Source organism: Camelus bactrianus, chromosome 13, assembly GCF_048773025.1.
Source record: "Camelus bactrianus isolate YW-2024 breed Bactrian camel chromosome 13, ASM4877302v1, whole genome shotgun sequence".
Lineage (NCBI taxonomy): Eukaryota > Metazoa > Chordata > Mammalia > Artiodactyla > Camelidae > Camelus > Camelus bactrianus.
Genome location: NC_133551.1, coordinates 38444527 through 38559342, shown reverse-complemented (window position 1 = coordinate 38559342; position 114816 = coordinate 38444527). Strand labels below are relative to the sequence as shown.

Genomic DNA, 114816 nt, shown 5'->3' with positions numbered 1-114816 from the left:
AAGTATGTTATCTCCAGCATCCAACTGAAAATACAGAAGCTCAATTAGTGTGGGGCTTATGTGGTTCAGTAGCAGAGTGGAGATTTAAACTCAAGTCTATCTGACTCTGAGCCCACATTCCTTATCAGTGTGTGTATGATTTGCTTCCTCTCTGATCTTTCTGTCATTTATGTTCCTTTTTGGGGGGGTTTCCATAGTATCCTGGGATTACCTGTGTCTTTCTGTTTGTTGATACATCAGTCTCCCTCATTAGACAGTAAATTTGTTGAGGGAAAGAACCATGTCTAATTCACAGTGTAGGCACTCAGTGAATATTCACTGAATGAATGAAGAATGAATAAACAAACACTGGTTGTACTCATAACTCTGACCTCAGTTTTCCTTAATTTCCTTTGCTGTCACTGATGATGACTTTATGAGCTTGTCTCCTTGGGGGATCACCACTCATTTCCTCTGATGTCTTGATTCACGCTGGGGTCCTCCAACTGAGCAGAGGTGACATCATGGACACGGAACTCCTCTGCCAGTAACGATGGACCCCCAGACAGCATCCAGTGAATCAAACAGAAAAGAAAGATGTTGAGCGGGAGCGCCAGTAGAAAGTTTCTGTTTGCCCACACATGCCAGAGTAATGAGAGGAAAGGAAACACAGAAATAGAAGGCAGAGGCTTAATGGGATGGAAAGAGGCCCCTGTGTGAGGCAGGAACTGGTCTCAAAGGATTAAAAAGAAAATGAAAAGTGAAAACTTGGCACATAGCTTCAGTTGGAATTAAGAGATCAGGTCCACAGGAACCATTGTCCACTGCTGTCTTACTGATGTCAAAACTCATTCCTCCCCCTCCTCCCAACACCCTAAAACCAAGAGCAGTGCAGTGTTTGCTTACGTACAATAGATTTCACCCACCAAAACAGGCACCTTCCATAGGGAGAGTTTCTGAGAGCTGCTTGGACCACATATTCCACAGTTTGGTCACCAAAGTTGCAATTATCCTTTATTTCCCCTCTCCACTGTTACCGCAAACATCACAGCATCCCCACAAATGCCACCTAACAGTTCGTGTCACCCACTCAGAAGAAGCAGAGCAAACATGCACATACACGCATATATTTGGGCACACACACAATTGCATGCATGTCCAGAGCAAAACAATCATGTCCTTGCAAATACATATACATACTTGTATATATAATTCACACACACTTTCATGTATATATACTAAAGAAAAGACTCTCTAGTCATCTATTCAACCAAAAAATATTTATCATGTACTTATTCTGTGCTGGCCACTGTGCTCGCCACTGTGCTCCATCCTAAGGGGAAAATGACGGATAAGGCAGTATCATTGCCTGCAAGGAGTTCACAGTCAATAGGTGAGACAGACCGCTAGTCAACTGCAGAACAATAAGACAGTGGAAGGCCAGCAAAGCCATCCAACCCAACCTTTGGGCACAGAGATTTCCCAGATAAGGTGGGGACAGATCTGATCTTTGACAATGATAGGAAGAAGTAGCTATGTATGCAAAAGCAAAGTGTATGCGTTTGGGAGAACTGCAAACAGTTCAGCATAGCTGGATTTTAGGAGACAAGGGGAAACGTGGGTGTATCCAAAGAAATAGGGGTATAGGGATAGGGGAATCCCAGATCACGAAAGAAATCCCATGCTGAAATTCCAAATCCAGCAACGTGGCAGACTTCATTAATGTAGAACGACCTTCCATCAAGAAAAAGCACATAGAAATACTGACTAAAATATAACAGCTCTTTCCACGGAATAAAGTATAACAGTTCCCTTCCCCCATTAATACATGGACCAGATCAAAAAACATTTCACACAACAGAAATAAAAGAAGAGTGTAAAACCAAGGTAATAACTTCAGTCTGAAGTTGGTTGGAGAGGTATGTTGAGGCCAAATTGTACAGTTCTGTATATACATCTAATAAGGCTGAACTATTTTTTAAATCCTCCTTTAGAAAGTTTAAAAAGAGAATAACAATAAGATTTGCACAGCCCAGAACCTATGAGCCCTCTGGGATTCCTTCCTGTCAGCATCAAACCCCAAATTTGCTTTTTAGAGACAATGTTGTGTGGGACTCCCACAGAAAACACAAGCCCTGCTATAGATAAGCTCACAATAAAAAATTATAAACCCCACAAGTCCAACCTATTTAGTAGGCAAAGTGAAAATTAAAATTCAGAGGGATTTTACCTATTCATACTTAGCAGATTATTAAAATTTAAAAGTCTACCAATACCAATTATTGAGGATGGAAATTGATTGGAAATCTCACATACTGCTAAAAATAGTATAAATTTGATACAACTACCTTTGAGAGCATTTTAGCAATAGTATCTGTTAAAGTAGAGATGTATATACTCTACTATCTAGCAATTCTATTTCTTTGTATATTGGGACTAAAATGAGAAATACATAAAGGAGTCCATTTCTGCATTGTTTGTAATAGCAAAAAACTGGAAATAACCTAAATGTCCATCAACTTTATAATGGATTAACAAGTATAGTCCACTCATAGAGTGAGGCTACAGAGCGTCCAATGAACATCATACATCTGTGTGCCATCGTGTATAAATTACAAAAACACAATGTTGAGTGATTAGAGCAGATTATAAAAAACACACTACTATGATACTATTTACATATATATACATTTAAAACTCATAATACAGTTCTATATATAGCTCATGGATGCATATGTATGTTGAGTCAAGTAAGATAACCTGATAGGAAAGGACATACACAAAACTTAGGATGAAATTGCCTATTTAGTTTTTTTCCTACAAACGTCCCTGTTTTTCCTTTTTCGGTTGAGGTATGACACAATAGACAAATACATGAATCAAAATATACTGCTTAATAAATTTTTCCCATGACCACCATCCACATTAAGTCCTCTCCCTATCAATATGTCCCACAAAGGTAATCACAAATCTGACTTCCATCACTATACATGAGTCTTGTCTGATTTTTTAATGTAGAATTGAATTTATTGAAATAACAGAGGCATTTAGTTATCACACATAATGAGAAGTCTAGATGCAGGTGCACCCAGGACACTGGGTCAACCGCCCTGTGTGGTTCTGGGCTCTTCTTTATAGCTGGCAAGGGGCTGGCACAGCCCCGAACAGCATCCCCTCACAGCACACTTTCGAAGGAAGGAAGCAGCAATAACCAGGCTACTGAGACAGCTCAAGGGCTTTCCTGTTTTCTTAGATACATAAAACATGATCAGCTGCACAGAGGCTGGGAAGCCAGTGACCCACTCTTCTAGAATCTGTGACGGGAGATGAGTAAAGAAAAAGAAGGTTGGGTATCATGATGACAGTCAAATAATTTCCTGGGTTTCCTACCAGGCTACTTCAATGCTAGGAATCAAGTCGTACAAATATTTATTTTGGTTCAAGTGTGTTTTTCTGACGAAGGTAAGAATCATTGCTCTGGAATTTTCTGTTCTTACTGAACTCCTTGACGTGTATTGTTTTTACTTGCTTGTTTGGGTTTTTTCCCCTTTCTTTTCTCTTTGTTTTATTGAGATATAGCTGACACACAGCAGTGTCTAAGTTTAAGGTGTACAGCATAATGATTTGACTTACGTATATTGTGAAATGACTACCACAGTAAATGTAGTTAATATTCATCATCTCTTATAATACAAAAGAAGATAAGGAAAAATATTTTTTCCTTGTGATGAGAACTCCTAAGATTAATTTTCTTAACAAATTTCATATATGCCATACAGCAGTGTTCACTGCAGTCATTATGTTGTACGTTACACCTCCTAGTACTTATTTATCTTAAAACAAAAGTCTGTACCTTTCAACTGCCTTCATCCAGTTCCACTCAATCCCTCCACCCCTGGTAAGCACAAATCTGATCTTTTTTTCTAAGAGTTTGGTTTTTCTTCTTTCTTTTTTTACATTACACATATAAGTGAGATCATACAGTATTTGTATTTTTCTGTCTGACTTATTTCACTTAGCATCATGCCCTGAAGTTCCATCCAAGTTATTGAAAATGACAGAATTCCTTTTTTATGGCAGAATAATATTCTGTTGTATATATATTCCACATCATCTTTATCCATTCATCTGTTGAGGGACACAGGTTGCTTCTATGTCTTGGCTACTGTAAATAGTGCTGTTGTGAACACTGAGGTGCAGAGATCTCTTCAACACACTGCTTTCATTTCCTTTGTACATCTTCCCCAAAGTGGAATTCCTGGATTATATGACAGTTCTTTTTTTGGTTTTTGGGGGAAATACTCCAAACTGTTTTCCACAGTGGCTGTCCCAGTTTACCATCCACCATCAGTGCACAACGGTTCTCTTTTCTCCACATCCTTACCAGCAATTGTTATAACTTGTCTTTTTAATGGTAGCCCTTCTATCACTATGAAGTGATATCTCTTTGTGGTTTTGATTTTCATTTCCCAAATGATTAGTAATACTGGGTATCTTTTCACATACCCATTGGCCATTTGTTTATTTTCTTTGGAAAAATGTCTATTCAAGTCCACTGTCCATTTTTTAATTGGATTGTTTGTTTTTGCTATTGAGTTGTATGGATTCTTCTTCTTCTTTTTTTTTGGATATTAACTTCTTGTCATATGTAAGGTTTGCAAATACCCTTTCGCATTCAGTTGATTGTCTTTTCATTTTGTTGTTTGATTCTTTTGTAATGAGTTTTGCCTGTTTTGAACTTCCTAATAATGAACTCACACAGTATGCATATTCCGTTGCCTGGTTCCATTCACTCAGTAGTCTTTCTGTGAAATGCACTCATATTGCTGTGCATTGCAGGGGTTTGTCCGTTTTCATTGCTAAACGGTATTCCTCATGTAAATATTTCATTCCATTATTTAATTATCCATTCAATTGTTGGTGGGGATTTGCGTTGTTTCCAGTTTGGGGTAGCGTTGCCATGGGCATTCTTATACATGTTTTGATGAAAATCCATCCAACCCTCAGCCCAAAGCCCTGGCTTTGAAGAGGGAGGAAGAGGGCCACACACCAAAGAAAGCTGCTGGCCTCTGGAAGCTGGAAAAGGCCCGGAAACAAGAGCCCTAGAGCCTCCCGGAAACATGAGAGGATACCTTTGTGCTGTGTTACGCTACAAGTGGGTGGTAAGTGGTTACAGTGGCAACAGGAACTGAATCCAAGTTCTGGCCTGCAGTTTGCTCCTCCAGGCTCTTAGATGGGTCGTTTCATCTTTGCATTCCTTCGTATTCCTTATTTCTCAAAATATGAACTGTTGTAAGGATCGAAAGTGACAAATAGGGCAAAGTGCCTGATAACGCAGGTGCTCACAAAATGTGAGTGTCCAGGTTGGGGAGACGCAGGGAGGAAAGGCAGGAGCCAGATGCCATTCTTAGCGGTGCACCCTCCTTCCTTGGATGTGGACGGGACTCCCTCAGTGAACTCCCCAAGCACACCTTATCTAGAGCCTGCCCCTTATCTGCCCCTGGGGGACCCACACCCCCCTCCTCCCTGAGGAAAACCCCTTTTACAACACAAAAGCTCTTTAGAGGAGCCGGAGATGAGAGCAGGGCCAGAGCCTTGCTCTGCAAACAGGCTTTCAGAGATGAATGAGCTTCGACAATGTCCGTATCTACACCTCAGCCACCACATTTCCCCTGCAGAGACATTCCCACGGCGGTGCCCTGAGGGGCGACGCCCCCTCCTCCCACCCACCCGAGACAACCCCCCTCAAACACTCCAAGCTTCCAACTCTTGCCTTAGTTGTTATGAGCTTTTATTTAAAAAGCACATTTAATACAAGTATAGTTTCGCAGATACAAGTTTTCACTTTGTATTCTACAAAAGTCTTTGAATATTATTCTCTTTACAAAAATGGAACCTTACAAAAATACTGACACTTTAATGTTTTTATACAGTTTTCTCTAGTTGCAGTTATTTCTTCCATTGTAAAAACAGTGTCTACCACAGAACTACGGTATTTTAGTTGATATTAAAACAAAATGAACTCGATGCTTCTTTAAGCAGCTAATGTAAATAACACAGGTCGAAACACAGTTTATAATCATAGTGGATAGAGCTAAAATTGTTTCAGAAATAATATCTTACATAGTTAACTTTGAATGTTTTATACATTATTTATATAATATTTATATATAAAAATCATAGCTTGCTATAAGTTGAAATGAAAGGACGGCTTCTGTAGTAAGGATGTGCATGTGGTTGACCCATGTGGTTACATTTAGCCCTTTGAAAGGTTTGCCTCCAAGATCTGAAAGCATTTCTTCCTTCCTCTGTCCCTCAAAGGTTCAGGAGAGGCAGTCCCTGTCTGCTACCGGGAGTGGGACCCTGCTTGGAGGGACACTTACGCACAGAGAATGAGGAACCTGCACAGAGATTGAACCCACGTGTTCTGCCCAGCAGAACCTGCCAAGAACTGGCCCTGGAGATCAACCCCAAGACCACAGCGCTCTACACGGCTTAGCAAGAGCGGCTCCCACAGAGGCCCCCGACAGCATCGTTATCCGGAAGGGCAGCCCCTCAGGCGTGAGACTGGCTGCTACCCTGGCTCATTCGGGCTTGGAGCAGCCAAAAGGTTGCTTCCTTTTTCATTCTGCCCCCTCCACCCTCCTTCATCTCTTGCATAGAAGGCTGCTTTCCATCAGCCGATGGCGGACCGCATCTTTGCTCATCTCCGGACCCTCCCAGGCAATCCCAGTGGGCACACAGCAAGGGTTTCGAGGGAGAAAGCAGTAAGAGTGTGCGGCGCCCGGGTGGTTGGTGCACACAGCATCAGCACCCTGTAATCTACGTTTCAGCGTCACAGGACGGCGAGTCAAAAGAAGACACAGGAGGGCCTGTGCCCCCCTCAAGCTCTTCTGAAATTGTGCTATTTGTGAAATTCATTCATCCACAGAGTCTCCCGATCACGAAAGTGAGGGACTGTGGTTGCGGCCTACAGGCTGAGGAAGGGAGGGAGGGAGGGACAAGGCGAATTTGGATTCAGGATGTGATCACTCAACTGAGCAAACCTGCTCTTAAAGTTAAAAAAAAAAAAAAGTTCCTGAACCAAAGTCACAGCAGAGAATCAAGTGGTGTGGACAGAGGGACATAAGCGGGGAACCCCTAATGGCTGTTTTCTTGATTCAGTGCTGTTTCTGGCATCCTGTGCTACAAAGTGAATTTGAGCTCCTCGGGTCACAGGGGTGACCGGCAGACTAGGCGCATCATTTTAGTGTTTGTTGCAGAGCTAGCCCGTGCTCACTAGAACATGAACACTCGAACCGACGGCACATCCAGGCTTCCGGCACTCAGTGTTAGCTGGCTGGCTGTTGTTTTCCATACAGGTGAACGCTACCTATTTTGGAAGGCCACAAAGGAAGACTTTTTTTTTTTTTCTCCTTTAAAAAAAAATCAGTCGGGCAAAAAGTTTTTCCCTACATTCTACTGTCTGATGAGATTGGAGAGCAGCAGCAAAAACTTGCTGTCAGCAGTCGTGTTACAGATCGGCCAGGGCGGCGGGCGCGCCTACACCATGTTGTGGTGATTGTTCCTGTCGATGATGTCCACAGGCGACAGGAGCTCCTTCCTGATGGCGGAGGGAGGCAGGGACAGGGTGGTCTTGGTCTTGAAGAGGTCAGACACAAAAAACACCTGGAAGCACAAGATCAGAGATCCAGATCACTAACTGACATCTGGGCCTTGAGGACAGGCAGAGGCAAAGGGCAGAGCATAGGAGCACAGGTTTTAGGAAAAGGGGCCCCCAAACTGTAGCTCTTTGAATAGGAAAGGACCGTGGAGACCACAGAGTCCAATTCTCTCTTTATTTTTTTGGTGGGGGAAGATAATTAGGTATATATATAAAAAATATATATATTTTTTAATGGAAGTACTGGGGATTGAAACCAGGACCTCGTGCATGCTAAGCATGTGCTCCACCACTGAGCTGTACCCTCCCCCAACAGAGTCCAATTCTCATTGTACAGAGAGGGAAATGGAGGCCCAGAGAAGGGCAGTGACATGCTCTGGCTTGCACAGCCATGGTAAGAGCAGACCTCACTTCCAGGGGCTCTCAGTCCAGTGCTCCATTATCTGCAGGCCCCACTTCCTTATTTCTCAAGGCAAATGAATAGCAGTGAAAGATAAGTTCTCAAACAAAGGAAGCCAGTCATGATTAGTCACCATCATTCGTCCACGATACTTTCCCTTTCCTCACAAAGGAATCTAGGGTGTAACCAGACGAGATCAGCCAATGTGAATTCCTATCAGCAGGAGCGGGAGTGAGGAAGCAGTTGTGACCACTTTTTCCTGAAAGCCCAGTGATGTCAACCATTTGACGGGGGTCAAGGAGCCAGGGTCTCTTGGCTGAGGGAGTCAGCAACTAACCCAGAAGAAAGGTCAACAGAAACCCTCCTATCGCTGCTTCCCAACCTCCTTCTTCCTCCCGAGCACGTGACCTTGCCGGGCCGTTCTTAGACCTGTTAAGAAACATTACGGAACGCGCAAAGGTGTAAGGATGGCTCAGGCGTGGTTCCTGTCTCAATTAGCCTCTGATAAAAGACTCGAGAACTTGATGTGTTACCAGAGGAAAAAAAAAACTCATGCTTTGTATTTGGTGGCAAAGTAAACACACAGACATCCACTTGAGCCATTGAGCAACAGGAGTTGTATTAAGTAAGAGGCAACTGTCAGTCACATCATTTAATAGGAAACATATGGCTGGGTTCTGAAATGGGGACTAACGCACTTCAAAGTTCCTATGGCTAACAGCTTTTTGGATGGAAGCGTCTTTGTCCTGCAGATGCTAATGTGATCGCTAATAATGACAGCCCTGTGACTTCATTCTGGACACATTATAGGCAAGAAGATGAAATTCTTAATAAGACTGCACCAGCACCAAGGCTCCGGCAGCCTGGGCCTGGCCACAGAAAGTTTTTGGATCCATTGCTGAACCAATTTCCAAAACGGTCCCTCTGCAGTGATACAGCAATCAGCCAAGTGCAACCAAAACCACAGCGAGAAACTGGTGTTGCCGTTACCCCAGGAGAGCGGGGTGACGAGAAGACAAAAGTGAAACAGAGGCTTGCTGCTCATAAAACCCTCTGTACCTTTTGAATTTTGCATCCATGGCATATATTACCTACTCAAGAATTTCCTTATTATTTTTTTTGGTTAAAAAGATTTTTTAAAAAGTATAGGTTTCTTTGCAATGAACAAGAAAGTGATATATTAGCCAAGAAATGTAACATTTTAGTACCTGTACAGTCTGCGTGCTACTGAACATACCATTTTGCAAAGGAAATAAATTAAGCGTTTTGGTCCCTTTCTTTTCTAAGGAGATGTGAAGAGCGAGAACTGGGGCCCAGAAAGGCTTGTCTAGTAGCCAGAGCAAGCTTGCAAACCAGGAGAGAAAAGACCTGTACCCAACCGCGCCAGGAGGGCCCCAGGGGAAAGGGTTTTCAGGTGCCCCCAGTTTAAGGAAATCCTAAAGAACACGATTAAAGTTAAATGCGGAGGTCGTTAAACTTTTCAACTCTTCTCTGACAGGTGCAGAGTCAGCGTCCTCACCTCTACCTGGAAATTAACCTTCCTCATCTTCCTTCCCTTTGTCTCTGAGGAAGGAGTTTCTGTCAGCCCTTCCAGTGCTGGTTCTCAACCCCACTTCCTGCCTTCAGCCTAGCCACTAGCTCCACCAAAGAAGGGCTCTTACTGATTTCATTTCTCAGAGATCCTTCTCCCAGCCCACATCCCATCTGCTGGAGGCAAACACAGCAGTGGACACTCCCAAACAGACACCCCTCCCTCCAAGACCCTGACACCACCTCCCTCGACTGGCTTCTTTCCCAATTTCATTTCCTGAGCTCACATCCACTACACAGTAGGGTTTCCGTTTCCTAAGTGTGAGATAGGCATGATGTGAAGGTTCAAGGCAAGAACGTACTTGAAAAGAACTAAACCTGTGTCTGGCACCTAGTTCAGTAAAAGGCGTTCCTTTCTGTTACGCTCTGGGCCCCAAGGTGGTGACTGGACTCAGTGAGCCAGGCCCTCCTGTGTCTCCAAAACTTTGCTTATCCACCTTTCTTCCCAAACAGGAGGCTTCTTAAAGGAGCCCAGCCCCAAACATTCTACATTGCCCACAGCACTTCGTGCTGAGCCTTGCACAACCAGGGGCTTATAAAATGTTTGCTGGTGAATTTCCACACCTCTCTCTACTGGAAGCATGCATCCCGGCCCTGGGTCTTCTCAGCACAGAGAACTCCCACGGACTTCAGGGGAACCACATCCTCACACGCCCCAGGCACACAGCCCAGCAGCAAGATGAGACGTGGCATCTGGTCCAGCAGGAACCAACCTCCCCTTAAGCTATATTCCTCTTTCCGCATAGCTTGAGGTTATACAAACACTTTTTTGGGGATCCTGAAACGCAATCCCGGCAAGACTCAAACAGGGCTCTGTCTTCCCCACGCTTGAACAGCAGAGCACCACGAGGACTAGGAAACGGGAAAAATTCTTGGCTTGGAGCAGTTCTATTTCCTGTAGAAGGTGATCTCTGCCCGGAAAGAAAACCCAGAAGCCCAGGCTGGGAAGGGTCCCTACAAATTAGGTAGCTATCCCAGGTCTGCGGGACAAACCTGCTGCCAGCCCACAGCCCCACCGCACAGACCTTCTCAGCCGTCTGAGAAGACATCAGGTGTCAGTCTCTCGGCACACACACGAGATCTATGCTCCAGGCGCCACAATGAGCTCCAAGTTATGCAACCCTGAGCACGTGCTTTCAATTCTCTCTCTCCTATTCTCTGCATTCCATCAATTGCTTCTCTTTAAATTTATTTTTAATTTTTTGATTTTTTTTAATTTTTGAATTGAAGTATAGTTGGTTTACAATGTTGTGTTAGTTTCTCGGGTGCAGCATAGTGATTCAGTTATATATATATATATTCCTTTTCATATGCTTTTTCATCCTAGGCTATTATAAGATATTGAATATAGTTCCCTGTGCTCTACAGTAGGACCTTGTTGTTTATCCATTGCTTTTTTGAAAAAGGCAATCAGTAAACACTTACTGAACACCTGCTCTGTGCCAAGCCCTGGGATTATCATGATGAATATACATAAGACAGAGTTCTTTGCCCTCCGAGAGCTCACGGGGCAATGAGGGAGAGATCTAGGTAGACACACAAGTGTAATCCAATGTTCCGAGGATTATGATGGAGGGAAGTCGGGGTGCTGAAGCCCAGAGAGTGTGGCACCAACTCAGGCTGGAGGGGAGGGGCGAGGGGCTTAGAAGGCTTTCCTCCAGGGAGGTGTACTGGAGCTTAGCTTTGGAGGATAAGCAGGGGTGAGTCAGGTGGTGAAAGCCAGGACTGCTGCTCCAGGTGAAGGGCGCGAGGGCGTCCGGCGTGCTGAGGAGCTGTAGGAAGCTCCGTGTAACCAGGGCGGAGCAGTCAGGGAGGCGGGAGAGGACAGGCTGGATGGTGAGAAGCCTCCTGTGACACGTTAAGGAATCCGCAGCCCGTTGTCAAGGCTAAAGCAGGGATGCAGCGTGGTGGGAAGACCTGCGTTAAGATCAAGATGTACCTAAGCAGCAGGAGTCAGAAAGGGAGCAGAGAGCCCGAAGGCGGGGGTACCGGTCAGGATGCTCCTGCAGAACCTAGGAGAGGACGAGTCCTGTACGACCACTGTGCGATGAAGACAAAGAAGAGGAGATGCGTTTTGGAAACACTGAGGCCAGAGCCATGGTTTCTGTACGTGTGCAAGAGGGTAAGTGGGCTGGAGGGGGTAAGGCTTTTCTTCCCAGTTGTGTCTTCAACTCTAGAGATCTTGCACTTGTTCCCATCAAAACTCTTAAAGTTTGGGAAACTTAAAGTTTACTAGGGAAAAAGATGCCAGCTCTGCTCTCCTCTGCCTGCTAACATTCTGGCTCTTTCTGATAGTGGCTTGGGGAGGTGGTTCTGACTGTCTCCTGAGTCAGAAGAGAAGGCTAGTCTGTGATCTGATTTATCCAAGCACTCAGGACCATGTAGCCCTTCCATCAAGAGCAGAATGACACACAAATGAGGCTGAGGGAATCCCATTTGCGGGGACGAGGAGGTAAGACGTGCACAGGAGTCTCCCTGAAAACGGCGACTTGCTGTTATTGGGCCACTGGGTCACCGAGTCCCCCTCCCCATCCTACACCTGCAACCCTGGTGACAAGCTTTGCTCTGGGAAGTAGGACAGCCTTGTCTTCCAATCCAGGTCTTGCCATTTTCAGCAGAATACCTAAACGAGGGATGCAACACCTACCTCAGAGGTTTACTCTAAGGACGATATGATGTAACAAAAGTTACATTTATTAACTATGTGTATTATGAAGTGTGGCTTGTTAAAAAACAGAGCCATGATCACTGGCTTGAGTGTTCAGAGCCTTTCCTACATCAAGTCATTTCTCTTCCCCTACCCCTTGGGTGGGAAGAAAAGAAACAAGAGAAGGAACTAGAAAAAAGGAAGAGAAGAGAGGGGAAAACAAATGACTGAGACTGAACCAATAGGTGAAAGCCTGTAAGATTCAGGCCAGCTGTGAAGACCACGTGAGACAGGAGTTTTCCACAGGCAGACAGGATCTGCTCTCAAAGTCCCACCAATTCTGGGGCTATTTTGGGGAATGAATCTGCACAATCAAAAAGGAGGATGCTTCTGACGTCTTGTCCCCGGCTCCAGAGACGCCAGTGCCCGGAGCACCCACAGCCCAGCCCTGCAGGGTACTGCCTAGCTCACCCATAACCAAGCTGGCCAGAGAGAAGTCTGGCTGGCAGCCAGGTTTCCACCCCCATCGCTGCGAATCGCTGAGTCAGCCAATCCTGAGGGTCATTTTGTTAAGGGCAGACTATGGCAACAAAGTTGTCCTTTAAATGTTTCTGGAGTCCCTGAATGTTTCAACCCCTGGGAGTGTGTAAGAGGACTCCTTAGAGACAGGAATCACATCAAGATTTTGATAAGCCCCCGTTGACCTTAGATGCCAGATAAATATAACAATGGAAAGATTTGAGAATCTCAGAATCAGAAGAAAACTGAGTTGTCTATTCCAGTACTTCTCCAAGTGTAATCCTCAGACCATCTATTTTAGAATCAGCAGGGTGCTTCTTGAAAAAGCAGACTCCTGGGCCCACCCGAACCTCCTGGAAGGGTGGCCTGGAATCTGCATTGAACAAACACTCGTGGTGTCTCTTATGCAGACTAAAGCAAGGAGAGCATTCAGGGGAGAGTCCGTGGAGATGAACTGATGGGCTCAAACCTGAGACCTGCCATGCAATGGCTGTGTGTCTTAGACACCCTGTATTGTCTGAGGGCAGCTCCTGCATCTGCACCCTGGGCTCCAGGAGCCCTTCCTCGAGATGCTCTTAACTGCTCCCTTCGGGACCCATGCTGAACTTTTAAGGGCCTTCGTCTTAGCACTAGGGCTAGGCTTTAGCGCAGTCGTAATGCTTTGCATACTGTGTCATGGTTCCTCCGTAGACAACAAGCTACTCAGAGCTCAGCAAGCGTGGCCCGCAGCAAACCTAGCCCAGCCTCCCTGTGAGGACAGAGCCACAAGCTGCCCCTGTGGCATACACCCCGTGCCTGGGCCTGGGGATGTCCCTTGGGCATCCTGCTCTACCATCATTAACAATCTCATCCATTAAGGAATAATTTTTGTTGCCTTGGAACTTGACTCACCCTCATGCCTTAGAAGGAAAAGCCATCTTTGGCAGCTCCATCTTTTGTCTAAAAGGGAGTCAGACCTGATTGCAGTCATTGCTTTTTGACCTCAACAAAGGCCTTTCGGTGACTTTCTGGCACTGGGAACTGGCCAGCATCTGTACTGAGTAATTTCCTGGTGTATCTGAGAGGGAACCTGATGAGATAGAAAGTGTCACACTAGGAGTCAGGCAGCAGGATCTAGTCACCAAATTGCTACTACTGTGTGACCCAGGCTAAGTCACACCCTTGTCTAGGCTTGCATTTATGCAAAATGAAGAGATTTATGATTTCAGATGATGGGTCTGCCCTGCATTTGTGTGCTAACGTTCTTAACAAACCTACCTTCCCATAGTTTCTGTAAGGCTTCCATGGAGGAATGCAGGTGAAAACGCTTCCTACCTATGAAGGGCTCTTCACATCCTCCCTCAGTTACCATCATCACACGTGCCAAGCATGATGCATCTTTCATTCACTGAGTCCTCAATCCAAAGATCAGACCCTATGAGCCCCACATCGTAGAAGGGGAGAAGGGGGCTGAGAAGCAGCGACACGCCCAGTATGCCTAAGCGGCAAGAGCGCACCTCCCCTTTCTGAGTCTCTGCCCCGCCATCCACCCCATTCATCTCAGCAGGGGAAGGAGAAAGGCAGTTTTTGAAGAACTCTGCAAATTGTCATCATCTACTGTGGGGCTAAAGTGGAGCTCTGCCTCTGCTTCCTTCTCCCTCCCACGTCCACGTTCCTGATACCCCTGCCCACCTGAGAGTCAGGGGCCAGGATGGCAAGGTCAGCCCCGGGGCTTCTGGGCAGAGAGAGAGGCTTTGGCGGGGCCAGAAGAGATTCGAGAGGTCGTTTCACCCCTTCCCCTGTGTCCGGGTGGTGGTGGAATAAATCCAATGGGACTAGATGGGCATCTCTAGTTACAAAAGGAGACTTCACAAATTCATGGCACAGACCACACGTTTGGAGCTGACTCTTCTAGTCCTTTGAGATTGAATCAAGAGAGCCAGCTGGTTCCTACTCTGCCGCTGTGTGTCCCTTGGATGTGTTCCACCCTCTCTCTGCACCCCAGTTTCCTCTCTGGGGGGCTGTCATCACTGAACCCTTCTTCCATTCACATTCTCGCTTGTCTCCTTTTCCCAAGGTCACCTCACTGGGGCAGAGATAAAGGACACCCTCGCCCTTCCCTACATCCTGGAGGAAGACAGCAACACACAAAAGGGCGGCTGCTGGCGGAGCCACACCCCCGGCCAGAGGAAAACCAGGAAAGACTCTGCCGCATGTTTATGAATTTCACCAGCAGCTGCTTCCTCTGCTGCACCCACCGTGATGGCGGCTTGGCCCTGACCTGACCCCGCCCTGACCCCTCCCAGGGCCCCGTAATTTGCCATCTGTTGGAGGGTCAGGGAGGAGGTGGCCAGATAGGCAAGTTCTCACCAGACAGGAAATGAACCAATGTCTGTCGCTTCATCCGAGCCCCTGGGATACTCCAGGTGGGTAGGGTGAGCCCAGCTGTAGAGTTCACATCTAGGGAGGGGTGACTGTACGTGTGTGTGTGTTGGTGTAGGGGGTACATGGGACAGGGACTGAGAGGGTCAGCAAGTGCCTGTGTTTGCATTGGCCTGTCTGTCTGTGTATGTTGGCAGTTCTGAGCGCTGGTGGCAGAGGATGGATGTCTGTGACTGGGTACGACTGGGTCTGTCCATGTGCCTCTGGGTCTCTCTGCCTCTGTCCTGTGCACCTCCACCCACAAGCATGAAGGTGTATATCAGGGTGCAGGTCTATTTGACCTTGCATGTCCTTATCGCTATGCTGAGTCCATGATGTCACGTGGGGTTTTTTTTTCTGTGTTCTCTGGAAAGGGCTCAGCCAGCAAGGGGGAGGGAGCTGAACCTGCTCCCGTCTGGCATGTGATTTCTGTCTAGACACGTCTGCTTGTTGTGACAGGACTTACCCTCAACAGGCCCGGGTGAAAGTGCTTGGCTATCACAGCCCGTTGCCCAAGGCTCCGCAGTGGCTGCAGTGACATTCTAGAGTGATGCACTGTACCCCATGGAGACGTAGAGACATGTCATGATCCCCAAATAGAGGCCACCTTCATGGGCCCTGCGGGGAGACAGCTCCATCTGAGAAGGCAGGTCCAGCTCAGTTACTATGAAGGTGGCCGTGCACAGAATCTGGGGAGAAGGTCACAGAGCTCCACGGCCTTCAAGGTCAATTCACAGATGGGGAAACTAGGCTCAGGGGCAGGGGTCACGCCTCAGGTCACAAGTTCATTCGTCACTCACCCTTTACCCAGTGCTTAGCAAGCACCAGCTATGTGTCAGTCACTGCGCCAGACACTGAGAACCAACAGCCAGAAGGTTAGGCCGCGGATTCTGCCACTAAGGCACCCGCAGTCTAGCTGGGGAGACAGACATTTGAACAGGGAATTAAGAGAGAATCAGGCTGAATCGTATGGCAGGAAAAAACATGCAAAGGGCCCTGGGAGCACTAGGAGAAAGCTAGACACTCTGTCTTCAGAAAAGACAGAAAGGAAGGTGTGGGAGACTAAACAATGCCCCCCCCCCAAGGTGCCCAAGTCCTGATTCCCAGGACCTGCTAACACAGTGACCCCACACAGCAAAATGGACTTTGCAGGTGTGATTAAGTTAAAGCTCTAGAGATGGGGGCGATTACCCTGGATTATCCAGGGGGGCCCAGTGTCATCACAAGGGTCCCCGTAAGAGGAGGGCAGGAGAGTCAGGATCACAGAAGGAGACATGACGATGGACGTGGAGGCCAGAGAGAACAAAAGAGAGAGAGATGAAGATGCTACGCCGCTGATTTCGAAGATGGAGGAAGGGGCCACGAACCACAGGATGCAGGCAGCCTCTAGGAGCTGGAAAAGTCAAGGGAACAGAGCCTCCCTCGAGCCAGCAGAAGGCATGCAGACCTGCCAACACCTCAGTGTTAGCCCCGTGAGACCCATTTTGGAATTCAAAACTCAAGAACTGTAGGAAAATAACTCCGTGTTGTTTTAAGCACTACATTTGTGATAACTCATTGCAGCAGCAACATGAGAAACTAAGCTGCATCAGAGATGGGGTGACACTGGGACTGTGCTCCATCAAAAGGGGACAGCTATCCAAGATAGGAGCTCAGGATGCTGGGAAATCTTGAGAAGTCTGGTGCACCTGGAGGGGAGGGGGTGAGAGGAACAGGAGACGAGGCCTTACAGAGCCTTGGGTGTTGCAGAGCTGGCTCTGAGCTGGACCACCGTGGCTCAACCCTGTGCCCTCTACCCTCTCCTGTTACTGCATCCCTCTCAGTCCTGAGGACAAGAATGGGGAAAGAGTCTGTGCTGGATTTTTGGGGGTAAATGATCTATCTAAAGTGCTTAACATAGTAGCTGGCACACTGAGTTCTCAGTCCTCGTGAGCAAATATTATTTCCCTGTTGTTGGGGAGTCCATCAGAGCTTGGCTGAGGACGGTATCAGGCAGATTGGGAAATGGATTCTGGGGTCCTTGGCCCCCTGTGCCATGGCCTTGTACCTTACTGCCTCGTCCTGATCCTCCTAACCAACTTTAGGTGATGCCCCGGGTTAAGATCCATTCAAAACAGCCACATTCACGGTGGGGAGAAGAGAACTTGACTTTGCCCGGGATTCACCGGGACAGCCTTGATGCTTGGGAGAATGTTCTGCTACGAGACACGGCAGAGACCGCAGGCTCCTGCCTGGGCTGCAAGAGCTACATGCGCAACTCTAGGAAAGCACCGAGGACGCTAGAAAACCTGGGGGGCAGACACCCTCCATCCGCCCCACCGTCCCCTTCCCCAGGCATACAGCATCCTCAGATGGCCTCGTGGGTCGCCAGAACCACTTCTGGCTCAACCCCCGGTCCTGAGCTTTGCTTCTGCCTTTCTCACGCTCACAACCAGGGTGACAGGTCTCATGATGGGGAGTGACTCAGCGCCTGCTTTCCCTGGGCCGAGCATCCTCAAGCCCTTAGACTGACTCCAGTTTCCTGCCCTGGCTTCTCAGAAATGCCTCACTCAGTGCCGGGATTCCGAGCCAGTCAGGACCAGGAGTAACTGAGGACCAGGCTGGGAGTCAGGCATTTGGAGAAAAATGAGAAATAAGATGGAGTTTAGAGCCAAGTGGGCAAAAGACAGGGAAAGACCTTTATTGCCCCTTTCCAAAACATCTTTACACAGTAAAACAGGCTTTCAAACTTAAAGCCATGACTGGATCAGCCCAGAGGGTTGGGAAGGTCCCTGACACCCTGGAATTATACCCTTTAAGTAGATGTCTACGCTGCTTACGCCCCGGGTAACTCTGGCTGCTGTAGCTCCCGTGACCACACCACCTTGCCAAGGGCAGAGGGCAATGCTTCGGAATCAGCGAGCATCCTGGCAGCAGCTGTTGACTCACTCTGACCTTCGATGACTTAAGTCATCTCTCTCAGCCTCAGCTGCCTGATCTGTAAAATGGCTATAGTACGAGGGCTTCGTGGGCCTAAAAGGAGCCAATGAGTAGAGGATCTCAAACAGAGCCAGCCAGGAGTAGGCACTTTACAAACAGTAGGAGCAAGAGCTAAACAGGATAAAAGTCAGACCCTCATTTCCCCTCTCGAAAATAAACCCTGGTCCTCCCGGACGCTCTGTCTCACTGTGCGGAGCGAGAGCTCTATAAAAGACAGGCAGGCTACGAGGGACACCCCCTTCCCCACCACCTTTCAATTTTTTTAATTGGAGGTACAGGAGACTCTAATTAGGGCGGTGGCGCCGAGAAGGAAACACCACCGCAGGCCCCCGGGGGCCGACCTCCTGCCTAGAGCGAGCTCAGAGGCCACAGTCAGCAAAGGGTTACCCTGCCCTGCAAACACCCACCCCCGCTGTCACTTCACATTTAAGGGCCAGGCCTCGGAGAACAAGCTGGTCAGGGACAGCTGCTCTCATTAATGGTTTGTTCCCCAATCTCTTTCCCTTCTGGCTCTGACGAAAAGAAAGGAAAGAAAGGAAAGAAAGGAAAGAAAGGAAAGGAAGGAAAGGAAGGAAAGAAAGGAAAGGAAGGAAAGAAAGGAAAGGAAGGAAGGAAAGGAAGGAAGGAAGGAAAGAAAGAAAGAAGAAAGAAAGAAAGAAAGAAGAGAAAGAAAGAAAGAAGAGAAAGAAAGAAAGAAAGAAAGAAAGAAAGAAAGAAAGAAAGAAAGAAAGAAAGAAAGAAAGAAAGAAAGAAAGAAAGAAAGAAAGAAAGAAAGAAAGAAAGAAAGAAAGAAAGAAAGAAAGAAAGAAAGAAAGAAAGAAAGAAAGAAAGAAATGAATAAAGCCTTCAAAACAGCCAGTCCCTTCGGTCAGGGCTCCCAGGACAAGGCTGGCAAGCAGAGTCAGGCCCTTTGGGAGCGAGGGCTGTCCCTTTTCTTTTTTTCTTTTTTTTTTGAGGGAGGGAGTAATTAGGTTTGTTTGTTTGTTTGTTTAATGGAGGCACTGGGGATTGAACCCAGGACCTCGTGCTAAACACGCACTCTACCACTGAGCTGTACCCTCACCCCGAGAGCTGTCCCTTATCCATATCTCTGCCTTCAAGAGAATGTTCCCAAGAAAGGGTAGATCAACTCACAGATTCTAGGTTTTTGTGGATTAAGCACGCGTTTACTCACTCTGAGCTAGAATCCCTGAGAGGCCTTGGCGAGACAGGGAGAAAAACATACACATTAACTCAGGTCCTTGTCCGTGAGGAACAGTCTAAAGGGAGACACAGTGACAACTTTCACACGGGGCGATAAATGCAGAGGAGCAGGGAGGTTATTGCAGGGAGACACGAGGCTGCAGCCGTGCTGAGAAACCAGGCAAGGACAAGGGGCGCTGGTCGAGAGCTCTATTTCCCGATTCCTACCGTGAATGAGCAAGGGTGAAACTAACAGGCGTGGCTCCGACATCCAGCCTAGTCCTGTGTTCTGGGATTCCTGCTGGACCGGAGTGAGCACCGCTGAGCAGGGCCCAGGAAGGCACGTCAGAGTGGGTGCTCAGTCCTGTTTGCTGAATAAGGCCCTCAAAACTTTGAGCATGAAATCTAATGTTGCACAGATTTAAAAGGAAAAGAAAGTCTCTCTTTTTGACTCTTAAAAACTTTGAGCAGGCAAGAAAAGCAGAGATTCCCGAGGAGATGGAGGCTCAGAGAGGTGGAACGCCTCCTCCCACCCTCACTGAGAGTCAGCGGGGAAGGATGTGATGGGGGAACCTCGTCATTTGAGGCAATCAGAATGTGGTCCATCCAAGGTCATTCTCTAGGAAGTTCTGTGACTTGATGGACAAGGCCCTCAGGCTAGGAGAGGGCTGAGCCTTCACCAAACTCCCTCTTCCCGAGCCAACACCTAGTTTAGGGTCTAACCAAGTCCTATAAAGGTCACAATGGGAAGGGTAGAAATTTTCCAAGAAGCTGGGAAGTTCTGAATAATAGGCGATCACCAAAGCAGCACATGAGCACAGATGAGTCAGAGACTTAGACTCTTGACATGTGACCTGGGGCAAGTTCCTTCCCCTCCTGAACCCTAAATGTCCACATCAATAGAGCGACTAAGTTGGACAGTATCTCAGGTCTCTTGCAACTCCGAGCACACACCTTCGAAGCTGATGGAGGAGAGGATTCCCAGACTCTGTTGGATTAAAACTCCCAGGCTGGAAAGAAGTAGGAAATATTCTCATTTCACAGAAGGGGTCCTGAGGCAGGGTGGCTCTTCAAACACCAACAGAGAAGGGGATTGTGAGCTCCCTCAGCTTTGGTCCCCGAGCTGGAAACATTTAACAAGCAAGCCGTCCAGAGCCCTGCTTGCGTCCCGAGGATAAGAGGCTACTTACTATGCAGCAGGCCACCAGGGCGCCTTGAGCAAATCCCGCCAGGACGTCACTGGGATGGTGCTTGTGGTCGGACACTCGGGACAGTCCCGTGTAAAAGGCCATCATGATCAGGGTGAACTGCAGGAGGGGCCGGAGCAGGCGGGCACCTCGCCAGGTGAAGCGGGCCTGCAGGTACAGCTGGAGCAAGGAGAGACAGAGAACAGACACCGAGTGACTGGCCGTTCACCCGCATCCTAACACTGGGTAGACACACAGGGCGTTCTCATCTGGACCTTGGGTGCCAAGCTATAGAAAGAGCATACAATTGGACTTGACCTCAAGCCCCTTTTTTTAAAATAAGAAAAATGGAGCTTCTCTAGGAAGAGGATCACCTTTTATCATCTTTTTGATTCAAACCTTTTAGAGAATAGTAATCAGAGTTCGTAAACCTTTCTTTTTTACAACCGATGACAACTCATTCAATGCATTTGTGTGTTTTTCTGGAGATGATGGCTGTCCGGTCCCCACCACTCAGGACTGTCATGTGAATACCCGCATGGTGATCAGGGGAGGGTGTCATGACAGTCACAAGGGGATGCTTCTGCTTCAAAAGAAAGCAACTCTGTCAAAGGACAAGTTTCTAAGTCAGCACTTGGAACTGCGGATTTTGCATCAGAATATGAGGAAACACATACAGCAACCAGACAGGGAGCTTTCAAAGAGAGGTGGACAGACTCTGGATGGGGTGGGGCTGAAGAGCAACCTGAAGAAAAATGGAAGAAAAAACAAAAAAACACCTCCGGCCGAGGCACAGAAGTTGAAATGACGTCAACTGGGCATTGTCCCTTGGAGTTATCTTGCCGCAGTTTCCGCTCTAACCTCTGGGCACAACCTACTTCTCAGGGTTCCTGTGGGAACTTGGGAAACGAGGAGGAAGAGGCAGCGGGACGCGGGGAACTTCCGACTACAAATCAAAGCAAGGCCCCGGGAGAGACCAGAGAAAGGGAAGAGAGCGGAGGGGAGGGGGCGGATGGCCTAAAGATAGACCTGCGACAGCGGCGAGGGAGTGACTCTGCCCTTCCTGAGACAAATGGACACCTTCCTCTGGGTGGCCAGGAAAGAGCAAGCCAGCGGCCGGGCCCGAGGAGACAGAAGAGTGGAAGATTCCAGAGTCGCCCTTGCCCGTGTAGAGAGAGTGTCTAGCACTGAGCCCTCCACTCCTTGGAAGACAGCTTCGCAAAAGCCAGGCCTGGAAGGCAGTCGGCAACTTTACAATCGTTATGAAATTATATGAATGTATTGTTGGGAAATCTGAGAATAACGAGTGAAAAAATAATGAAGAGACTGCATTCATGATGATGGCTGCCAAACCAATGGCTTTCCATATATCAAAAAATAACCAGTTACAAATCTAAAGGAAGAGATAAAATCATCATAATAGCAAAGATGATTATATAAATAGCAATTAGCTTACCAAGAACTGCATAGGGCCTTTATGGAGTAAGGGACGCAAAGGACAATTTGACTAGATAGCTAGAATTTTTCTTTTTTGTTGTTGTGGTTTTTTTCTTTTTTATCTTCTTTTTTGTTTATTTTTAATTTTTATAAAGAAGCTCAAGTTTCTATTTATTTATTTATTTATTTATTTATTTATTTATTTATTTATTTATTTATTTATTTGGGGGCAGGGAGGAAATCGGGTTTGTTTATGTATTTATTTTAATAGAAGCACTGGGGCTTGAACCCAGGAGCTAAGCACACGCTCTACCACTGTGCTACACCCTCCCTCCGTTTTTTTCCCTTCATTTTTAGTTAGAATTTTTATTCAAGAAGACTCATGTATAAGAACCCTCCCCTTATAATCTCATGAGTTAATATGTAAATTTAATCAGACTCCTATGAACACTCTACAAAGGTTTGGAGAAAAAACTTTTTTAAATTATCCTATATATAAAATAGATAAGCAAGTTTCTTCTGTATAGCACAGGGAACTATATTCAATATCTTGTAGTAACCTTTAATGAAAAAGAATATGAAAAGGAATATAGGTATGTATATGTATGACTGAATCACTATGCTGTACACCAGAAACTGACACAACATTGTAAACTGACAATACTTCAATTTAAAAAAAAAAAAAGAGGAACTTGGGGGGAAAAAAAATCCCTTCCTTTTGAAAGTGAGAATGGTGAGGATGTTGGTAGCTCCAATTCAACATGGTCTTTAGGACAATGGCAAGTTCAGGGAACAAGGAATGGTCCCTATGCAGTGTGACCACTGTGGTCTGGACGTCCTCCAGCCAATCCCGGCAATGGACAAGGGTAGGGTGGGTAAGAGAAAGACCACAGGTTTTCATGGGAAAAATCTCACTGAGTCTCCATTTTCTCACATATAAAATAAGCATAACAACCTCATCTCACAGGCTGAAGCACAGATTGGCGATAACGGAGATCACGTACCTGGCCCCATGGACTGCTTGAAAACAGATGAGTTCATTCTTTGACTACTTTTTTTTTTCCTTAATTTTTAATTGAAGTACAGTCAGTTTACAATGTTGTGTCAATTTCTGCTGTTCAGCATAATGCTTCAGTCATACATGTACATACATATATTCCTTTTCATATTCTTTTTCATTATAGGTTACTACAAGATATTGAACATAGTTCCCTGTGCTATACAGTAGAAACTTGTTGTTTATCTATTTTATATATAGTAGTTAGTGTCTGTGTGGTAGAGCACATGCTTTTAGCATGCACAAGGTCCTGGGTTCAATGCTCAGTACTTCCTTTAAAAAAAAAAAAAAGACTGACTACTTTTCTTAATTTGGACCTAGCAGCTTTGAGATTTCTTCATTCCCTCAGTTCAAAACTCTGCGGGTCCTCAGAAAATGATTGTTCAAAATCCTCCACCTCTCCCCGCCCCCTCCACTCAGACTTGAGGTCACAGGCCTTGGTGATCAGGGTGGGGCAGAGGAAGGGTGGGTTTCCCAACCGGACGAGGCACACATCTCCCCTTCTACTGACTCAGACACTTAAGGCTAGAGCTTAATACAAAGAAAAAAATATATACATGCGAGAGGAACTTGAGGAGAGAGGAAGAGACTTGTCATCAGAATAGCTTCAGGAAGGGAGTGCTCATGAACGAGAAAGGAGTAGGGGGCCCCGGGGGGGAGAGATCCCTTTGGGAAGCAGTCTGACTACAGCGGGCAGACAGAGGGAAGCTCGTTCCTCCATAGTCATCAGTAACTGACACATTGACTGAGAGAAACATCTCGAGATCCCAGGATGGATCCTGGGGTCTGCAGCGGGGGCTCCAGAGGGCAGCTCAGAAGTAGCAAAGTGAATTTTGTGGCTCTGAGAGCCTGATGCCAGTCCTGGCTCCACCACGTATTGACTTCTCTACGTCTCAGTTGCCTTCCTTGTGAAACAGGCAGGACGACAGCCCCCTCTCAGGGTCACCAGGATCAAATAAGACACCTGACGTCACCCTTTTGCTTTGATAAATGAAATTTACTCAGTGACTGTGGTTGATTTCACCAAGACAAGTGAATCACTAAAAAAAGAGACTGCACAATGATCTTCCACCCAGAGGCTACTTCTGATTTGAAAAGTCAGCTGAGGGCCAAAGGCTTGGAGGTTGAGCAAAGGATCTGATAACACCCTCCACCCCACCCCAAGTGGGGAGTGGACTGGATTTTGCCAGTTCTAGCCCAGCTCACAGGAGCCACTCTCTCCATGCCAGAGGCTTGGGCCTCACCAGGATCAGTGAGTCCATCCCGGAGCGCCCTGCTCCCTTGGAAACCAGACCTGGGGATGCTGTGTGGGTCAGGAGGCTCCCAGTAGCCCCACTCCCCAGGGGCAGGTTACCATTACTCAGGAGAGGAAGTCCAACCTCCTGACCACAAGGACATGATGCCCTGTCCTGGACCAAACAGCAAGGAGCCTTTCCCAGAATCAAAACTCCTGCAGGGACTTCGGCAAAGTCCTAGGCATCCTGAAAAGGGTGTTTAAGAAATGGAATAAGCAGAGCTGGACAAAACCAGAAAGCCTAAATCGCCCATGACCTGTCACGGGGGTCAGCAGCCCTGAGGTCCTGTCTCACTTCCCCGTCGGTGTGGAGGCCTCTGGGCTGGAAGAGTCCACTTCCTGAGCATCAGTTCGATGCCCTGAAAGGGTCAGACTTGCAAACAAAGCAACCGGATTCGAATCTTGTCTCTGCTGCACATCAGCTGCCTGACTCTGGGCAAGGCGTTCCGCTTGTCCAAATTTCTGCTTTCTCATACATCACATAAGGCAATTTGTTCACTTAAAAATAACCGTGAGCATCTATTCCATTCAAAACTCCGTGAAAGACACAGACATGGATAAAATACATCCCTTCACAAAAAAAGAATATAATCTTTCAGCCCCTTTTTTCTACTAAGCTTTTTCTTCCAATTGCTAAAATAAAGCTGCTGATGGTAGATACAGAGATTACAACAGAAAGGTACAAGCCTGCCCACAGCCGCCACCCCCACCCCGGATGTGTGTGAAAGTCCCTGGCACACAGGACCCCGAAGAAATGGAGCTCTCTTCCCGGTCCGAACTTCAAAATCGGGGTTCTGTGGAATTCCAACAAAACCTCCTTAGCAAGGTCTGGCAGGATTCAAGTGGGTTCCTTGGGGCTGAACCAGCAAGCAGATGTGGGGTGAGCCTCACTGGTTCTTGCTTAGTCATTTGAGTTTCATTACACGATTTGCATACTGGTGAAACAGGTCTGTACTGTCCTCTGCTTCATTTCCATTGCTCTTGGGAGCTCTCTGCTAAGAGTGAGAAGGAGGCTTTTGTCCTTCTTTTGTCCCTGCCTGCTCTCTTCCTGGGGAAGTCCGTCCAGATTGCTGACACCCACAGGGAGAAACTTTCTTCCTTCTCCCGCCTCCTCCATGGCTCACACTTGGCAAAAGTTCACGTGCTGGTGACTCGAAGTGATGCAGAACTGGACTGTCTCTCGGGAAATTATTCAACTGCTTTCAGGACAAAGGGGAATTTTTAGTTGACTTTTCTCCTCCTTGAGGAGGGAATCAGATATTGTTTTCTGTCACTATCAGAGAGAGAAAAGGAAACTACTGGATTGCTGAGCACTTAGACACTGAGCTAGGTGCTGCAAATTACATGACCTGCAATTGTCACAACCATCCTGGTAGGAGGACACCATTGTGCCCATTTCACAGATGAAGGGATCAAAGTCACCTGCTGAAGGTAATGAAGGGCCATGATCTACACTGAGTAAGTTTGCCTCTTTTAAGTCCTTGCTCTAACCACAGAAGAACCTGGCTTCCTTAGGGAATTCGTGCTTTGCATGCCAAATAATTGGTCTTTGGGATTGGACTTCTGTCTCTGGAGAAAAGAAGCAATCTGAGGGGACTTCACAGCTGTCATGGACTCACGGACAACCTGAATGGGACATTTGGAACTTCAGGCTCCTCTTATTCACCTGGCATCAACACCCAAGTCTTAAACACAGGTGTCTAGCTTTTGTAAGAGTTAGTAAATCTCTGACCTGATCTGAAGCTACGGAGACCCTGTGAACAGACTCAGCGAACCTCAGAGCCCAGTTCACAGCCCTTTCCTCTGTGCTCCAACCCCTCCATCCACCCCAATCAGAGAACTGAGCTAACTGCTTCGCAACTATTTACTTTCAGGCTTTCCACACAAAATGTGAGCTCTCTTGGTGTCCGCCGGTGCTCACACAAGGTCAGGCACAGAGCAGGTACTCAGAAACTGCTGGATGGATGGATGGTGGATAGATGGATGGTGAGGCAGAAAGGAAGAAGAGGAAAAACATCTGGTACAGTGGCTCCTTGGAAATAACAATCTTGCTCCTGGAAGGCGTTTCACCAGACACTCCCAGAACCTGTGGGCACGTCTCGCGGGCATACCAGACCCCACTGCTCCGGGATTCTAAACATGTTGAACTCAATGACTAACAACCACACGCCGGAGAACATGGCTGTCAGAGCACAGCCACTTCCCTGTTTCCTTGGTACCCGAAAAACCCTCCAACACATCAACAGTTCTCACAGCACCACAGGGAGGAGTCCAGAGGTAAACAGTTCAGCAAAGAGGCAGCAAAGGCCTTCCCTACATCACACATCTTTGCGATCTATCAAGTCAGTGATGAGGAAATGAACAAAATTCTGACTGGAATGGAAAGGAGCAGGGTCTGGGAGTGTCAGAAGACCTGGGATTCATCCATTCATCCATCCATCCATCCATCCATCCATCCATCCAACATTCACTGCATTCTTAACGAAGTGTCAGACACTGTTTGGGGAAGTGAGATACAGCAGTGAATCAAGAGACAAAGACCTCTCCTCCATGAAACTTACAATTTATCTGGTGGAGATAAACCAATAGTAGGTCAGATAGTGAGAAACTGGGAGGAAAATATGGCTGTAAAGGGAGTTCGGGAGTATCAATGGCAGGGGGCGGCCAGGGAAGTCTTCTCCGACAAAGCGAACTGAGGAAGGGGAGGTGCGAGGTGCAGACTCCCGGGAGGGGAGCTGGGCAGTCTGGCTGCTGCCTGATCTGAGCTCCAAATGGAGGAGCTGGGCGGGGGCTGATGGTCCCAGGGGTCTTCTCAGCTCCCCGTGCACCCTCCACTCCCTGCTTCCTATAGTCCTCAAAGCCATGCTGAAATGAACACCTGCAGATTCCACATCACCACCCTCCTTCCTGCCTGCACACAGGTAGTTCTTCCAGCCCTCCCACCTCCACCTGACTAGCCCGCAGGAAGCCTTCCTGAGCTTCCTCCTCCACTCCAGCTTAGCTTGGTTACCACAAGTCTGAACTTCAGTAATAACCTATACATCCCCCGTTGCCCCTGCACCATGCACCAGACTACCGTCATTGTCTGCCTGCTCCTCTAGACTGAACTGCCATAGGGCTATGAGCATGCCTTGCCAATCGCTCCATCCCTGCCCTTGCCATGGGGCTTGGTGCCTAACAGTCACTCACGAAATATATGCTGACTGATGAATGTTGAAAGCATAGGTGAGTTCCTTGAGGGCAGGGCCCAGGGCTGATTCACCATCACGGGCCCGGCCGGGCAGAGGTAACTCCAGGCATGCCACGGGAATCGATGCCTGCCCCGGTGTTGGCATTGTATCCAGACAGCCAAGTCATCCTCCTTCCCTGAGCGTGGAGGGGAAGGGCCAATCCCGACGTGGTCCTCTGGGGTTTCAGACCAGGACTCGGGGGCAGGAAGCACCATGGATGCTTACATATGCTGTGGGATTTCTCTAATTAGAATTTGCATTAATCTCTAACAAGCCTTAACCTCACCCTTAAGCTTCCGTGCCCAGAGACAATTTGGCGTTTGGGGCATGGTTTTTCCATGCTCTCCATTTTATAAATCAAAACCTAATATGGAGTGCCCCCCCCCACCACCCAAAGCCATGGGAGGATGGTGCTGAAAGGCCTGGGGAAGGGATGGCTGGTGCTTCAGGTCTGCTGCTCTCTGAACTCCACGGTAACCTGGACATAAGTTTGTCTCTGACGGCTTCCCATGTTCCCTTTTAGCACCAAGGGTAGTCCAAACTTCTTTCAAACAGAACCATAGAGATCGAGAAATAAGTAGGCACCATCTAATTCCACTCTCACATTTGGCAGACGGGGAAAGTGGGGTCTAGAGAGGTGGTAGCAACTCTGCAGAACAGACACGATTGTCTCCCCTGGATGAGTACACCGAGACTCGAACCAACTCATGGTTCCACAGCTAGTAACAGGCACGGCCAGAATCACCCAGCTCTGTCCTGCTCTAAAGGCAAACACTGTCAACACCACACACAGCAGGTTCAAATGTGATTCTCCCCCTGGCTCCAGAGAAGCTGCAGATCACAGGCTGCCCTAAGCAAAGCCCAGGGGGCACTGGGGGAGGCTGGAGTCGCCTGTGTCCAACTCAGGCTCTCCTGCAGCCCAGCATAAAAGCACCCCTTCTATGGGAGGGGTCCAGGGGCTTCTCTGACATACTGCAGGATTTCCCACTTCCCCGGACAGGCGGCAATGGTGTTCTTCCAACTTCCTTTAGAAAGCTCTGCAAATTGGACTTTCAAAGGGTTGCGATGTCTGTGTAACATCACATAAAAAGGAGCCCCGGGGAAGAGCACTGCCTTCCTTACTTCTTAGTCTTTACCTTCAGAGGTTGTTTTAGGACAAGATAGTCTTAGAGCTAAAAAGAAAGCCTTGTGTTTGCACGTTGTACACGTGGGTGTCTGTGAGTTGTGAATGTTGAATGCATATATGTTTGCAAGAGCTCCAGAGAGTGTGTGGTGTGGGCGCAGGGGAGTGTGTGTGAAAAATAGACTTTGGAGATGAAGGATTAAGGGGGCTGCTTTCTTTCTCCCTCTCTTCCTTTCTTCTCTCCCTTTCTCCCTCCCTCCCTCCCTTCCTTCCTTCCTGGAATGAAATGATTTTTTTCCTCCCTCAAAGATGCAAATAAACATCCAATCCCAATCAACTGGTCATCCATCACCCCCACAGGGAGCTCCTATTATAACCACAGCTGGTAGGAGGTGACGGGCAGTGGGGGTGCGGAGCACCTCACTCACTAAAGCAAATCTGAAGGAAGGTAGGTCGTCTTCAAGCAAAATTGAAATTCAGGTTGGAGCCTATATTCTTTAAGTTTATCCTGCAGAGGTTGGCTGGGTTTTGTTTCCTGTCACGCAGCACAGTGAGAAAACATACAGCGGGGAAGGTATAGCTCAGTGGTAGAGTGAGTGCTTAGCATGAACGAGGTCGTGGGTTCAATCCCCAGTATCTCCATTAAAAAAAAAAAAAAAAAAATTAAAAAAAAAAACATACAACGATGCTGGAGTCATAAAGACCAGCTACCAAATGCTTTTTGTGTCTCTTAGATTCAGGTCTGTTTGTTTGAAACGGAAACAGTGTAATCAAAATATATCTCTTTGGGTTATTGACAGAATCGAAAGTTACGGCGTGAGCTCAACCCAGTGCCGGGCCCACAGAAGGCACCAGAAACCTGTCGGCACTTTCACTTTCGGAACAGCTGTGGAGCACATACAACCGACGGTGCTGGTTTCAAAGTTACCCAGTATTTTTCTCTTGGAAGAAAATGAAGGCACGTTAAAAAAAAAAAAAAAAAAAAAAAACACAGACCCACTTCCCTAAGCACCTTTACAAAACACTGAAATTTCATTTTGTAAAATTGCTTCCAGCCCTAGGTAAAATATAAAAATGGAACAGGAAATGAAATATCGTTGCTAAACTGTCCTTTCTAAGAGCAAAGCAAAAACAAAAACAACCACCAAAAAAAAAAAAAAAAACCGGTGGAAGTACTATCCATGAATAAATAAAATCCACGTTTAATGTTTTTATAGGTGGGGGCCCACCTTTTAGCTCTGCCTCCTAGGCGGGAAGCCCAGTGACCTCCAGACTTGGAAAGGATTGAGGGAAAAAACAAAACAAAACAAAACAAAAAAACCCTCTCTGCTGTTTTTTCCAACTCCTAATTATGTTTTTTAAATTAAGTCGAAACCAAAACGTTCTTTTTCCAAACAGCTTATGCTCCTCTGAGCAACGTCTGACCTCTCAGCGCCTTCTCGCTCTGAACTCCATCAAAGCAGCCAAAAGCAGGAAGTGCCTTGGCACACGGACCTCATTCAAGTGGAGAGGAAAGGCAGGGGGACCACATGTAACTGACAAAGAGAAACAGACCAGCCGCTGTCTGGGCGGCAGCTGGAGCGGAGCAGGGAGCTACACCTGCACGGTCCCAGCGTCTCCAGGAGGTCAGCGGAGGACCGCCGCCATGGCAAGGGCAACGCGGGAGCTCAGATCATGGCTCCACCACTAGCTGCAGGCCCTCCAGCACACTGCTCATCCTCTCTGGGCCTTTGTCTCTGGATCCAAGCAACGGGGCTAAGGAGTTCCTATTTCACTGTGTCGTGTTGACGTCACATGTGCTCATGGATGCAGAAGGATTCTGGAAAACTCAAAACCACTCTCAGTAGTCAGAGAGTGATTTTTAAAGCTTTTCCATCAGTAGAGGATGGAGGAGGACTGGCCTGGAGAACACTGCGAGGAATTTGATCAAAAGGCATGGATTTGAGCGCTCGTTCTGGTGTCTATGTAAATTTTGGCAGTTCACTTGAATTCTCTGAGCCTTACTCAGTAATCCTTTCCCACAAGAGATGATACTACTTATAACATAAGATTCCTGGAAGGATCAACTGAGTTAATGGATTTTCAGAAAACAGTGCTTGGTACCATAAGATGTTACACAAGTGTCTTTACCAAGCAGTAATTTCAAAATGGGTGCTCAGTCCTTATCAAGCAGCCATGGTAAATATTATTTTTACTTGAAAAATGGGGAAAGCCTGGAAAGTAAAATAACTTCTGCTAAGGCAGTGGCAGAGCTCAGAATAAAAGCTAATTCTTCTAGCAAACCTCCCTTTCAAGGATTTCTCAGTGAAGGCAGTCCCTAACCATTCCGAGGGCTCTGAGTACAGAAGAGATTTAAGCTGGGGCTGGATGCTGAGCTCCATTGGAGTCGAAGCCAAAGTACTTACCACCAAATACAGCATAGTGTACATGGAGAAGGATGCGTGGCCAGAGAAGAAGGACTTCCTGCAAGAGCAAGAGAGGGCCATGTAAGGGCCATATTGCCATCCCCAATACACATTTGTCTGTCTGTCTGCCCTCCCTAGACTGTGACCCCGAGAGCAGCACCACCCTGTTCATTTTTGCATCCTTGGTAGTGCTTTGGACACATTGCCTGGAACCCAGCAGGCACCCACAGATGCATGAATAAACAAAAGACAGAATGAATGAGTGGATGGACTTAACGATGCGTGATCGTAATTGTCTATTTACTATCTGTCTCAATCATTTTACCGCGAGTGCCTTAGGAATGGGGACTCTACCTTACTCACCCACCGACACCAGGGCTCAGCACTGAGCCTGGCACCTGACTGAGTAGGTGCTCACTGCACTGCCTGCAGCCAAGGGTGAACACAGTCCCCCGGGAGGTGGGGCTCTCACCTGGCTTCCTGGACTTTGCTGTCATCGCCTCTGCATTTGTAGTTTTGAATGTAGCCCTCGGAGCAGTTGATCTGGCTGAAATCAGGGTTGCAGACGCTCAAGAAGTGAGGACGCAGGCGCCCAATGGAGACTTTGGCAATATCTGTGAAGGACTGGCTGATGGCACAGCCGAAGAGGAAGCAGCCCACTTGCTTATAGAGGGCTGCCACATAGGGATTCTGGACTGTCGACCGGGACTTCTCCTTCAGGTAATAGATGCGGTAGAATTCCCCTGTGATGATCTGAAAGGAAACCCACAGAGGAATTAGGCAGTATTACAACCCATCATCAAAAGTGAGGCTGTAAAGGATGTTTAATGACATAAGATGACATCCAATACATGACTGCAGGTTATAATCTAGAAAACTCCAATTTTCTATCTAAGAAATAAACAAACACAAATATGCATGGGAGAAAAGATCAAAGTGAGAGTAAAGAGACTTTATCTTTTTTAAACAAGTCCTACATGGCCATACAGTACCTTTGTAATAAGAAAAATATGCAATCAAATATATTTGTATGTAAATATATAACATAAAATATATAATATATAAAAATATACACACACGCAGGCACACACACACATTATACACATACTTTTTTTTTTTCAACAGAAAGAGACAAGTAATGACGGCTATAGAAAACAAAAGTAAATGAAGATTTGAGGACATGGTTAAGGGTGGTCAGGATGTCAGAGGGTCTGAGCAAATCTCAGGATTCTGGGATTTGGGGTAAAGGATCATCGACAATGATCTAACTCTACACACGGTCTCAGCCTGCACCTCATGCAGCCATGGAGGAAGTTTCTGTGGGAAGGAGTGAACGCCCCCCAGACCCAGCCCTGGGTTTGAATCCAGGCTCCGTCACCTACCTGATGTCCCTCTGCATTAATACACCACTGCAGAGGTACTGACGGAGATGTGGTTAGCGTGGATGGGAAATGCTTTGGGCAGGATGAAAAGAACACGGGGCTACAAACCGAGGAACTTTTATACAATGCCCTTCAGTGTCTGTGAATTCCCAAGTCCGCCTGCATTGTCTCCTCCGTCCTGAAGGACAGTGAGTGAGTCTGGGTTTTCATACCCTTCCTCCATCCCACCATGTATACTCCTTAACGCTTAGGGGAGATTTATCACTGCTTGAAAAGCGGGGGTGGGAAGAGCCACCAATTTTGATTACCTACTGCATTCTGAGTGTTTTTATATACTTTATTTCATGAAACCCTCACAACCACGGGAGATAGATCAGGGCTCAGAGGGGCAGCACTTCCACCAAAACTGCCTGGTTTTGCATCAGAAATGATGCTGCGTGGGGGATGGTGGGCAGCGGGCTCTCTGCAAGGCAAACGCCTACGATGCCTATGCAGCGGAGGACCAGCTCTGCGTTGGTGGGCGATGCACGATCAGACAGCCCGCTGCCCTTGCCTTAACGCCACAGCACAGCCCCGGCCACTTCCTGGTTGCAACCACAATCCAGGGACAGCGATGCTCAACTCACCCCTCACCACAAAGTCCCGTCCACACTTCCTCCCAGGAAAGGCTGACGAGCCACACTTGCCCTTTCAGGGAACAGAGAGCATGTTCACAACCACAAGGGAAGCAATAGATTGGCACATCCGGGCAGTCCTCAAAGTCTCCCCTTTTACAGCTGGGGAAGGCGTCGAGGTGAGGGCTCTGAGCCAAGTCCGGGGTTCCCAAGTCTGGGGAGGAGGAGGGCCACGTAGGAGGGAAATGCCAGCTGGGCCCAGGGGTGAGCAGGTGCAGGAGTGAGAACAGCCACTAGCATCACTAACATTTACACAGTGATTCTGTGTGTATAAATGCTTGATATTTCTAAGTGCTACCCTCTTGTTTCCTAGATCATATTGAGTTTCCTAGAGATGGTCAAAGGCCAGTCTGGTCTGGCATCCTGGCTCAGCCGATCCCCAGGAGACCAGGACTGTTAGTGGAACGAACAAATGAATGAAAGGGAGCTGGATGGTGGTCCTCACAGTGGTTTTATTGCAGAAGTGGAAATGTCCTCTAAACATGACCAAGAGTCCTTTGACAACATGCTGCAGAGATTAAAATCTGAGAAGCCTCGCCAGTCAGAAATGAAAGGGTCCATTATATATGGAAGAAACTGAGGTTCAAATTAACTCACATCTAAAGATTAGACCCAGGTGTGCTAACTCTCCACCCAGCATTCTTTCCTACCATTCGTGGTCTAATTCCCCTTTTGAACCTGTTTATACTTTTACCCTATGTAACCTTACAGGCTAACACGTTCCAGATGTTTATTACCACCATCGTGTTCTCTCTTATTCTTCTTTATTTATAAATCATGCTCACGTGACTTTAGACACAGGGAAAAACACGAGACTAGGAGTCAAGGGGCCAGGGTTCGAGCCCCCACTCGCTGAGTGATTTGGGATAAGTCAGTTTCTCCATTTGCAAAATGAGGGCGCTAGACTCCGTGATTTACTACTTCATAACTACAGTGACATTTTTTCCCAGCTTTCTTGTGCAACCTCCACCAGGAGCCTCCCGACCAAGCAAAGGTAATAAGCAGTAGCAGAGGAGAGGCACTTCCTGGGAGATGACACCACAGGCAAGGAGCAGAACCAAGGCCCCAAGCAGTCCCTGCCCTTGGATCACTCCTGAGTTCATTGAACCATCCACTGCCACAGAATAAGAAACTGTTTCTAAACTCGCTTGGCTTGAGCGTAGTTTCCTGTCTGATGCTGAAAAAGACCCCATGGATTTCCACTGCAAATCACAATCTCTTACATGAGTTTACTGATTAATCTAAGAGGAGTAAACTCTCTGCTTTAGTCATCTTAGCAAGAAAGGGTTTGATTGCAACTCAAAGTTTTCAGCTTAACACCCCTTCATTCTAAAACTTCAGTTTTCAGTGCCACAGTGTTGCAAATAGCCAACTGCTCATTAAAGTGCTTCCTCTTCTCATGGAAAAATAAAGATAAACATTTGATGGCCCCTCAAGTTCCCAACAGCAAAGCTAATAACAGCAGCAATCTGCTATATTTCTTTTGCTGTTTATAGTTTCATTTAACCTGCAACTCTGTGAAGACAGTATACCCAGTCTACAGGCGGGAATATTAAGGCACTGAGAAATAGTGACCTATCTGAAGGCTTTGAGGCTAGTAAGCTGACAGAGTCGATATCCTGACTCTCAAGTTCAAAGAGCCCAGATATCCTGACTCTCAAGTTCAAAGACCCACAGCAGACGACATCGAGATCATTTTACTATTTCTGTTGTTTCCTAAAAACAATTTCCACGGTAGAAGAGCAACTGTGTATTTTCAAGGACAGGACCAGGCTGAAGCCATTTAGCAGACACATGACTCCAGGATCACATGGCTTCTGGGGCAACCCTGACAGATCTTGGAGTTAATGAGCAACAAATTATGTATTTTCCCCATCCCCTTGTACGGAAGGGTCGGGGAGTCGACAACACAGCCATAAATCATCATTATGAACCAGCCGGACTTGGCTTCTTGTAATCCTAACCCTTAAAAGACCATTTAATGAAATTCGGGCTGCAAAAAGAAGCCGGAATACCTCACCTCTGCAGAAGAGGCGAGGGCTTAAATTGTTCTCCAACACGTTACACACCGAACTCTGGAGTTCCAGATTTACTGCTTTCGGACTTTATTCATTACTCACAATGTTTTTATTCCTGGGTAATAAAATAAGCGCTTCCCTCCACCTCCCTCTCCCCCTGAGCAGCCTCTGTCCCCACTCCCAGCCTCCGGCCCCTGGAGTCCTCATTTCTGCTTCAGTCAGCAAGGTTGTGATATGTAAATTTCACGGCTGAGAAAAATGCCTTCAATGTCGATCCCTTTCTGAAGCAGCAAGCAACAGATTCTGGGGGTGCTGGCAGGTTGCCAGGTGAGCCGAGGAGAATTCTCCCCTACCTGCCTTTTAAAGCATTTGGCACGGAATCTGGAAACTAATAAAGCAGGAAAGCATTGCAATTAAGCTATGAGGGGACAGAAAGGGATCAGTCGATCGATCAGTCCTCGTCTGAGAATGGCCGCAGTTTGGAGAGAGGTGGTCTCCAAGTCTAAGACAGCGCCTCTTCCTGTCTTCTCTGATAGAAAAGAGTTCAAACTGCCCAGAAGTCACAAATATTGAATAGTTCTGGAGAGGGAATTTGGGGAGACATCGGAATAGACATTTTGGGAAGGAGACGGCACACAGGGGTAAAAGAGGCACTGATTCTGGAGCCAGAAAAATCTCGGTCTGAATCCATCTCTCACCTTAGATGAGTGGCTTCACCTCTCTGGGCTTAGGTCTGCTTGTCTGTGAAATAAGATCAATAACATCTACTTGGCAGGATTTGCCAGGGGACTCAAGGAGTGACATGGCACCTAGAAGAAGAGCCCTCCAGGCCTTGTTTTTTCCCTTCCCTTGGAAAAAGGGAAACAAAAAATGAACAAATACAGTCATACTTCATTTGATTGTGCTTTGCAGATACTGGGTTTGTTTTTTTTTTTTAAACAATTAAGGGTTTACGGCCACCCTGCGTTGAGCAAGTCTATTGGTACCATTTTTCCAACAGCATTTGCTCACTTTATGTCTCTGTGTACTCTATTTTGGTAACACTTGCAATGTTTCAATTTTTTTTCATTGTTATTATATTTGTTATTGTGATCCACGTTCCTTATTGTTATCACTGCAAAAAGATTATGATTCACTGAAGCCTCAGATGATGGTTTGTATTTTTTTAGCAATAAAGTATTTTTTAATTCAGGTTTGTACATTGTTTTTTAGGCATAATGTGATTGCACACTTAACAGACTACAGTTTAGTGTAAACATAACTTTCATATGCACTGAGAAACGAAAATTGCATGTGACTCGCCGTATTGCAATGATCTGGAACTGAACTCACAGTATCTCCAAGATGCCTGTACTTGTATAAAACATCTTTTCCAAGATAGTTCCAAGAGCTCCTTGGAAAAGAACATTCTGCGCTGGAGGGCTTGGAAGTACCACCCCTCCATGGTAGAACCAGAAACGCCGGGTATTGAATATGTGGGTTTCGACCATTTTATTAAGGGTGTCCTTTTTTAGGAGAACAAAGTGGAAGGTAAGTTTAAACCCAAGGCAGCAAGGACAACCTGACTGCATCGTTTGGTTTATTTATAACTGCCCACTCTATAGATTAGCCCGAGAAAAGTAAGACTTTTGCACATAGCATCCCAACCATCCCTCTTTCAGAGACAGAACTCATTTTATTCCTATGCCAAGTTCAAAGGACAGACTTCTCTATATTCTCATTTGCTGGAATGATGACATTTGCATAGCATGTTAGAGCTTACAAAACGTTTTCCTCTGCACTGTGTTATCTGCTTCTCATGACACCCCACGAATTATTAAATTATTATCTACACTTTATAAGTGAGTATGTTGAAGGCCAGAGAAGCCACTGAATCAGCCTTGGGGGACAAGGTAAAGGACAGTAGCAGGGCCATCGCTGCAGCCTGGGCCTCCTGGGCTCTGTCCGATGGCATCAAGCTGGCTTTCTCTTAGAAGTCCTAGCAGTTAGCAGACGGATGTCTCCAGGGAGAGAGACGTGCACAGAGCATCTGGTAAGATCACGTAATCCTGTCCAGCACCTGCGCATCCAGGTCTCCGCCAGCCACAGAGCACCAAGCTCCCCCATCACATCTCAGCTCTGCAGATCAGTGAGCTTCTCTCAGCCCAGAAGAGATCTGTCCATTCAACAAACATTGGATAATGGAGAATAATGAAGGGAGAATCATTTCTCTCCATTTCTTTCTCAGTCCCAAGGGAAAGGCAAAATGTAGCGTGCCTGGGTGTTCCTGCGTCTAAGAACGGAGACAGAAGTGTTGCCCTGTGTTCTCTGAAGCCCAGTGCTCCATCTACTACAATGGGATACAGTATCTTTAGTGACTAGAAGTAACTGATGAGAAATTAAATCTCCTATTCTTCCCCCACTTGGTTGTCTTTAGCCTCTTGGCAAGTCCTAGACCGGAAAAGGCAGTGGGGACCTAGATCTGTCCAAGGCCACCAGTGGAGTTTCTGGGTAAGTTGAAACTCCAGTATCTAGAATACAGACAGCAAAGAAGCCAGAGAAAGCTCACAGGAGCTATTTATGGTTGAAATCAGCAGTGGCTGCCCTAAGCCTGCAAGCTTTATGAAGAAGGCAGCTTGAAGCATCATGACTTTCCAAAGTCAGGGACTCAAGGCCATGTCTGTTCTAGGCGACCAGCTCCGCCATCCATGCAAGAGTCTCCTGACTGCTCTTTCTGTAGCATTGCCTGCTGCCCACCTATTGCTCCTTTTGACCTTGAATTTCCTAACATCCTTATAGCATCACTGTGCTTTGCCTCCTATATCTCAAACAGCTTTCTTCTCCTTCCATGGGCTCCACTTCCAGGTTCTACCAGATAAATATGGGGTCTTCCTCAGGCTGCATCCTTGCCTCTCCATTGTGATCTCAGTGGCTCTGATAGTTTCAATTATTACCTCTGCAAAGGTGATCTCCAGCAGGGCATCTCTCTCTCTCTCTCTTTTTCCCTCTAGTTTCAGCTTAGCCCTTACACCATCAGCCTTGTTCCAATCATCTGCCCAATATTGTCCAACTAGTTATCAAACCGATGTTATTAGCATGTCAACCTGACCAAGTCTACAATCACACTCCTTCCAACTCCTGCCCCAAACCTCACTTCTCTTCCCTCCATTTCTGCTATAGGTGCCACCAAACATGTAACTGTACAAACAGGGAATCTTAGACCCCTCCCTCCTCTTTACTTCTCGATGTCATCAAATTCTGTTCATCCCATGTTTCCAAATGTCTCACATCCATCCTTTTCTCTCTCTTCCCCTTGCATCCCTACCACTGTGGTTTGGGCCTCATCCTTACCTTGGCTGGAAAGTTGCCCAAGTGAGCTTAAAACATGTTCATCAATCTCCAGCCAATTAACTGGAGTAAAAACTGCTCTGCACTCAAGGAGTCTCACAATCTTGCAGTAATGGCCTCCTCCCGTATCTCTGTCTACTCCCTGACACTCTATTTCTCCAGCCAAACAGGTCTGCTCTACATTTCCTGAAAACAGCCTTTTGCTTCTACCATCAATGAAGCAATCTCTTCTGCCTGGACTGTCAGGATCTCTGGTGAAAATCTCACCCCCGCTTCAAAGTAGAGCTCAGGTGCCAACTAGTGCACTGGGTTTGAGTTTGGGCTCTTCGACTCAAGAGTCTTGGACAACTGAGCTCTGTAACTCAGTCTCCTTGTGTGTACAAAGAGGGGTGATGTGGCGACAGTGCCAAGAGCTCAAGGGTTGTTGGGATAATTCAGTGGGGCAAGTGTTCCATGAATGCAGATGATGAAGACGGCGATGAGCCTTCACCAATGAAAACAGCCTTCAGTGACCTTCCCCTCAGCTCCCATGGCACTTTATTTCTACCTCATCTACACCATTTGGCTGGTTTTGTCCTTGAAGCTTCCACCTCTCTGCGACCTACCAACCCTGCCCTGCCCTGACTCTCTTCATATCCTCTGGCCGACGGCTTTGTCTCCTTGAGGGTCTAACAGTGCAGTCAGTCTCCTTCCTCTTTAGACCATAAGCTCCTGGGACAGGATCTGTGTCTCGTACATCAGCTTCCCGGCCAAGGTGCCCACCGCGATGCCTGCTTGTTCTAAGGAAGGTGTCACCGAGAGGTCATCACCTTCTGTACAGAGCACTTCCTACAATCCACACTGTCCCACACTGTCCATCTCAGGTGGGCATCTGCCTGGTGGTTTAGGTGTTCTGTCTTCCTCCACATACTGAGCTCTCCACGTCCAGGAACTAGAGCTTTTCTAGCTCACGAAATAAAGAGCCCCCCGCAGAGCACCTAGGGCAGAGGGGGTCTTCAATGCCAGTTCCTGCACTGGGCTTTGAAGCCAGACAGACCTAGGTTTTAATCCCTGCACCCCATTCACTAAGCAAAGTAACTGCACACTAGCCACATCCCCTGGTAAGCCTCAGGACCCTCCCTCCTTTGTAAAATGGGGTAAATAACACCTACCCCTGTAGCTGTTGAGGAGGACTTAAGATAAAGCATATTAGTTGCTGGCCCACTGGAGAGCTCGTCAGGGCTATCCGATTCTCCTCCCCATCCCCTAACACACTGACTCACACCAACACACTTCCCGGCCTCCCAAGCATTATTACTTAAGGTGGAGAATCATCACCTTCCTATCTGATATACTTTCTAAATAGTCTTTAAGCCCTAAGACTGACAGTAACCAAGGAAGAAATGCTGCAGAGAATGCGGGGGGCGGGGGGGGGGGGCTGGAGGGTGAAGGGAACAACCTAAACCCTAATCTCAATGCCTGTGTTTGTTAAATCGCAAACAGCGCCCCTCTCCCCACCCCCAGGGATGAGAGGTTCTCAGAAGAGCTCTGCAGCCATCCGATCAGGGATGACACAGTTGAAGGATTAACGCAGCCACTCTCTGTTGGTGGTCTTGGTAATTGCACAGACGTAGTGGATTGTAAACTGGGGGACAGGGTCTCCCGCCAAGGCACCCTGGGCCAGCTCCACTTCACTGTTTTTCAGAGCTGAAAACGCGACGAACCTTTAATGAGGAGGCAATCTTGGGGAACCTTGTTTTCTTGGCAGTGCTCTCTCAGATAAACGGAGATGGGGGGTGGGGAGGAACTAATGAAGTCCAGATGTGGGCAAACTGAAGCCTGATCTTGAATAAACAAGTCTTGGAGGTATAAGCTCTTCTTCTTGTCTCTCCAGCAAGAAATGTGCGTGTGGTACTGAGAATGTCCCCATGGGCATCATGGACCACAGTTAAGATTTTAGGGAAACAAATAAGACACTTGTCCCTGCTCCCTAGGTCTTCTGACATCTTTTGGCCTGATGCTTCTGAGGTTCTGTCCAACATGCATGACTTCCTCTGTGATTTTCACAAACATACTGAGCACCCAAGTCCATGCCTTGCACAAGCAATATAAAATCAGATCAGACCGGTCCCTACCCTGATGCAGCTAAGGGGATAACCAGGAAATAGACAAGGAAACAGACAAGCCAGTTCAGTACAGTAACTGCAAAGAAGGACATGGGCCCAGGGATCCCTGAGTCCCTTGGAAGGTAGGGGAAGAAGCAGTCAAGGAATGCTTCCTGGAGGAGATATACACTTGGTGTTTATTTAGTGCCTACCACGTGCAAGAGGGAAAGACCTGATCTCTGCCTTGTGGGAACCTATTGTCTAGCTGGGGAGATAAGATGTGGACACAAATCACATTACAAGGCGATGTGTATTGAAGGTGCTATCTCCCTGCTTGAGATGGGGCAGCTTCTGGCAACTGAGTGACAAGAGACAACATGCAGCTTGTTGGGCTGGTGTTCAAGATGCGATCCCAGCACCTGCCCCACTCTAGGTGTTTGATAAGTAATTGTGGAAGGGATGCAGGCTTTAGAAGGCAGCAGTGGTGTCACTATTAAAAGACAAAACAAAACAAAAACCTTGCCTTAGAATCAGAGGACTCCTGGTCTGGCCCTTTTCCTATGGGAAAGCCACTTCATTTCTTGATCTCCGGTCACCTTAGCTGTACCAGCCACCCCTCAGGGTCACTCCCAGGTGCAACTAAGAGAATGTGCACATAAAGGCCACTCTGTAAACTGCACTGCATGATAGAAATGAAAAGGATGATTCTCAACAATGACACACATGTCATTTGATCTGACCCTTAGAACAAGACTACGGAGTCAGTGAACTGTTGTCACCAATTTACAATAAAGGCAGGCATAGCTCTTTTCCAAAGAGGTCAACAGCTTGCCTGCAGGTGAAGGACAAGTCACAGAAAGGTTAAGTTCGGAATTAGTACGTGAACCTCAGTCAGATGTTGCCAACACCTGAGCCTTTTCTCCAGGTAGGAACATCACTACGGAGGTCAGAATCAACGGGCCTGCAGGGAAAGTAGCATTTTTCTGGCCAGAGGAAGAAGGGGGTTCACACATGACTCACCCATGCTTCAACTCCTAGATATTAAGAATCTGTATTAAACCCCTTTCGGAGTCTGATCAAGGCAAGCACTGAGCCCATGTTTATTTAAAAAGAATACTGAGCATTTTTTCCATATTGAAATCTTTGCCCATAATACTCCTCAGCGCACTGCAAGGCAAATTGAGAGAAGGCTAGATAGGAGATGATATTTACTGTTTCTGCTCCTAATCTCACTGCTGCTAGAGTCATTAAACCCTTACAAGGCAGGGATAGAAACCGTTGCCTTGTGGATTTGGAAGAAATTCCTATTATGCTATAATTCCAGAATCCGAGATACATCTGAAAAAGAGGTCAAAATGACGAGATTTTTCCACATCTCCTGCCATAGAAAGGTGTCTGTTTTCTCTATAACTTCTGACGCTTTGCATTTCTAAACCACACGCTAAACGCCACCGGCAGGCCCTTCCTTTGTTGTGGGGACTGTTCAGACTGGAACAGGGCATCCAGATCACTCAAGGCTTCTCTTGTTGTTTTAAACAAGTCTGACATTGGGCAGGAGGAGGCCAGGGCAGCAAGTAGCAGCATGATTAGATTTCCAGCTCTGGGTCCCCTCCGCCCTCCCTAACTGTCATTCACGCCCTCTGATCAGAAGCAGATTCTGGATGGAGTCAGTGGGGCGCTGGCCAGTCGTGATGGGAGAGTTGGGGATGTGTGGTCGTTGTTGAATTCAAGTTGTAGAGACTTTCCAGAATTGTGTATATGCATTAAGGCGAATTATTTACTTTTCCTCTGAGGTCTTGCCTTTCCCTTTTTTCACTAGTACTCTGGTACTTAATGGCAGTTAAGTGGGCAAGCCAGCCTCATTAGGAGCCCACATCTCACACAGGCTTCTCACCAAAATGCAGGGGAAGCTGGATCAGAAGATAAACATTTTCTTGCAAAAAAAAAATGCATTGGAGGGAGAGTCAAGAGACCTGGGTTCTAATGAATGAGCTATAAGGGCAGATCCGGAGATGCGATGAGTCCGAAGTCCTTTCCTGGTCCTACTGTCACCTGATATAAATCTTGGCTAAGCCACTTCTTGACTCAGTTTACCCATTTGTGATACAAACAGTGGACGCAGACCAAGTGTACTGCATGGGTCAGGTCCCAGGTTGCTTCACATGCATGAGCTCCCGATTATCTCACAGGAAGATGCACTGGCTCCACGTCACAGGCAAGCCTGCGGCGGCGCGGTGAGGTTCCTCGCTACTTGTTCCACAGTGGAGGCGCTCAGGTACGAGCCAGAGCTTATGTCTTCAACCCCCCCCCCCCAGCCCCTGCCAAACAGAGACACAAGAAAACCTTGTATCTGGGAGTGGGGAGAGGGACGCAGGGGGCGTTTCTGCGAGGGAGAAAGGCTCGAACAGCCCACAGGTTTCACAGCACGACAGCAGCACCTGACAAGGAACACCAATTCCAGCAACATTTGCTTGGCTGGCCTTTCCCAGAAGCACAGGGAAGCCCTATCCAAACCCATTTTGCCCACGCTGTTCAGGACCGTTGCTCTTCCTACCCCTGAGGCCACAGCACGTGACCGTTTCAAGGAAACCTGGGCGGTCAGGGAGCATTTTCATTAAAACATCAACGTGACCCAAGGAGAGAGGCCACCCACCACGAAGCTCTTCAAAGCAGATTTTTCTTAGGAACGCTAGCATCTCGTGAGGAAGAAGGGGCTGGTCTTGGCAAACAGCAGGAAAAGAGCGGCTGACCAGGAGTTTGGCTTGAGGAAGGAAGAACAGACGAGAAGCACAGACGTCCGAGGAGCTCCCTGGGCAGCCCACTGCAGCGAAGTGTGTGCCCTGAAAACGGATGGCTTTTGATTCCACAGCAATCCCCAGGAGTGACTTCAAACACCACTCTCACTTTACAGACAAAGAAAATGAGGCCTGGAGAAGCCAGTGCTTCACCTAATTCACATAGCAGAGGGGCCAGGCTTCCAAGGAGTGTCTCTCTCCACTGAGCGTGTCTGGGAGCTGCCCACCAGGCAAGCCAGCAATGATCACAAATAAAGACAGCGAAGGTGGCAGGACATCCCTGTCCCCGTGCTATTCCTGTCTCATCTGTGCCTGGGTTAGAGTTGGCTTCTAAAAGCATTCAACTAACTGAGCCTCCAAGTGTCAAAAACACCTGTTCAAACCATAGCACAAGATTCCACGTGAAATATTTCCCCTCCACTACAAAGGTTTTTTTTTTCCCCAGGCAAAGCCATTCTTCCTGGAGAACTCAACCCCACACTGTTAATTCGGACCAAATAGTGAAAAAAACATTTTATATTTCTCAGCTTCTGAACACAAAGATCCTTAGTTCGCCTTTAAGAAACTCCTACAGTTGCCCAAAGGACTGTTTTTCTTTTAAAGGTTGGAAAGAATTCTACTAGCCTCCCTGCCCCCTCTCCCCAATTTCCAACTGTTGATTGTGTGCCTGGTTTACGATGTTATTAAAAAACAAAGAGGGGTCTCAAAGTTTACCACCAACCCCTAGAGTGGGGAAGTCAGAAGAAAAACTTCATGAAATGTGCTTCGTGTACCATCGGCAGCTTACATGTGATGCAAAGAAGGCAAGAGCAGCTAACTGCCTATCCCGCTGAGCCGTTCATTTGGATAGGACAGCCAGCCTCCAACCCGAAATCAAGTCTGCAAGATGGAAAGAGGGCTTCAGCTCGAACCCCAGGTTTTACTTGCTGTAGACTTTGAGCATATCCTTTAACCCCTCTGAGCTTCTGATTTTCCATTTGTAGCACTTAATGTGTATGTAACTTCCTTCTTGGCTTGCCAATACAAGCCAGAGATAACCTTCTAGGCTATGGCTAAAACAAAGATGACTCAAGGATCTGGAAGAGAGAATTTTTTATCTTGGTGGACACGATGCCTAGCCCTCTGCCTGCACAGCTGGGGTTCAAGGAGAAAGAAAAAACTTGGAAAACACTGGAGGTTGTGGGATGGATGGCTGTGAAAGTGTATGAACTACATGTTACAAGGCTAGATTACCCTCAATGACTCTACCTCTCCTCTGCCCTAAATGGATACATCCAAAACAGGGTGGTGACCGAAGTAGCCCACACCCTTGTTCCCATGAGGCTACCCTTGCTCAAATCAATTCTGGACCTTGTCAAGTCTATGGCACATTTTTGCACCCTCAATGAGGGCTTCTTCCTCTAAGGGAAGATCCGGAGGTAAGTCTAGACTTTACATCCGCACATGAGTAAACTGCTCAGCAATTAAGAGTTTGCCAAGCATTTCAACATCCATGATCGCTTTCACTCCTCACTGCAAAGCATTGCAGCAAGACGGTCCTCCCTGGTTTTAAAGATGTACAGCTTGTCAGAGGAGGGCCAGGTCTAGAACCGAGGTCTCTGGATTGCAAGTCTCATTTTATTTTCACTCTGACACCACAGCCACTGGATGAGAAAATTAAAATATGCTAGAGAATGCTGGTGGCATTATCAACATGGAACAGCACCGCATGGAAAGAACACAGAAAACGCCTGAGCTAGCTGGGAAGCCACGTCCCCCATCCTCTGGGGCCCAGCTTCACAGCACGGCAGCTCGGAGCTCGGACTCTGGGGTAAGGGACAACGAGGTCAAATCCCAGCTCTACCACTTATTAACCAAGTGACCTTGGGAAAATTATTTTTACTCTGCAGACCTCAGTTTCCTAATTTGTAGAAGAATGATAAGAACAATATGTGGATTTTATTGGATTGTGGTGAGGACAGTCTATGTAAAGTACTTTAGAAGACTGCTTAGCATATTTTTAGAATACTTAAGTAGTATTTAGTATTTTTTTATTTTTTATTGAAGTATAGTTGATTGATATACATGTAGTATTTTTAAATACTTTTTGTAACAGCATTAACTGCATGAAACACAGTTAATAATGGTGTTAATCAAACAGAATTCTCCTTGATCTGGCAAACCTCTGCTAGCTCAGATAGTCTATGAGGTGACACGGGAGCCAGACGGGGCGGGCAGGCACTCACCGCGAGGATGGCGATGACAATCCCCACGGCGCAGAGCACGGCGTCGTTAATCGTCTCGCCGGTTTTCAGCGGATACTTGATGCTCTCGTCATTGCAGTAGAAGCCCCGGTGGTAAGGCTTGATGGTGCTTGTCTCGATGATGATGAAGGGCAAGCCCGCTGGTGGAGACGGAACCACGGCATGGACCAGGAAAAGACAAGAGCGAGGGAAAACATCAGTGCAAGGAAGCCGAGGAAGAATGGCCTACAGCAGAGACCATCCCCCACAGCAACACGCCGGTGACGGCAATGTCACCTCCTTGCATTGATAGTGATCTGCAGCCTACAGAGAGCCTTCTCTACAGGCACCCCCTCTCCCCTGCTTTACACGCTAAGAAGAGTGTATCGTGATCCTCTCGTCTGGTCCAAGAGCACAGAGGGCGGCAGTGGAAGAGCCAGGTTGGGAGCTTTTCCACTGCTCAACAACAACCCGCTGAAAATCAAAGTCCAATTTGTAATGATTAGGAACACAGCCCCACATCTAATGATGTCTCATGATGCCGATGCCTCTAAGTGACATTTTTCTCTTACGTCTTAACCATTTCCCCTTCGAGAAGCTCATCCCACGACTCTAGTGCATGGAGTCCTGAAGACCTTGGAGCCAGACAACCTGAATTTGAACCCCAGATCCATTACTTCTTAGCAACGTGACGTCTGGTTCTCTCTCCATCTTCCTGAGTCTCAATTCCCCACAAAGGAGTTGTGGTGAAGACTACAGGAGGGAAAAACCCACGCAACTCCTAGCTCAGCGCTGGTGCACAGTAGCTGCTCAGTGAATGCTGCTTTCGGTGCTTTGCTCTCACTGTTCAGGGTCATTGACAAGACTGAGCAGAGCTGAGCTGGGCCCTGCTTGCTGTCTGCAGCCCTGGAGCAGAGCCCAAGGGCATCGGGGGCGCCAAGCACCCTCGCAGCTGCTGCTAGTTTATCAGCAGCCAGCTCAGATGCCATTCTCTTAAAGGTCATGGAAAATAGATCCCAACACCTGCCAGGAAAAGGCCCTCATGACCCTGAAGCCAAAAAGTGAAGGCCCACAATATCTCTTGCCTGGACCCAGCATCAGCCTCCAAATTGGTCTCCTGGCCTTGCCTGCCTCTTACACATATCCACCTGTCTACTTCCTGACCACAAGCATCTCATTGCCTTGTTCTGGCCTCTTCAATATTCTCCACTGCACAAGACAAGACGCAGTCCCTAAGTGTGACCCCTGGAGTTCCCCATGACCTGAGCCCCCTGCTCCAGACCCATGACCCGCTGCCCACCTTGACACGCCCTCCAACAAAACAGCACCCAGAGCCTCCACTGTGCGCACGCTCTTCTTAGGCTGGAAAGGCTTCCTCCCTTACAGCCAAGGGCAATGCCAAGCCCCCGTGTCAGCTCACAGAGGTGAGTGAAAGGTAAAGAAGTACAAGGTGAGTCGCTGAATGTCAGGAGTAAGGATGACCATGAGAAGCATCTCATTAGTGATAACAGGCACCATTGGTGTGTGACCACAACGTGCAAGTTATTTTATATTCATTTTTGTGCTGAATCTTCCAACAACCCTGGGTGGGTCATTTTAAATCATCACTTAAGCACTGCGATCGCTCATCTTCTAGTGGGGAGAACAGACTTAGAAAGAATATTTAGCTTATTCAGAGTCTCTCAGTACACCTCCATACGCCTAAATCCCAAATTTAACTGTGCAAATTGGTTTCATCCATATGTGAATTTCATTGGGGGGGGGACAGATAAGCAGCTGTTTAAAAGATAAAATTCCATGTTCAAGTTTTTCAAAAAGAATTAACTTCACGTCATGTGGCTTGAAGGCCCAGACTGCCTCTTAAAAAAAAAAAAAGTACCGTGAACTCCACAATTTTTAAATTACTTCGGTCCAGACCGGGCAGCATTAAAAATGCTCACTTTCTCAAAAAGTGTATTTATGTATCACTATGCATACACACATGGATTTATTTGGTTTTATTCTTTGGATTTATTTGAATTCTACGGCTATTTATTTTGTGACCCCTAACTGCTTCCTGCTAGAACAACAATTTACTTTATCAAATTCATACTGGTGCTTTGAAAAGAAAGCCCAGCCACACACCACAGCATTGTGCCTGACCTTCTTAAAGTAAACACAGAGGGGCCCTGGAAGGCAATAACCATGAGCTCTTGAAACTCTGTGACGGAGAAAAGGAGGAAGGGGAGACAGCGGATAAATGTCCTGGCTGAGAAATGGCTGATATTCGTGAGCTGGGGGCTGGGAGAGAAGGCTATCACATGGGCTGGAACCATCTTCATCCCACTGCCTAAACAGTTTGAAATGTGGCCAAGCTGGCTAGGAGAAGTAGCTGAGGAGCCACCAGTATGATATTAATAGTCCGCTTTTAAAGTTCCACACATTGTGATAAACACCGTAAGCTTTGCATCTGAGCCTGGCCACAGCCTCCGCGGTGCCTAGGAGCCCAGGCGTTGCTAATAAACTCAGGAAGGGAACAAACCCTCGTTCCTTAAATTCATGCTCTGCTCTGAGGCCCCTGGCTTCTATTTTTAATGGTGTTCACGTGATAGGCCTGTAAAACATATGTTCCTAAGGACGATAAAACACATATAAAAGAGCTGTGGAGTCAGGCAGAACGTGGGGAATGATCTCAACTCTGCTCCCTCCTCTTCGAGCCAGTGACTTCCCATCTCCAAACCCCCTTCTCGATGGGGAGAGTGAAACCTTGCTTTGGGATGGCTGGGATGATGCCATAAATTAACTTGTTCATTCATTTATTCAACAAATATCTATTGAGTCTTAAATATGTATACTAAGCAAGGAACACAAAAATGACACCAGCCCTGCCCTCAGGAAGCTTACAATCTAATAGGGGAAGACACTGACAACGGGATAAAATCAGTCGTTTTAGCAGGAAGAAAGCGGGCAACCACACAGGGTAATGTCAGAACAGAGTCCACCACGCACTGTGGACACTCAACAAATGTCATAAAAGGAAGAAGTGAGGGAAAGTCCTCCAGAGAAGATTTGGAAAGAAAAATGTGTTCAGTTCCTCTGCACTCTTAATCTGGGAGCAATCCAAACCCTTTTCCTTCCTTCTTTGTCCAAGATTGCAAGAGGGTTTCCGGTTCCTATTATGTGAATGATGACCAAAAACAGACGAGCAGTTGGATCTGGATACATTCTGTTTATTTTCTTGAAAGGCATGGAGATGGCATTTAGAAAAGCCAATGGCCTTTTCTGTCTCCCCTACAAACTTGTGGTCTGATTGGGGAGGGTGCCAGTCAAGTCTTGACTTGGCTCCAGGCAAAGTGTAACCTCAGATTCCCTTCAATTGATGGGAAAAGCATAAACATGTCCCCTAATGGGGCAGCTGGTCCTCAAGAGACAAGAACAGCAGACCCTGCCTCTCCAGGACACAGAGAAGAGGCTGTCTTTTTCCAAGGCAGGGTCTGCATGTCCAGCATTGGCACCATCTTTATTACCACCCACTACAGTTCCTGATCACTTCAACAAAATGCCCAGTGCTGGCCATTGGGAATCAGGGTGGGTACATCAAAGGACCTGCCCTCAAGAGGCCTATGGTGTTTGTTTCAAGAAGGTCATGAAAACAAGTGCACTAAGATTTTTAGTGTGAGGACCTGATGACTGGACAGAGGACAGCAAGGGCACAATAGACTTCTCTCATAGGGACACTAAAGATGGCATGGATGAGAAGATTAAGCAGGAAGTCTCTGGGTTCCAGGGGCTAAACACTCTTGTGAAAACTCAGTGTAGTTGAGAGATTGTGATAGGCCATCAACAGAACTGACGGCCCGTTGCCATGATGAGAATACAGTTTTTTCTTTTATTTTTAAGCCTTTTTTTAAATTAATTTTTAATTGTTTTGTCCAATTATTTATCTATTTTCATCTTTTTTGAAGAGGGTAGGTAATTAGGTTATTTATTCAATGGAGGTACCGGGGATTGAACCCAGGACCTCAGGCATGCTAGGCAGGCGCTCTACCATTGAGCTCTACCCTCCCCCCTGAGAAGACAGTTTTAAATTTGACTACAGAGGTGGAAGAGATACACAAGGGACCGGGGATCCCCACATAAACCACGGCAGCCTGACTGACCTGCTGCCTGTGCTCTTCTCGGCACAGAGGGGGCCACCGAGTTGGAGCTGAAGTCCCAACCTTCCAGTGGCCCAAAGGCCAACAGGAGAAGCAGTCATAAAAACTAACATGTTAAGTCACCCGAAGGTTCAAAGGGATTAAAGTGACTTACCAGAGTCACTCCGCCAGGAAGCGGTGGAGCTGGACGGGGCTCAAATGATCTGACTCCTGGGTGCTTTCTAAAGTAAGTGAGTCACTTAAAACAGAGAGAAGGCAGCACCTCGGAGTATTAAGACATTAACTGAAGCTCGGCAAACCTCACGGTCTTTGAAGAGAAAAACGCTTTGTTTGGAAGTGTCAGGGCATCAGCGCTGGCTACTGTTCACTGAGTACTCGCCACCATGTACCACACACGTGCTTCAGCTCTATTGTAATTAAGACTCGGAAGCTAACATCCTGGAATTTAAGATTTATCTATGATGAAAGGTACATTACAAGCTTTTTGCAAAGCAGAACCAAAATATGTGTGTGTGTGTATACACGTATACACGTATGCACACACACACACACACACACACACACACACCATCTGCTGATTCTAGACCCAGACTGAAGCATTTCTACGTCTTTTAATCAAGGATCAATTAACTTCCTAAACCTCCAGGGACCTCTTGGGATGTGGAGGCCACAGAGGAGGCGAAATCCGAACTCACTGACAAACGCTTAATGGGCAGAAAATCAAAGCAATGAAGAAAGGCCCCTGTGTTGGGTTCAGGCCTTTGAAAGTTCTCGGGCTTTGAAAAACTAACACTTGGGCAGGTTGGGCGGTTTGGGGGTGGGGTGTAAAAAAACATGGGATAAGTTTCGTGGCCCACCCATTGATAAAGTCATGTGGGAAGTGTTACCGAAGTGACCCGGCCCCGGAGCCCTGCTCCCTGTAGTGACAGCTTCATGTCTGCCCAAAATTAAACACAGCCTCCCGCTCTTCAAGGGTTTTTTCAAAAGCCCTTGTGAGAGTAGGAAAAGGGGGGCAGAGGAATGAGGAATCTTTGCACCATCGTGTAACCCAAATCAGGGCATCAGGGAGAGGCACCTCATCACTCCTCTAAACCATGTCCTTGCAGGGCCTTTTCCAGAGCTGTCCAACCTCCCACTTCACCTGAGCTGTGGTTACCTTAAAATAAGCCCCGCCCAGGATCTGTGAGAGTAACAATTAATCTAACATCTGCAGAAAGCCCGCATACCTACGCGCAGAATAATACTGGACACGGCATCTCTGTGTAAGTATCAAGCTCACCGTAGTGGCTCAAACCGTGAGTCTGTGACAGGAGTTTAGACACCTCACCTACGGTACAGAGTTCTGCCGACTTCACGGTTTTAAGCACTTTGCCAACAAAAAATTAAGGCTTAGAAAGGTTAAGCGGCTCATCTGAAGTCAAAGCAAGCAAGCTGCACCAATGTGGACCAGATGTTAGAAACACAGATGGGTGACACCAGGCTTCGGATTTCAAGGAGTTTAGAGTCTAATTAGGAATTAATGTATTCTCATCTCCACAACAGCTAGGAAAAGTTACAGCTATTATTTTCACTTGCAGCCACAGAAAACCGAAGCCAGAAGTTTTGTCACTTATCCAAGGTTCCCAAATGAGTCAACTGGTCACCAGGATTTGAACTCAGTTCTGTCTTTCCTTTGGCACACGTTTTCTTACTCTACGACCTGACCCTCCCTTTCTTTATAAATGTATTCCCTGTTCAAATATGACCAACTGGGTTTTTTTTTTTTTTTTAATCACTTAAGGCTAGAATGGTCAACCCAACTACTACTTAGAGGTTCAAAATACAAATATTTATGTTGCTTGTAAGTGACAGGGTTTCTATTTAAAGTAATTAATTGCTACTGGTCTTAGAAGTGTGCAAACTTTCTCTGGTTTACGATATTTGTCCAGATTTTTAGACTGGACACAATCCAGATGAGACAAAGCGAAGTTTACTATGAAGGCGTTTCCCACCTTTGAAAGAGGCTGCCGTGAAAAACACTTGCTGTTGGCTGATGTGAACGTGCCACATGCCGGGTCTAGCGGTTCTCTCTGACAAACGCTCAGTTCTCCAGCACTGAAAAGCTCAGGCCCTTTCTTCACAAAAAAAAAAAAAAAGAAGACTGTAGGAACCAAAAGCAACTACATGGTAGAAATGGAGAAACAAATGACAGGTCTAGTCTTGGCACCTGGGTCTCCCGCGCCCGAGTCCCGGGTCTTTAGTTGGACTCCACAAGCGGGTGTGGACAGTCCCTGAGTACTGGGCACTGCAAGAGCTGCTGGGGACACAGCCACAGGCACTGGCTTTGAGTTCCTCACCTTCGGAAAGTCAGGGTCTATGACGAGGAGACACCTGTCTCAGTCTAGTCATGGGTGTGAAAATGGACTTTGGGTGACCCTTCTGATTTGAAAGGGCTTAAAGTAAAAACATTTTATTCTTTAAAATGACTAATATCAGCCGCCTTAAAACCTCTAGCTCGGGCTGTTTGAGCTTTTGCAGTTGGATTTTTAAAGGGCTGCCACATCCACCAGGATCTAAAAAACAAACTGGCCAAGAGTTCAGGATTCACACCTTCCATGGAGAGAATCCCGGACTTCTCTTGCTGCCATTATGGATTTCACAAACGAGATATTTTATTCCTAGGACAACACAACTACCAGAGCTGGAAGGACTTGCGATTCCTCTGCCCCAGGTAAAACGGGGTCACTTCCCAAGACCTCCTTCCTCCCTTTTGATCCCTCTTTGAAATAAGGATGGGAGTAAATCTACATTCACTGGACACCCCTCATGTGCCAGGGGGTTTGCATATATCAACTGGTTTAACTCAAGACAATCCTCTAAATTAATTATTAGTATACACTGAGGGGCATATTAGTAAAGCACTGAGGGGCAGAGAGATTTTCATTTGCCTCGGTGTCCACTCTGCTGATGAGAGGTGCAACCGAGATATGGAATTGAATACTCTGACTCTAAAGTTCATTCAGTGGCGGGGCTAGTTAGCCTTTCTTACTAAGTACACATGAACTCTGTCTATGTGGATTATTTGCAAAGCTACAAAGCTCTGGAAAGCGTATGTTGACCTTGAACGAAGATGAAAAACCAGGCTCCTCCTTAGATGCTCAGATGGATTCATATCGATCCACCCACTCTCCTGCCTCAGTCTCCCTTCCAGCCCAGATGTGTTCACTTGCAACACGCTGCCCGGAGCTAGGACACAGCAAGCATCACATGTGTGCAGAGGGTTCTACAGCTGGCTCCATAAATGACCACATCCAGTCTTCCTGACCACTCCGGGAAGTAATGCTTTTAACATCTTGGATTAAAGTACCTACTGGCAAACTCCGATTCATCCTTCAAGACTTACACATCTTTCTATAAAGGAGTCGCTCAGCCATGTAGCCCACTCTGGCTGAGTTACTTCTTGCCAGTTTATCCATGAGCTTCGAAGTCAGGCAGGCAGGATGTCACTTCTGTCACCTGTCACACTCTACTGTCAGGCCACGGACAAGTCACCTCACCCCTCTGAACGTCCTTTCTGCCTCCGTGCAACAGGACCACCTCCTACAGCAGTTCCCAACGTACAGAGTGGAGTGGGAGGACCGACCAAGACAGTTTATAAAATATCCAGTAGTCGCTTGGCTCCATAAATGTTAGTTCTTGCTCCTGTATACGACAGGAAGCCGTGGGAAGCTTTTAAGCAGGGATAAGATGTGATCCGAGTTCTGTCAAAAGTTCACGCCAGTAGCCACAGGCCCACCAGCCCCTTCCCAAGTGCAATCGGATCCCCCAGGAAAAGCATGCTCATAAAATCCTCTAATTCCAAGGGCTTCTTGAGATTGTGTAAACAGAAGGGGGCTTTGATAGTGGTTAGCAAGACGTGGCACCCTGACACAGAGAAGAAATATCACAGCAGGAACCCTGCCAGGCATTCTCAACGATCATAGGAGGCTGAATGGGGAGGTAAGTCTGTAATAAGGGTGAAATTAAAAAAAAAAAAAAAGTTACTTTTTATTTTGCCAACAGTTAAACATACGTTCGCATCGGCAGTGTGCTCCCATCCAAGCCATGCTGCCCAGGTGTACACAAAACACCAGGTTCCCGTGGCGAGAAAATAAACAACAAGGGGACTGGCAGGACATCAGAACACCTGGGAGGGCCAGGGCCAAAGTCTGAGGGAGTCAGAAGGCAAGACCGGAGCCAGATGCGGCGCCAGAAATGCAGAGTGGAAGCATTACTGGGGGCCTTGCGAGAACCAAACCAGGCTGGTAGGCCCCCCACCCCAGGCCGTCGGGGCACTCCATGCTGACCCATTAAGCTCCACGGTCCTACCAAGTTCTAGGGCAAAGGTGACAAGCTGGCAGCCCGTGGCCAAATCTGGCCTGCAGAGATGTTCCATTTGGCCCATCCAGTGTCTAAGACTTTTTAAAATTCGTAGTTAACATTGAGTAACAGGAGGTCTCAGGTAACATTCAGATTTCTGCTTGCTGAGCCACCTCCACCGCCCCGTGGCAATACAGGCAGTGGTAACTGGCCGCACCTTCCCCAGGGCACCACCCCTCCGTCCTGATGCCCTGACACCAAGGCTCCGTATCACTTCCATCCCAACTGAGCTTGCACTGTCGGTCTTCCTATATCTGGTCTACCTCAGTCATTTATGTTAACTGTCTGGCCTGTGGGAACATTTGGATTTTCCATCCCTGCTCTAGAGAATATGGAAGTCCTTGGATGAATCTGTCACAGAAATCACTAACACTTGACTCAACAAAATGTCCTCCCTGAGAGGGAATGGCCACATTAGATATGTGTATATATACATATGGGTATGTGCATGTGTCTATAGATCTGTCTTAATCTTAACCCAAGACCATGCCTCCTCTCTCTGTTTTCAAATCCAAAAATTGTGTCAAGTCACCACTGCAAGGCAGTTACTAACAGCTGGATTTGGCGGGCGGGGGCAGGGGGTGTAATTAGGTTTATATATTTATTCATTTAAATTTTATTTATTTTAACAGAGGTACTGGGCCTTGAACTCAGGACCTCATGCATGCTAGGCACGCACTCTACCATTGAGCTATCTGCATTTTAGATGTGAGGAAACTGCAGTTCCAGAGCTAAGTGACTTGCCAAAGGTCTCACAGTAAAAGGAACGAGGGTTGGAAGCCCAGGCTTGTTGCACTACAAAGCCTTTAGCAAGTTTACTCCATCGGGCTGGCGGTGGGGCCAGAAGGAGGCTGGCCTTACTGGCCAGTTAAACAATGTGTCCGTGTTAATAAATTACACGATCATGCTGTAGATGAAAGAACGTGGACCCATCTGATACATCTCTCTGTGATACTAAGTGATCAGAGAGCTTGATTTTTTTAAGGCAATAATGATTAAAATAAAAACAAATGTGTTTGCATAAATGTGTAGGAAATAATCGAAAATTCAGAAAATCTGGCTCTGTCCACATACACTCTATGACCTGTAGATTCCGCCCCATACACACATACACATACACTCCCCTATTTCTTTTTTTTAGGGGGGGGCGGTTATTTTATTTATTTTTAGCGGAGGTACCAGGATTGAACCCAGGACTTCGTGCATGTCAGGCATGCGCTCTACCACTCGAGCTGTACCCTCCCCATCACGTCCTCATTTCTGAATTTAATCTAATCTCTCTCATATCCCAAATCCTTTTTTCTAACACAATCCCCCAAAGCAACACAGCACCAGATATGCTCTGAAGGAGCAGGAGATTGCGCCAGGAATAGTTTATGGAGAACTTAACCAGCCTCAAGTCTCAAACATCTCTGCAGGCCAGATTTGGTCTTGGGCTGCCAGTTTGTCACCTTTGCCCTAGAACTTTGTAGGATGATCTTTACGACACTTAATCATCACAGTTCCCCAGACTTTTTGCATAGTAAAACTATCAGAAGATACTTTGTAGGGCACCACCAGGTAAACTGAGGAGGTCGCTGGTCAGTGATTCGGCTGCCACGCCCGCCCTGCCCCGCTGGCCCCAGGGCTAAGGGATCCATTGCAGCACACCCCGAACTAATCCACGTGCTGTGTGATCCTCCTGGGAATCTCTGCCCTGGAGAAAGCTCCCAGGAAGAGGAAGAGCACAGATTTCAACAAAGCAACTGGGAACTGGGTTTGAAAACCAGTTTTGCCACTTCTAATCTAAGCAATCTTCAGCAAATTGCTTAACTTTTCTGGGCCCCGGCTGTAAAAAGAAGATGCCAATAGCCCCTCTGAAGGGCTGTGAGGACGAAATACCAGACGCTGGGTATTTAACCAAGGTTAGTTCCCCGCACTCCCAGTCCCGAAAATCTACTGTTTATATGATGCCTGTCAACCGGCTTGACTGGTTTCCTCAAGAAGGCGGTGGGACTAACCTGGACAGGGCTGTGTCAGCTCAGACAAGGCCTGTCCCTCGAGCTGCACAAGACTGGGGCGGTTCCAGTGTGCGCGGCGGAGGAGACAGCCCTCGCTCCAGGAGAACGCACTCCCCATTCCCAGCCCTGTCAATGTTCTTTTGTAAAACACAGAAACCTTCTTCAAATCTGACAGCTGCCACATGCACAAATAATTCAGGGATGTAATTTTGTAACTGAATACAAGCCCTGAACGCTGAAAAGTTTGAAGTCCAAAATAATCCCTTTGACCTTCTGCCTAAACACTCACTAATCACTTTTTAATTTGTAGTTTATTTCCTCTCTCTGTGCTGTCCTTATAGGCTATATTTTCATTTCAGACGTGTCCAGGGAATGTATGGCATTGCAGAACACCTAATTAAAGTGCAAGTCAAACTTCTCCCCCAGACATCTGAGGCTTGGTGCGTGCCCCACCGAGTGCTCCAAATTGTCCTGGGTGGCAAGAAAGTGAAGGAGAAAGAGGCTGCTTTGAAAGGAGGAAACTCCTCACTGAGAGAATTATGAGCTACAGAAATTAAGCTACAGTAAGAAGTGGCCCCTAGCTTTTAAAAATGCATACTCCAGGGACAACCACCCGTGAAGCCACATGACAGAACTTCCACGGAGGCATGTCTAAAACGTTCAGGGAGCACAGAGGACGCCCTCTAGCATGTGACTTGGCAGCCAATAGGCAGGCAAGACCGGTTTATGGACTAGCCCCGCAAATGCATTTCAAAGATTCCTTCTTGTCATTTGAATGCCAATGATGTATTTAAGGCAATACCATATATATGTATATATGTATTTACATGCAATATGTTGTATATGTGCAGCCAAATTGTAACAATTGTGTAATAGAACTGAAAAAAACAAAAACAAAAAAAAACAAAACCCCACCAGACCTAGAAAGTCTCCCTGTCCTCCTCCAAAAACACTGCTTCTGTGTTCCAGTCTCCTCCCCTCCCCATCCTTTACCCCTGTGGAAAAATGAGAGAAGACCTCTGAGGGAGCCTATCTAATTCCTAAAACCCAGATGCTGAAAAGATGAGAAAAAGGAAAAACTGAGAGTTAAAAATGTTATTCGATCCAGAAGAAATTTCTGCCTTGGGGGGAAAAAGGTTTCTAACTCAATCATCACTAAGATCACTGGAAATTGTAGAAAGTTGAAGCCAGCTAGATACATCGGGGTCAGTCTACTTTGTGTCTCTTCCAGCAAATCAGCCAACCTTTCACCTCCTGAGCAAGGAAGAGTCTCAAGGAGTCTGAGCTGCGTCAGCTCAGCCAGTATCCTGGAGGGGAAGTGACTTCCACACTAGTTTTTGATTCAGTGAAGAAATGCCTGATCTTAACAAGATAACACAAGTGAGTTTGGGAGTTTACTTAAAGCCTCTCTTGCCACAATGACCTTAAAAACAAATACTAACCAACGAGAACTGATAAGAAAAACGTGTATTCATCAGCATTAATTCTGTTGCTAACAAACTCCATCATCGCACCTCTGCTCTCTTGGACTCTATTTCTTCATGTGCAAAATGAAAGAGGTGGTCCTACTATGTGTCTTAGGGGAATCTTCCTAAGTTTAGGGCTGTTCACCTTTATCCCAGGAGTACAGGGCATTTTATAAACAAACTGAAGGCTTCGTCCCCACAGCATCCTTACAGAGCAGGTGGGCCTCACCACCTGCCCACTATCCCAGCTGGGGTAACTGGGGAGCTACTTTAAGTTTGTGAAGGTGATCTGGCCAAGCAGAGCCCTCTGGAGTTCAAAGATGCTCATTTATAAAGAACAGCTCCAGAGAACATCCCCCAAATCTACAGACCTTCGGATACAAACTGAATTCGTGACTAGCAGCACTTGGCTGGGTCAAAGGAGGGATCAGCAACCCTGCAGTGTGGGCTGGAGACAGGTGGGAACTGGCATCAGTTACTGCTGCCAACTGGATACTCTTCTGGCCATTTTCAAGCTGGATCTTATTTCTTCCTTCCAACAATCCTTTCCAGGTAAGCAGTACCGGGTCGATTCTGCACAGACTGGAACTGAGGATGAGAAGTCAGGTCACAGAGCCACTGAGCAGGAACGCCACCAGGTCCGGCTGGCTTCGCATGCCCGCACGCCCGGGGCAGTCATCGCACTTTCTGTGTTTGGGTGCCTTTGATTGGACCTCAGAAGGGGGCCCTCCTTAGAAGTCGTTGTGCTCTGGGCCCACCCACCCTCTGGGGCCCCAGCAGCCCCGCCCCTTCCCCACCAGGATGGGGAAACAAAAGGGAGGCATTCAGAAGCACGTGGGAGAGCCGGCGGTAGTGAAGAACTCCTAGGTGGCTTGCTATAGGAACCCTATTGTTCCAGAGGGAAGCTCTTTTGCCAAAACTCTCCAGGAAGCCACGGCTCCGTGATGCCTTTTTCAGCTGTTGAGAGAAAAGGGTGGCTCCTGGGATGTTTCTTCAATGGTTCTGGAAGCCAGGCCCTTAATCCTTGCAAAGCAGCAAGGAGCCAGCTTCTCTCAAAGGGACAGAATGTCTAGAGTCCTTCTTCCAAATAAAAACATAAAAACCGCTCAACGTCTCCTTTACAACCTCTCAAGCAGTATGAATCGGGAAGGGGGGGAGTAGAGGGTATTGAAGCCCAAGGTGGAGGGGGGCGGTTCAGGCCTTCTCTCCCCATGACCCTGCTCACCTGACCTCTCAATTGCAGTAAATGACAAAGCCCCCACTGTTCTCTCTGCCCATCCTCCCCCAGAACCCTCCTGTCACCCCCCCACCCCCCATCCCACCCCACACACACATACACTTTTAAAGGGCGAAATGCCAAATAACATTATTCCCCTTCACCATGGTATTGCTATGAGAGCTGCCTGGTATGTTTGCCTGAAAAATGGAAGGTTTTCATGGAAATCTCAGCCTCCATGACAGCTCTCCCTTTGTGGAAGTGGACTTGGAGGAAAAAACTGGAAGGACCCTAATTGAGCAGACAAGAGCAGAAAGCAAGGCCCCTGGAGCTGCTCAGTTCCCCAGGAATACCTGACTGCACCTTTGGCAGCCAGTAATGGGCCTTGGAGCTCCCGCAAAGCCACCCTCTGCAGCCCCTCTCTGTCCCTCCACACAATGTGGCTCTCTGTAGTGGCAGCCTCACCGCAGGGCAGGGACCCTATTATATAATCTGAGGGGGAAGGGAGCACTCATAGTGCAAACATTATCCAGGGATGCCAACAGGTAGGCCCGCGATTGATGGAGTCGCACAAAATTCTTCCACTGCTAGTATTAATCAACTGAGCACCGAGAAAATAAAAATGGGTCTTCCAGCTCCGGTTTGGTTTGGTGGAAGTTTGGAATGAGGAGAGCCAGGAACGATTCCCTCCCCTCTCTGCCAGGTGTGGCGGTGCAACCCTGAACCGGCGAGTTCTCAGTACCTCCACATCCTCGTCGGGCAAAACAGGTCATGGTGTTTGGAAGGGCTGCTGTGAGCATTCCCTGAGACAGCGTGTCATACAGCCGGGCCCCAGCAGATGCACCCTAACGTTCCTTCTTCCCCCTCCCCCACCCCCCCACAAGCGCACGAAGGGGAGGGGGGCAGATTCCTGAGAATACGACAGGATCCGTGAGAAAGCATCTTTCCTATCACGCTCCAAGGACCGCCAATAGCAGGGCTGTGTATGTGGGCTCCTGCCTGTCCATCAAGATGACAGAATGGGTCTCGGGGAATTCATTATTCAACAGACTCGCCCTTCACATATCCCATCCAAAGGAACGGTCCGATGCCTTTTCGTACACTGGCTATACAAAATACTGAAAGACCAGTGCACTTCAAAAGCCTCACAAAAACCCAGGACTGGGTTTGGCAGGAGTTCCTCAGCCACTGGGTTTTTCTGTGTGTGGTTTATAATAACATGCAAACCTGATGCCAAGTCCTCATCTATTAAGGGACTGCCAATTAGCAGGAGGCTTAGAGCTGCATGTTTGAGAACTGGGGAGCAGGTCTAATTAGGCTTGCAAATCATTTCTGTCCATCGCTCCTCTCAGGCTGACCCAGGGTACACTGGCCAACTGCTCTGCAGATACTCTTTCTGTGTTCCTCTGCACACAGCTCTTTGTGGGTGTGTTTGTTTTAAGGTTCTAGGCCAGACGGCTAGTGCTTATTTTCATGTCTGTCTTTAAGGGTGAAATGGGGGATTTGAACAAGGTTGTCCCCTGGACAGTGACTCTCAGATTTGGCCAAGCATCAAAATCATCAGGGGCACTTATTAAAAAACACATTCCAGACAGTGCCCAGCTCTACCCAATAACTCAATCAGAATTTCCGGGGCAAGGGCTTGAGAATCTTCATTCATAATAAGACCTTGAGATGGTTCTGTCCCAAGGTGAGCTGGGAATCACGACACTGAAAAGTCAAAACAATTTCATGTTTAAATTCAAGGGCTTTTAAAATGCAGTTTTTCACGCATGCACTAAATAAGTGAGATGTTAGGCCATATCAAATATCAAATGATTACTGCGTGCCTGTCACGCGCTGGGGATGGGAAATGCTGAGATTAGGAAAACGGATCCCAGCCCTCACAGAGCTCCCTGCCTAGGGGGCCAGTGACATCCCAATAGAAAAACCCGTCTTTCCTACACAGGGATCCTGGGAGAATCCACACCTGCAATTCTCCCCTCACTTTCTCTTCTGCCACGTGGTGAAGTGAGCTTTCCAAGAGCTTTGCCAGGGTGGCTCCGAAAAAGAAACAGAATGATTTCAGACATCAAATGTCAGAGGCCTATCTTAGAATGGGAGAAAAGAAGTCTGAGAAACATGGTTTCAAGATTCAGAAGAAAATCCATGCCTTACGACTGCCTGGTCTGAAGATAGAAACAGAGCGGGGAGTAAAATCCGGAGGCCTCTGTGCAGCAGAAGCAGCCTAGGGCTGGGTCTTGGAGCCCAAGGCTGATTCTTCACCGACTTCAGAAAGTCACTTTTCCTCACCGGGATTCCTTATCTGCTAAAGAGGGGAGGCTGCACTATTCAGTCATGTCCCAAAGCATATCTGGCATAAACTGCTTTCCCTGGAGCCTTCATCAAAGTTCACTTTTGAGTTTCAACAGGGAAGTGTACAACCTAGAAGAACTGAAGTTCTCCAGAGCCCTCTCTAAGGAAAGTTAGCCTAAATGATCTCTAACCAGCTCCAAAATTATGTTTTGAGCATAGGGCTTTCAAGTAAGACTGATTTCCTAGCTAGCAGGGACGGTGTTTTTTATTTATCCCCGACACAGTGCTAGATACACAGCAGAGACTCAAATAAAGGAATACATCTGGAGTACACCAGTTTGGCCAGTCTGCTTTTGAGAAAGATCACCCTGGCGGCCATGGGGAAGAGGGACCAGAGCACGGGGACTTTACATCTAAAGCTCCCTGCTCACTGACCAAGCACCTTCCAAAGGAAAAACCTGCATTTTCTAGACACATCCCCATCAACCCTAAATGAGATGTATTAAAACCTGTCACAGCCTTGATGCCAAGCTAGGTCCTGGACAGTGCAACTCAATAGACACTACCTGCTCTCCAGGAGTGGCTGAGGCTGTTCCCTCTTTGCTTCAAACCTCTCTACGAAACTCACTGCTCATCTATTCAGATTCTCAGGTTATCTTAACACATAGGAGCAGACCTAGGTGTAGACAAAGTAGGTGGCTAAAGGGGACAGGTAACCCATCTGTTGGCAACTGAAACACATGGCAGCAAGTAGCATGGTGGAGCTCCATGTGTGTGGAGTTTGGAGTCAGACACACCTGGGTCCTGTCTCCACCTTAAACAAGTCAGTTACCCTCCCACAAGGATGTGACATGAAAAAAGTGCCATGTGCAAAGATGCTTCATATAATGCCTGGCACACAGAAACGCTCAGTCAGTGTTCCTGGTATCATGAATATGGGATGGTGTGCCTTCTCTAAGAAGGTGAGAAACAAGCATTATCTTGGCCCATAAAGAAATCCATTTCTTTACGGGGGTACAGCTCAGTGGTAGAGCACATGCTTGGCATGCACGAGGTCCTGGATTCAATCACCAGTGCTTCTGTTAAGGGGATGGGGGGGGGAGGAAATAAAATTAAAGATTTTTTTTAATTATTTAAAAAAAAAGAAACCCACTATGTATGTCATATACAGTTACTGAATATGTTGTATGAAAGTCCCTGTGGTAGTCTTCGGTTTTTTTATGAGGTGGGAGCGGGTGTTGGACAACATGGATTATTAGAAAAAAGCACAAGTTTTGCAGTCAACCAGATTTGCTTCTGAAGCTCAGATCTGCCTCTTTTTCTCCCATGACACTGAGCAAGCTGCGAGCCTCTCCAGGCCCTCTGCAAAGTGGGGCCAGTGGGGCCAACCTTGCAGGGTTACTGGGAGGTTTAGGGGTACAGTACCACATACAGGGTGCGTTCAATTCACGGAGCACTTGTTACCGTTCACAGTCGTCCCCATGAAATGCATGAGGATGAAGAAGGATGACTAGGGAGCCCTCTGCCCCACGTGGGAGTTCCTCCTTCCCTCGAGAGCATCAGTATGTGCAGATTTCTGTAAAACACCGATGTCTGTCCAATGTTTGATTATTTCCAGCGAAAGGAAAATGACGGTGCTTTCTCAGCACCGCGTGCTGGTTTGAATGGAATGTCCCTTGGATCTTCCTTGGTTCACGCCACACTATGGAGGCTGTGTGTTTACTTTCTCTTCATTCACTTTTGTCCAATAAACATTATGCACCTACAGTGAACAAAGCATTGATGTAAGAGCAACTGGGGATATGCATTGATCACAGGTGAAATCACTTTTTTTTTAATTCATGTGAGGAAATCAAGAAGAGGAGTGATTTGCCCCAGTGTACTCAGTGACAAAGGGACACAGGTACACACCGTGCCACTGCACCAGGGGTGGGCTGGCTACAATAGCTGGTCATTGTGATAATGGTACTAGCCTTCCCCGGGGCCTGGTGGTGTGTATGTATATGGGGTGTGTGTGTGTGTGTGTGTGTGTGTGTGAGTGTGTGTGTGTAGCTTGCCACAGTCACTAATACAGGAGAAAGAAAATGAAAAACTAAAAAGAATCTACAAAAGACAGAGAAACAAAATAAAAATTGGTGACCAATATCCAATATCGATTGGTCTTGCGATAAAGTGTGGTTCAATAGCCAGGGAATGACTGGAACGCCATAAAGCCTACCGGTCACTGTATTTCCTGGCACTTTCAGATAAGAATGGAATAGTCTGTGCGACAGGGTAAGCAAACGTTTAGAGCGGTAAGAAGTTTTAACTAAGCATAGTGTGTTGTGCTTAACTTTGTTTTTAAATAACATGATTTATACAGGTTTCAACTGGTAGAACTCAGTTAAATTTAGCAGTTAATAATTATCGGTGTCTCAAACTAGTTAAGCTCATATCAAGGAAGAACTTTTTTTTCCCCTTTGTTCATGGTATTTACAGTTCATGGGGAGAAAACAGGATGTGATGGTAAGGTACCATTTCAGAGTCACTTAGGCCTACATTCAAATCTCCAGCTGCTTGGCTTGGGCCTCAATTTCCTCATATATAAATGGACAGTGTTATGGACTGAATGGTGCCCTCAGATTCCTATGTTGGAGTTCTAATTCCCAGGAGCCCCAAGTGGGACCTTATTTGCAGATGGGGTCTTTACAGAGGTAATCAACTTACCATGAGGACATTGGGGTGGGTTCTAATGCAATATGGCTGCTGACCTGATGAAAAAGGGAGACTTAGACAGAGACAGGGTGCACGAGGGGAAAGCCCGTGTGAACGTGAAGACGGCCCTCCACGAGCCAAGGAGCTCTCTGTGCACTTGGATGGCTAGGAGGAAGCATCCTGCACCACCTTGATTCCAGACGTCCACCTCCATAGCTGTGAGACAGTAAATTTCTGCGGTTTAAGCCGTCCGGTTTGCGGTGCTGTCATAGCCATCCAATTGCACAGCAAGCAGGAGTACCTACCCTAGAGAGTTCTGATCAGGGGGAGCAGACTGAAGGGAAGAGGAAGGGAGTGAGAGAGAAGTCTATGCGTGAAGAAAGGGTGATGCTACCTCTGAATGACTGCAAAGGGTCATTTGGTAAAGCAAAGGTGAAATAACTTGGATTATGGTGACTATTGGCAACATAGAAAATCCTACATATACACACTGAAATAAGTGAAAGAAAATCAAATAAAAATGACTAAAAGGAAATATGCCCAATGGCATATTTGTGTGTTAGGTGGTGGATTATGGGTGATGTTCCCTCTTTTCACTAAATTTTGGGTTAGGTAGTTTAAAATATCAATGAAAAACAATTTGCCTTTGAGAAAATAAAGTCTTAAAAAGTATGCTAGTGTCAAAAATGTCTTGGGTAAAGAAGTAATAAAAGAAGGTCCTCGTCTCAGATTTCACTGTTGGGACTTCACATAAGCCCTTCCTTATTCTCTATAACTCTCCAAATACACATGGGAATGCAGCATTTTCCCCAGATTTTAACCTATCATACAAATATTAGAATCCAAAGAGGAAGAGAAAACCTACATGCGTGACCCTGGTATCTATAAACACATCAGAAACTTTCTAAAATGTTGCTCAGTAAACCAGTCAGCCATTGTAACTTCTCTGATTAAATCCAATCATGAAAACCACCACTTGCCATGGGAATCAAGATGGTGGAAAGCCATCGCATGACAGCATCTGACTAATATTAGGGTAACCTAGATACAGATTCAAGGCTTGGGCACCTCTGAATTCGAATATGTTTGCATTTGTCACTCAAGCATATATCTGTAAAACCACTGTGCAGGAACAGTTAATAGTTAACTGGCACATAAAGAATGCTCCGAGGCAGAGACTGCGCAAGCTTGCATTCTTGACTCTTGGAAGACACTCAAGCATGGGCTACAGCATCGATGCACATTTGGGGCACAGAGCAAACATTCAAGATCCCTAATACATGAAACATTGTCCCTTTTTGCCTCGCATCTGAGTCCTTTCTGTTCTAGAAGAATCAGTTTTCCAAATGTATAACCCAAAGCCACTGCTCTTTTGTAGAGAGGAGCTCAGGTGACCCGGTCCCCTCAGTGTAAGTGCTGTTACCAATGGTTCTGCCAAGCCCACACTTTTCCTTCTGTTGTTCCTATGGTTCTATTTCTGCCCCCTCCCACCATCTCACCAACCAGTTGACGGGAAGTATGTCTTCCCTAGTCATGGACTTTTTGCTTAATAGGTGGTTTTGATGTATAAAAACGAAGAACAGAACTGGCCAGAATGTAAATGATTTTCTCTTCCTTAAAAATCATATCATCAAACTTTTTGCCCTGCAGATGGCCCTTCTCTAACTGAACTGTCCCTGCTGGACTCCTTCTGCTGATCAATGTGCCACTCTGCAGCAAGTCTATGAAGATGAGCATTAGGAGTTTCACTTTGGGGAAGGTCAAAGGTAAAAACTTTTTTGGGTGATGGGGAGAAGGAGGTGTCACATGTATGTGAACACGGCGGGAAGTTCTTCAAGTTTTGGTCAATTGGATGTTGAGTTCCTTGAGTAGGTATTGTGCCATTTAACTTTGTGGCTACATAGCCTGGCATGTAGCAGGTGATCAGCAAATATTGCAACTGAGTGAGCGAGTGAAGGAATTCATGAGTGTGGTTGCTTCAGGTCTTGAAAGAAAACCACTGGCCTTCAGGTCAGGCATCTTGCTAGAATGGGAATGTCTACCTGTAAGTTCAAGGATCATTTCCCTTTTCTGCTCAAAGACATACAATGACGTTCAGTCCACATTTTTTATGGGCATGCTGATGTAGCGGACAAAGCAAAGATAACAGCTTCTGAAACCAACTTTCGAGGGTTTTGAAAGAAACTCTCACTGTATGGAGAAACTTTATACTTCTTCCATCCATCTCCGAGTCCCTCTTCTCCTCAGTAAGTCCCAGGGCGCTTTTCCAATCCCACATTGCTCTGTGCTGAAGCCAAAGCCCAGTTTCCTGCCTCAAAAGGCCCTTTGTTTGGGCTCTCTTTCCAAATCAGCATATCCTGAGCTTGAACCCTCTTGCTTTTGAGAACTCCGATGCCTTGGCAGCAGAAGGCTTTGCCAGCAGGTTTGTGGTCCTCACAGCTTTCAAAAACCCCAATGTGAGGGCATGTCTCTAGCTTAGAAACTCTTTTCATGGGAGGGGGGAGAGAGAGTATTATTTTAAGAGTTGCAAAAACAACTTCAAATTGACTCTTTAGTCTTTAATTGCTACCAGAAGACTGAGAACTTCTTGTTCTCTTGTATTTAATTAAGATGATAGTTTTAATCAACTTTAAATGATATTGGTTAATATGCTCTGCTCAGTCTCTCCGGCGGGCTTTGCCTCAGAACACTGGAATGCATTAAAGACAAATTTCCAACACGCTCTCTCCAAATTGGAAAACACCTTCCTACGGCAAACGCAGATGAGAAGAGAGCTGGCTACATGTGCGCAGCCGCTCAACGAGTCCTTGGAAGGACTCCAAAGTTACTTCTCCCAGATAAACTGCAGCTAATCCATGCTTTGTATACCACACGTGCTGTAAATCCAGACAGCACTCTCTCATACGCGTACTTGTGCTGCTGGCCAATTCTTTATGACAGATGAGTTTCCAAACCAAAAGATTTTATGGGCTAGGGTAGAGATTAATGTGGAATAGCCTACCGTCTGCCACCAATCATCTCCCAATCGTGGGACAATCTGTGAGACGGGAACTGTTGTCCCATTTTACGGATGAGGAAACTGATGTTCAGAGAGGTTACAAACCCTTGCCTCAGGGTATAAGTTGGCAAACAGCAGAGCCAAGACTTGAGTCCAGAACTGTCCCCCAAGACATATCCTCTTCCCACTGTGCCAAAGTTTAAAACTTTATGACTCTGGAGTTTATAAACTGTGGGAACTTCTTACAGTGAATCTGTTGATCTCTCCTTTTATGTTGCACCCCTGTAACAGGATTCAGCAAATCAACGCAGTCAAGACTTCCAACCATGAAGCTCCCTCCTAAGTGTCTTTGATAGTTGATGACTTCAGCAGAACTTAGAGATCATCTAATTCAACTGTCCCATTATCAAGGGAAGGAAAGTTAGACCAATGGAACATAAGGGATTGAAGGTCGCTACCTAGTGCCAGGCTGGAAGGACTCAGAATGAGGAGGTGAAAGTACCCTATGGTTAGAGTAGTTAGGGTGTGGGCTGAGCAGAAACCAGCCTTAAGAAAGGATACTCTTTCCCATTGGCAGAGAATAAGGAAAGGGTGCTTTGAAGAGCAAAGACATGACCCAAGGCAGAAGGCAGACATCTGGGGCGTGTCTAGGAAACAAGGAGACCCGGACGGATGAAGGTGGATGCCAATGAGAATACCTGTGCATTCAAAATAAGGCTGGCAGGAACTACAAACGGTTAAAAGTAGATGTCTCTGGGGAGTGGAATTTGGAGGGATGGTGAGAGGGCTACCCCCTCCTAACATAATCATATTTTTGGAATATTTTTTACTATAAGAGTATATTATTGTGCTTTGAGATGTTACGTTAAGGTTTAAAAGGCTTTGTCAATTACTGACCCATGGGGCCATTATCTGATTTGCAGAAGAACCAAAACCACAGAGTAAAAAGATGCTTTAAAGTATAGTATATATTGGATTTAAACCTGAACCTGCACAGTAAGGGTTTAATTTCCTCTGGATTTACTCATTTTCTAAGACAGTTCACTTCCCTGAGCCTAGTTTTCCCATATATACCGTGGGAGCGGGTAAGGGAAAACTCTCGATGCTTGGGACCATCCACCTCCTGCTTTGTAAGATTATTCTGAAGGATGGTCTCTGTCCCGATAGTCAGAGCTAAGGCAGAGGAACCATTCTGCTCAAGTGAGTTCTTCAGGGCAATGCCTTCTTCGACAATGGTACCTAAGAGCATCCTTCTGAGCTGCCCATCCAGACAACTGTGAGGGCACTGCCCCAGGCCCCCTAGCTCCATCTGCTACCTCTGTACAGTGTCCATGCTGTATTTTTAGAACTGCATCCGCCCAGTGTACACTGCAGAAGACTCACAGGCAGAGACTACACCCAATTCATCATTAGACATAAAAGGTGCTCAATGAATATTTGTTGAAGTGATGCATCACCACTATTTATTCAAGGGCTTTTAATTACAAAACTGATTAATATCATTATTAATGTTAATAATTACTTACCAGCATGGTACCAAGCATGGCGGAGGCTGGGTTAACATTATAGGAAGGTAGATTTTATGTAACAGAACCTTTTAAACAATTAGAACTGCTTCCCAGGAATAAAATTCACAATCACTGGAATTAATAGGCAGAGGCTTGATACTAACCAAGCAAAGATGGTTTAGAGGGGCGGCACTGGATTGGGGTGAAATTGGGAAGACTGATCAAGTGGTCTTGAAGCCTGGGTTTTGAAATAAGGTGTGTACAGAGATCTAGGGTTAATTCCTAGCACCTAACCGCTCTATGCCTCAGTTTGATCATATAAAATTGGACTAATCATACACTCATTCGCAGGGCTTGAGTAAAACACATTAGCTGCTCTTAACTGTTCGTTCCTTCCTCCTATAAATCAGATATTTTGATACTTCAGTCTCAGCCCTCTCAGAATCATGGGAAGCAAGGTTAGCCCAGATAAATACCTGAAAAGGCAAACATACAAACGTGCAGTGTCCTCAAATACTGGGGGATTGTTTTTCAATGTTTTTCCAATGGATAAAAGCAATGAAGGAAATACTCTTGAAGTAACAGAAGTAAGAACGAGCACAGCAATACGATCAAACAGAAAAGAGCTGAGAGGAGAAACTCCTCCCCTTCCTCCTTTAGGGTAAACCGCATAATATTTTAAGGAATAGAGATAGAAATTTCGGAGGAAGCTCCCAACTGGGCAAAAGAACTCGAGAATTCTTCATGCTGGAAGACTGAATGGTCCCATTGCTCAGATGAGGCAACAGAGTCACAGTCGCAGAGAGGGAAAGTTTCTTGGCTAAGGAGACCCAGTAAGTTAGTTAAGAAAGTTAGCAGACATAAACCCAGATTTCTTAACTCCCTGCTTGGTTACCTTCCCCAGACAGGAGGCACTTCCTGTCCTCACTCAGAGCCCCTCCATAAGGCAAGACTAGGATGAGAAAAATCACTCATCCTAAAATACAGCCCTAGCTTTTAGGGTAAGTTCAACTTTTTTTTTTCTTTTAATGGAAGCTATCACTGTTAGTACAAATTCTGTCTGTTGACCAAGTTCAAAACACCATGTGAATGCAAACTTGAACTTAAAATACCTAGCTGCCTTTGGTTAGTTACATACTCTCAATCTCTCAGGTTAGTTAATACTTTATTATGGACTGTTACAAACTTTCCCAAGTGAAAGCTTTTTCCATTTCATCACATTGACTTGCAGGAAGTATGTACTAAGCACCAAGTGTTTACTTTTGTAATGATACTTAGTAATAATTCAGCTATTTATAGAAGAGATACTGTGTCAGTGGCTGCCTTAGGGCTGCTGTAGTGTAGGCAACAAAAATTGTATTTTTCTTTTTGCTTCTTGTCTATATTCACTAAAGTGACTTTCTATTGGCATTTTCTTTAATGTCTTGACTATAAAAAATTTTAAGCACCTGTTATGTCCAAGGAAGAAGTAAGCTGTAGTGTAGGCAACAAAAATTGTATTTTTCTTTTTGCTTCTTGTCTATATTCACTAAAGTGACTTTCTATTGGCATTTTCTTTAATGTCTTGACTATAAAAAATTTTAAGCACCTGTTATGTCCAGTTCCATCTTAATAGAAAGCTATAAAGCAAACCCAACATTTTGACATTGGGAAGGTCAATACAAAATGCTATGATGCCCCAAAGAAGGACTAATCCTGCCCAAAGGAAACCAGAAAAGGCTTCACAGAGTGGCTGGCACCTGAGCATCAAGAGGTGAGCAATGCATATCAAGCAAAGAGGAAGAAGGACACAGTGGGAAATTTCCTGGAACAGCCCCAGAATGGAGATGTCTGGGACAAGGGCATCATGGGGGATGTGGAAGGGATGGGGACGCAAGGGAAAGGGAAGCAGGAAGGGTTGGTTGGGGCCAGTTACTGAAGGGTCTCTAATACACTAAGCAGTTTTATTCTGTAGTCAACAAGGGGTCCTAAAAATCCTGAAGAGAAGGGCCTATGTGATCAGAACTACAGTTTTGAGAAGTGATTCCTGTATTGTTAATGCCTAAATGACATCTGGGATTCACTGTCCCCCTAGAAATAAAAACCTATAAAGGAATGTCTTCAAAGATAGGTGTATGATAGCATGTATCTAAAATGGGATAGAAATAGGGAGACTGGAGAAGAGAGAGCAGATTTAGAGGGCAAAATATATCCATCTATTCCTTGTACGAATATGACTTTGCAGATTCAAAGAATTTTCATATATATACATACATACATGATACCATACCCTTGGTCTCAAGAGCTCGATGAGGTCGGCAGGGAATGAATCATTGCCTCCAGTTTATCATTCCTCAAGTGGCCGTGATGTCCCAGAAATCACCCAGCTAATACAGCCAAGTTGGGAACACAGCCCAGGATCAGCACGGAGCTGCCTCTTGCCTTTCTATTTTGAAATTTTCATTTACAAACTTAACAGGCACCAAAGGAAAAGTGGGAGGAGGGATAAATTAGGAGTTTGGGACTAACAGATCCAAATGACTGTCTATAAAACAGATACACAACAGATCTTACTGTGTAACTCAGGGAACTGCATTCAGTATCTTATAATAACCCAAAATGAGAAAGAATATCTATTCGTATAACTGGATCACTATGCTGTATGCTGGAAATCAACAGAACATTGTAAATCAACTATATGGCAATAAGTAAATAAATAAAATTTCATTTAATTATCAGCTCAAGGCAACTGGCCATGTTTTCTCCAAGAACGACTGTGTGTCTATCTTCTCATCTCCTCACCTGCCCCTTGAGGGCAGGATCCACCTCTAGTACGTTATCTCTTTGTATTTATCTCAATAAATACTGCTGGAAAGATAAGACAGGCAGCTGAGTCCCAGGAATGCTCTCATCTATATTTTTTCTGACAACAGAGAATGGAAACTAGGCAATGATACACTTTCTCCATTCATCACTGGTCCACAGTGGGGGAACAGCCCTTGCTATGACTCCAATGATCTGAGGTGCCTCTGGCCAGCTGCTCTGTTACTCTGCATTCTAAGAGTGAAGGATCTGGACAAAATGGGCTTGCTCTCAGTCCTGTTGAACTTTTCCATGGGTCTGTGTTTGTCAAAGCCTCTTGCCAACTCAGTCCGAAAAAGAAATGTCCCAAAACTTCTTTGAGGAAAGGGGGGAAAAAAAGACCTGCTTTATACACTTGCTTTCATGCAAATCACATCACCATTGAAATCCCAGCTGAATAGGAGCCCTACAATAGCCTGGGAAACACACAGAGCCTCTAACCAAAGTGGAGGCTGCTGCATTTCCCTGCCTTTTTAACTCCTTTAGAGAACTGAGGAGAATTAACAACACAATCCGAAGCTGCTATCCCCCTGCAGAAAAGTCATCCCATTTCTGCAGGAAATCTGCGAAGTAGTCTCCTGCCTAAGGCTCTACAGAACTGAAGCTGGGATGCTCTTTGACATATTTTCAATCAAAGTGGACATACGGTCCAAGAGACCAGCTCCAAGCAGATTTTAGCAAAGCAGTTCCCCTGGAATCTCAGTAAATGATCTCTGCTAGTGATTAACTAGTTGAATTATTAATACAGTGTGTCACCACCCACCAAAAAGGATTGAGACAGGCGGTGCCCCCCAGGTTCCGAGAAAACTGAAATGAACTCCAACCTCCTCCTTAGAGGCTGTAGTGACATCCAAGAGAGTCAATAAGCCCCTTGCATTACTGCCCACCGGGAACATGGTCAGCCAAGTTCATGCCCTTCCCTCTTTCAGCCCAGAGGTTTTGAGTCTAATATCTGTCCTCTCAGAATTAACAAAGAAGCAGGCAATACTAAAGCGGGCAAAAGGCTTTAAACCCCAAATCCCACTTGAACGCTTTACAAGGTCTGATCATTTCACTTTAAAGCTTTCTGGCTTGCTGGCTTGCTTCATAGGCTCATTTTTGAAAATAACAGTCAGTGCAAATTCCAAGGCAGATCTGCACTGCGGGAGGGAAGAGCACGCATAGGTGCTCCCTGGTTCTCATCCCAGGGTCTTCATCATTTTCCAGATGCAGGATTCCCAGTAAGCTCTTCAACCTTTCAGAAGGACAACTGACACATCTGTAAAATCAGTTACGGCGGCATCTCCCCTTCATGGTTCTACGATTTGATGAGATACGCGAATGTGCCTGACTATAGTGTAAGGGTTCAAAAATGTTCCTCTCCCAGCGTCTTTCCTGTTGACATTGGGAGAATGACATTCTGGGTGTGGTGGTTTGGGTGTCTTGTTTTACTAACTTTTCAAGGCTGGGGCGTTGAAGAGCTAGAATGAGAAAAATTCACTGAGGCAAGAGGGAATATTTCCATTCCCATTCTCAGATGCATATCTTATCACCTGGTAGAACTATTCCGCGAAATAGGTTATTCATTAATAATAAATGTTAGGCTTTCACGGCTGAGGTCACCACAACCGCAAACAACCAATTTAAAGCAAAATGATAATTAAAGGTTCTTCAACGCCATCAGTGGCCTTTGGAAAATTAAACCTAAAATCAAGAGGGCTTGTTTTCCCCCGGGGATTGAAAGCCCTGTATTTTGAATGCTTTGACCCAAGGAGTATGCTTTAATTTCCCAGCCAGCCCCTGAGAATCCTGCATTCACACAATAACTAGTGTACGGACCTTCCAAAGCAATGGCTCACTAGGGTGAGCAGAGCCCATCAGCCCTCCCACCGTGGCACTGGAGCCACCCCAAACAGATTTAAATGAGAAGCCTGTTAAACAAAAGATTCAAGTCTAGTGGTCCCCCCTTACTTAGGGGATACATTCCAAGACCTCCGCTGGATGTCTGAAACTGCAAATAGACCCGAACCCTAAACAGACTATGAATTTTCCTGTACATTCATGGCTATGGTAAAGTTTGATTTATAATTTAGGCACAGTTAGAGATTAACAATATGAATAATAAAAGTTATGATAATACACCGTAATAAAAGTTATGTGATTGTGGTCTCTCTCTTAAAATGCCTGATTATACTGTACTCACCCTTCTTCTTGTGATGGTGTAAGATGATAAAATGCCTATGTGATGGGATAAAGTGAAGCAATGAGTCGGCATTGTGACCTAGCGTGAGGCTACTATTGACCTTCTGACCATACATCAGAAGGAGGATTGCCTGATTCGGGCGATCCTGGATCATGGAGCCAGGATGGTTGGAGGTCAGCTGCAGACGATGCTGACGACTGGAGATCCTGGCGAGAGATTTGATCATACTACTCAGAATGCATGCAAATTGAAATTTACGAATTGTTTATTTCTGGGATTTTCTGTTTCATACTTTTGGACCGAAGGTAACTGAAACTGTGGAAAAGGAAACTAAGGGTAAATGACTACTGCAAGTTGGTGACACTTCTGGAAGTATTTTTCAGTCTCAGCCTGCCAGAAGTTCCTCCCTTCGATGGCACAATGTGCAGCTGCCTCAAAAGAAGATACTATGCATTTAACCAAACTTTATCCATTAAGGCCAAGATGACAGCAAGACAAATGCAAAGATGAGAAATAATGTATTAGGACCTTGCTCCCTAGAAACCTACCACGGAAGCCAAATTGACCCAAACAGCTACTTTGGGCCAGTGTCTAATGAAACCCACTGTGTGGATTTCTGCCACTTCCTGTCAGTGGTTGCTAACTTTACGACAATGTGGGTCATTTGTGGGTAAGAGGCTACTGGTGGAAGTTCTATTTACTGCATTTAATGAAGGTGCCGCATTCACAGCCACTCACCAGAGCAGCTCACAGTCCCTCAGTGTGACCCAAAGGTTACACAAGCCACAAGGACAGCAAATGGAGCCCATGGTGCAAAAAGGGCCACTAGCAGAGAGACCCACTACTGCTGCCCTGAAGTGAGTGACACAGGCCTAGTTCAAGTCCCCACTCCCTTTAAGAAGCCTTCCCAGGGTCAATGGTCTTCCTCTCATCTAAATTCACAGAGCAGCTTATCCACTCGACAACATCCAACTTTTCCCCAACAAGATCCCTCACGGTTCCCTCCTGACCCTCTGTGAGGTCTGGAAGATGTCCTTATTTACCAGGTAAACTGTATTTCAATGGTTTCTCCACTTTTGACAGACAGAGAAAACGAACTATGGTTACCAAAGGGGACAGGAAGAGGGGAGGAATACATTAGGAGTTTGGGATTAACAAATACAAACTACTATACATAAAATACAAAAATTAACCACTATATATAAAAATAGATTAACAAAACAAATGTCTTCTGTATAGCACAGGGAACTATATTCAATATTGTGTAATAACCTTTAATGAAAAAGGATATGAAAACGAATGTATGTATGTATAGGTACAACTGGGACATTATGCTGTACACCAGAGATTGACACAACAACAACAAAAAAACAACAAGGACCTACTGCATAGCACAGGGAACTATACTCAATTTCCTGTAATAAGCTATAATGGAAAAGAATCTGAAAAAAATATATAAGTATATATATGTATATCTGAGCCACTTTGCTGTACAACTGAGACTAACATTGTAAATCAACTACACGTCAATAATAAATAAAGTTTTAAAAAAATATTTCACCACTTTTGTTAATCAAAGCCTGGGAAGTGCCAATCGCATCTCCTGAGGAGTGGAAGCAACCAGCCAGACCAGAGGGGACCGCCGGGTGTCACTCCATGGTCAAATCACAGGCACGGAGCGCTAGGGCTTCGACCAGTCCAGGCCGAGGCGGATGGTCTGAGTTACTCTAGGCAAGTTAATCACTGAAAAATGTACAGAACATGTTAGATATTTTTGAAGTACTGAAAAGAGCGTGCGAGGCCCCGTGATTGCCCTGATGCACCTTGATGGGTCCAGAGGACAAGGGGTGAGAATCACGAGTCTAACTCACTTTGGACAGTTCATCACATGTTGCTGATGTGAAAGTGGGCAGGGAGTAGCGGGGAAGACCTGGGCTTCAGAAACACTCGGAGAACTAAAGCAGGACAGCCTAGTGGTTAAGAAGGGCCTCGTGAGACAGACCGCTCAGGTCTGACCCCAACTCTCAAACTCACTTGCTGCATAACTTTTGGTGAAGTTATTTTTAATGTCTCTGAACCTCAGTTCTGTAAATGGAGATAATAGTAATAAAGAATCCACAGGCTCATTGGGAGGGTTAAATAAGAGAATGCATGCACACTGCTTCGCCCAGTGAGAGGTACACAGCTGGGACTCAATAAATGTTAGCAATGGTCATTATTTAGTCAGGCTTCAGCCCAAACCCCAAGCCTAACACACATTAGCCATGTAAATTTGGGCAAATCATCTACCCTCACTGAGCTGCAAAACCGGTTATTGACATCTACCTTGTTCTGTTATTGGAAAGATGAAGTGAGATGGCACCTAAAACTCCTAATAATAAAGGCTGAGTGCCTTTTCCTCACCCTCTTGTATTATATGTGGTTTAATTTTCATGCACTTACAGCTTAACCTTCAGTGTGAGTTATCTCCTGGCACCCAGCATACGAATCTTAAAAATGCACAGTAGAGGGAGGGCATAGCCCAAAGGCAGAGTGCGTGCCTAGCATGCACGAGGTCCTGGGCTCAATCCCCAGTACCTCCATTAAAAATAATTAAACCTAATTACCTCCCCCTTGACAAAACAAAACAAAAAAAGCACAATAATTGTAATTTCTGGGATGAAATTATGCAGACAACCATATCTCGGGGGCGGAGGGGGTGAAAAAAGTCACCCCTATTAGGAACTATAGTTCTAGTTTGTGGTCTTAAAAGTATTATTAAGCAGATCTGAGGAATATTTAGATTCTGATAGTTGTACTTTTTTTTTTCAAGATACTCGGAAGATCAAAGGCTGTTTTTCATCTCGCTGAAGCAGGAATCTGCTTGTCACACCCTGTTTTGTGGCAGCACATTACTGGGCGGGTGAGTGGGTCCAGCTGACCACCCAGCACCTATTCCTCAGCCAGCCTTATTGTTCTCTGCTCACTCATCTTAAACCCAGTGACACTGTTACACTGATTGAAAACTTTGTTTCTTTGTGAAAAATTCTCTGAGGAACAAAGCAACACTATTGTGGTTTCTTGAATATGTTAATTCCAAAGGTCTTCGGTCAAACTTTTGTATTTTTTCCACACATATTTGAATGAATCTTAAGATACTTCTAAAATGGGGCAGCCACTATGGAAAGTAGTTGGGCAGTTCCTCAAAAAGTTAAACATAGAGTTACCATATGATATGATCCTGCATTTCCTCTCTGAGGTTTATATACCCAGAGAATTCAAGATGTACGTCCAAACAAAAATCTGTACATGAATGTTCACAGCAGCACTATTCATAATAGCCAAATAGCAGAAATAACCCAGAGATTCTCCGAGTGATAGATGTATAAGCCAAAAGTGGTATGTCCATATAAAATGGAATATTACTTGGCAATAAAAGTAGATGAATAGATAAAAAACAAGTTTATACTGTATAGCACGGGGAACTATATACAATATCTTGTGGTAACTTATGGTGAAAAGAATATGAAAATGAATATATGTACGTTCCTATATGACTGAAGTATTGTGCTGCATGCCAGAAATTGACACAATGTTGTAAACTGACTATACTTCAATAAAAGTATATTTTTTAAAAAGTAGACTAATATATGTATATATATGTATGACTAAGACATTATGCTGTACACCAGAAATTGACACATTATAACTGACTATACTTCCAATCGTTTTTTTAAAATTAGATGTACTCAAAATGCTGAACATACATGATACAATATGGATGAACGTGAGAAATATTATGCTGAGTGAAAGGCAAAGAAACAGAAAGTTGATAGTGGTTGCCATGCGATGGGGGAGGAGGGGAAACGTGGAGTGACAGCTAATGGGTATCAGTTTTTTGCTTTTTTGCAGTGATAAAAATGTTCTAAAATGGATTGTGGTGACGGTTGCCCAACTCTGTGAATATATTAACAGCCAGTGAACTGCACACTTTAAATGAATAAATGTTACCGTACGTAAATTATACATCAACAAAACTGTTTTAAAAATACCATTATAACCCAAGGAAAATCATTTCTCTAAACCAAGAGGATTTCCAATGGCCCATTTATTCTAAGGGGCATTTGAGAAATCCCAGAGCAAAAATTGTATACATATACACATATAAAAATATATATGCATATCTCTTTATGTATACATATATGCATACATTATTACATATGTGCATATATATTGTAGCCTCATCTTTCTAATAAGGCTATGAACATGAAGAATCTTTACTAATTCTATAATACAGACCTCTTAAGTCTTCTACAAACACTGCATTTCCAGTATTTGTGGAGGGAGCAGCATCACCGCAGCACAAAGGCTCCCAACCAGGAGATCAGGACCCCCCTGGAACCGCCTTCTCACTGGTCCTGCTCCTCTGTCCCCAGTGCCTTCAGCTCAGCATTATCTGCCTCCCAGTGGGTCTCCTCCTTGGCCTCCAATTTCCCTCCCTGCAAACCCAGGGATCTCAAACACAAATCAGATTAGATTAATCTCCTCTTAAAAACTGTTCATGAATGCGTTCATTCCAAATGTTGTCTGTTAAACTTTTATACTTTTTTTTCCCTTAGACATTTTAACTAGCCTTCTGATATTTCTAAAATGGTATAGCTGCTATGGAAAAACAGTTTGGTAGTTCCTTTAAAAGTTTCACATGGCATAATCATGTGACCCAGCAATTCCACTCTTAGGTATATATACTGTGTTTGGTTTCTGCATGAAATTTTCCATAATAAAAAGAAAAATGAAAACTTTAAAAATAAAACTTCATTTGCTGGTCCTCCAAAATAAAGTTCAAGTTCCTTAGCGACTTGTCACTTTTGGCCCCCTTTATAATCAGGCTCTGAACTGTCGAACTGTCTCTCCAGCCTCATCCCCAACATACTCTTTCCCCACCAACTCAATGCTAATACACACTTACACCCCAGCCTCCAGCTACTCACCCTTCCTAAATCTGTTTGTGGTTTCACGTCTCAGCACCCATTGCTCCCTCTGCTGCAATACCCTTTCCCACTTCATGGCACGTGGGCTATTATTTCTCTTGCAAGACTTCATTGCTCTTCTTTGCAGCTACAGCCCTTCCCTTAGCACTCCCAAGTCAGCAGCGCTTAGTGTATAAAATTATGCAAAAGTCTGTTACCCATTCACCAGCCTGGGAATTCTTAAAGGACAAGGAACCCCACCCCCAACCCCACCCCAGAAGAAGTCGGTGGTGGGGGGATGGTGGGGAATGCACTTAATAGATGCTCAAGAAATATCTGCAGAAGAGAAGACTTAAAAGACAGGTACAAACGTAGACTTAATTAAATAGACTCTAGAAATTATACTGATTGATGCCGCAAACTAACATGGGGACAAAATATAAAGAAACCACCAATGAGAATATTTTCCTTCGTGTCAATATAATCTTGTCTATTACATGCTTTAGGGATACACAAACAGGAACCAAAGCATCCTGCTTATTACGACAAGGCGCTCACACTGATTTGCATTTCTCTGCAAAACTCTCAAGGCATATAATTTTGTTAATTTGTGACAAACCTCAAAAACACACTTACCACCAATACTCTGATTGCAATATATGCTTTCAAAGCACCCAGAAATCAGCAAGTTCCTTTCAAAAGTCGCCAACTGGATCTTATGTGTGTTGTTCAGTTTGGTTTGTTTTAAATTTGGAAATTTTCATACAGACCATAATTTATAATTTTACCCGGACCTAACGGAAGCATAGTTTCACAAGACTCTTTAAGAAACTGACCAAGCCTTCTTTTGAATGTTGAGACCGCCAACTAATGCATGACCTTGAGAAAATTATTTTATCTGAGACTCAGTTTCCTTCTAGGTCAAAAGCAAAAACTTCAACAACGTGAGCCCTCTCTCTTCTCTCTGGGGACACACTGCTTGAAAAAGATGGTGCCTACTGAAGGTCAAATCAGTCAGCAGTGATCTTTGGTAATAAGCACTTTCTGGAACAAGCACCAGTTTAAAGAAAAGTGATACAGCCAAAAAAAAACTGCCTAGTCCTTCAGATTTGCCCCATGTATCTCTGGCCTCATTCAACTATCATCCCCTGATTTGGATTAAAAGGTAAACCTGTTTGTCTTGTTCCTCTTTTAAATGACACAGGCAGGAGGAAAAAACAGACTAGAACTCTCTGGAGAACTACCTCAGAAATGGTATCAAATTTCAAACCGACAAGTACACACCAGAAAAGCAAAAATGGTGTTAAGGCAAGACCTTGGTTCTAGGCCCTGCTTTTTGACTATCGCTGGACAGGTACTAACCAGTCCAAGCCTCAGGTGTCTCCTCTGTGAATCAAGGGTATGGACTAGGGACACAGTGACAGTGACAGAGCAGAGAGTGAGGGACAGCACCCCGCACTAGACCAGGCATTGCCTCACAAGTTCATGACACGTGTTATCCCATTTTACAAATGGGAAGAGTGAGGCCTGAGACTGTCATAACTTCCCTGAGTGCAGGCAGCTAATAACCATAAGCAGCTTCCACCTGTCTGTCTCTAAAGCCTGTGCTTCCCCTCAGACCTCCCACCCATCCCTGTTTAAAGAGGCCAATTTTTCTGACGGTGATGAAAAATGACCTTGGTATTGTTGATAATGAAATCCCCAAGGCACTTGCAAATTCTAAAGATTCCATGAATCTAGGCGCTGCAGAATTGCTCCGATGGAATTTTCTTTATTATGGCCACAGGGAGGCCCATTCAGCACATGCTAAGCTGTTCTGCATTTACAAATAACTCTGTCTCCTCCACTGCCCAACAGGATCCTTGAGTTAAGCCTCATATTATGTCCCAGATTGAGCCCTGGAGAATGTATTGTACATGTTCGACTGAATAAAATCAAAATAAATGAAATGGAATGGAAAACAGGGGGTCTTCACTGCATTAAGTGCATTGAAAAGTGGGCACAAGGTAAGCTGACAAGAACTCTGGAAGATTTAGAGACCACCTACCAGCTGGGCACCCTGGGGCAAGTTACTTAACTTCTCTGAACTGCACTTTCCTCCTCCACAGAAGGAACCTAACATCTATACCACGTGGCTGGCCTGAATAATAGATCTGATAACTAGCACAGTTCCTCCTTTCGTCGAGAAATACGAAGAATGCCCTGGATGGCAAGCATTGTGATCATTTTCAATCACTACCGTTCTTTTTAGATTTTTCCCTTGGCCGTCACAAAATGCATAGAAGAGCTGATCCTAAAACAGACCGTTTGTCCAGATTCCCTGCCAGCCTTCCTAAGGTGTATGTGTCTTTCTCTCAAGATGATACGGCCCTGTCCCTTCCAGAGGGAAGGATGTGACCACCAAAGGATACTGAAGTCCCTGCACTGTGACTTCTCCCAAACCTGCCACTGCTTTTCTTTTCTTTCTTTCTTTCTTTTTTTTTTTTTTTTGTAATTGAAGTATAGCCAGTTTACAAAGTTGTGTCAATTTCTGGTGTACAGCATAATACTTCAGTCATACAGACACATACATATATTCGTTTTCATTTTCCTTTTCATTATAGGTTACAGCAAGGCATTGAATATAGTTCCCTGTGCCGTACAGTAGAAACTTGTTTATCTATTTTGTATATAGTAGACACTGCTTTTCTTTGGCTGATGGAAAACATTTGTGTTCCCTGCTTTTTTTTCTTAGGATTCTCTTCACAATTGTTTCCCCTAATACATTTCAGGCAACTTGGCTGCCAGAAAATGAAAGACAACTTCATAGAACCACGGAGGAGTAAGAACATTGGGAAGGAAAGGAAAATTCTACTGTTCCTATCAGTGATAATAGCAACATAATACCTGATAATGGGGGGGGGGGGAGCATAGCTCAGTGGTAGAGCACATGCCTAGCATGCACAAGGTCCTCGGTTCAATCCCCAGTACCTCCATCAAAAATAAATAAATAAAAACCTAATTACCTCCTCCCCCTAAAAAAACCTGATAATGACAGGGTGGTTTTTCACTTTTCAAACTGCTTTCAGATTTGCGTTCTCAGCTGTGCATCATGGTACAAGGGTGTCATGAGGTTTGCTTTCTTATTTTACAGATAAGGAAACTGAAATCTAAAAAGCTAAATATTTTTTGTCCAAGTCACACATGTGGATGACTTTATGTCAGAATTCAAACCCAGATCTGGGTGAATCCAAAGCTCATGGTCTTTCTATAATACTTTGCCAAGCTAACTTTGATCTTTTAAAGGCTCTCTTTAGAAATCTAATTTATTCATGTCACTTTTTATTCATACACAAACCTCAATATCTCAAAAGAAAACACTTACAGAGTTAACACCTCATTTATCCAAAGTGGTCACTTGGCTAACAACTGCCACTACAGAGAACTCAGTTTAGAACCCAGAAATAAACAAAAATCAGCCTGTCAGCAAGTAGGAGACACCACCAAGTCCTTGCACTGAAAATGACAAAGAGACCTTCAGGCCGGCCCCCCGAGGTAATTTTTCCCCTTGAAAGAATCCTAACAACCTTGAATATCTTTACTGAAAAAGACAGGTGTGCTAGCCACAAGCAGAACAGAAAGCACAGACAGCCTAACAAGGAGAAAAGTGCCAGAACATCCAGTCCCTCTATGGGAACCGACTGTCCTCCTCAATTGCTCTTAAGACATTAGCTGTTAAGCAACACAGTGGTTCTTAAATTGGCCTGTTAAGACCCACCAGAAGCTTTATAAAATACAGAGTCCTGGGCACTGGCCCAAAGTCTCCTGAATTTGAATCTTCCAGGAAGGAGCCTGAGAATCTGTGTGTCACACTAGGTGGGTCTCCTTATTAGCTGAGTTTGTGAAGTACTGACATAGCAGACATCCCCCAAATACATGATCCCTCCTCAAATAAGGGCAGGGCATCTCCACAAATATAATAACTGCCCACACAGGGAAGGTGCCCTCGACTCTGGTCTCATTAGCATCACGCTGTGCACAACTGGGTTTGCCAGTGCAAACAACTGCACAGGAAGAGGGGAAGAAAGAATCTGAAATTGACAGGAAATCCCAAGGGGTGACAGTGGAAAAGGACCCCAGCTCTGGCTTTAGCAGTCTCCCACAAAGGCAGCTGTACCCCGATGGTCTATCGCTTAAGTGTAAGAGGAAGGGACGAAAGTGCTAAGGAAAAAAAAAAATAGCCAATCCAGACAATGAGGAAATAGAGGTTTTCAACCATCCTGGAAGAGTCAGCAGGGCTCACCTACGAAAAGGAGGCTCCCTTCTCATTTCACCCCACGCAGGATGCTTCTTGGCTGGGAGGTTCACCCCATGAATGAAAATCTGTTTCTACAGCCTCTGATTCACATGGTAGGTTAAGTTTTCAAAATCTACTGGATTATTAAAAACACAAGCTCAGTGACTATAATAATCAAGTAACAAAAAGTAGGGAAACGTCACCTGCTGTGCTTGCTCATTTGTTTGCTTGTAATTCCTATAAATTTTAGGAAGCGGGGAGAAGACACACCTGGCCAAGAAGCATCTAGCCAGTTTCTCAGCATATTGGATTCACTCTAGGAAAAGACTGTGCTATTTTCTCTCCGGAATGAACCCCCATTTAAGCTAATTTTCAGCAACAATTCTTTGATTTAAAAAAATCTAACAACTCAATGGATAACGCACAGTCTAAGAGAAGGAATGACTGGGTGTCTGTGTCACAGTATCTACCAGCACAGACTCATAAAATCATTAGTACCAGAAGGGCTCTGAGAGATGCTGTAGTCTCTCCCCTTTGTGATGATAATCAAGAGACCAAAGTCAAGGGGATGTTCCGAAAGTCACACAGCAAGGCAGTGGCGGTACCAGACCGGAGCGCCTGTCTTTCTGGGTCCCTTGTCCCTGTAATGACTCACAGTGCTAATACAGTCAAGAGCTAAGCAGAGTGCATGTACCAGGGAGACGTTTAACAAATGCCAGTGTCATTCCTCTCTGCTAGAAATCGATCCCAGAATGTCACATGGCAGGCTTAGACATTAGATACAATCCTGCCCAACCAGTCATTTCACCGATGGAAAAAACTGAAACCCATTAAAAACCAATTTGTCCACAACCACAGATCTAGATGGTGGCGCTGGCCAGCCTGGAACCTGTAATAACACATGATGAGTTTACATATCTCATAGATGGAACAGTCCTAGAATTTTACCTTAGCCATTTAACTGCAAATCAAGAAGTGTCCCCAAAACGTTCTAGAACCACTAAATCACATAGCATTGTGGCTGATCATCCAGATTGTCTTATTTTGTCCCATTTGAGCTTCCTTCTCTCTGCTTCATTGACATGTTTCCTGGTGGGGATGGCTCAGAAGTCAGGCCTTTCACACCAAACCTGCCCAAGCACCTGCTCCCTCAACTGTCTCCCACCATCACCATTGGCTCAGCTAAGCTACCTGCCCATATCAAAAGCCAACAGTCTTCCTGAACAAAAGAAACTTCCCTCAAGAGGGTTCAGAAGGATTATACTGTGAAGATTAGATGGCTCAAGAATTCTGCTAAATTTTAGGGTTTCCTTCCCAGCTAAAGTTTAGATCAACATTATGCTGTACACCAGAAGTTCACACACTGTAACTGACTATACTTCAATAAATAAATAAATATTTTTTAATAAAAAAAATGAATGGAAATCATCTGTTTTCAACTCATTGGGCAAATGTGGCCTTCTCCTATTGGAAGAGGACGCTGTATGGTCTTCACTATAATATCACCATCAAGTTTTCATTTCATGGTCTCATCTACCTACGGTTCTGAGACACAACATCTGCAGACAACCACAAAATGTCCATCTGGGTTATAATCCCTTGCATTTGCCCAAGTCTTGAGAGATGACCAATAACTTTCACTTCTAGTATTTCCTCTGATCCTCACAGCAACATAATGAGGCGGCCGTTCTGATCACCATTTGGTGGATGGGTTAACTGAACTCAGAGGATGAAGGGCCTTGAACAAAGTCCACAGGACAAAAAGCTGGACCTGTCTAACACTGCTCAAGCATCAAAGTGCGTGGGTTGGGAGGAGGCACTCAGGGCATATCTGGAGGGGGACAGGGAGGAGACAGGGGATGGGGCAGAGAAGCTCCATATGGATTTATCGAAGCTCTGCATTTGTCCTACAGCCATGCACTGCCCCTTGTCCTTTCATTAGAGCCAATGTCTCAGGGGGTAAAAAGGTGCCCTCACAATCTGGGAATTCCTTAGTGCTCGAACTGGCCCCAGATCAAAATGATCCCTTGAGGAGACGAGACCATATTACTGACCAGGAGAGTTGAACCACCTTTGTCCATCTGTCTTGGTGCAAATGACTAACTGGAAAACGTGGAGGGACAAGGCTTTCTGCAAACCAAGCTTCAGGATTTTCTAATGAAAATCTGAGATTCAGAATTCTTCAGATGAGGGCAGAAAAGTGGGATGGACTCCAGCCATGCTCGCTGAGGATTAGGGATCAACTCAAATTGACTTCAGTGTGATTCTCAGTTTTCTCATCTATAAAATGGAGATTATCTCTTCATAAGGGTTGCAGTGAAAAGTACATAAACTGATTTATTTTTAAAAGAGGCTAACAGAGCTTACGAAAACAGCAGATGCTCCTCCTTCCTTGCCTGGGAAAATTCTCTGCTGTGCTCTTGTAACCTGGGACAGCAGAAGCATTGCACAAAAAACCAGAAGGCCATACACATTATGCAACTGAAAGGAAAACAAATCGATTTCAGAAAAACAACCATGAAAAGATTCATAACTATATTTATAAAAGCAATAATTAGCAAAGATAGCTATTCACTCAGGGGGTAAACTCCCATCGGTGATTCGCTAACACCAGATTCTTTTGGCCTTCAAAAGAGAGTGGACTTCTGTTTTTCTCACCGAGAATTTAACATTCCAAAAAGGTATGTGAAATGAGTTAAGCTGCTTGCATATTTTCACTTACATAACACCTATTTTGCACATCAGCTTTTCTTTTGTCCAGATACAAGGAAATGGAGCTTGCTGTATATTCCTGCGAGAGAATAAACAAAACTGTCTCGCTTTTTCATATATTAGGGCCTAATAATCCAGACCGTGGGATCAATAAACTGTATAAAAATTAAACCATGCTGACAGTCTTAGGCAAAGAGTGAACCAAGTAGAATCAATTTTTTTTAGGACTGTGGTGTGTGGAATATTAAAATCACATGGTGTGTTAATAATTTTCTTTTGGAAGCCGAGTAGAGTTCTCCTGCATAAATTTCGCAAGTAAATGTTTACCTTACAGTGTCTCCTATTAAAGGCGGTAGAACAAGGCATTACATTAGTGATACTGTAATAGAGCCCATGCATGGGGAGACCCTTTGAAAAAGACTTTGTGGACATGATGTTAATGGCAAGGGACATATCCTTAAAACAGATAGCTATGTGCTTCTTTCAGTAAAATACAAGGTTCCTGTCATCTTACTAACTTCTTTCAGGTAAACAAAACCATGTGCTCGAACAGACCAACAGTGAGTACATATAACAGCTAGGTGTACAATATTCGCTTTGGGGGGGAGGCACAGGAAGAGTCTCGGATGAACTGACACATGCAAATATACACCTTACTTACACCTTCAATGCACAACAGTATTTGGGGTTTCTTGTCCCTGGCTTAACTAATGCTGGTATGTGTGTCTTTCTGCAAATTCCTTCACGCTTTTTTCTTTGATAAGATACACCATCTCTTGGGACTGCCTTCTGAAATCCGAACACGGAGAGAGGAGAGAACAATAAAACTGTCGGAAGGCTGTCAAGCAAGTTCTAGCCGGGCTTTCCTAATCACAAAGTAGGAGGTAGGAGGGCACCTCGAACCTACAGTTTAGAAAGAGTTCACCCTACCACCAACAAAACTCACCAGTAAACACTGGGAAGCCCCAGGCAAGTTTACAGCAAACAGATTCAGTGTGTTTATGTGTTCCTTGTACTCCCCCAGGACCAGGGAGGGTCTTTTAAAAACTCAATAGCTTGGCAGGGAGACTTTAAGCACTAATCTTCCCCCTGTGCATCATAAGCCAGTTGCCTTCAGGAAGGTAGGCCCCCCAGTGACAATTCCTTTACATAACATCTTAATGTAGAATTCATATGAAGAGGTGGGAACAGGGTTTGCCACCTGAACTAGTCACCTGTCTTCCCTCCCACAGAGCACAATTTTACCTTCAGCTCTGTCTCTGTCAGCGTATCTAAAAAGGGGCCATTCTTATTTGTAAACTCTGAAAGTCCCCTTTCTCTCTGACTCTCAAAATGTACTAAGGCCGGTCAAGCCAAGGACAGATGGACCTCTGGGAAGGACCCTGCTACAGAGTCATGAACACAGGGATGTTCAGCTCCAGCCCAAGAAGTCTCTGGTTTGCACACTCTGCGTGGACAAATCCATTTCAAAGGGGACTTGAGCCTCCGTGCAGGAGTTCTATTTTAAGGGAACTGAATTGGGAACACAGATGTTTCTTCAGTCAGCAGAGTTGGCAGAACAGCTCCTGGACCGAATCCGAGTTCTTAATGCAGGAAGGGGCCCCGAGAGCATCTACTTCAACCCTCTCACTCCACTGATGAGGAAACTGAGGCCAAAGAGGCAGATAGGTGGCACACCCGGCAAGTGGCTGAGTGGCAGTGTCCTGGTGACAAGTCCTGCACGCTTTCCATTACACCAAGATTCGCTTTAAAAATAAAAGAAAGAAAGAAAGAAAGAAAAAGAAAAACTACGCTGACTTCAACCTCGGATCTCCTGTAGATTCCTGTCAATAGCCACCACCACCCACCCCGCCCCGGGGGCGAGTCCATAAATCCTTCTTACTCTCTTCCCCTCTCCAACCCCTTTACTCCCGCTCTGTCAGCTGTGGCTTCCAATCAGTTTGGAAAACTGAAGTGGACTACAGCCTCTACTTTCTGGAAGTACAATTAATTGTGGTCCCGAAGCCTGACCGTGGCGAGCCTTCCCAGAGCCGCAGTTTCCCGCTGGGTGAAATGGGGCTCCTCGCCCGTCCTGCACCGAGTCAGGGAGAGGGCTAGTCCAAACTATCACCTGGCACACAGTAGGCACCTAAAAAGTGACTGCTGGATCGGCATCCAGGCCGTAGAGAGCACCCTCCCAACCCCTGGGGGGCGTTCAGGGGAGCAGCAAGTGACGAGGCCAGCTTGCAAGTCCCGAGCCGAGGCAGCCCCGGCGGAAGACTTGGATGTTTACATTCGGCCGGGGTTTAGGCAGCGCGGCTCCCGGCGGGAGCCCGGCGCTCCAGGAGATCCATTTACTGGGAGGGAGGGCCACCAGCTCTGGGTCCCAGTTCAGCCGACTTCCCGTATCCTAACAGGGCGGGCCCACACCTTTCGTGGGATTCTGCCTGGGCTTCCAAACGGAGGCGGCTTTGAGGATGCGGTGTCCAAGCGGCCCGCGAAAGCCGCTACCGCGCCGGACCCTCCTTTACAGGCCAGGGAGGCGGCGGGATCGGGGAAGGCAAGGGCCTGGGGACCGGGAGCGGCGCGGAGGCTCCCAGAGCGGCCGGCGCGGCGGGGAGACGCGGCCCTGCGCCAGGAGCGAGCACCGAGCCCCGCGCGCAGCCCCCGGGGCCGGGGTGGGACGCGCGCGGGGCGGCGAGGGCCGAGGGCCAGCGGGACTGGGCTCACCCATGAAGAGGCAGAAGAGGTCCAGGCAGACGAGCAGCACCCGCTTGCTGCCGCCCTTCCTCGGGTTGTTGTTGAGCGCCGGGCTGCCGCCGTTCTTGCTATCCGCGACGATCGCCTTGTCGTACCTGTAGTTTTGCATGGCGCTGGCCCCGAGACAGCAGTCACACACCCAGACACCCGGGTCGCCTCCTGGCCGAGGCTGCTCGGGAGAGTGGCGGGTCTGGCTCGGGGTGCAGCGGGAGAAAGCGGCCCCGCTGCCCGCTTCCAACGCAAGCGGCGGGGCTTTCTACTCCCCTGGTGCTCCTCTGCTTTTCCTGTCTCAACCCCGAATCGTTCGAAAGTCCAAGGGGAAGAGAGCCAACTCCCGAGCAGAAACTTGTGCAAAGCTGCGCTGCGCTGCGCTGCTCTGGACGCTCGGCGCTGGCGTGCCTGTGCGCAAAGCAGCGAGTGGGCAGCGCGGGCGCTCGGCCACCTTCCTCCGCAGCCGGTTGCTTAATGAATGGGAGCTGCGCGCAGCCCAGCCACCCCGGAGCGCTGCCCCGACTCCAACTTTTCTCCTCCTCCTCCTGCTGCTGTGCCGCTGCTGCCGCCGCGGCTGCTGCTGTGATCGCCTGGGTTTGTTTTCGGCACTTTTATTTCACGAGGTCCTTTAAAAAAAAAAGAGAGAGAGAGAGAGAGGGAAAGAGAGGGACCTCCTTACTTGGCTCTGAAGGGATTCCGAAAGCACAGCCCCTTCCTTAAGCAGCCGAAGACGTAGGATAATTAAGGCCACATTTCCCCCCACCCCCTTCCAAAAAAAAAAAAAAAATTCCTAAAAGGAAAAGTTACTCTCAAACCAGAGAATCCGGGAGCCCCTAGCGTTCAGAAACACTAAATTGTTACAAAAGAGGGGGGAAATGTGAATAAAAAGAAACATTTTCTCGCTGACCTTGGGTCAGGCAAAACTGTTGAGGCTGTGCAGCTAAAAAGCATTTCTCCTCCCTTACACATTTGTCGCTTTCGAGTCTTGGTTTTGATTTGAATCGTATTATTCCGAAAATACTGAAAGAAAGGTGTCTTTGGTTTTCTTAAGTTCTTAACATCCAACACCGGAGACTGCGCTGGATTCTGAGGATACTAACAGGAAAAGGACTGCATGACTCTGGAGCTACACCCTGTGGATTGGATCCTGGCTGTGGCTCTGAGTCTCGGCTTCCCCCTATATAAACAGGAGAAAATAACTGTTTCTCCTAAATAGAGTAATTGTAAAGACTCAGTTAGCTAATCCATATAAGCGCCTAGAACAGTGCCAGGTATATAGCAAATGCTGTGTAGGTATTAACCATTACTTTTATTCCTGTTTCCCAGGTGATGGAGCCCCCAGTTCTCCAACCCCCTACTAGTTCAGCTAGCCCCCAGCCTACCTGTACCACTATGGGGGGTGGGGTTTCCAGGGCAGCAGGAGTGCTCTCCTGGGGTAGCAGATCTCTAGCTTGAGTTTTGGGGCAGTCTAGTGCTTTGCCTTAGAGGCTGTCATGTGCCTTTAAATGACTTTTCTGTGAATTACTTTTTCTTCCAGATAGAGTATAAACATTTCCAAGACAAGGACCTTTCCTTAAATCTTCCATAGTGCCTCGCAGAAAGCTGGGCACACTGTGCAATAAATGGATCTTTCTTCCAGATGTCTCTTTTTGTACATCCAGAAATAGATAGTTGTAGCTTTTTTACACATTATATTGGTCCTGTTCTTTTTTATATTGACTCGTTTGGGGGTTCAGTAACCCTATATTCAGCCACCACCAGCCACTTGCCCTTTCGCACTCCACCCCTATCGTCCTCCTCCCTCTGCCTGTAATGCACATCCATCCTTTCTCTAACTACCAAAATGCTTCTCTTGCTTTAGGGTCCTCTGAAATGTCACCTTCTCTGTAAGCCCTTTCTGGACCCCCGGAGAGAATTCACCTTCAACACTCTAGAACACTCTTGAAGCACTTATCACAGTCCGATCTGGTGTTATAGTTGGTAAAGGCTAGTCCACTCTATAGACAATGGGCTCCAAATCATCTCCCCAGTACCTCGCACAGGGTCTGCTGAAGGAAGCTCAAATCCAGACTGCACTGCAGCAAGGGGGCTGGCAATGAAAGCTGTCTTCTGGAAGCAAGAGTAACAGAATCCCCAACACAGTTTTGGAGCTGGGGTAATCTAGCTGCCAATCAGACACAGCATTCTCTTTGCAAAATGCAGTAAGTCAAAGCCAGGGAAACTAAGAGAAAAGATTCCTTAGACAGCTTTACAGTGAGAAATGCCTTCTCTTGACATGTTAAAATAGCAGAAACAATACAAGGTCGATTTCAGCATTATTGACATTCTGGAAGGAATTCTGGGATGTTAGAATCTTCCCTTGCCCACTCAACGCTCTTTGTAATGATAATCATCCTTGAAGTTCTAAGTCACCAAACCACATCTTCCCAAATGAAAAGTAAGCATAAGCTCCTGAAACCACAGCCCACTCTGATCTTTCCCTCCTTTGAGCCCCAAAGTCCTAGGGCATCTGTGCCACTCAGACTGCCACTTATATTCCACAGTGTAGTACTCTGTTCTATTATTTGAATTTTATAGTTACCTCCCTTTACATTTCCTGTCTGCTTTTCCTTCTCTGTGAAATGACTTTTATTAATTTAAGAATAGACATTTTTAAAGGCCAGACTTTTACTGGAGTTAAATGGTATTATAACTCAGCAATCACTGTTGGTCTCTTTAAAGTTACAGGGTACGATGGATTGTAAACTTTAGCTGGCAGTGGATTGAATACTAGGAACATTTTCGACTTTAAGGTTCCTTGGATTAAACTCGGCTACTTATTAAGAAGGATCAAAATCTGTTATTCCAGGAGTGAATAAAAGGGCAAATAAATGGATGTTTAAATAAGAGCTTTATGTTTCCATTTACAAGGCTCTGTGGGTTATTTTTTTTCATAACGAAAAGATCATGGTGTTAATTGATGCATGTAGTTGTGTGCAAAACAACATTTGGATAACTTTTCAAGGGAACAGAACACCACAGATACTCATTAAAACTGACTTGAACAAGTCATAAATAGAGTGTCAATACCATTCTTTTGATAATAGAAAATAAAACAGCCTCCTCAGATGCATATATGAAGGCCTCTTGACTTTCAATCCTAAAACTGAACAGTCCAACTAGCAAGTAAAATCCAATGGAACAGACTTGATAGTTTAGAATGGTGTCCTTTCAAAGTAATTAAGTAATTAAAAATTCCTGGTAAGTTTTGTTTACCATAATACACACCTGAAAATGACACCCAGTTCACTGAGCAAGTCAGTATAAAAACTGTAACATCAGCAAGGATAAATGCCTTTTTAAGATTAACTTATTATGTGTGGCAACAACAGCACATCATTCTTAAATAACTGATACCTCCCCAGAGATTTAAAAGGCCTTCATTTTTAAGATCTCTTGTTACCTCATAATTTTATTTCTCTCTCTTTTTAACCCCTAACATTTAATAATTAATCTTTTTTTTTTTTTTTGAAAGGGCATGAATTGGCTCTGGAAATGTTTAAGGGAAAGGTAACTGAGTTTCTTTACATAAAATTGTGTAGTCAAAAGGTCAGAGCCCAAATTTCTCAAGCCATTGAAATTCACTTAAGGAGAGCTAAGTTTTGGCTAACAAGTACCCATTTGTCCAGACTTTTTAAAACTCTTACATTCCATTTCTGGTTTTTACTAAATAAAATTTGTTGGCTTGCTGCTATAAGTGTTGGATTTAATATCAAGAGTGCTCCCACAGGACTGAATAGAGGCCTCCATAGTAACGCTCCTGAGAAAAGACAGGAAGGAGCAGAAGGTTTGAGGTCTGAATAACTTGGATCTGCTGTTTGACCTGAAATACACCGAACAACCTCTCTGAACCTTAGTTTCCTCAACTTTAAAATGGGACCGACGTTCTTCTCTGGTTCCAGGGACTAAAACAATAAAAATGAAATAATACATTTGAAAATACCTGGTACACAATTGGTAGTTGACAAATGTTAATTGAATGTTAACATTTTAAGTGAACGCTTTATTTTTTACTATATACCTAGTTTAAATACAGATATTGAAAAGTGTTTATCCAGTACTAACTCTGAATGTACCATTTAATTTTATTCATTTTCCCCTAAATGCAGTAACACCTTCAGCATCTCTATAATTGTCTCTTTTTTTTAATGTGCAATTTCTTGAGATTTCTGAAGGTGGTAAATTAAACATGTTTATTTCTTTTAGACAGTTTAGTTATACACTGTTTTCTTCAGGATTGTTTGTGAAACTCAAGCAAAGCTATTTGTTTACAAGAATGTACATGTGAGAGTACTTTCATTTTAAAGGCACTTTCACAGCTATTATTTTATTCTTACCACTCACTAGTAGGTGGGGTTGCTATCATTAGCCCATTTTACAGATGAGAAAAACCAAGGCAAGCCCATTTAACTGGCTAGAAATGGCTTCCCCCGAAGGTAAAATGGAAATGATTCTAACATTAGCTCATGCAGTGGAAAATAGAGCCCTTTACAGTTTACAAAGACATTTACATTCACTGATCTCATTTCAGGTAGGTAAGGCAGAGATGGTTATCTTGGTTTTAGAACTGAAGGTACTGAATTTTTGAAAGATAAGAGATTTACTTAAAGCTGGAGGTAAGGAGATTCCTAAAGCACTCGAATTCCAGATCTCTTAATTTCGAAGCCAAGATTCCTTTCTTTACACTCTCGGAAGTGCTCAGAAATTTCTGCTTCTCAACAGTGGTTTCACAGAGTAATTAGAGGGACTGCAGAATTAACCTTGCAGCTTTGTTAAAAAGACGAAAGAGAAGGTTTATTTTGTTTTCTATTTTCTTATAGACTTGGAAAGGAACAACATTGTTGCACTTCGTGTCACTGAAAAGGAAGATTTAGGTTCATTGTTTGTCAAGCAGTTATTTATTACAAAAAAGGAGCTTGAAGAACCCAAAACAGTGGTGTTCCTGTAAAGCAGCCTCGATTCGTGTCAGTATTTTTACCTTTCTACAGGCAGTAATCTTTTCCTTAGTTGGAAATTAGTACAGTTAAGAGCTAACCTTATGTTATTCCAACAATTAATGCTGTTCATTAAATTTTCTTAAAAATCTAGAATGGACAGAGGAACTTGCAAACAAAATTGTGGCAGAGAGTTTGCCTCTAGAACGGGTAAAACTGGGGCTTGGCTGATAACGCAAAAGGAGACTGATGCTGCCACCTTGTGTCATTATAGAAAAATGCTGTGACTCCCATAGAGTGAACATTGTCATAGTTGGGGGATAGGGAATGGTTACAACAGGAATTCAGAATTTTTTAATCATGTGTGAAATAGTAACAGCCCACAGTTATTGATATTTTCATGATCCGGTATTTCTCATTCATGCAACATATATTTACTGAGCCCCTGATAGGTACCGAACACTCTTCTATGAGCTAGGAATTCAGCAATGAGCCAAGTTAGCTAGAAAATTCCCAATGCTCAATATCACTAATTATCAGAGAAATGCAAATCAAGACTGCAGTGAGGTACCACATCACCAGTCAGAATTACCATCATTCAAAAGTCCTCAAATGATAAATGCTGGAGAGGGTGTGGAGAAAAGGGAACCTTCATACACTGCTGGTGGGAATGTAGTTACATGCAGCCATTATGGAAATCAGTATGGAGATTCCTTAAAAAACTAAAAATAGAATTACCGTATGATCCAGCAATCCCACTCCTGGGCATATATCTGGAGGAAACTCTAATTTTAAAAGACACATGCACCCCAATTTTCATAGCAGCACTATATACAATAGCCAAGACATGAAAACAACCTAAATGTCCATTGACAGAAGACTGGATAAAGAAGTTGTGGTATATTTATACAATGGAATACTACTCAGCCATAAAAAAGAATAAAATAATGCCATTTGCAGCAACATGGATGGACCTGGAGATTGTCATTCTAAATAAAGCAAGCCAGAGAGAGAAAGAAAAATACCATATGATATCACTTATATGTGGAATCTAAAAAAAGCCACAAATGAACTTATTTACAAAACAGAAATAGACTCACAGACATAGAAAACAAACTTATGGTTACCGAGGGGGAAGGCGGTGGGCAGGAATAAATTGGGAATTTGGGATTTGCAGATACTATTATGTATAAAATAAACAACACGTTTCTAACTGTGTAGCACAGAGGACTATATTCAATATCTTGTAGTAACCTATAATGAAAAAGAATATGAAGAGGAATATATGTATGTACATGAATGTCTGAAATATTATGCTGTGCACAGAAATTGACACAACATTGGAAACTGACCTGTACTTCGGTTAAAAAAAAATCCCTGTCTTCACTGAGACTTTAGACCTCTAATTATTTTAGTTGTATGAACTCATTCAACAGCTCTATGAGGAAGGATTTCCCACTTTACAGAGGAGATTACTGGGGCACAGGGAAGTTAAGAAACTGGTCTACAAGTACGAGGCTACTAAGTAGTGGAGCCTGGATTTGAACCTAGGCAGTCTGATACAAGAGCCCCTGAGAATTTAATTATGAATCTATACTGAATAACTTTGTCCTCCGTCTAAGGTCCACAAGGGAAAGATTAGAGGTTTCCCCAAGTGGTACTTCAGCTGTGTGTGTCTGGAAAGATGGGTAGGTATGAAGGGGTATGGGTGTGTATATGTACACATACATATGTATTTCAGTGCATTATTTACTGAATTCATATGTATACATATTCCATATACATATTTGCTGTATACATACGTGTGCATTTATTCACTGTGTATGTATGGATATTTCTTCAGTCTAATCACATATACATTTTCATGAGCACCTATTCTAATTAGAATTCATGCCAGATGCTAAAGGTATTCAAATAAAAGCTTATGGTCCCTTCAAATGAATCCTTTTTTGTGGGAGAAAAACGTAAACAAATACCTACCATATTATCTCATGGCACTTATCACATTGTACTGCAAAGACTTAACTGTTTTCTTCGAAAGATGTAACCTTCAGACAAAAGCCAAACCTTTGTGCCCATCATGGTACATAATAAGTTGTCAAAAAGTAGCTGAATAAAAGACAAGTAGAAAGTCTTAAGTTCGACATGGAGCCATCAAGGAAAGTTTCACAGAGCAGCTAAGGCAGGGCTACACAGTAAAGCTGGAGAAGGTACGTCACAACCTGAGTACATAGAAACCAAAGTGTAAAACCTCTACTGCACGCCATGCACAGAACTTAATCCTGATGGATCACCGGCATAAACATGAGTGATAAAACACAGCTTTTAGAATAAAACAAAGGAGAACCTATTCATAACCTTAGGGTAGGAAAAGGTTTCCTATATGGGAATAAAAAGCAATAATGGCAAAAGAAGAGATATAAATTGGAACTCATTAAAATTAAGAACTTATATTTAGAAAATACATCCAAGGTTGCCAAACTATGGCCTATAGACTAAACTCAGCCCACCACATGTCTTTGTACAGCCTGTGAGCCCAAAATGGTTATTACATTATCACATGGTTGAGAAAACTCAGAAGAAGAAGACTAGTTCATGATATGCAAAATGTATACGAAATTTAAAATTTCAGTGTCCACAAATAAAGTTTTATTGGAAAACAGCCATGCTTATTCATTTCACATATGGCTAGCTACAGCTGCTTTTGTGCTACAAAGGCAGAGTTGAGTAGTTGCAACAGAGATCACATGGTCTGCAGAGTCTAAAATATTTACTCTCTGGCCCTTTACAGAAAAAGTTTGCTAACAGCTAAAATACACATGTAAGAAAGTGAAAAGGCAATTAGGACAGATTAGGAAAATGCATATATCCACAAGCAGGTCTTATATCCAGAATGTATAAAGAACTACAAATCAATCTGAAAAATAAGACAATCTCTCAATTTTTAAAAATTGTGTGGGGAAGGGGAAAAATCTCGAGTAGGCATTTCACAAAAGAGGACACATGAATGGCCCATAAGCCTAGGACAAGGTACTCAACATCATTAGTCATTAGGGAAATGCAAATTAAATCCACTATAGTGAGTGTTTCTGTTGTTTGATATCCTCAACAAAATTTTGTATTATCTGATTTTAAAACTTTTGTCAAGCTCATAGATGAGAAATAGCATTTACATGAGGCTTAATTTGCATTTCCCTTGGTTTCAAGGGAGGTTGAACATTTGTTTTATCTTTTATGTGGACCATTTCTGTTTTTTCATCTGTAAAAATTATTTTCATGGGGTAGGTTTATTTTTCTATCTTGAATTAATTTGGTAGAAAATACTTGTATTTTATTGAAAATCTTTTGATAGATATACATTTTTCTCTGGCTATCAGAATTCTGCCCCATTCCTAGGTTGTTAAATGCCCTCTCTCCCCAAATTATGAGCTTTATCAACCTTGTGGAGACAGGAGCATTTGTTGTGTTGATTATAATGTCTTTCCCCTTAAATCTCAATGGAGTCAAACATTTTTAAATTGAACTATCCATGTGTTCCTTGAATAAGCCTTCTGTGTCCATCATATGACTACTTCAGTGTACAGCTAAATTCAATTTGTCAATATTTGGTAAACTTGCAACTATTATTTTGAAGTAAAAAAAAAAAAAAACCACTATGTATCTATCAGAATGGCTACAATTAAAAATCCTGACAATACCAAGTGTTGATGAGGATGCGGACCAATTTGAGTGAAAATTGGTATAGCTGCTTTGAAAAACTCTTTGGCAATAGCTACGAAAACTAAATATATGTCTATACTATGACCTAGTAATTCCACTCGTAGGGATATGCCCCAAAAGATGAGAGCCTATGTCCATCAAAAGACTTGTACAAAAAAGTTCATAGTAGTTTTATTCATGATAGTTCACAAACAGAAGCAACACAAATGCCCATCAAAAAATAGAATGACTAAATAAATTGGGATACATCATACAGGGGAGTACTATGCAGCAGTGAAAAGAATGACCATCTACACAGAGGAGTGTAGGTGAATCTCTCAGACATAATGTTGAAAAAAAGAAATTGACACATAAATGTATACTATATTGCTTTATAAAAGTTAAAAATTGGCAAATAGTTTATGGTGCTAGAACTTAGAATAGTGATCATCTTTGGGGAGGGGTTATTAACTGAGCACAGCCATGAGGAAGCCTTCTGGATATTTAATTCAAGTGGTGTTTACACAGGTGTGTATATATGTACAATTTAATACTGTGAAATAAATATGTGAAAGTAAAGATTTTACACTTTATTGCATGTATATTATATCACAATAAATAAAAACTATAAAAAGGGAACAAAAGTATGTATGAATAAGGAAAGAAACAGCTATGCATGGTATGGATAGAAAAAGGGAAAAATGGAAGAATTTCTTCAATTTTCCAGATTGTTAACACTGGTTAGATTTATCTATTTGGGCCTCATGGCTGCTGTCCCCTCTGAGTAAGATGGCCTGCACTCTGTCTATGGAGTGTGTAACTACTTTTACTTTAAACTAAGCACCGAACTCCCACACTTCATGGCCTTTCTCACAGCCTACACTCTATGGACTGTGTATCTCTCTAAATAAATCTAACTTTACTCAAAAAAATTTTTATCTGTTTGATGTTTGGCCAACAGAGAGTTAATAACTGTTCTGGAAATTTAATCTACTTTGTCATCCCAACTGCAAAACAGTTACCAGTCCCACCTGGCCCTTGGACCACATTCTTGGCTGTGGCCACATTAACATCTCTACCTCAGATAATTCTTGATCATCTACCTCACTTAATTCTGCATAGACACTGCTTATGCTCCCCCCCAAAAAAAAACACTTCAAAAAGACAATCTTTCAACTTGGGGTGGGGGGAAGATGGGACATGCAAGGAAGTTTATAACGAGGGCGAAGGAGAACTAAAACACCTTTATTTGAGGGTAGTGGATTTGACGGTCACAGCCCAAGGGATGTGTTTATGTCCTAATGGCCAGAACCTGTGCACATGACTTTATTTGGGAAAAGGGTCTTTTTAGATGTAATTAAATTAAGGTTCTTGAGATGAGGGCATCCTGAATTACCCAGGTAGGACTTGAATCCTATGAGAAGTGTTCTTATGAGAGAGAGGACAAGGAAAGACACAGACACACAACAGAGAAGACCACGTGAAGATGGAAGCAGAGATGGCAGCGATGCAGCCCCCCAGAAGGTGGAGGAGGCAAAGAGTGAATTCTCTCCTAGAGCCCCAAGAGGGAAGTTCTGGCCTCCAGAACGGTGAGAGAACACACCTCCATTGTGTTAAGCCACCCCGTTTGCAGTGATTTGTTAAAGCAGTCCTACAAACCTAATCCCTTGAGTTACTGAGGGTATTATTTTTCTTCAGTCCAACAGAAACTTTTCTTTCTTTCAGTGTCAGAGGAAGGGGAAACGGGACACAGAACGGTGGAGGCAGGACGGTGCCAGGTCTTTGCACTGAATGTTCCTTCCCTCTGTTGGAATGTTCCCCTCCTTCATTCCTTCTTATGCTCCATGTCTGCTTCCCTCCTGATGCCATCGCTTTGTTTTTCTCCATAGAATTTATGACTTTTACTTGTTTGTTTCTTTTCTTGTCTTCCTCCACTAGATGTCAAACTCCATTAGGATACGAATTTTTTCTTTTTTTCAACTTTCATTTCCTTGGTGCTCAGCACTTAGCAAATATTTGCCAAATTAGTAAATAATCAACTTAGTAAATAATTGAACTAGTAAGTAATTGAATGAGTCAGTGAGTGAATGAATGAATGAATGACCAGCTGGGATGGCACACACAAACACTTCGGGAAGACTTAATGATAATTTTAGATATTGTCAGATCAAATTCCTCATTTGAGGGCTGCTTTATTGATATTCATCAGATCAAAGACACAGCTGTGGGGTTTCACCTCTTAGCAGCCAGTGTCCGAAACCAACTTTACTTTTCTCAGTGTCCACGCTGAATTCCATATTTGCTGATTGCCTTCTGCATCCTGACCCTGGACTGTGCCTCCCCTCTTAGACCTTCCTTTTTTCCATTTTCCCCTCTTGGGCAGTGTGATGTAGCCTTTATCTTGTATCTGGAACTATTGGGCAGTGTAGTGGGTTTTCCCTTATATACACACACACACATTTTTTTTCATGGAGGTACTGGGAATTGAACCCAGGACCTCTTGCAGGCTGAGCACCTGCTCTATCACTGCACTATATCCACCCCTCATATTATCTTCTATTTTTTAACAGCTTTATAGAGATGCAATTCACACACCATAAAATACACCCAATGGTTTTAGTATATTCACAGAGCTGCGTAACCATCACCACAGTCAATTTTAGAATGTCTTTATAACCTCCACAAGAAACCTATACCCGTTAGCAGTCACCCTCTATTTCTTCCAATCCCTCCAGCCCTAGATAATCACTAAACTATTTTCTGTCTCTGTGGAATTGCTTATTCTGGATATTTCATATAAAGGGAGTCATACACTATATGGTCTTTGTTGACTGGCTTCTTTCACTTGGGTAATGTTTTTAAGGTTCATCCAAGTTGTAGCATGTTATTAGTACTTCACATTTTTTCTTACCAAGTATTATTCCATTGTATGCATACACTACTTTTTTTTTGTACATCCATGGGGTGACATTTGGGTTGATTCCACTTTTTGGTTATTATGAATAAAGATGTTATAGACATGTGTGCCATTGAAGGGACTTTGATCTTAATTCAAAGTGAAATAAGTCTATTTTAGAGCTGGGGTCAGAGGAATGATGATCTGGTTTAAGCTTTAAAAGAACCATTCTGACTCTTTTGAGAGTGGGCTGGATGTGGGCAGGGATTCTAGTTTAGAGGTGACTGCAGTAATCCAAGAGAAAGACAGCTGTGGATTGATTTAAGGCGGTAGTGGGAAAGAAGGTGGAGAGGGAGGTCAGATTCTGGAGATACCCTGAAAGTAGAATCAACAGGATTTGTTGACAAAATGGATATGTGGTAGGAGAAAAAGAGAGACGTCAAAGATAACTTGGAGGCGTGTAGCCTGAGTAACGAGAAGGATGGCGTTGCCATCAGGAGAGGGAAGAAGAACCGAGAGGGAAGCAGGTCTCAGGAAGGAAGGTCAGGAGTTCAGTGTTGACACGTAAAATTTAAAATATCCCTAGTTATTCAGCATGTCAAGTAGACAGATGTCTATTATATTTATCATTTTATTTGTCCTTATAACATAAAATAACATATTACTAACTCAAGTTTTTATTCACTCAGTGAACAATTAGTCAATGCCTATTATGTATGAGGCACACCTGTAGATATCCGATAGAGATAATCGAACTCTTATTTGTGCCTCCAACAGTGTTCCGCACCCTGCCAGTCAATCAGTGAAAGCAGCGTGGGGCCTGGAAACATGCAGGTTAGTTCTGTCTCTGTTCCAGCTGGCTCTGTGACATCGGACAAGTACCTTTATTTACCTCTGCCTCAATTTCTTCAACTTGAAAATGAGGGGAAGGGTTATGCAAGATGATAGCCAAGATTCCACCCACCCCACCCCAGCCCTAAAAAAAAAAATCCCTCCATTTGCTTATCTTCATTGAAATCTAGTTTTCCCCAGTTTACATCATTTCCCTGTAACTCTGCTGGGGAAGGCGGCTACTTTTCCTTCTCCTGTTAATTCACTGGGCAAAGAAAAGGAAGTTGGTCTGTATATTCGACTCTCTGCGGCCAGTTCCATACCTTTGTTTCTCTTCCATGAATTTAAGCATCTTTCTTCTCTAAAAAGCAAAAAAAAAAAAAAAAGAATCTTTTTTATTATTAATACAGGAGTAATATATATTTAATGTAGACAAAGAAAATTAAAATTATGTTGCCTCTCCTTTTCCTCTGCTAGTTTCTTGTAACATTCTATTCACAGCTCTAGTAGTGTTTATAACATTCCAACTGCTGTTATAGTTATTTATGCACTCGGAGACTGTACATTTCATGAGGTCAGTGATGGTGTCATACTCATTTTTACAGTTCTCATAGGGTTTAGTTCAGTGCCTTGTCAATTACACACACACCCCCAAATGTATACTGAATTAATGAGTGAGTCAATAAACCATCCATAACAAAATAAATTTTAAAACATTTAATGTACAATAAGATAAAATTTCCTGGGAAGACCCTTCTGACATCTGTGGGTAGTTTTTCTGCTCTTTTTGAGCTTTTATGTACTATCATTCTACCCCCTTTGATTTTATATATACACCTCTGAGTTCATTGGAACTCTCTGATTCCAAGGTATTTCTGATTTTGGAGGAAAAGTAGCATAATGGAAATATCATAGCAAGTAGAATCAGCAATTTGAATCCCAATCAGTCAGTTCCTAAGTAGCTGTGTAGCTTTGGGCAAGTTGCTATCTCTTCTTAAGCCTCAGTTCCCAGTGTGGGAAAGTGAGAATTACAGACCTTACACACTGGGTTGATGTGGGAATGCACTGAGAAGATGTAGACGTGGAAATTCTTTGTGGATTAATGCCTATATTAAAAAAATCATCTTTTAAAATAATAATTTCTGAGAAGATATATTATTATTACATATTTTTACTGTTAAAACGATCAGAATTCTTCAATGGAATAGTTTAGCTGACTCTTGGTTTAATACTAAAATTTGATAGAGATTTGACTAGAGAGGCATGTTTTCTAATTTTCAAATAAGGGAACAGAGAAATATACCTAGAAACATCTTGGAAATGTGAGGATAGTGGGTGTCTTCCTTGAATTACCTACATGATTCATCTGGTGAATCCCGATATTATGGTGGTTCAGAGTCAGACAGGCTGAACTACTTACTAGCCTGTGTGACCACGGGCAAGTTACTTCAGCTTCCTGTCCCTGAGTTTCCTGACCTGTAACATGAGGAGAGCTAGCTCTGCTTTGCACTGTTCCTGGGCAGATTAAATAAAGAATGTACGTAAAGTCCCAAAGAAGATGCTCAGTTCATGGTGAATGTTTTATATTTCAGCGACACAATGGGAGTACTCCCTAGAAACTACATTTTATCATGAGGGATTTGATAACTAACTGAAATGCTCAGATTTCTAAAATGTATAGACAAATGAGAAAGGAAGTTGAGCATTCTAAACCAGGAAAACAGATTCATCCAAACAGAAAAAGAGCTAAAGAGGAAAACACAAGACTGTGAGTTCATGTAAACAAACAAACAAAAAATAACTTCATCTGAAAAAAACTTGGGAGGCTGTTTAAACTCTTGCTAGGCTTTGTCATCTGACATCCGGATGATTTGATTATATCTAAATAGGAGAAAGAATGATAGACTCTTCACTCCTCCCCTTCATAATTGACAAGTTGCAGAACTGGTCTGAGTGTGCACCTTTGCCACAGAAAGAAGGTATCTCAGCAGAATTATTCCTTTCCTGCGTGAAAATCATCAAACCTTAGAGCCAGAAGAACTCTTAGCTGTAGTTCGGACCTTATTTTATAAGAAGGAAATTATCATAGAGAGACTAAGGCATTTGCTTAAAATAGAGAAAAACCAAGAGCCCAGATTTTGAGTGAGCTGCATTTTTTGGTTTACTTGTTTTGTCTCATTTTGTTTCACTTTTAGTTTAAATAAATTGAATTAAAAAAAAAAAAAGATCCCAGGCCTTCTCATTCCCAGTCCCATGCATTTTTCAATACATGACATTGCTTTTGTTTCTGTTTTGTTTTGCGTATAAAGGGTTCTGTTTCACCAAAGAAATAGAAGGAAGAGTTTTTACATTTATCTACCTATTTTTATGGCTCCTATTCCAAAAATCTTATAAATGTGGTTTTTAACCAGAGGTACTTGGAAACATGGGATGACATTTCTTTAATAGTCACTATGACTGGGGTTTGCTGTATGTAAGTAGTGGGTGGGACTCAGGAGTGTTGCATAATAAGTTGTCCTGCGCAAGAGCAATGGTGATCCTGTTGGGAAAAAAAAAGATGTGCTGACCATATTCCAGGCATTCCAGGCATTAGGCTGCTAAATGCATAAATATATTATACCCTACTTAATTCACACAATAAATTAGTATGATAGATACTCTCAAAATTTCCATTTTACAGAGTAGGGAATCAAGGCACAAGGGGAAGACCTGCTTATATGTACACATGTATAGACGCACTGGCATTTTGAAACACTAACGCCAAGGGTGATGGTATCAGTAGGTGGGGCCTCTGGGAAGTGCTGAGGTCAAAAAGGAGGGGTTCTTCAGTCATGAGAGTGGAGCCCTGATGGCTGGGATTAGTATTCTTGCCTAGTCCCTTCTGCCGTGTGAGGACACAGCATGAAATCTGTGACCCAGAAGCGAGCCCTCACACAACCATGCCGGTACCCTGAAGTCCAGTCTTCCATCCTCCAGGCCTGTGAGAAATAAATTCCCATTATTTATAAACTCCCCAGTCTGTGGTATTTTGTTATATAGCAGGCAGAACAGACTAAGACAGTTGGCATTTGGAGACGGGAACTTTGAGGTTAATTAGGGTTAGACTAGGTCATGAGAATGGGGCCTTGAGGATGTGATTAGTGGCCTTATTAGAAGAGAAAGAGAGAGAGGTCTCTTTTCCTCCTCGTGAAAACAGAGGAAAGGACTTGTAAGGATGTAGAGAGAAGGCTGCTCTCTGAAAGTCAGGAAGAGAGAGCTCTCGCTGGGGACTAAACCCTGTGTGACTTTGACTTTGGGCTTCCCAACTTCCAGAAAGGTGAGAAAACGAATGTCTGTTGTTTCAGTCACCCAGTCTGTGGCGTTCTGTTATGACAACCTGCGCAGGCAGTATTCTACAGCCTGGCAATTTATACCCAACCAGAACTCTGAATCTCTGCCTTTGAGCTCCTCATTGGGTTGACTAAGACTTTATCAGCTCTGCATTGCAGTCTTATGCCCCTACTTTATTGGTAACTATTTAAAGTATCTATGATTTATAATTTTGTTTTTTAATATAAGCAAATACATTTTTTTTAACTGAAGTACAGTCGGTTACAATGTGTCAGTTTCTGGTGTACATCACAATGTCCCAGTCATGTATATGCATATACATATATATTCATTTTCATATTCTTTTTCATTACAAGATATTGAATATAATTCCCTGTGCTATGCAGAAGAAATTTGTTTTTTATTTATTTTTATATATAGTGGTTAACTTGCAAATGACAAATAAAAGCAAATTTTGGGTTTTTTAAATTTTTATTTATTTTTTTACTTCAGAGGTCTTTTTTTAATTTGAAGTATAGTCAGTTTACAATGTTGTGTCAATTTCTGGTGTACAGCATAATGTTTTGGTCATACATATATGTACATATATTTCTTTTCATATTTTTTTCATTGTAGTTACTGCAAGATACTGAATATAGTTTCCTGTGCTATACCATAGAAATTTGTTGTGTTTTTATATATAAGCAAATATATATAGTTGGATCCTCCCCTTCCTTTCTTAGATAAGTGGTAACATACTATCTGCTTTCTCTTCCTTTCTTTTTACACTTAATACTATATCCTGACAATAATTCCATAGTATATATAGAAATTTTTACTCCTTTTTTTTTTTTAACATTTGCTTGGTACTCTATTACATGTATGTGCTATGACTTGTTCATCTAATCCCCTATTAATGACATTGGGTTGTTTTCAGTATTTTGTCATCAGTTTATCTTTAGGGTAGAGTCTTAGAAGTATAACTGCCGAGTCAAAGTGCAAATCAGTATGTAAATTTGCTAGCTATTAACTGGCATCGATTCTTTAATTTGCCATTAAATCTATCTCTGCTCTTTAATTTGCCATCTTCCAACAAAGAACCTCTCTCTATGTGGTCAGACCTTTGGAAATTTCCTCCAACCTTCTTTTTATTCCCTACCACCATTGAAGTAGCTATAAAATCAAAATAATTTTGCTTTCCAGGGATATTTCAAATTAGATTCTGACTTTTAATCTCTAAAGCCACTGCTTTAATTCAAACCCTTGTGAACCCTTTGGACATGCTCTCTTTGACATCATATTCTTGGTGTCTTGGTTCCTAGGATGGACTGTACAATAGGAATTTGACTTGGTTGGAAACTCAGAGAATGCTTGCATTAAAAAAAATGATTCCTAGACTTGTACCTGGAGACTGAATGGCACCAACTAGAGAAAGGGCAAGAAAGGGCATTCTAGGGAGAGGGAAAAGCCTACCCCAAGGTACTGAAGTGGAGGGTGTATGATTAGGAGGAACTGAGAGAAAGCCAATGAGTTAGAAGCACAAAGAGCGAAAGAAAGTAAATCTGGAGAGGTAGGTAGAGGCCAGAACATGTGGAATATAAAGGCTACATTATGGATTCCTTGTTTTATTCTAAATACATGGAAACCATTTAAAGATTTTAAGCAACCAGGTAACTCAATCAGATCTGGAAATTCAAGCTGTTTGTAGCAACATGGATGGACCTAGAGATTGTCATACTAAGTGAAGCAGGTCAGACAGAGAAAGACAAATATCATATGATATCACTTATATGTGGAATCTAAAATAATGATGCAAATGAACTTATTTACAAAATAGAAATAGACTCCTAGACATAGAAAACAAACTTACGGTTACCAAAGGGGAACGGGTTGGGGGGAGAAACAAATTAGAAGTTTTGAATCAGAAGATACACACTACTATATGTAAAATAGATACACCACAAGGTCCTACTGTGTAGCACAGGGAACTATATTCAATAGCTTGTAATAACTTATAATGAAAAAAGAATATGGAAAAGAATATAAATCTGTATAACTGAGTCACTATGCTGTACACCAGAAACTAGCACAACATTGAAAATCAACTATGCTGAAATTAAAAAAAAAAGAGTTTGGAAATTCAAAACATCATTCTGGCTGCTGGGTGAACAAAACTTGGAGTAATCCAGGCAAGAGATACTGACACACTCTGGTGGCTGTGGTGGTGGCAAAGTAGAATGGTTCAGGAAATATTTTGAAATACATTTAATGGAAATTAAGTTAATTAAACGATTTTAAAACCTCTACAAATAGACATGCTTAGTGATGGACTGGTTAAAGGGGTGCTTCGCTCTGAATCATGTTTCTGCTTATATGACTTGCTGGACAGTGATACCAACCACGGAAACAGGAAACACCAAAATACAACCAGCTTGGGCAGAGTGGAAGGTGGGGTAGGAATAGTGAAGGTGGGGTTTTTGGACATGCTGAGAACTGCAGTGTGTTTGTGATTCTAAGATAAGATAGTAAGCACAAAATGGAAATAAAGGTCAGAGGAAAGGTCTTGGTTGATGATATATACTTGTGAGTCATCTGCAAATGACATAATTTGAAATCAGGGATGGATATAAGGATGCCTAAGTATGTAATGAGGAGGAATGAGGCCTAGACCAAGTCTCAAGGATGAACAGCGGTAACAGCCAGAAAGAGGAGGAGGAGCATGCAAATGTCATGGAAAAATAGCAGCATGTGAGTGGGGTTAAAAAGAGGCCAGGGAAAGAGAATGTTTAAAGGAGAGAATGCTTGGTTGTGTTGATTGCTGCCTGAGGCTGAGTTAAAATGAAGCTGTAAAAAATGATCATTAGATTGAGCAACAAAGAAGTCATTAGTCACTTCTACAAGGCAGTTTCAGGGAATTGATGGAGGTGGAAGCCCAATTAAAGTGAGCTAAGATGTGGACCAAAGGTGAGAACATGGAGACAGCTTTCCCTGTAGGGTAGGGAAGCATGAAAGTGTGGAAATGTTGCCAAAACACGGCCTCAATACCTCACTTAATGAGGACAGAAGTTTTGATGAAGTAGAAAAGTCAGCTTTATTTCTTTGCCAGGCAAAGGAGATCACAGTGGGCTAATTCCTCTAAGACTGTAAGCCTGCTGGGGAGAGAAGGTAGGGGGTTTATAGTAAGAGTTCAAGAGTACCAGGGGCAGAGCTAGTTTCCATAGAGATCATATACAGGGTAACAAATTGTTGCAGAGTTGTTCTTGTTTTTGCAGATGGAGATGCAGTGGTCCCCTTCCCTCTGCTGGTATGAAGTTCACCTCCACTTTGGGACTCTGTTAATATTGTTGTACCTAGAACACAGAATGCCTGTTAAGGGGCTCCTTGGCAAAGAGCTCTAGAGAAAAACTTGCACAGTTTAAAGTCAGGTTGATAAATGCTTTCAGCCTTTTAAGCAGGCTGAGGCCTGGGACCTCCTCCTGTAGGCTGAGGCCTGCAGCTCGAACAACAGGATACAAGGAAGCCACAAGGGGCCCAAAACAACTGCTGACATGCACAGTTGTGGTGAATTATGAATAACAAGATGCGCAAAACACCCAACTACTGTTTCTGCAGTGTTGGAGTCAGGAGCAGGGCACTTGGGGCAAGAACAAGGCACTGAGTATGATCACTGCACACAGCACCATGAGGGGGTCAGGCAGACCACCCAAGTCTCCCTCTTCTCCAGCCCAACCCTAGTCAGCAAGAGCATGAGAAAGAAACCCTTTAAACCACTATACAGTTAAGCAGTTACAAACACCACTACAGATATCAGATGGCCACCAATGATGACAGTAGGGTCCTGCTCAGTTATGGAAATAGCTGGAGGACAATGTTCAGCAAAGGAAGGTCTTTTGAAGTTGGGAGAGCATTTTGAATGCAGATGGGACAACACCACAGAGTGAAAGAGATGATCATTGTAGGAAGAAGGGAGAAATAAAAAGGAACCAAGCCCCAGAGAAGGCCAGAAGGAATCAGAACTATAGGGAGGAACTGGCCACCAGCAGGAGAAAAGACGCTTCATCGGATGAAATAGGAGAGAAGGAGAGGTGTGAGCAGGCACAGGTGGGTATGTTGGCCTGGTGACGAGACTGTCAAAGAGTGCCTGTCTGATGGTTTCTATTTTCCCAGTTAAATTTGCAGACAGGTCATCAGTTGCAGGTGATGGCAGTGAGGATAGGAAGTTTGAAGGTGGAGACTCTATGAAATAGTTACCTCAGAGAGTACAAATGTGAGCTTATGAGAGAAACATAGCATGGTGGTTGAATAGTGTTGACAGCTCATTTTACTTGTCAATTGGCAACATGACTGTTCTTCTGTATTTAACTTCCTGGCTTACAAAATTAATCCAAATTGATCTCTGCAAGAGTTTGTTCTGAATTAACCAGATGATGGTTTCAATTTTCCACTTTATTTATGTCTTATCCTGGATCTCCCAAAAGCAGAGCATGAAGCAGAAGGCTTACGTGCTCTTATTTTATTAAGGAGTACAATCCCAGGGAAGAAGAGTGAAGGGCAGGGAGAGTGAAGAAGGAAGGCAGGAAAGCCAAAGTGAGGATGATATATGTTGGCCGTTGCAAAATATGATTGACTGCTGGATCCAAAAGACCGTGCTCTTAAGAATTAGGACATGGCATATCCCAGGACCACCCACTTAGGAGAGAATGGGGTAGAAGAGAGGAAGATCTTACCCTTGGCTATAATCTATGAGATCCCAGGTTCACTGTCCCCTGCCCCGTGCTTCCGAGTTGCCTGTGTCTGGCTGTGGGCCCCTAGTAAGGTCCAGAAGGGGCTGTAACACAAAGGAAACCCTGGGACCAGAAGAGAAAGGTGCAAATCAGGGCCAGGAGGTGAAGTGCTTTCAACTTTGGCCTGGATGAACTTTGTGAGAGCCCATGCAGAGCAGGCTGGCCCCACCACAGCTGGAATAAGACATAGATACGTCCAAAGAAGTACCTGAAACAACTTACCATTAGGAATATGGCTGACTTGACTTGACTCAAGTCACATACTACTTTAGAAATGTTACTGAACCAAATGGGTCCGCTTGCCTGTGTGCAGTAAAGCCAGTCTGCTGACACTGGGTTGTGGTGAACGAACGTATAGCGTTTATTGCAGGGCGCCCAGCAAGGAGTCCAGGCAGCTAGTACTTAAAAGACCTGAACTCCCTGAAGGCTCCCAGGGAAAGGTTTTTAAGGACAAGGTGAGGGAAGGTGAGGGAGGGGGTTGTGGAGCGTGTGATCAGCTCGTGGACATTCTTCTCGTTAGCTGGTGGTGAGGTAATTGGGAGTCAACATCAGCAACCTTCTGGTTCCAACCGGTCTGCGGTCCAAGAGCTTGTGGGCAGCACACAGTTAACTTCTTCCACTTGGTGAGGGTTTCAGTATCAGTAAAACAGCTCAAAGGCTATGGCTCAGAAAATTACCTATAGCCCTTGAGGAGAACTAAGGGTGCTCGACTTTGTTTAATGGAGTAAACTATTATTATTTTGTCTTGCTTAACTGTTTTCCTTTTTTCTGCATTTCCTCACTTCTCTGATTAAATGTACTCTCTGGAACTTGGGGAAGCCTGGGAGACTAAAGTTTTGCTACAAACAAGAGGCGGGCAGAGGACATGGGGTGAGGGCTCTGTTCCAGGAAGTCCCCATAGGTTCATGCTCGGCTACAGAAACACACAAAAATGTCAATCAACTAGTATGTTTCTAAATTCATAATAAAGTCTAATCTGGATGGTGAGCTGATCAGAGATTTTTAAGATGCTTTCAGCATAGCAGGAGGACTTCAGAATTGCATTGGGCAGGCTTAGGCAGGAAACAACTTTAAATTATTATTTTAATAGAGTAGGAGAGTCTTAGGGATTTTGAATACTGTTTCCCCCTTAACCATAAAGCATCCTGTCCTGCCATCTAGTGTTCACTAGTTTATCAGAGGGAAATTTGTAAGGAGTGTGGCTTTATCTATTTTTCAATGGTGGCACTACCAACAATTTGTGGCAGGACAATTTCTAGTGATGGGGACCACCCCAGGCATTTGGGAATATTTGGGTTCCTGCCCCCCACTCCCTCACTCAATAGCAATAACTACCCCCAGTCATTGTGAGGACTGACAACACTTCTCTATACCTTCAAATGTGCCCCATCACCCCAGACAATGAGAACCACTGCAGGGGGAATTGATAGTGAGTCCCCACTTTACAGATGAGGAAACCGAGGCTTAGAGAAGCTAAGTACAAGGTCACATTACAGAAAAGCAGTGGAGCAGGTGCTCAGTGAACACAAGTCCTAACTTCCCCCTTTCCTCTACAGAGGGTCTGAAGTCACTTCAGCACTCTTAGTGCACTTGTCAAATGACACAATTTATTAAAAAAAAATTTCCACATGGCTGTATTTCATAAAGTGAGCTTTTATTGTAAGATCATCAGGGTAACAAAAATAGGACAGTTGAGAGATCAGAGAAAAGTCACAAAACACAAAGATCACTGAAAGTTTGAGAAGGAGCTGGTAGGAGGAAGTTTTAAACAAACTTGGCTATTCAGCCTAAAAAATTAGAATGAGGATTTGATGATGGCCTCCTAGCACGTGAAGGTTTTCACACAGAGAATGGGGTGTTTATGTGACATACTGCATAGCCTGAGATAATATGAGTTCATGGTGATTCAACTGAGTTGCTTGAAAGCTTACCCATCATTTTCATATACATGATCGCATTTTAATAATTTTTATAGTATTGATTTGAGTTTAAAATGTCAATGTTATATATATCTTGTTATGTCCATATAAAAAAGGAAAAAATATTACTGATAAAAATGAGAAAAAGAACTATTGAATACAAACATAGCCAATGACCAGGTTTTTTTTTTTTAATTTTAATTTTTATTTTTATTGGTATATTTTCCAATAAGTATTTTCCAGGAGTATTTTTTTTCCAATTTTATATAATTCTTAGGGGTAAATCTTTTTGTTTTTAACACTTTTTATTGAGTTATAGTTATTTTACAATGTTGTGTCAAATTCCAGTGTAGAGCACAATTTTTCAGTTATACATGAACATACATATATTCATTGCCACATTTTTTTTCACTGTGAGCTACCACAAGATCTTGTATATATTTTCCTGTGCTATACAGTATAATCTTGTTTATCTATTCTACATTTGCCTGTCAGTATCTACAAATTTGAACTCCCAGTCTGTCCCTTCCCACCCTTCTCCCCCTTGACAATCACAAGTTTGTATTCTATGTCTATGAGTCTGTTTCTGTTTTGTATTTATGTTCTTTTTTTTTTTTAGATCCCACATGTGAGTGATCTCATATGGTATTTTTCTTTCTCTTTCTGGCTTATTGCACTTAGAATGACATTCTCTAGGAACATCCATGTTGCTGCAAATGGCGTTATGTTGTCGGTTTTTATGGCTGAATAGTATTCCATTGTATAAATATACCACATCTTCTTTATCCAGTCATCTGTTGATTGACATTTAGGCTGTTTCCATGTCTTGGCTATTGTAAATAGTGCTGCTATGAACATTGGGGTGCAGGTGTCTAAACAAGGTTTTAGATAGGAAGATGGGAGTTCATATGGGTTCATGCTTGACCACCTAGCATATGGATAATATAGGATTAATTTAATTGAAGACATAGGTATGTATTACAAGACTTAGCTAGCTGAACAAATCAACAAAACATCAAAGTGAAATCAAGTTCAAAGAGAAAGGATATATGCCTGGCATGTTGTAGATTACCTACGAAAACAAACTAGAAAACGGTAAAGAACACAAGATTATAGGGGATGCATGAGGCACAAGAAAATAGGCCAAGGAAGATACTATAAGAGAAAACCCTGAAAAAAAGAGAGTTTTGAGAACTCCTTATGAGAACAAAACCACACGCAAGCTGCACCAGCTAATTCATTATTCATGAGGAACTGTCCTCCAGTTACCTACATATGTGAGCTTGAATAACTAGAAACGGGCACATGATATAAGAGGTAAGAATGACTGACTATGTATTGTGCATGAATATTTGTTTCCATAGTCACATTATCTAGCCAACTTGTAAATGAAGGAATTTTCTTCTGTGATGGTGCTATGACATCTTCCTCTTTGACACTCACTGTTCATTCAACAAATAGAGCACTTATTATGTGCCAGGCACTATTCTAGGCACAGATGATACCATAGAGAATAGAATAAACACATTCTTGCCCCCAGGGAGATTACTGTCTTATGTGTGTATGAGGCAGGGGAGGGGAGGAATAGGAAATGGATAAACAAAAGAAAGAAGTAAAGTAAACTGCGATGTGTAAATAGTGTTGCATGGTACCATGTTAGTAAAGCAGGGAAGGAGATCAGGGACTCTTGGGGCAACAGTGAAAAAATAACATTCAGGATAAAAAATTAGGTGAAAATAGCAGGACTGAAAATTGCATGCAAGTACACTGCTTGCTTTTATGTAAAAATACATTTAGTAAAATGTGCATAGAAGCAGAATCGAAGGAAATATTCTTAAATATTCAAGTGTTTGTCTTTTTGGTTGGCGAATCTAAGAGAGATTTTTAAAGTGCTTTTCTTTATACTATGCTACTTCTTACTAGTTTTTCTATGATTAGCATGTATTACTTTTATAAATCAACAATAAACATTTAAGTTATTTTTCTAACAATCTGTTTTCCATCTCCATTAAATACAGTGGCTTATGCTCTAGCATAATGGATTTGTGTTAGATATATAGAAGAATCATTTTCTCAAGAGATAAAATAAAACCTTTTCAAAATGCTCAATTATTACCTCTTTAGCATTAGTCACATCTCTATTAAGATGTTATCAATTTTTACAGTTCTGGACTATATGCCCCTAACTTCTTTCCCCTCATTCACTTACTGTTAAATAACTTACAAGATGGTTATCATCTATTTTCTTGTGTTAGTAGCCTCCCCTTGAGAGGCAGTGTGGAATAGTAGTTAAGGACAGAGATTTCAGAGATGGACAGCCTGAGTTTGAATTCCACTTTGCTACTCACTAGCTGTGTGACTTTGGCCAAATTACCCCTTCTTTCTCTGCCTCAGTTTCCTCCTCCGGAAAACAAGACGCATGTAATTTCTATCTCAGAGATTATTGTGAAGAAAAGTGAGTTCATCCATGTACAGTGCTTAGAAAAATGCTTGGTATATATTAAATGTTACTCATTATTATTCTAAATTTAGTTTCCCAAAAGACAGGGACCACATTTTATACATCTCTATAGTCTTAGCTACAGCCAAGCACATGGGACGTGCATCCATCCATTTTATTTCCTTAGGACCTAACGTGTGTGGAACAGGTGAGATTTGGTGTGGGGGTGGGGGAGAATGAAACATCAAGCAGTTTTCTGTTATGTTTGTAATCCACTCTATCATTCTTTGAGGTAGATAGCAGATAGGAGAGGTGAGGCTCTGAGAATTTAACAACTTGCCCAATCACCCAGCTGTTAAGTGCAAATTAAGTCCATGTTTGTTTGACTCTTTCCATCATATGATGTGTTGGAAATAAATGTGAATAAATGGATGAGTGAATTTGAGAAGGCTCTGGAATTGTCTTTTGAGCTCCTCCTGTGTTTATTTACTTACCACTGGAGCCCCAGAACGTCCCACAGTGCCTACTTCACAGGAAGAGCTCAATAAATACTTATCATTAAATGAGTGAATAAATAAATGAAGAAAAGGATCAAGGAACAAATCCAGGAATGAATGGACAAAATGATGACTTAAAAGGTTATTTTCAGCCTTAATATCCAGTCTCCTACATCCAGTATATCACATATTCATGATAAACACTTCCATTCAGTACCTAGAAAAAGCAGAGGAAGTGATTCATTACCTACTTGCTACATGTACAAATTCAGACCAACTGGTACACAATCACCTGCAGTTTTATTTTTATAAAATGAAGAAGTAATCAGTCTCCAGCTGTACAACCATAACCATCATTTATTTGGCTGTAGGTTCACTTAGAACAGGCAAAAGGACTCAAATAAATCCTGTAGTATATCCCAAACATATTTTTTCTTTCTGATTCAAGGAACTTTGGAAAGACACATTTGTTTATATTTTAGATAATTGTATTCACCTCCCCCCACCCCAACAACAAGAAAAATCAGCCTCAAGCTGGCAAGGGTCTACAGGGACAAGGACTCCTAGAGGGACAATTACAGATACTTTTTTGACTCAAACTAGTGACCCAATTCCTCTTAATATAAGCATGGGAGAAACACCATAAGTTGAACATAGAATGGATTTGTTTAGAATAAATGTCAACATGATAAAAACACCTTAATACATCTGCAGGGTACAATGAAAAACTACTGCAAACATCAGCTGTAAAAATAACTTTCATTTTGATGACAAATACCAGATAGCTCAGGAATGAGCCAATGTATGTCTTTGGGAAAGACGTTTATATCCCACTGGTGCTTATAAAACATTTCTCAATTTATAAAAATGTGCTTTCTTGCATGATTTTAGAGCACATAAAAATACTCATACTGAAAAATGCATAATATCATTAGGTTTTATTTGGTTACATTCTCTCCACTTCTACATACAAATCATCAACGTTATAATTAATTTTGGAACAGGGAGGTTACTTTGAGATAGCCAAATAACTATGATATGCAAATACTTTGGAGGGAGAATAGCAGAAAAATAGAAATGAGATGAGGGTTAGTTGTAGATGATTTTTAGATGTGGTGAGTTACTGTTAATGCACAGCATTGGACAAGAAGCCTTTCTAAGTGTTAGAATGAGAAACTCGCTACAAATGAGGGAATCGCTAATGTTTGCATAATGATGATTGTGTTTACCACCACATGAGTGTGTTTACTACCACACTAGTGTGTCAGTGTGTCGTTACGTGACCATTGTAGTCATAAACATGGCTTCCTTATTTTGTTCCCTGTGGTCACTGGTGAATAGCGAAAATTGTCTGAAGCATTTAATAAGCCTAAAATCCTGTTTTATTAGGGTGAAACTCCCTTACCTAGTGTAATTTTCTGCATTGAATTAGATGAATGGCAAATGATTTTACTGTAAAAATGAATCACGGTC

The 114816-nt window shown here is 44.3% G+C and overlaps 1 protein-coding gene across 1 annotated transcript; it reads right to left on the bottom strand.

Moving 5' to 3' along the window:
• Positions 1-5753: 5753 nt before the first annotated feature.
• On the bottom strand, positions 5754-88698 carry PLPP3 (phospholipid phosphatase 3). The gene is made up of 6 exons (XM_010958364.3): positions 87975-88698; positions 45598-45755; positions 31565-31845; positions 31093-31150; positions 20550-20726; positions 5754-7647 (listed from the first exon to the last, which is right to left on the bottom strand). The coding sequence occupies exons 1-6, from the start codon at positions 88111-88113 to the stop codon at positions 7522-7524; spliced, it is 939 nt and encodes a 312-aa protein (XP_010956666.1). The 5' UTR covers positions 88114-88698; the 3' UTR covers positions 5754-7521.
• Positions 88699-114816: the final 26118 nt, after the last annotated feature.

Excerpts from the sequence above, each read along its gene's own strand:
- PLPP3 (XM_010958364.3), bottom strand. The coding sequence starts at position 88,113 with ATGCAAAACTACAGGTACGACAAGGCGATCGTCGCGGATAGCAAGAAC. Across the intron at positions 45,756-87,974 it reads CCTCTTCTGCCTCTTCATGG|CGGGCTTGCCCTTCATCATC; the intron begins GTGAGCCCAGTC and ends CGTCTCCACCAG. Across the intron at positions 31,151-31,564 it reads AGCAAAGTCCAGGAAGCCAG|GAAGTCCTTCTTCTCTGGCC; the intron begins GTGAGAGCCCCA and ends TTGCTCTTGCAG.